General features: G+C 32.6%; 8 protein-coding genes, 5 non-coding genes and 2 pseudogenes across 14 annotated transcripts; 6 read left to right on the forward strand and 9 right to left on the reverse strand.

Moving 5' to 3' along the window:
• The first annotated feature begins 29,966 nt into the window (after positions 1-29,966).
• LOC100799873 (fructose-1,6-bisphosphatase, chloroplastic) lies at positions 29,967-32,566 on the forward strand. The gene is made up of 4 exons (XM_003552168.5): positions 29,967-30,512; positions 30,858-31,082; positions 31,638-32,144; positions 32,245-32,566. The coding sequence occupies exons 1-4, from the start codon at positions 30,084-30,086 to the stop codon at positions 32,314-32,316; spliced, it is 1,233 nt and encodes a 410-aa protein (XP_003552216.1). The 5' UTR covers positions 29,967-30,083; the 3' UTR covers positions 32,317-32,566.
• LOC100808727 (uncharacterized) lies at positions 32,399-36,435 on the reverse strand. Its single transcript, XM_003551479.5, has 7 exons — positions 36,088-36,435; positions 35,516-35,768; positions 34,572-34,772; positions 33,835-34,480; positions 33,662-33,750; positions 33,529-33,588; positions 32,399-33,407 (listed from the first exon to the last, which is right to left on the reverse strand). The coding sequence occupies exons 1-7, from the start codon at positions 36,262-36,264 to the stop codon at positions 33,364-33,366; spliced, it is 1,470 nt and encodes a 489-aa protein (XP_003551527.1). The 5' UTR covers positions 36,265-36,435; the 3' UTR covers positions 32,399-33,363.
• Positions 36,436-37,899: 1,464 nt separating this feature from the next.
• MIR4364B (microRNA MIR4364b) lies at positions 37,900-38,002 on the forward strand. Its single transcript, NR_048665.1, has one exon. It is a non-coding gene; the product is annotated as a microRNA MIR4364b (primary transcript).
• Positions 38,003-54,519: 16,517 nt separating this feature from the next.
• LOC100809804 (receptor-like protein 15) lies at positions 54,520-56,739 on the forward strand (annotated as a pseudogene).
• Positions 56,740-68,934: 12,195 nt separating this feature from the next.
• LOC100800406 (L-type lectin-domain containing receptor kinase VIII.2) lies at positions 68,935-70,474 on the forward strand. The gene has a single exon (XM_003552169.5). It carries the CDS (start codon positions 69,180-69,182, stop codon positions 70,254-70,256), a length of 1,077 nt encoding a protein of 358 aa, XP_003552217.1. The 5' UTR covers positions 68,935-69,179; the 3' UTR covers positions 70,257-70,474.
• Positions 70,475-75,537: 5,063 nt separating this feature from the next.
• Positions 75,538-75,628, reverse strand: LOC113000292 (small nucleolar RNA snoR27). The gene has a single exon (XR_003265583.1). It is a non-coding gene; the product is annotated as a small nucleolar RNA snoR27 (small nucleolar RNA).
• Positions 75,629-76,051: 423 nt separating this feature from the next.
• On the reverse strand, positions 76,052-76,141 carry LOC113000291 (small nucleolar RNA snoR27). Its single transcript, XR_003265582.1, has one exon. It is a non-coding gene; the product is annotated as a small nucleolar RNA snoR27 (small nucleolar RNA).
• Positions 76,142-76,254: 113 nt separating this feature from the next.
• LOC113000290 (small nucleolar RNA snoR26) lies at positions 76,255-76,344 on the reverse strand. The gene has a single exon (XR_003265581.1). It is a non-coding gene; the product is annotated as a small nucleolar RNA snoR26 (small nucleolar RNA).
• Positions 76,345-79,269: 2,925 nt separating this feature from the next.
• On the reverse strand, positions 79,270-90,604 carry LOC102659906 (uncharacterized; annotated as a pseudogene).
• A 5,356-nt stretch (positions 90,605-95,960) lies between these two features.
• Positions 95,961-96,046, forward strand: LOC113000282 (small nucleolar RNA Z159/U59). Its single transcript, XR_003265573.1, has one exon. It is a non-coding gene; the product is annotated as a small nucleolar RNA Z159/U59 (small nucleolar RNA).
• A 1,694-nt stretch (positions 96,047-97,740) lies between these two features.
• LOC106797021 (uncharacterized) lies at positions 97,741-98,665 on the forward strand. The gene is made up of 2 exons (XM_041011830.1): positions 97,741-97,779; positions 98,333-98,665. The coding sequence occupies exons 1-2, from the start codon at positions 97,741-97,743 to the stop codon at positions 98,663-98,665; spliced, it is 372 nt and encodes a 123-aa protein (XP_040867764.1).
• A 3,555-nt stretch (positions 98,666-102,220) lies between these two features.
• LOC102660035 (uncharacterized) lies at positions 102,221-104,066 on the reverse strand. The gene is made up of 4 exons (XM_014770691.1): positions 103,422-104,066; positions 102,659-103,333; positions 102,455-102,561; positions 102,221-102,224 (listed from the first exon to the last, which is right to left on the reverse strand). Exons 1-4 carry the CDS (start codon positions 104,064-104,066, stop codon positions 102,221-102,223), a joined length of 1,431 nt encoding a protein of 476 aa, XP_014626177.1.
• Positions 104,067-108,363: 4,297 nt separating this feature from the next.
• On the reverse strand, positions 108,364-109,740 carry LOC100811403 (Werner Syndrome-like exonuclease). Of its 2 annotated transcripts, none has more exons than XM_041011683.1 (2): positions 108,891-109,740; positions 108,364-108,495 (listed from the first exon to the last, which is right to left on the reverse strand). In XM_041011683.1, the coding sequence occupies exon 1, from the start codon at positions 109,617-109,619 to the stop codon at positions 108,897-108,899; it is 723 nt and encodes a 240-aa protein (XP_040867617.1). In that variant the 5' UTR covers positions 109,620-109,740; the 3' UTR covers positions 108,364-108,495; positions 108,891-108,896. The 2 variants fall into 2 exon arrangements, with proteins under 2 accessions (XP_040867617.1, XP_040867616.1); XM_041011682.1 differs by having other exon boundaries at positions 108,364-108,539.
• Positions 109,741-112,903: 3,163 nt separating this feature from the next.
• LOC100811934 (Werner Syndrome-like exonuclease) lies at positions 112,904-114,199 on the reverse strand. Its single transcript, XM_003551483.5, has one exon. It carries the CDS (start codon positions 114,197-114,199, stop codon positions 113,558-113,560), a length of 642 nt encoding a protein of 213 aa, XP_003551531.1. The 3' UTR covers positions 112,904-113,557.
• A 1,523-nt stretch (positions 114,200-115,722) lies between these two features.
• Positions 115,723-117,273, reverse strand: LOC100812483 (Werner Syndrome-like exonuclease). Its single transcript, XM_003551484.5, has one exon. It carries the CDS (start codon positions 116,626-116,628, stop codon positions 115,993-115,995), a length of 636 nt encoding a protein of 211 aa, XP_003551532.1. The 5' UTR covers positions 116,629-117,273; the 3' UTR covers positions 115,723-115,992.
• Between the last annotated feature and the right edge of the window lie 26,906 nt (positions 117,274-144,179).

The following is a 144,179-nucleotide window of genomic DNA, read 5'->3' on the forward strand; positions in this document are numbered from 1 at the left end:
ACAATATGGATCACTAAGGACTTTATCAGGCTTGTAACTTGGCTGGGCTAACAAGGAATCATGGTTTTTCTCAGAATTCAAACATTTAGGTTCTATGAGAGCATTCCACATTCCTTATCTACTTGAAGAATCAATTTTTGCTTATAACCACCAAACCTTTGTATCAAGCCATAATTCACAACACACAAAGATTTTCTTGATATACATTTACTTTCAGATATTATTTCCTTTTTTATTTTTTTATCAGGTACTACAAAAGTGTATAGTTCTGATTCTCTGTGCGTCTGTTACTCACATCCTTGCAAAAAATTCACCAAAGACACTCCCCCAAATTTGGAAAACATTGTATTGATCCATATCAATGCTCTCCTACAACCTAAGATAAGGTGAATGTGTACAATAATAGCATAGTCATTTGGCTTAGGATTCAATGACAAAATTATTCACATTTAGGCTCAAAAGGGTGCAAAGGATTCAATTATTCATTTACCACAGGGTTAGCTATTTGGCCAAGTGATTGAAATCTTAAAAACAACAAGGCATTGATCATATCCATATCATGTATGCACTCAAGCAATTCAAGAATCATGCAAAATCAAGAAAATAAAATTAGTCGTTTCTCTCGCAATTAAGGTGCAAACAACTCACACGATACTGTAAAGCACTAAGTCTTTCATTCACAATTTCCTGTCATGCAAGCTAACCAACTTACTCACGCGCATTTAATTCACAAAACCATCACTCAACAACAACGCACGCTCACTAACAAATTGTAAAACTTCTAAACTTTACTAATGAGGCGCAATTTATCTTAGTCATGCAATTGGTTCAACTAAGCATACTTCTAAAAAAGAAATTCCAAATAAATCAATCCAAAATATACCAAATAATTATCTATCATGCAAAACTTAATTAAGCAATAAAGCAAAATACTGCAGTGCAAGTAATATCACAAAAAAGAAAACAATAAATAAAATAATGTTCAAAATTAGATGGCCTAATCCTGTGTATACAATGGATCCCAAGATGTCTAGGCAACTAAGACTTCAGTAATGTATTCCTCATTATCCCCAGGCTCTACAACATCAGAAGGTCCTACATCAACATCTGCAGCATCATCAATTTTGGTAGTTTCTCCCCCCTGGCAGAGGAAAGCCTGCCCCCAGGCTAAGCTATCAATCAAACATGCCTCAAAATGTGTTAACTATCAGAGTTAACCAAAAAGTATCATCTTGTCTACTATGCAAAATTAAGCATAACAATGACTTCAGACTTGAAAATTAACAAAAAAATGAAGTACGACAGGTAGGAGTGGTGCGCTAAATGCATAGGTGCATGCTTAGCGCTTTGCAAAACAAAATTGACATAAATGCATTGTGGCCTTAGTGCGAGTGCGCGCTAAGCCTATTGCGCAGGAGACATACCAAAGTAAAAGCAAAAGAAATTTTGAAAGATTTTTTTTTTGAGTTATGCGTTGAGCTCATACTTGTGCACTAAGCCCAAATAATGAAATTGCAAACCCGATAGAGTTTTGGGCTTAGGCTAGCATGTTGGGCTCAGCGAGAGTTGCAAGTGAAATTTACCTGCAACTTCCGCTTAGCATGCAATCTACGCTTAGCACGTAGAAGTGGCTTGCTTAGCTTGCACTTGTGCGCTAAGCCCAATTCGTGATAGACTCGTGACAAAGAGGTTTTTGGGCTTAGAATGTCATGTGCGCTTAGCGAGAGTGCAAAAAAAAAGTTATGCTTAGCAACCATTTATGAGCTGAGCCAAATTTGAAAAATTTTCAATCAGAGAGGTTTTTGGGCTTAGGGTGACATGTTGGCTTAGCGCAACTGACAAGATAGATCAGGCATGCTCAGGGTGTAGCTTCGTGCTGAGCGCATAGCAACAAAAATGCAAAACACACACGCCAACATATAAACACCAACCAACTTCACAACCTTAACTTAGGCAGAGCTTAATCAAATCACCAGTATATCACATAAAGCACCAGCAAGCTCATACAATTATTGAAAGTCAAAGCAGAGCCAACATTTACCAATATTACACAACAACAACAACAACATGCAAATATTAAAGTCACACAATCAAACAAATAGCAGAAAACTAGAGAATAAGGCAGAAATCCTAGGTTGTATCCCAGTAAACGCTTCTTTAACGTCTTTAGCTTGACAGACCAGATGTCTTCAAGGTGGCATAAAGGTCACATAGAACACATCTTCCTTTCATTTTCTCTTTTTAGCTAAAGACTCCATTAAAATCATGTATCCCTAAAACATCTTCCATATTATTGCAATGGAAGTGTTGGTGATCAAGGAGAAAATGACACTTAAAGATTTATCACATTCTCCATGCCTTTCTTCCTTGCCAATCAATTGATGAGGAGAGGTATTAACTTGGAGAGGACTTTTTTGTTGAATTTCTACTTGTGAGCACTTCTCCCATTGTTGTTGTGTTCTCTCTTTACTTTTCTTTTTTTTTTCTTCATCTTTTTTTCTTGAATCATATTCTTCTATAAGACTCTCCTCATGTGCTTTAACCTCTACAAAGTTTTTTCCCTTGTGACCGAAAAAGGTATTTCAGTTACTTCTCTTACAAGCTTACCAACCTGAATCTCTAGATTTTGAATTGAGTTTTGATTGGCTTTGAATCTAGCTTGAGAAGCTTTCATGAATTGCATCAACACATTCTCAATATTAGAGAGACTTTCTTCTTCATATTGATTGTAAAGGTGTAACTCTTGCTCCCACCAAGAATTTTCCATGGAGTAAAGATGACAACTATCATTGAAATGTTCTCCTCCACAAAAATCACAATTGATAGGTTGTGGGAGACTAACCCCTAATTGCATGATTGCAAGATGCTCAGACAACATTTCTAATTGATTACTTAGAAGCCTTCATTGTTTGAGCATACTACTCAAAATATCTTCCATGGATTAAGTTCTTCAAAGGTTTCACCCTGCAAGCATAGACTCACAAGAAAAAAAATACTTTTTTATAGTCAAAGAATCAAAGAATAAAGAATAATTGCTTAAAATCAGAATATATTCAACTATTGAGTTCAAGGAACAAAGTCCCTGGCAACGACACCAAAAACTTGTTGACTCCTTGGCAAGTGTACCAAGTTATACAAGTAATATTAAAACGGTAAGATTGAGTATCGAATTCCACAGGGACTATGTTTGTACTCAGAGTTATATATCTCTAATGTTTAAGCAATTTGTGACTCAAATCAAATCGTGTTTATTGATTAACAAGAAACATAAACTAATGTAATAAAACTACAAAGCAAGGAACATGAAAGGTTAAGAAAACAAATGCTCAGAGTTGTGAGATGGTGTTGGTGATGAGTTAAGGGATGTGTGGGGGCTTCGCTTACCAGAACTACTCCTGATGTAATCTTAACAGATTTTTCTCTTTTTAACATGAATATGATTATTATCTGCATCTTCTAACATACTCTAACCATGATCCCTAAGTGAGAGAGCCTAAATCACCTAATATCGCTCTTAATCCCTTAAGAGTTATATTAATTAATTTGTATTAGGAGTAGAGATGCATAAATAGGCTAGACAATACCACTTTATCCTTAGGCATGAGTCACCTAGATGTTCTTCCCTAGTTCTTAACATATAAACATTTTCCAATGCCTAAATCCTAAAACAGTTCATGAAAATGGATGATCAGACCAAAGACATGTGAATTAGTACAGAGATGAACAATAATATCAACATCATATTAATAGATAGTTTAGAATCTTTACATCAAAGATATTTTGGTTTGCAGAGCTCCCAACAACGGGTGAGATTTTATCCTCTCATTGTCATAAGAAGCTTAAAAATATGTGGAGTAAAATAAATGGAAGAAAAATGGAGTGCAATGGATCGGCCCGATCTTCGCAAAATGGATTTTCCTTGCATCGAATGGGTATGAAGTTCATGCGCTGTTTCTCTTCTTTTTGCTACCTTGCTTCGTAGTGAAGTATTGTTGAATTAATGGATGTTGATTGATATATATAATTTACTTTTTGCAAATTTCTTCCCACTTGATGACCAATCAGAACTGCCATTGTGCGTTAAGCCTACACGTGCATGTTGAGCGCACATGCAAAATCTAACTGGCATAAGTGACTGTGTGCTAAGCCACCAGATGCATGCGTGCTAAGCTGCCAGATGCAGGCTAAGCCACCATATGTGCGCTATAGTTGGCCTCCATGTTAGTTTCTTGTGCTAAGCAGGCTTCTTGGGTTGAGCAGTCCTGATGCGCTAAGCGAGGATGTCGTGTTGAGTGCGACACTTCAGTTCTTCAATCCTTTTTCATACCTTTACTACATCTCTATACAAAATACAACCAAAATTACTAAAAATCATTACCTTTAGCATCTTCTAGATAAAGGCTCAAAAGAAGCTAAATTCCTATTGTTTTAGCATCTTCAGTATACAAATGACGTATGCGTAACACTTATCATCACTCTTTATACTAGGTTTGGGTTTATTAATAGTTTAGGCTTTCCGAAAGGAAAAAAAAAGAATTTATTTTCCCCCTATCCATACATAATGTTTTTCTTGTGTATTGAGCTATTTTATTTGATCACGTCTAGCTCGGGACTTGCTAACTAGAATTTTTAAATTTTTTAGGTGAATCAATTTCAATCTTTAGATTATCTAAATTGAATGACTGAAATTTAGTGTAAAACATTAATTTTACCCTTAATTTAGTTAGTAACATTAAATTTGTTTGTAGTACAATTAGGTTCAATTTTAGACAAAAAAATCATCATAACCAAACATAAATAAATATGCAAATTGGTTTTGTTCGATTTAAATATAAGATCAAGTCCAAACCAAACTTTTGTGATTTGGTTCAGTTCGGTTTGACAGTTTTTAATTTTTTATTCTATTAACATAATTTAAAATTTATCAAGTAAGCTTACACAATTATTTGTTGGATCAAGTGGTCTCGGAATAATTAAGAAGGGGGGGTTGAATTAATTATTAATGTATCTTGACTAATTTAAAACTTATCCTTCTTAATGTTACTATAGATTTAATTAGGCTTTTACTACCAAGTTAAGAAAGTAAAGAACAGTAATTGAAACTTAACCAAAAGTTAAAGCGATAACTAAAAGTGCACAGCGGAAATTAAAAGTGTATGGAAGAAGAAGACAAACACAAGAATTTTATGCTAGTTCGGCAACAACCCGTGCCTACATCCAGTCTCCAAGCAACCTGCAGTCCTTGAGATTTCTTTCAACCTTGTAAAAACCTTTACAAGCAAAGATCCACAAGGGATGTACCCTCTCTTGTTCTCAGTTACAACAACCCAAGTAGATGTACCCTCTACTTGTACCACAAAGGATGTACCCTCTAATGTGTTAAGACAAAGAATTCTCAGGCAGTTAGTCCTTTGAATCTTTGTAAAGGGAAAACAAAATATATCTCAGGCGGTTAGTCCTTTGAAATCTTTTGTTTAAGGGAAAGGGAAAAATCAAAAGAATTCTCAGACTGTGTCTTATTGAATTCTTTGAAAAGGGAAAAGGGAGACACAAAAGAATTCAGGCGGTTAGTCATTTGTTCTTTTGGAAAAGGGAGAAGAGAGACACAAAAAGAATTCAGGCGATTAGTCCTTGTTGAATTCTTTTTGGCAAAGGGAGAAGAGAATGAAAAGATATAGCACACTTTTATTTTTTGTGGAAGAACAAGGTTTGGAAACCAGAAAACTTAGAAAGCTTTTGGCAAAGGAAGAAGAAGAAAGATGAGTAGCAAAGGTTTCAAGATTTCTCAAAAGTTGTTCTAAAAAGTTGTAAAAGTTATTGAAATGCAAGTCAAGGTCTTGCTTTTATAGACTCTTCATGTCTGGTCAAGAAAACCATTGGAAGAGTTATAACCTTGAGAAAAATCCTAAAAACCATTGGAAGAGTTATAACCTTTGACTTTTTATTCAAAACTTGTCACTGGTAATCGATTACCAAAACCATGTAATCGATTACACAAAGCATTTTATGAAAGGATGTGACTCTTCACAATTGAATTTGAATTTCAACGTTCAGATACACTGGTAATTGATTACCAATATATTGTAATCGATTACACCATTTTAAAAATCAATTAGAACGTTGCAAATTCAGTTAAAAGCTTTTGAAATAAAACTTTGTCATTGGTAATCGATTACAAGAAACTGATAATCGATTACCAGAGAGTAAAAACTCTGGTAACTTTGAAAATTTTGAGAAAAACTTTTCTTGTAAAACAAAACTATGCTATGTTTGGTTTTTGAAAAATTCTTTTCAATACTTCCCTTGTGAAATCATCTTCTCTTGAATCTTGATTCTTCTTGATGTCATTTCTTGAATCTTGAAATTAATCTTGATTTAATCTTGATCTTGAACTTGTTGACTCAATCTTGATATCATTCTTTTGGGCTTTTTGTCATCATCAAAACTACTTGAATCAACTTGATTCATCATTATGAAGCTTGCTTCTACATTATTATGTTGTATTATTTAAAAAATGAATTTTATTTTTTATTAATTTTTTTAGCATATTTTAGTTTAAAATTATTATTTTCACTTCTATTTAGAATTAATATAAGATGATATTACGAATCTTTTTTTAAGATAATAGTAATTTGTGTTTGACTTGATATGTAATACTATTTTTTAATAATATTAATACATTTTTTTATCATATGAAAATAAAATATGCATCTTAATGATTAAACAAAGGAAAAATAATAAATTATTTAATAATTATTATTAATTACCACAGTAAAAATCAATATAATAATAGTATAATATTTATTCGATTTGGTTCATTTTTTTATAATAAAATCTTAAAATGAACCAAATCATAAAAAATGATTTTTTTAGATTTTTATTTTTGTAATTTTTTTATCACTTTAGTGATTTACGAACCGTTTGATTCTATTTTGAAGGCCCTAATGTGGGGTAGTATTCTTCCTCAATTCTTATAAGAAAGAAAATGCTGAATATATTCTTATTAAGAAACACTTCAAGATATTTAACCCCCTTTTTTTGGTGCAAAAGACAATCGATATTCTTTATTTGAATTTCATAATTAGATTGTGTATAAGTAGTTAAGTTTGACAAAATGATCTATATCCCCAAGATAAAAAGTTCTTGAGAAGGTTTCTGCATCTGAATGCTTGAGAAGATCTTGTTCAGACTACGCAGATTTTCGGGTTAATTGTATCATCAAGAAATTGTCAAAGTTATACGGAGGCTCTATTAATAAAATATTCCCAGGTAATCAAATTAGATGAGACAGAATATAAACTGTCATTTTCTATGGAAATCAGCCTTGAAATTGTCAAAGCTTGCTTTTAAATTTCTAAAAAAATTGTCATAGTTGGAAATAAAGATATATAGGTATTAAAATAATCACTGGTACTAATATGAATTCATAGACTTTGAACGGGTAAAAGTTATTGATATGATCCTATAACCTCCTGTAGAGATGCCAATAAAGGATTTCGATAATAATTGTTTAGTTTATTTTCTTTAGATTGTTTAGAAAAATGAGAATAGAATAGTGTCTACAGGGCCGGCCAAAGTTAAAGGCGGCTGTTTGCTTTAAAAATTAAAATCCTAACAAAAAAAGATATAAAAAAATTACTTAGTATTAATATTTATACAAATTTTACAAATAAGAAGTCCAGTGTATTGATAATAAAGGCCTTTTTTCTTGATGAATGAAGTTTGAATATGCTAGAAAAAATTACTTTTATTCTTTGTAACGTCTTTAATTTTGTTATTCGTTTTCATTTAAAAATTAACTAGTCATTTTTATTAAAATAGATTGTCTCTAAATATGTCAATTCGATATCACCAAATTTAACTCATAAATGTTACTAAAATATATAAAACGTAATTATTTACAATAATTTAATAAATGATTTTGCATTTCAAATAGATTGATGATTAAATTTTAATAAAAGTACAATCATTTTAACAAAATATTATTTTTAATATTTTTTTGATAAAAAATATTTTTATTAATTTTAAAAATGTCTCACTCTTGCCTCAAAGTTCATTTTAATCCTAAAAATATACTATCATACGCGTGGATCAACTGACGTGAAATCATTTCAACTTAACAAGTGATTTCATGTTTGAATCTTGGATATGCAAATACTTTAAATACTTTGAAGCAATTATTTTTCTATCCATAACAATCTTATCTAATTCGAACATAATTGCCTAGTGTAAATAATAATGTGATTTAAAAAAAGTCTAAAAATATATTAGGCTTATCAGAAGTGTCTAAAAGTATTATGACTCATTGCTGTAAAAAAAAAAAAATTATGACTCATTTATTTACTTGCATTTGCATAGATAGATGAATTGATGATAGTGTATAATTAAAACTAACACTTACCCTTGTATTATAAAGGAAAACGTTACTAGTACGGGAGGAAAAGACTGAAAATGAGTCGAGTTTGATTCAGTTTATCTCAACTTGTTAATATTTAGTTCAGCTTGAATTCAATTCAAGTTTGACATAATTTTTTGTAACTCGAATTCGACTTGGTTCAAGCTCACGAATAATTTAGTTCATCTCATTAACTCGAACCACATGAACCAAATGTTAAATTTTTTAAATCCTATACATTTCAAATTTTATATTTATTAGTAGATTTTAAATAAAATGATTTTTTTAAAGAGACAAAACTGAACATATTCTATTAGCTTTATAGGACCACAAGATATGACAAAAAAAAAACATAATTACAACCAAAACTTGCATAAATAAAAATTATCTCACCGTGAATATATAAATAATAGAAAACTCAATCAATTTTATATATATATATATGGATCCCAAAAGGGATCAACACTCGTAGGATTTATTTGATTCACTAAAAATTAAGGTACTGAATAGGATAAAAAAAAATTATTTCATGTTTGATTTAAAAAATGATATTGGAATAACACAAATTAAAATGATGATAACAAAACAACAATTCAAATTTTTGTTACTCCAAAAGTTATTGGACAAATTTTTTGTCTAAGATATAATGTATTCAAAAGTCACACATATCTCACTTTAGAAACTTCTCTCTTATTTCTCAAAAAATTACATTCTTTACTGACTGCAACCGAAGCGGTTAAAACGCGACAATCCAACTTGTTGAGCCTGTCTCATCTTATAAACGGGTCGACCCAATTCAATCCACATGTTGTTCGATCCTAAAAAAATTTGCTCAACCCACCACAAGCCGGTGGGTTAAACATATTGGCCCACTTAAAATTAAAAAAGAAAATTCAACAAATTTTTTTTAAAAATTGAATATTTAGCTGAACTTTGAATAATTAATAGAAAATATTAGTTACATCTTCCTCTAGAGATCCACACCTACAAACAACAAGACATATCAACAAGCTAGATAATATTTTGCCTTGGAATGCAAGTCAATATCTATGGTAAATTGGTAATCGTGGCATATTAGGGTGGATGTGGTAGAGTGGGGTCCAAACTTCACACGTCGGTTTGGAAAAGTGCCTTTGACAGATAATGTGACGTTATAGATAATTTAATATTTGTCAATAAATAAGATATTCAAATATATTTGAATATTAGTTAGGTTAGAGATAACCTATTTGTTAGGGAGCCCAGCTGCTAAGGGTCTGACGTCCGTGCTCTTATAGCAGGACTGACGTAGAAGGTTGACACATGTTTGTAAGTGCCATGTACGATGCCACATAGATTTTGTGGGTCATGAACAATACAAATAGTCTCTTTGAATGAATTTTGATAAATGATACATAAAAATAATATTCACACAAGAGTAAATGTACTCTATGCAATAATAATCGTGGATTATGTGAAGTTAACTGCACATGATCAAAGCACAACTAGAGAGTCTATATGAAATTAGCACATACATACTAACAAGGGAAAACGATGATCACGATTCGTCCTCATTGTCCCGCCTACGCTTCACAACCTTCAAAAGAACTTTCTAATTCGTAAAAATGTCAAAAGTAAAAGTTATAGACACCAACACGCTATTTATAGCTTCCTAAGCATAATTACTCGAATTAAGTGCACTAGAGCCATGCTGAAATCCTTCATACGCGTGATTGGAAAATGTGACGTTGAAACTCTATGACCACTATTAGAAAATATGCTTTTAACATTGGTTGTTTTCAACTTTCAACATCGGTTTTTGACTGATATTGAAACCACCAACGTTAACATTATCAATGTTAACATCAATTTTTTGAAAACCGATGTTAACATATACTACACAACATCAATTTTTATGAAAATTGATGTCGTATAGTAAGAAATATAAAAAAAAAACAAAAACTACAAAAACAACATCAATTTTGAGAGAAACTGATGTTGTAATGCACCTTACAACATTGGTTTTGGTGAAAATCGATGTTATTTTTATATTAGAACATCGGTTTTATCAAAAAACAATGTTGTTAATATTATTCAAATTAAACCTGCAAATTAACAATAGAACAAATCCAGGTCGTCTAGACAGTAAATTATATTATACTCAAATTATTATTAAATAATACTATCAAATAATGAAACAATAATGTCAATGCATAAAATCATCTATAACCTAAGTTAAACATAACTCTACAATTGCAAAATTTCTTAAACACTTAGTGCTTCATTTTTAACTCTCAGAAAACATCTTGTCCATTGAATGTGAATTGTCTTTATTCTCTCTACTTCCAATACTCTTAGATTAGTAAAATACTATATAGTATAACAAAACATAACATAATCAGTATAAATAATAATAACTATAACAAATAAAATTAGTTTTTATGTAAATAATTATCATTTTCCAATTATTTTTTATAAAATATATCAAAGAGAAAACCAATTCCTAAAGAAATATCCTAATGTCCCGATAGTTGTAGGTGAGATAGCTTTGGTATTATAAAATTTGGTGTTGGTGGGTTCATAAAGTATATATAATGATTATCTCTTTCTATAATGAAGGGCCAGATAGTAGCACAGGTACTCGTGTGAACTAGATGAAGTTTCTTTGTAATTAATTGGTACTTTTGGTACCTTTCAATATATTCTCTTTGGCTTAAAAAAAAAAAAACTTATGCCTTGGTAAAAGACTATAGCCTTATGGCAACATGCTTAAGTGGAACTTGTCATGTCATGCAATGTAATCAATCAATTAAATCATTAGCATGGTAATAAACTTTAGCATTATGACATAGTGGAATTTCACATGTCCTTACAATCAATCATGCAATTTGGCCGCAACCCGCAAGCACAATTAAACTCAAAAGACCTAACTAGACACTTTACACCCATACACACTAAACATTTAAGCATAGAGAAAAAAAAAGGTTATTGTTAAGATAAAAACAAATTAAGAGTGTCATAGGCAAAAAGGAGAAAAGTACTTATATAAAAAGCATATGTACTGAAGTTGCAATTATTCTCCAACAAATATAAACCCCTGTTTCCAAAACTGGCTGATGACAAGATACAAAGCATTTTCTTGATCTTGCATTAGGGACTTGAAGTCATTGTCCTATATTATTTCAACAGGATTAGAGTCCTATGTTACAATTATTGTGTTAACATCAATTGTTACTTGTATTTGACTGTTTTGACACATTATGAGTTTTTTTTAAGAAAATAAAATAGTGACTTAGTAGTAAAACAGTGCCTCATGATTGTCCTAGGAAGGCTGACACTGTTTAGAAGGAGAGTCATTATATTACTATGATTACCATGACCATACTGAATGTACTATGACCGTGGTGATGATTGAACTGCTCACCAAAAATTTTGTAGTCAACATCTTAGTAAATGTGTATAAATATAATATAATTATCTTTAATAGTTTTCATAAATAACTCATAAATATCAAATATAAATTAAATCTTTTTAAATATAACTCATATTTATTATATAGCTCATAATTTGTTAGGATTTATTTTTAATGGTTATATTTGAAAAGTTATAATGACTCGAATGAGATATTTGATCAGAAGATGATGGCACACATGTGAAAGATTTAAAATCCCACGCCAGCTTGGCGCTTCTTGCAGACATTGGTTTTTCACTTTTCAGGGTTTGATTTTTTATTGATAAACTCGAGAGATGATGACGATGAACTCAGGATTTTCTACTTGTTCCTCTCATGTTGTTATAATTAATCTATGCAAAATTATCTTTGATTAAGTTTTCTGCATTTTGAATTAAAGCACTCTCTTTGCATTAAAGATATGCATACCTTCTCGACTTTATGAGAGCTTTATTTGTCATATTTCTTTTCAAGTGTATTTCTTAGCCTAGAATTTTCTGGTTTAGTCCTCAAATTTCTCACTTTGTTGCCACACTGAAAGATATTAGTTCGTGTGTTCCTTGCTGAGATTCTCGATCTATGTAAGGGTCAGATTGTTAAGATCTACATATACCATACTGAAATTCATTTCATCACGTATTGTCAATTTTTATTCATGAGAAGATCTACTGTTATTTTTGTTAGTAATTTTGGGTTTTATATATATATCACATAATTAAATGAGTTAGGATCATTATATTATTAGTCAAAATATTAAAGTAGTCTAATCAATATAAAATTATGGTTAAGGGTATATATGTCTAATTATGTAGATACCATTAGTGATATTATAATTTGATGAATGAACAAATTATAATGATCAAATTTGGGGTAACTGATGGAGTTACTAAGAGGCTATGGTCCCCATTTGTAGAAACACTACTAGAAAATAGGCTTTCTACATCGATTATTGGTGTCTTTCTACATCGGTTATCACGCGTCGTTGTAGCCCGGTGTCATTGAAACACAACGACGGTTGAGCGACCGATGTTGAATTCTGACATTTTACATCGGTTATTAGGACAACCGATGTAAAAATCTGTCCATTTTATGACTGGTTGGTCTCCAAACCCGTCTTAGAATGCCAGATTTCTACATTGGTTGTCCTGAAAACCGATGTAGAAAGTCATCATTCTACATCGGGTGTGTCCTGAACCGTCGTAGATTCCTACCCAACGATGAAGCATTCAACATCGGTCATTCTAATAACGAAGTAGAATGATAGACATTCTACATCGGTTGTGGCCTAAACCGATGTAGAATTATTAATTATTTTTATTTTTTTTGCTTTTTGGAAGCAAGAATTATGATGACATAAAAATTGGTGCCATGGTCATTTCATTAAAAAATATTTCTACAAACTAACTAATAATTACTAAACTAAATTGTTCATACGAAAAGAGAACAAAAGAATAAAATTAATCAAATTTGAACATGGATACTATATACGTTTAGCAGAAAAACTGTCTAAAAGTGTTGCTCATTAAATTATAAAGTAAAAACAAGTTGAGACAAGTTGAGCCTTTCAATAACTAACCTTGTCCAACTCCCTCTCAGTAATTTTGTTGCTATGCAGTCCTCTAAGAACATTCTTGCATGCATCAACAGCTTTGTGGACCTGCAAATCAATTTGACCATGTAATAAGCAGTCATCCAATCACAAACTCTTAAATTTGTAGACTTTTACAACAATTAACTTTAAAATTATACATATCAAGTCAACCATGATTTCTGATTGGTTGATAGAGTGATTTTTTTACATCAATATAGAAATTATATATAAACTATTGTAACAATGGGGTGTGTGTGAACAAATCTTGGTTTTAATTAGAAGTCAACAAGTTTCTTGAGTTATAGGAGCTGACTAAACTTAAATGCATGTATGATGAAATGACAATGATATTGAAATTGAATGGTGAAGAGAGGTGCAAAATGCATGCATAATAGAAGGTGTGAGGCTGTGAGATGATAACTAATGGCACTAACCGGATAGAGTTTCCATCTGCTTGAAGAGCATCAAGCTTGGAACCCAGCTTCATAAACTTCATTGCTATGTCTCAAAGCAAAACCAAACCAAATGTGATTCAGACAGATACATAGTGCACAGAAGGACTTAAAAAAATTGAAATCTTGTAGTTTGCATTGCAGGTAAGGTAAAAAAGAAAGAAAGAAAAGAGAGGCAGGCAGGGTGGCACTGGCTCAGCCTCAGGTGTGGTTGGACCCTTTTGTCCCTACTATTTATTCTTTTTATCCTCTTTATCCTTGTACAATCCTTCCTTTGTCTCTTTACATTGGACGATGATGATGTTGAATTGTTAATGTTATATGTGTCTTCAAACGTGCTATTTTCCATTCTCTGATGACGTAATAACGTACTATCATGTTATACTTGTAATAATCAATAACAATTGAAAGTGACATGAGAGTGATTCAAATTAATAAAAAGAAAAGAAAAAAATAGTTTATTTCACAAGAAAAATTGCATTGAACTACTCTTAATTAATAGTACTATTTTATATACTAAAAAGTATAACTTCAAGTATCCAATTATTCTGTGTTATATCTCTTAGCTAGGGCCGAAAATTTTTCTTATAAAATGGGTTATCAATATCATGACTTACATCATATAATAGTTCTTTTTTCTCTAAAATTTTTCTTATAAAATGGGTTATCAATATCATGACTTACATCATATAATAGTTCTTTTTTCTCTAAAGCTTATAATTTTTGTTAAGTGGGGGTGTATTCAATCCTGAATTTTAAAAGTTTTTTATTAAAAAAATTACAATTTTTAATCGAACTTTTAAATAATAAAAATAAGTCTTATTGCTACAAAGTCATAACTTTTAAGTAACAAATATTTCAAAAATAAATATTATGTGAAGATTTAAGACTTATTTGTTAAAGCTTTAGAGAATAATGGTTCTAGTTTCTCTCTTTTTTTAGAAGAAACCATTTTAACCTCATAAAAATATATATTGAAATAGGAGGAAAACCTGTAAGAAATTAAATTCACAGACTACTTACATACAACCTTTATCGTGATTTACTAAAATATACAATATTAAATATTTCATGAAAAATTAATTCCACAAGAAAATATGCAGAAAATAAAAGAAATTCATAAGGGACATTTCTTTGTATATTAATTCACAAAAAATAGTCATATATTTGGAAAACTCTTGCAGAATTTTTTTGCAGGAAAATCATATATTTCTAACAATAAAATCCTTCTCCTATTTTATAAAAAAAAAAGTATCAAAAAATAGATATATTTAACGAGGAGGGATAAAATTATTTTAAGAATAATATTTACTCTTTATTTCACATTCCCACGCTTCTTTGGTGATAATAAGTTTCACACTCCCAGCAGCAAAATCCACAAATTATTTTTGGTGGTAATAAGAATCATTAAAGCATACATTATCCTTAGAAACATGAGAATAAAGATTATGAATGATTGATGCATCTAAATATTCTCACCTTAGACACATAACTCCCCATATAATTGTTTGAAAGCCACAAACTTGTATGCTTTAATGAATGGAAGCCTGAAAGAAGGAAGACCACCGATGTCAGCATATCAAAATTTCCAAAAATCAGACAGTCACATCCTATAAATATGCACTCCTATAAATGTTCACCTAACCTAAAATCAGACATCACATCCTTATATAAATTTCCAAAAAAAAAAGGAACCACAAACAACTATAATGCAAGAAAAGATGAAATCTGATATATATATATATATATAAAGCTAGCATCAATGTATATAAATTTCTATAACGTTTATTTTCTGTACGTGCAAAGGTCTCTAAATCTCATGTACTTTTTATTTTCAATCTTTTGATCATGTGTGCAACACCTACTCCACCTGTAAGTTGGAAAAAATAAAATAAAAAATAAGCCATCCAAATGAAAAATTGCAACTGCCAATGTATATACAAAACTTATTTAACGTGAATTTGTCTTTAAAGAAAGCAAATAATTAAAAAGTTTATAATTTTTGTTATTTGTGTCCCGTGTCAAAGATCACGAGTGTCTCTTGACTTATTAAATCAGAAATCAATTTCATTTAAGGTGTGTGACTGCTACTCACCCGAAGGAATTTAACATATGGGTGCAATATTAACTCTGTTATTGACCAAAAAAAAAATTTAGTTTCATGAATACTTCCAAACTTTCAACTGTATTAACTTGAGCCTAGTTTGGCTGAAAGGCTAGCCATAACAACCAATCCCAAAACAAGATAAATAATAAATTTAAATGAGAAAAACTGGAAATATATACTTATGTAACTTCCTTTTTGCACTAGTGCACGGAGACAGAGAGAAGAGAAAAACTGGAATTTTTTTTTAATTGGTGTAGAATTGTGAAATGAGAGAAAGTTGGCATTATTGAAATTATCTTATTATCTATGCCACGAAATGAAGTAGTAAGGAAAGGCATCATCAGCCTCATTAGTATGATGGTAGACAACATCCAAAATAACCTGCATATGGATAAGATTTATGGAAAGAGCCAAGAAGTATATAAATAAGACTTTAGATAATATAAAATAAGACAGAACCAGGAAATTATAATGTAAAGCATACTTCCACTCCAAAGTTACACTAGGGAAATATTAACATTACTACCTCTATACCAAAAAAATGTAAGGATTTATTGGGGAATACACAATACATAAGGAAGAGCTTCAATAAGAAACCTTGACACAAAAAACAAAGCATAATACTTTTCTAGTTTACCATGTGATCTCTGGGATTTGGACGCCTCTGGAATTCCAACTCATCAAACTCAAAGACAGGCAGCAACTCTACTGCATTGATACCAAGCTCTAGAAGGTGTGGAATCTAATAGGCAAGCAACAAAATAAGTTTAAATAAAGACAACAAATAGTAAGTATGAAGCACATAGTAATAAATAAACAGCTATATTTCATGAAATTGAAGACGATAACATAATTTTGTGGGAAAAGCTTCCTAGTATTAAGACTTTATTTCTTCTAGTTGTATCTAACAAGATTACTACAAGAATATCATTTCCAAGTAACTAACAAGAACATACAAAGCTTCTTTTAAACATATGGCAGTAACACAGTATCTAAGAACTACTACATTTATGAACTTTGCATTTACCATAGAACAAATTGAACACAAAAATAACATGTGCCACCCAACAGACTGAAATTTGGTAGTTGTGACTATGAGTCTCATCACAATTCTGAGTGCAATATGAAGAAAATGACTTTTTCTCATCTTCTATAGAAAGTTTAAAACCATTCTAGGATCCCAGTCATTTTTAACATGCATATATTTCGCATACACAATGTATTAAAATTTGTTGTGTCAATGTCATGTATTGTTATGAGATACCAAAGAAAGATTTGATAAATCCAATATAACTCTCTTTGGAAAATCTATCATGTTCCTATCCTTCAGATTTGAGAGCTATATATCCCTGCCAAAGTATAATTCAAGAGACTGAAACTTCCTTACTAACTGAAACTCATCGAAATCAGTTCCCTTCTAGTGGTGGGGGAAGGAGATACCTTCCATTACTTTTGTAAAATGTCAATATGTTATTCCATCAAGGGTTTGAAACTGCTACAGAACTTCAACAGTACATTACGAAATTAGCATCATTCCAATATTCAAATCCCCATCTTTGCCAATATAACATCTTTTTCTCATTTGTCTATATTTTAATGGTTGAACTGTTGTTGGACCCAAAGGAAAACTTTCTTCAATCCATTTCATAAACACAAGGAAATGTAACTTTAAGAAATTGGTACTCATGAATCTAAGTGATGCATCATATTTGTCTTAATTATAACACAAACATTACCTTTTCAATCATACCGAGGTAGCTGCCACGAATGTTGCTATCCAAACCACTAGATTCATCACTTGTAAATGCCCAGGCATTCATCTCATATATAACAAGATCTTTCTGTATTAGCAGCCACAAAAATGATGAAAATGGAAGAGCATACATTAGACTTCATTCAGCCAGAAACATATCCTCAGTGAAATGAAGACTAGACATCAGGTGTAATAGCATACAAAGCAAAGGCAGGATCTAGCCATAGACATAACACAAATCAGCTTGTAAGAAGCCTTGATCTAGGAAAAATATTGTAATAAATATAACTTATAACAGCCAATTGTGCAGGAAAAATATCTCAGAAATATTTGGAAGCTCGTAATTTTCTCCCCAGTCAAAAGGCAAGCTGTCAAAATCATATGTGCCAAGAAACTTAGACAACTTCATGCTAATATCCCCAAAATATCTTTGACCTTCAATTAGTTTCGCATAAGGATCAACAAGCACAATGCTGCTATCAAATCGATGCCCCTTACCCCGGTCTCGAGGTCCATCTATGTGATATCCATACAGAACATTGCTTCGTGGAAGATCCTACACATTGAAAATTGAAGAAAAAAAATACTTAAAAGCTACTACTGAGACCGTGTTTAGATAAGTTATTCTAGGGGGGAGGGAGAGCTTCTTTTAGTTGATTTTTTATAGAACTGGGTCTTGACAGAGAAGAAAATAAACAAAGTAGATGAAGTGATAGAAATGTGTATTATCTTCAGTTCCGGGGGAGCCACGCCCAATCATAGGGAGCCACGTGGTCCTTCTTCTTCACCCCAATCGCCTCCTACCTCTTCCTCTCAATCCTCCTCCACCTCTCTCTTTCTCTCCTCTTTCGCCGCCGTCAAATCCCTCTTGGGCCATTCCCCGCCGTCCACAGCCTCTCCATGTCCCTCATCTCCGCCACGATCTTTGTCGGCATCCTCCTCTCTGTCGCAGCCAAGATCCGCAGAACGCGGTGGTTCTGGCAGCACTCCAAAACCCCCTTAGAGTGGCTCCTCTGCGGGGGACGACAGAGGCTGCGAGAGCTTCGAGAGGAGGAGGAGGAGGGGGAAGAGGATTTGGAGCGCGAGGGAGAACAGGACTGAGAAAAGTAGCGCGAGCGACAGGAGGAATGGGAGTCGGAGGGGGAAGAGGAACTAGAGGAGGAGCCGGAAACGGAACCGGAGGGGGAGCCACGACCTTACCCAGGTTTCGCCATAGTTGTAGCAGAGAGAAAGGAACGAATGAAACCCTCCATAAACCTAAGGAGTGAAAATGAAAAGTCGTAGTTCTCAACGTTAGAAAATGAAAAAAAAATAAAAAAATTAAAATATGATGAATTTAAAGACGCGTGCTAACTAAAACCGCAGTAATCATGTTACAAACAAAGACGGTTTTTATAAAACTACTTTTGAAACATTCAAAACAAAGGCGATTTTATAAAACCGCCTTTAACTTCTTTAAAAAGTTGGTTTAAATAACAAAAATGCCACCGCATGCTTTACTACATTGGTTTTCCAATAACCGATGTAGATTAGACGATGTTGAATTACGAATTTGTAGTAGTGAAAGCAGCGACAGACGTACAGTTTCGCTTCTCTTTTTCTCTTTATCCCATCAGAAGAGAACAAATTCAGAAAGAAAAGAAAAGGGTTCTCTACATTAGAAAGATCATAAAACCAATCTTCTGATCAACCTTTCATCATCATTTTATTATGGCTAATCCAGGTACGCTTCCGCATTTAGTTTTTTATCATGATTTTGAGTATGGGAACACAATGGGGTTCTACTCATCTTTATGCAGTAATTTAATTTCTCTCTACATGGATAGAAAACATGTGATTAGGATTGATGATTGTTTGTTAGAATCAAATTAGGTTGATTGATTGAATCCTAACATTTGGTATCAAAGTCACCCATACCTGATTCATGTATGATTTTGGAAATTGTATTTATTCAGGCTGCTGGCATATTCTAAATTTTAAATGAATTTAGATATTTTACATATTATTGGTAAGATCAAGCAAATTACTTTAGATATTTTACATATTTTCATGTACTTTGTGTTCGTTCTTACTTTTAGAGGCCACTACAGTAAATTAAAATAACAATCATGGGATTCTAAAATTTAAAATAAATAAACAAAGGTAAAATAATTTACTGAGAAAAATTTTAATTTTGGGTTTGGTGCATCAATGTTTAAAATTTAGTTATGGTATATCATTTTAATTATTTATCATTTAAAAGGGCTAACTGAATCAAGATATCACCAAAGTGACCTCTCTTGTGTAGATTGTTCATAAGAAATGTTAAATGTTAACGTGTGTGATTATTTATATGAATGGTGATTGGCCCAAAGGAAAGTTAACATTTGACTAAGTTACATACACACCTGTGATGTTAAACGTGTGATAATTATGAGGTTTTGCATGCATATGAATGATAAGTCACATCAAAAGATGAGTTTGTTATTTGATATGCTTTTACTATCAATGTTTGAATATTACAACAAGGATGTCCCTAGCAATTAATACCACAGTCCAAAGACTTGATATTAATGGTGCACTAGATATCTTGAAATGGGATATATCATTATTTAAATGCATTGATGACTATTATGTGAGCTTATTGTATTATTTATTTTGACCTTTTCAGTTGTTGCTTCTATATCTTCCGTTACAGTTCTTAATGGTACAAATTTTAAGGACTGGAAAGAGAACATGCAAATTATTCTTGGCTGCATGGATTTAAACATTGCATTAAGGATTGAAAAACCCCATTCTCCTACGGATTCCAGTACCTCTGAACAGAGGAAACTTCATGAGAAGTGGGATCACTCAAATCGCATGAGTCTTATGATCATTAAGTGTGGCATTCCTAAGGTCTTTAGGGGCACTGTTTCAGATGATATAACTAGTGTCAAAGAATTCCTTGTTGAAATTGAAAAGCGTTTTGCAAAAAGCGATAAGGCGAAATACATTATGGGAATGTCAAATATTGCTTCAAAATTAAGGGCACTAAAGCTTGAGCTATCAGAATACTTGCTTATTCATATAATTTCTCTACCTTCACAGTTTAGTCAATTTAAGATCTCTCCTAGCTGTCAGAAGGAGAAATGGTCTCTTAATGAGCTCATTTCATACTATGTGCAAGAAGAGGAAAGACTGAAGCAAGAAAGGACTGAAAGTGATCATGTTGTGAGTACCTCTAAAGACAAGGGCAAAAGAAAAAGAAAAAGAACTGAGGAGCACAAGAATGAAGCTGCTAAGGGTCCAGCACAAAAGAAACAAAATCAAGGTGACAACTGTTTCTTTTGCAGTAAGCCTGGACATGTAAAGAAGAAATGTACCAAATATCATGCTTGGCATGCAAAGAAGGGTAAGTTTCTTACTTTGATTTGTTATGAGGTCAATTTAGCTTTAGTACCAAGAAACACTTGGTGGTTAGATTTTGGTGCCACTACTAACATCAATGTTTCAATAAAGGGTTGCCTAAGCTATCAGAAGCCAATTGATTCTAAAAGATGGATCTATGTTGGAGATGGTAAATCAGTAGAGGTGGAAGCTACAGGGCATTTTAGATTATTATTATTATGTACTGGTTTTTATTTGGATTTGAAAGACACTTTTGTTGTACTGTCATTTAGAAGGAATTTGGTTTCAGTTTCTTATTTGGACAAATTGGGTTATTTGTGTTCATTTGGAAACAATGTGTTTAGGTTGTCTTTCAATTCAGATATTGTTGAAACAGGTTCACTCTTGGCTAATGATAATCTATATTTACTTGATATTGTAGCTTCCTATGGTGAATCCTTTAATGCAAAATTATGTGGTACTAAGCGTAGAATTGATAATACAAACTCAAGAGCATTATAACACAAGTGCTTAGGTCACATTTCTAAGAACATAATTGAACGACTTGCGTCAAACAGAATCTTGGATTCCATTGATTTCATAAGCTTTGATGTTTGTGTTGAATGCATTAAAGGTAAATAGACCAAAAGTAAGAAATTAGGTGCATATAGAGCTACAGACATCTTGGAATTGATACATACGGACATTTGTGGGCCATTTCATGCACCTTCACGAAATGGTCAACAATATTTTATATCATTCATAGACGATTACTCCATATATGCATACTTGTTTCTTATACATGAAATGTCACAGTCTCTGGATGTGTTCAAAAAATTTAAAGTTGAAGTTGAAAATCAACTCAACAAAAAAATCAAGAGTGTCAGATCTAACTATGGTGGTGAATACTAAGGCAAATATAACGGTTCAGGTGAACAACATCTGGGGCCTTTTGCTAGGTACCTAGAGGAATGTGGAATCGTCCCACAATACACCATGCCGGAGTCACCTAGCATGAATGGTGTGGCTAAAAGACGAAATAGAACTCTTAAGGATATGGTAAGAAGCATAATTTGTCATTCTAACTTACCAGAGTCACTCTGCGGAGAGGCACTAAAGACTGCAGCTTACATTCTAAATAAAGTGCCAACCAAGACAGTTGCTGAAACACCTTCTAAGCTTTGGGTTGGGCGAAAGCCTAGTCTGAAAAATTTTCATGTATGGGGATGTCCAGCTGAGGCAAGGCCTTATAAGCCAAATGAAAGGAAATTGGACTCCCAAACAGTGAGCAGCTACTTTATTGGTTATTCTAAAAGATCCAGGGGCTATAAATTTTATGATCCCAAATTAAAGACAATTTTTGAGACGGGAATCGCCACATTCTTTGAGGATATTGAGTTTGGGGGAAGAATAAGGTTAGAGACTTTGTCTTAGAGGAAGAATCAGTAACAATTCCAGAACCAATTCATATAGTTGCTTTTGATAAAGCAAATTTGAAACCTCTACAAGATATTGTTATTGAATCCCCCACTCAAGATAATTTGGTTGTTCATGAAGAACAAACTCAAGATCCTCAAGAACCTATGATTCATGAGCCAGTACTTTTGCAGAGATCTACAAGAGAAAGGAGAAGTGTTATTCTAGATGATTATGTGGTATTTCTCCAGGAACATGAGGAAAATAATGGTATGATGGAAGATGACCCAATCAACATCCATCAAGCCATGCAAGATTCCAACTCAGAAAAGTGGATTGAAGCAATGAATGAGGAGTATAAGTCCATGCAAGACAACAAGGTTTGGGAACTTGTCCCATTACTAGAAGGTGTGAAACCCATTAGTTGTAAATGGATATTTAAGACCAAACGGGATTCCAAAGGTAATGTGGAGAGGTATAAGGCTCGTCTTGTGGTGAAAGGTTATACCCAAAAGAAAGGGATTGACTTTAAAGAGACTTTCTCTCTAGTTTCATTGAAAGACTCTTTTAGGACAATCATGGCTCTTGTTGCACATTATGATTTGGAGCTTCATCAAATGGATGTCACGACGGCATTTCTCAATGGCAACATTGATGAGACAATTTATATGGTGCAACCAGAAAACTTTGTGTCAAGAGACCCAAAGAATATGGTTTGCAAACTGACAAAATCCATTTATGAGCTAAAACAGGCATTTCATCAATGGTACCACAAATTTCATCAAGTAATTCTCTCATTTGGTTTCGAGATGAATCTTGTTGATGATTGTGTGTATCATAAATTCAGTAGGAGCAAGTACATTTTCCTGGTCTTATATGTTGATGACATACTACTTGCCACTAATGATATAGGCATGTTGCATGAAACCAAGAGATTTCTATCAAGAAACTTCAGAATGAAAGATCTTGGTGATGTCTCCTTTGTATTAGGAATTCAGATACACCGAGATTGATCTCGGGGTATTCTAGGATTATCACAAAGGAGCTATATCAAAAAGGTACTTAAAAGGTTTGGCATGCAAGAATGTAAATCCAGGGATACTCCAGTTGCTAAGGGAGACAAGTTTAGTCTCAAACAGTGCCCAAAAGGAAATTTGGAAATTCAGGAAATGCAGAAGATTCCCTATGCATTAGCTATAGGGAGTTTGATGTATGCCCAAGTATGTATGCGTCGATATAGCATACATAGTTGGGGTATTAGGCAGATATTTAAGCAATCCAGGAATGGATCATTGGAAAGCAGCCAAAAGAGTTACAAGGTATTTGAAGAGAACAAAGTATTATATGCTCACATACAAGAGGTTAGATCAATTGGAGATCACTAGGTATTCTGACTCAGATTTTGCAGGATGCTTAAATAGTTTGAGATCCACTTGTTATATTTTCATGTTAGCCGGTGGTGTGGTTTGTTGGCGCAGTACCAAGCAAACCCTTACTACTTCATCCACCATGGCGGTAGAATTTGTGGCATGTTATGAGACATAAATCATGAAATATGGCTGAGAAATTTTGTCACGGGGCTACAAATTATGGAAGGAATTGAAAGACCACTTAAGTTATATTGTGACTACAAATCAGTTGTATTGTATTCTAACAACAATAGGAGCTCGACCAAGTCGAAACATATTGACATCAAGTTCCTAGTTGTTAAGGAAAGGGTACAGAATAGACAAATTTTCATAGAATACTTAGGGACAAACTCCATGATAGTAGATCCTAAGGTCTTTCATAAGCATGTTGCTCACATGGGTGTTTTACAGTCCGAGGAATCTTTGATTTAGTGGGAGTTAGTCACTTTTATGTATTTTATATTCTGTTAGATTTTATGTATGCATACATTGACATTTGGATATATTTGGTTATATATATATGATTTATTATTCAGTTATTACACTTTGTACATTAAGGTTATTTAATGATCTCATTGAGGTAAAGTATGACCAGTTGAAAATAGACGTATACAGGCCACCTTCACGTAATTTTCATGCTACACATTTCATGATGAGTCTATGTCATTTGATTCTGTCGGCATTAGTGATCATTGATGAGTTTAGTTGTGATTGATGCAATAAAAACTACTTTGGTTCTATATTTGTGACCAATGGGAGATTGTTAGCAATTTTGGGTCATACATACATACATACATACATACATACATACATACATACATATATATATATATATATATATATATATATTACATAATTGAATGAGTTATGGTCATTATATAATTAGGCAAAATATTAAAGTGGTCTAATCAATATAAAAGTATGGATAAGGGCACATATGTCATGAAAGGCTAATTGTGTGGATATCATCGATTATATTATAATTTGATAAGAGGTAAAATTATAATTATTAAATTTGGAGTAAGTGATAGCAATGACCAATACAAGAGGTTATGGTCCTCTCATTTGCAGAGAGAGCAACGCTACGAGTTCACTCCCCTCTTTATCCCTTCAGAAACAAAAGGGAAAAGAAAAGGGTTCTCTATTCTTGAAAGATCATAAAACCAATATTCTGATCAACCTTTCAGCATCATTCCATTATGGCTAATCCAGGTACACTTACTCATTTAGTTTTTTTATCATGATTTTGAGTATGGGAACACAACGGGGTTCTATTCATCTTTATGCGGTAATTTCTCTTTACATGGATAGAAAACATGTGGTTATGATTAATGATTGTCTGTTAGAATCAAATTAGGTTGATTGATTGAATCTCAACAATTTTTAGTATTTTTATTAGCTAAGTAGAAGGAGGATAAAACTTTATTTTCCTGATAACTTATCTATAACTGCTGGTCATGCTAGAAAGTAGAAATTGCAGCTTGCTAACGAGAATAGACAGACATTTATAGTTATAGAATCCTCTCTACGTAACATTCTGTTGATGAATTGCGTTTACTTATAATAACAATATTTTACAACGGGAAAATTTTATTAGAATAATGGTTGGAAAGTTGTAACATTGGTTCATTGATGCTTATGATTTAGCCAAATACTTCTTTACATCTGTGAATTTTTAAGAAGAAAATTATGTTGTTTTTCTTTCTTGGCAATTTATAATAAATATGCATCTCTCCTTTGCTTATTTGGCCAATTGTATCATGTTAATCAAGCACAGGAATACAAAGAGTTGAGGGCTAAGGGAATTACTAACACGAGGCGGAAATAGTGTTATAATGAAGGATGGCATATGGTGTGGTTCTCAATCTTATTTATGAACATTTGGATCGCAGATATGTTGACTATGATGTTGCTGAGAACATTGTGCATAAGCAGAAAAATGTGGAAAGATCAAGACTAACGGAAAATTCTACTTCGAATCTGTTATCTCGGAAAAGAAGTCAGGCTAAGGATTCAAGTTTACCTGTTTTTATAGATTTGACTATGGATACACCAAAAATTAGATCTGTCACGGAGCATCAAACTGGATCTAAACGAAGATGTCGTGGATCAGAAATCATTTCACATTCTCAATCCAATTCTCATGCAGGATCTTGTTTGGCAAAATTATTAAGTGTGTCTGGACCACCATCTCTGGTGATAACAAAATTCTTCATTCTGAAGAAATGAAGAATCTGGAAATTGGGAGTGTAGGATCTGCACTCTTTTGAATAAAGTAAGCATCCAAATATATTGCATTCATTCTTTGCATACTTTTACTTTTTATTCATTGTTATCAAGTATAATAAATAATTATTTTCAGGTGGAATTTACGCTTGAAAGTAAAATATTCACTTTTAGAGGAATCAAATTCCTCTTGAAATTGATCAGGTTTTTTAAAATCCTTGTTACTCTTTATACATATATATGCACACACAGTCACATATTCAGATTTCTGAAGATTATGCTAAATGTTGGTTATACTAAAGTGGAGATAGGCCTCACATTAGAGAAGCTACTCGAGAATGTAGCAACTTTGTAGTTTAACCCTTTAACTGGGGTATTGAAATTTGATTGTTAACAGTAATAACTTTTTTTCTTATCCGGATGAAATGTAGAATTTTAATTTATGAAATTTTAGCATTAGAAAGTCAAACTTTAAGAGCAAATTAAAATTTGAATTTAAATTAAGAGGAATGTTAGGATAACATTCACATCCTCCCCATCGGTCAGTCATCTAACCAAAACGGGCCTGACCCATGCGGAATAATAAATAGAAAACCAATCTTAAACTTTGATCCAAGGATTTATAAAAGAAAACAAATAACTATAAAAAAGAAAATAAAAAGATGCCGCAAATTAACTGTCACGTTATTATTTAATGTATAGATTTGACAATAGGAACCAAAACCAAATGAATAATAATTTAAAGATTAAGACCAATTAAATAAAAATTTAGGAACTACAAATAAAAAATGATAAAAGTTTAAGGACTAAAACATAATTTGCCCATTTTTAAATTATAATTATCATAAAAATTAATAGTTTATAATTATATGAAAAATATGATTAAATAGTATTTTAATTGAATTAAACATAAATTACATTTGTGCGTCATACAAACCTTTCAAGTAAAAGGCAACGTTTAAAGGCGTCATAAAAAAAGATCAAGGTATTTAGGTAAGCCTGTCTCTTTAAGCCCGTACCCACATAATAGCAATCAGTATAATCTGTAGGTAACTGACTGGGGTAACCCAAGGCAGTTTTTAAAAATGTCAAAACTACACTTAAGTTACAAATAGGAAGTTTGGTTTTTTATTTCTGCAGCGTCTTTTTTTTTTTCCACAAAATCTCACACTCTTAGTGTAAGTTGTTTTTGTTAACTTTCGTTAGCCTTCTTTTCTTTTCTGAGCATTTTTGTCTTTAGTGGTATACCGCGTTATTCAAGAGGATACGACGGTGAAGTTGAGTGATTATTCACCACCAGAGAAAAAGAAATACATAACAAAATTTAGAAATATAGGAATTGTCAATCTGTGGTCCATACGGATCAGCAATCCATATAACCTATAAAAATTGACAATCCGTAATTTTTTTAATTTTTTTAAAATTTTTAAATTCGCATGGCCCCATACAGTGATTAATAATTAAATTTTAAATCTTAAATTTTGGTTTTAATATTTTTTATAACTACCAAATTTAATATATTTTTAAATTTGATTTTAATCATTATCTTAAACTAACAATCTTATCTTATTTTAAATTTCGATTTCAATATTTTATATAAGTACCAAATTAAATATATTTCTAAATTTGATTTCAATCATTATCTTAAACTAATAATCTTATCATACTTTAAATTTTGGATTCCATATTTTTTATAATTATCAAATTTGATATCTTAAACTAACCATCTTATCATATTTTAAATTTTAAATTTTGGTTTCAATATTTTTTATAAATACCAAATTTAATATATTTTTAAATTTGACTTCAATCACTATCTTAAACTAACAATCTTATCATATTTTAAATTTTGGTTTCAATATATTTTATAACTACAAAATTTAATATATTTTTAAATTTTATTTCAATCATTATCTTAAACTAAGAATCTTATCATATTTTATATTTTAAATTTTGGTTTCAATATTTTTTATAACTACCAAATTAAATATATTTTTAAATTTGATTTCAAGCATTATCTTAAACTAATCATCTTATCGTATTTTAAATTTTAAATTTTTTTTTCATAATTTTTTATAACTAACAGATTTACTGTACAATTAAAAATTATGTTTCAATATTTTTATAACAAATTTTAATTATTTAAAATTTTCGTTTAAATATTTTTTGTAACTAACAAATTTAAGTTATTTTTAATTATGATTTAATATTTTTCATAATTAACAAATTCAACCTCTTTTAAATATTTGTTTCTATTTTTTTAAAAGTTAAACAAATATAATATAACAATATTGAAAAATAATTGTTTCACCAATCTAATTTTAATTTTAGCAATCTAATCTAATCTTAGTATTAACTAATATATTTTTTTATAAATAAAATCAATACTTAACATATAAATCAGAAAAAAATTATAAAATTTCACTAACATTACAAAACAATATTACACTACGAAACAATTTAAATAATAATTGACAAATATATATTTATAATGTAAACAAAAATTTCAAAAAAAAATAAATTTAGAAGAAAAAAAATTGAAAAAAGAATTATTCAACAAAAAAATAAATTGAATCAGCAATCTGTATGATCCATACGGATTGTCAATCCGTATGACCCCATATGGTTCATATGGGTTGGATTGTCAATATCAACAATATCAACATCATCAAACCAATATCAATAACATGCAACACCCACGAAAGAAGAAAAAGAAACACCAACAGAGTTAAATGACATAGGAAAGAGGAAGAAGAAGAACCACGGCGGTGCGGGAAGTGAAGGAAGAAGGAAAGAAGAAGAACCACAGTCGCGCAGGAAATAGAGGAAAAAGAAGAATCGCAACGAGGAAGAAGAACAACCGCAACCACGACGTGCATGAAGGAGAATGAAGAAGAAGAATGAAAGAGACCACCACGAGGAAGAAGAAGCACGACATGAAGGAAGAAGAAGCATTGCAACAGAATCGTACGAACGCGCACTGTATCCGTATTTATATTAATAGAGTGAAGGGCATTTTAGCCCTTTCACCTAGGGTACTGGTGTATGTCTTAACAAGCTCCCAGTTGTTTAGACAGGTCTGCCCCCATCTGCAAAAAAAATAAAAGAAAAACAAAAAAAAAATAATTAAAAATCTAAATTTCAGCCCATTTTTCCAACCTTTTAAAAATAATTGTCTGAAAAATTCAATTAAAAAGTGACTAAAAATCAAATTAAAAATCCGTTTAAATTTTTTTTGTTATCATTTTATATGATAATTGTTCTTTATGAGTTTTCGTTTGGGGTTTGAATATTTTGAAATGTATTTAAATGGCATCAATTCATTTATTATATTAGTCTAGTATCTATTTTTATTTTACTTTTACTAAACCACAAAAATACATTTTTAATTAAGGTATAAAAAACTTACATAGTAAAGCCCGTGATCAAGCCTATTTAACCTACCAGTTAAACAGGTTAAGCCAAAAACTCACAAGTTGGGTCTAAGTCTAAATGTCTGGCTCTAGTTACAAGACGCACTTTTTAATTTCAATTTTTAAATAACAGAGTCCATTTCATCTCATGCAATTGCCAACATGTTAGTATCCAAATTAGTAAAAATTACAGTATTTTAATAAATAACATTTTTTAAAACATTTTGATAAATTATTTTGAAAAAAATATAATTTGATTAAAACCCCTCCCAACCTTGGCCGCAAAATCCACCCATTAGGATTCGTTCAGGCCACACGAACAACAAAAATACAAGTATCCCTCGTGGCATTGCAATTGGAATCAGCAAGTAATCACAGTCACAAGAAGGAAAACTATATGAAGAAGATAAGTGTGGGACCAACAGTATCACAAATCATTCCCTGCCTCACAATCTTTTTGCTCTTAGTGCCTTAGTACACAATCCATGTAACCACCACTAGTGCTAAAATCATCAACCAAAAAGGTAAACTTCTGCAACAACCATGGTTGCAATGGCAGCAGCAACAGCATCCTCCCAGTTGATTTTCTCAAAGCCTCGTTCACCCTCGCGTCTCTGCCCCTTCCAACTATGTGTCTTTGACACCAAACAAGTGCTGTCAAGTTCAAGTGGCAGGAGAAGGCATGTGGGGGGTTCTGGAGTTAGGTGCATGGCGGTGGGAGAAGCTGCAACCACTGAGACTAAGAAGAGAAGTGGATATGAGCTTCAAACACTCACTAACTGGTTGCTGAAGCAGGAGCAAGCTGGGGTGATTGATGCAGAACTCACTATTGTGCTGTCTAGCATTTCCATGGCGTGCAAACAGATTGCTTCTTTGGTGCAAAGAGCCAACATTTCCAACCTCACTGGGGTTCAAGGAGCTGTCAATGTTCAGGGGGAAGACCAGAAAAAGCTTGATGTTGTTTCAAATGAGGTCAGTGTTGCAATTACAATTCTCTGACTCAGTGGATTGGGAAACACCTGAAGTGGCGTGGTCTCAGACCCAGGACCAAAAAGTGTTGCAACTTACAATTACAATATTCCTTGGTTTTTCTTTCTAGAATTATATACACGTAGTTGGTTCAATTCATTGAGCAATTAATTTTGTTTTTGTCCAAGTTAAAATTGTGAAAACATATATGATGTATCATAAAGGACTGCACTGCAAGGGATTGTTTTTTAAATTTTGTAAACAAAATTAAGGGTTCTTGAATTGAATGTGATGGCTTATTGAAGTGGTTATGGTTGACAACCAAGGTGTTGTTTTTGCATTTTTCAGGTTTTCTCAAACTGCTTGAGGTCAAGTGGGAGGACAGGGATAATAGCATCAGAGGAGGAAGATGTGCCAGTGGCAGTAGAAGAGAGTTATTCTGGAAACTACATTGTGGTGTTTGACCCACTTGATGGGTCATCCAATATTGATGCTGCAGTGTCAACTGGGTCCATTTTTGGGATATACAGCCCCAATGATGAGTGTCTTGCTGACATTGGTGATGACCCCACAGTAAGTCTTCCATGGTTTATTAATTTCATTTCAGTTAATCAAAGGATTGACAACGGCTCAAATAAAATGAACCTAGAAAATCTAGTTTCAAAGGCAAGGAGTGGTTTGACTAAAAAAACTGAAAAGTTACTTGATTTTTGCTTCCACGTGATTTATTATCTTGGTTTAAAAATGTGACTAACAAGGTTTAAGAAAAAAGGTGGCTGTGAATCAAGTAGAATACATCTTACTTTAGATAAAAGGAAATTGCCATTCTTCTAATTTTCCTTTTAATCTCTATAAGATGCTAAGATAATATAATCAGAAGTTACCCAAAAAATAATTATTGAAGGTTGAATCAACTATCAAACATGTCAAACATAAAGATCTTGGATTGAATTCTTACTAGTTGTTCATAACTCTAATTCAGACTTGTAAAGTATTACCTTGATCATGGAACGAGCTTCCACCCTCCTCCTTATACACTATCTTAAAAAGGAAGAGTTGAAAAAAAAATTGCAAAAAGGATTGTTAGTGAAATTCAGTGCTTAATGTGATGCATATGCTAATTTGCAGCTTGACACAACAGAACAAAGATGTGTTGTGAACGTGTGCCAACCCGGAAGCAACCTTCTTGCAGCTGGTTACTGCATGTATTCTAGCTCAATAATCTTTGTTCTCACCCTTGGAAATGGAGTGTTTGTGTTTACATTGGACCCGATGTATGGCGAATTCGTTTTGACTCAGGAAAACCTCCAAATACCTAGAGCAGGCAAAATTTATGCTTTCAATGAAGGGAATTATCAGTTGTGGGATGACAAGCTTAAGAAATATATTGATGATCTCAAGGACCCAGGTCCTAGCGGCAAGCCTTATTCTGCAAGGTACATTGGTAGCTTGGTAGGAGACTTCCACAGGACACTGCTATATGGTGGCATTTATGGGTACCCCAGGGACAAGAAAAGTAAGAATGGGAAACTCAGGCTCCTGTATGAATGTGCTCCTATGAGCTTCATAGTAGAACAGGCTGGTGGAAAAGGGTCAGATGGCCACCAGAGAATACTTGACATTCAACCAACAGAGGTATGTATAGATGAACCTTGTATGTCTCTAAATGCTTTAGAAGTAAAGGGTGAATGTTATAATGGATAGTCTTATTCATTCTTTAACTTTTTGTGGACAGATTCATCAACGAGTGCCACTGTACATTGGGAGCGTAGAAGAGGTAGAGAAGGTGGAAAAGTACTTGGCTTAAATGATAAGCTAATGCAAGAGGTTTACTTGTGTATGAAAATTATGCCCAATCAAAACTTTCCAAGCAATACAATCATGTGGTCTTAAGAATTATTTTTATACCCCCCCCCCCCCCCCCCCCCGTCCTTTTGTGCAAAGAAAAAAATGATTACAACAATCTGCAGATCATTTTGAACAAGAATTTTGTATAACTTTGAACATGTTCAAATTGGATATAATTTTGTGGCAATAGAAGCATTCATATCAGTAAATTTCAATCCTCTCTTTCTACGCTGATACAAAACCATGTAAAATGGTTCTAGATGTTAACTATAGAACTGTTACTACCTATTGCTTTCAATGAGAACTTCAGAGGAATTGAGTATATTTAACACAATCATACTCTGGGAAATTTTTTATAATGCAAGACGTTTGACATGAATTTAGATTTGAGCTTATCAGTAATTACTGGATGAAACTTGAAACTTATGCACCTATGTATTACCTACCACAACTAAATTAAAACAAGTACTGACTGATTAGGGTAGAAGAGACACTACTTAAATTATTTAGACTAATCAGGACCAATGACTAAATATATCATTTACCAATTGCTATATTGTTTTCCCGCAACTGTTAACAAATACAAAATTGGAAGTTTTAATGTAAAATAATCGTGGTATCCATTTAAGATTCTTGAAAAATTAAAATTCCAGTATGTCTAGTCTTCCCGTTGCCTCTTCCATTGAAAGTTTAACTGTCATGACATAGATCCAGAAATTTCTTAAATGACTTAGACTTCATTACAAGGCTGTTAACCATGACTGCCATCAAAATGTAACCCAACTAAGATGAATCCTTATAATAAACCAAAACAAGGGAGGAAGCTATCTACAATCATTTTTTAAGCTTGACCAAATAGGCGAAGCTTGTAAGGTATAAATGAATAGCAGGTTATCATTCTAAATTTAGTGCAACAGCAGAGAGCAATTCTTTGGAACAATAGATATAAACATCTGCAGTGAGCTCGCGTTAATAAGTCAGGCTGAGTCATTCTTCAAATTGTCATTTATGTACAATTTTCCGGATCCACAAACTGCTGGCGGTTTTTCTCTGTTGGCATATTATAGCACTAGTTAATACTACTGTTTGATCAATAAAGAAAATTTATATGAACGCAGAACCTTTTTTTTTTAAAAAAAAAGTACAGAATAATTGAAAAAAATAATTTTACCAGGGCTTATAACAGTTATGCTCTTTGTGACAAATTTCATCGCAGTCATACATTCAGGGCCTGCAAAAATGAAAGCTTCTCAGTAAATTATCATTTAGCCTACAAAACTGAGATACAAAATAGGTTTCATTACCTAGTACTTTCATATCTTTCTCACATATAACTTCTGCCACAGTTGATAATTCAGGTGTAGCATGATCACCATTGCATTCATGAGACGAGCTGTTAAATAGTGGAAAATATTATCAAATAGAAGAGTTGGAACAATAACAAAGTAGGACTTGCGGCAGAAAACAGAAACAATACCCTGAAGCATTGTCCATTGAAGGACTTGATGTTGGATGGCAAGAAAAATCTATGCCTTCACAAGAAAAGTCTAGATCATTTAACATTTCTGTGAAGGAGAAGTCCATCCCTAAGGCATCAAAGTTAGGAAAATCAATGTCAAATATGTCCAATTCCTTTTCAGACTCAGATGTAGAAATCTCATTGGGCAATGGATTGTCCAAACTCCCAGGCACATCGGCAGCATCAAAGTTCAACCTGCTCCTAACATGATCCCTCTTACTTGAATTTGTCTTGACAGGAGAAATACAACGACTCATCTCTATGTAAGCCATCTGTTTTGCAGGGCTGACCATAACTCTCTTGGTTGAAATTACAGTGCAACGACTGGGTGTAACTGCACGGTTGCAAGTTGCAACCGAAGAAATCTCAGCAGGGGATATATGTGTGTCACTGTGAGAAGATTTTGTTCTAGGAGGTGTCTTCGGAACCGGTGAATTACTTGGAACAGAAGTTGTAGACTGGTTGAATAAACATTTAGCAACATTGGATCCCTGAACCTGTGACTCCCTGGGTATGCAGTTCTCTGATGAAGATTGAATGGCAGAAGGCTGAGCTACCATTGTATTATTGACAGCTTTATCAGATTGTTGCGGAGCATTTTGACCTGAAAATAGAGATAAGGCAAAATGCATGTGATGATCTCATGAGATTAGCCAATAATTATAACAGATGCACAAGTTATGAGGTAACCATACCATGGCTGACAATTTTCCTACTGGATGATCTACCACGAGGTTTTTTAGCAGCTGAAGGAACATCCACAGCTTTAGTTTCCTTTCTCTTTCTGTCAGATACATTCAGTGTTGGTGTTGAGAAGTTTCCACCCTCAGCGTTTGAATTGCTAGATTGAGGCAATGGCGGTGCATTTGATTTATTTTGCACAGAAGTAGGATTGCCTAATACAAAAGCAGCAACAATCATAATGAAGCAAGGTCAATAAGTCACTGACACAGCCTAAAAACTCAGTTGAGCAAGTGGAAAATGAGAAGGTAAGAAATGGAGGACCAGTTTAGAACAATTTTCAAGCAAAAGTGAAAGTGAAGTAAATTTTATTTTACACCTCATACTTCTTTTGTACCATGCAAGTGTAAACTAATTTTCTTTCCAAATTTCAACCACCTGACTTTCCACCTACTCAACCAAGCACACCTCGCAAGACAAATTTTGCTTCAATTGCAATTTAATGCTAAAAGGTTTTAATCAATTACATTCAGTTCCAGGACTTGAGGCAGTTGATAATCATTCTTCAACAACACATTATCGAGTATTCATTCCTAGCTTAAACATGTATACGATAACAGCAAAAACATCTTATGACTGAATTAACAAGTTTGATTTACTGAAAATATAGTACAACACAACCAAGTCAATCAGAGCTCTTCACTCTCCTCTACTATCTTCAGTCTTCAGAACCAAAATCTAGGTAAGAAACCCAAATTGAAGGCTCCTAGCATGCAAATACTATTTGTTGCCTTGATTCACTGATGTTTATAACATAGTTTGAGTATTGATTAATCAGTCAACGTGGGAATTTCTGCATCAGAGAACTAGTAAAATTCCCCAAGAAGAATAAATATCAAGCATAGAACCTGCACATATATTAAGAAAAAAACAACTAAGGTAGGGGCAAAGGTTGTACCTGGTTGAGATTTGTAACCAAGTGTTGGTTTAGGAACTGCTACAACTGCAGATTTAACAGCAGGTGCTGGTGCAGGGAGATTTCCACTAGCATTGTAAGCAGTCATTACATTATGCATGCCTTGCAACAGCATCTGAACCCGGTTCTTCTCTTGTTCTACAACAGCCCGTTCCTGATCCAACATCACTTTCTGCTCCTTCAAGCAGATATACTCATCCAGCATCTCCCCCAATGTCAACAAAGTCTTTGGTGCCTAAAAAAAACTCAAGTTTTCCATCAATACCCAAAACCTAAAACACCCACATGAACAAATCTTCAACTAAACGGAGGAAAACATAAGGACTGAAAAATTAAGATAAAAAAAATACGACCCAGATGGTCAAATCTTCATAAGAACAAAAAAAACCAAAAGGGTCGGGAAAAAATTGAAAATGGGGGTCTAAAAATCCAAACTTTTGGATAAAATCAAAGACCCAGATGGCCAAATCTGTATAAAAGTCGATAAAAAAAACAAGAGGGGTGGAAGAAGATACACAAACATGCAGTGAAAGGAAGAACGGGTGAAGGGATACCTCATGAATGGGTGAATGGGAGATGAGGGAAGAGGCTTCGTTTCTGAAGGTGGATCGAGTGGAAGAGAAGTTGTTGTCGCAGAGGTATCGGTCGACGATGAAAGCGATCTGAGTAGGGGTGACCTTGCCCTTCCCGAACACCTCCGGCTTTCTGGCTTTGGATTGCTTCCCCGCCATTGCTGTTACACTCAGATCAGATCAGATGTAATGAGAGAGAGAGAGAGAGAGAAATTGGCGCTGCATTAAAAAGGGAGGGGCAAAGGACGCGGGAGTTTATTTGAACTGGTGCCTGAAACTTGAGGTTTTGGCGGTAATGAGCACATCGTTCTCCCACACTCGAAACCTTGGACTTGGTGAGGTTAGTAATAAATAAATAAATAAATAAAAGAATTATTCTGCTGCTAACCCTAAATAAAATCAAAATGTTTTGGGAATTGCTAGGGGCACCCAGCAAGATTGCTGGTGCACCCAACAATTTTTTATATTTTCCAAAATACCCCTTAATGTTTCTGCGGAAAAATCTTCTTCCGCATTTAATGTTACAACTATGGAAGAACCTTCTTCCGTGCCATCTCACTGAAGAACTTCTTCCGCAGCAAGCCACGGAATAAGGTTCTTCCGTAGTTGTAAATTTACAACAGCGGAATAACTTTTTTCCGTGCCATCTCGCGTAAGAACTTCTTCCACAGGAAGTCATGAAAGAAGGTTCTTCCACAGTTGAAAATAACAACAGCGGAAGAACCTTCTTCCGTGGATTCCTGCGGAAGAAGTTCTTCCGCGAGATCACATGGAAGAAGGTTATTCCGTTGTTGTTATTTTCAACTGCGGAAGAACATTCTTCTGTAAGTTAATTTATTTTTTTGGTTTTTAAATTTTTGGATTATTTTGTATTTGTCTATGTTATTTTGTATTTTACTATTACAAAATTTAATGCATATTTAATTCGGGTTATTATTACAAAATAAAAATATTTATTTAATATATATTAAATTTTGTAATAGTAAAAAAATTTGTGATAATACATATTTTTTAATGCATATTAAATATTTATTTAATATATATTAAATTTTGCATATTTAAAAAATTTGTAATAATAACTGGGATAATAAGCCAATTAGGTTATCAAATAAATAATGTTACTATATATATCACAACAATTTCTAATGTATATTTAATGCTCATGTAAATTTAAATAATATTTACTATCACAAATAAAAAATAAAAAATATTTACTATCACAAATATTTTTTATTATTACAAAATTTAATATATATTAAATAAATATTTTTTATTTTGTAATAATAACTCGAATTAAATATGCACTAAATTTTGTAATAGTAACCCAAATTAAATAAAAAATATTTAATGCATATTTAATTCGGGTTATTAGTACAAAAATATTTAATACATTAAATTTTGTAATAGTAACCCGAATTAAAAAAAAATATTTAATGCATTAATTCGGGTTACTATTACAAAAATATTTAATGCAATAAATTTTGTATTAGTAATCCAAATTAAATATATATTAAATTTTGTAATAGTAACACAAATTAAATAAAAAATATTTAATTCGTATATTTTTTAAAAAATAAAAAATATTTACTATCACAAATTTTTTTTACCATTACAAAATTTAATATATATTAAATAAATATTTTTTATTTTGTAATAATAACCCGAATTAAATATGCATTAAATTTTGTAATAGTAAAATATAAAATACAAAACAACATAGGCAAATACAAAATAATCCAAAAATTTAAAAACCAAAAAAACAAATTAACTCACGGAAGAAGGTTCTTCCGCAGTTGAAAATAACAACAGCGGAAGAACCTTCTTCCGTGCGATCTCACAGAAGAATCTTGTTCTGTGCGAATCCACGGAAGAAGGTTCTTCCGCTATTGTTATTTTCAATGGCAGAAGAACCTTCTTCTATGGCTTCTTGCGAAAGAAGTTCTTCCGCGAGATGGCACGGAAGAAGGTTCTTCCGCAATTGAAAATAACAACAACGAAAGAACCTTCTTTCGTATGAAAGTATTCACGTTGTTTAAATAAGGACAATTTTGCCCATTCACATAATTGTTGGGTGCACTAGAAATGTTGCTGGGTGCACCTAGCAACTCCCAAATGTTTTACATTTTGAGGCCTCCTTGTGTATTTTGAACTTAGGGGGATTAAGTGGGTGGGATTGTCAAGTTTTCTTACTCAGATCTATCATTTTTATTTTTTACCAAGAAAAATTGTTTTGACTAAATTCAAATTTCAATTTTCCTTGACTTGTAACCGGATCAAAGATAGATTTGATAATCTCACCAATTAATTCACACAATTGGTGGTATATTTTTAAGTTTTTATACATATCACTTCAATCCTTTTAATTTTTAGGATAAAGATTAAATGAAATTATAATAGTATGTGTAAGGATTAAGTATTAAAAGAAAGTATTTTTTAAGTATAGAGATTAAAAGATTTAGTAATTATAAGAATTAAATGAATAATTAATCTGTATGTATATTAGAGTTAGGATTTTATTTTTATGTTTTATCTTTTAGACATATTAAAAATATAAATTAAATATTTGAATAGTTAAATAATTCAACTTATGAAATTCCACTAAAAATATAATTTAATTCTATTTTTATTTTTAAGATCTTTATCATTTATTAATTTTTTACATATTTTAATTACAATAAAACTAATAATTTAATAGATAATTTATTTTAATATATATATAAGTAACATATGTTTTTAAAAAAATGTGAAGCAAGTTCTATTTGAGTTTCGTGGGTTTATATTATTCCCATCTTTTATAAATCTAATCTTAAACTTGTCCTACCTTTAGAAAAAAGCAAGGACAGAGAAAGTCAAACTCGCTTTTGATTGGCCTTGTTATCATGTCTATCCCGAACACATTGACGAACAAATCTATACTAAACTAAACATGCATATAAATATTTTTTTCTTAACACTTTTGTCAATTTTTCTTTTATCTTTTGTCTTTGTGTTGTTTATAATAAAAAAAATATATCTATAATTTTTAGCTTATTTTATAACAAAGTGAATGCTATTAGAACCAGATTGATTGTTGAATTAGTTAGGACATTGGGTCAATGGGTTAGTGACGATTGAATAAGTGGGTCACTAATTAAATTGCATCAACCAATGTTAATAAATATATACATTTTCTACTACAGATATAATATATAAAATAAATAATAGCTCTAATTTAGTGGTTATTCATGTGCAACTTTTTATTACCAAAGATTGTTATTCTTTGTAAATATCATAAGAAGGGAAGTTAAATTGTGATTTAAAAAATTTTCACAAGCCTTTTTACAAATAAAGGTATTGTCTTTAACAAAATAATTTCCACTTGTGATTGGACGCACACTTAATAGGAGTTTATAGGATAAGAAAATAATACCATGTGTGCTCATATGTAGTAAGTCTTGTTCACTTAAGAATAGCTTATTAGTCTATCAATAATTTATGCATTTGTAATCATCAAAATCATGGGGTAAGGATGCATAGATCGTCTAGTTGTAATATTGGACTGCCCAGACTTAACACATATTGTGTTTCTCTTCCCCACATATAGAACAAATCAACATGTGATGGTGTAACTAAGAAAAAACTTTGATCAGTGGTTGAGGAAGATTCGACATTTGCACCTTAAGTGCCTTTACTTGAGCCATAATAGCATCTTGAGAATTCAACTCCATTACTCCTCTGCAGGAGGTTGGACCTCTATCATGTTGAGCTTCAAAGTCATTGGATGCCATATTTTCAATAAGCTTTATTGCCTCTTCTAGTGTCTTGTTCTTGATTATTCTTCCACCAGTTGCAGCATCAAACATCACCTTTGTTTTCCCCTTTACACCCCCAATGAAGATGTATAATTGATCAATCTCATCAATAACGTGATTGGGACAATTCATCAAGAAAGTTTTTACCTCTCCTAAGCCTCACATAATGGTTCATCGTCGTTCCTCTGGTGAAAACTTAGTATATCGTGTTGGCTTTGCTTCTTTTTGACTTTGGGAAGAAATGGGCTAATAACTTGCTTTCAACATTTCCCCAAGTATAGTGAAGCTTTGAGATGGATGAGTATTGAGCCATTTCAAGGCATCTCCCATGAGAGAAAAGTGAAAAACTATTAGACAAAGGTTTTCCTCTTCATTCTGGGCCATCTCTGTTAATTGTACCCCATAAATCATAGAAAATGGCAAAGTGGTTGTATGGATCTTCATGGGCCAAGTCGGCAAATGCATGTTGACCAAGAAGAGTGATCAAAGTTGGCTTGGCTTCCACGGTGCAGTTGTTGGTCCTTGATTTGGCAATACTAGAAAAGACTCGCAAACCATCATAAGTGATACGATTTGCTAGAGTTATCCTAGCAGGTACTACTTCAACCATGTCTTCCTCTTCTATGATGGCATAGCAATGTTCTGAAGAAGAGTTGAAAGGGTTCTCCTCTCGTGAGGTAATTGAGCCTTCCTTCAGTGCCAACTGTTGTGCTTATTGTTTTTCTCTTTTGGTTAGATCATTGAGTCTCCAAACATTCTTCTCAATTTCAGTTATTGTCGCAACCTACCCTTCGGCGGGGGTGTAAAAAGGCTGAAATAGATAGGTTGAAGCGTTTGTCTTCGAGGGAGAAAACGAGCAGAATTGCCACCAATGTTTATTTGAGGAAAACACTAGAAAAACCAAAAAGGCGAAGGTCTACATATTCTGAAAATGAGAGTTCGAGAGTTGTTTACGCACGGGGAAGGTATTAGCACCCCACATGCTCGTCACAAAGGACAACAGTCCTTAATCGAGTGTGCAAAACATGACTTCAAAACTATGTACTTTCCCTTTTTACATTTTTTATATATTTTCCCTTTTATGTTTTTTTTTGGGGTCGACAAGGGTGTTGCCCTCGCTCCTACGTATCCTCAGGTGCGATGAGGAAATCAGACCTATGTAGTTCTTTAAGTCTGAAAGTTTGTGTGTTACGTTGATTTTATGTTTTTTTGAAAGATTTATTTTAATTGCGAACAAAATTGGTTTAAGGTGTTGGACCTTGAAACGATGTTTTAAGCTTTAAAAGCGGAGAGAGTCGTTTAAGGCGTTGGACGTTGAAACGATCTCTTGATTTTTGATGAGATGAGAGAATCGTTAAGGCATTGGACCTTTAAACGATCTCTTGATTTTTTGATGAAATGAAGAAAGTTTATGAGTTGGTTTTATTTTGTTTTTGCTTATTAATCTTCAATCCTTTTTTAAAGATAACTTACAGCGCTAATGATCGGTTAAAACTTATTTTACAAAAGAAAAGCGATTACCGATGATCGAAGAAGGAGATGAAGATGCACAAAACAATAGAGCGGACCCCTAAGGATCCATGAATCATGTTTAAATCCTTAAAGACAAGCACTAATTGGATGAAGAACGAAGAACGATGTAGGAAACGATCACGGAAGCGCCTCAGCCTTGTTTTTTCTTCTTCTTTCTCCTTCTTCTCACTAATTTCACTAAAATGCTCTCAATATATGAAGTTGAACCCCTTCCTTCAGCCCCTCACGCCTATTTATAGGAAATTAGGGGTGGAGGTTGCACAACAACTCACCCGAGCAAGCTGGTTACTTCAACCCTAAGCTTTCTGGTGGCCCAGGCAAGCCAGGGGCCTGAAAAAGTCTCCAAATGACCATTTTGCCCCCCCTTTTTGGGTATTTTCATGTTCTTTTCTAAAACATAAAAAAACCTTTCGTATTGCGCGGAAACTGGTGTCAAGCAGCTTAATTTGGCTAGCAAGAATAAAAACCTTAGCAAATGACAGTCTCCAAATGAAATTAGGGTATGACAGTTATAAAACAAAGATATTCAAGTTTGGTTATTCTCCTTGTACCAATGGTATTTGGCACAAACAACTAGAACAACTAGAAAGACATGTAGCCTTGGGTGAGAAAAATGATGATAAAAATTAAAAAGCAAAAGAATAAAAGAATGTTTGAAGTCCACAAAAGATACCAAAAATTTGCCAATCATTGAGACACAAGTCCTTGACAACGACGCTAGAAACTTGTTACGATTTTGGTAAGAGTACCAAATTGCTCAAGTAACACAATGATAAGTAAAGTATTATATTCATAAGTGCTTGTACGATAACTGTGTAATTAATACTAAAATTATAGACTGCGAGAATTAAGAAGCTAACTAACCAAAATTAAATACAATTGTATACAAATAAAAGGGAAAGGTAAGAGAAAATTGATTGAGGATTTTTTTCGGAATTTGGTATACATAGAAAATTGGAGTAATGTCAATGAGAGAAATCATCGGGGTTTAACTTCATTGGACTCCCTGACATGCAATCATTACATATTCCTATTCAATCAAGATTTGGTTATCAACAACCCACAAAATTATTCAAGCCTTAATCCCTTAAGCAAAAGAACTTAAATCCCTTGATTCCACTATCAATTCCTTGAATTAGTGCAACCAAGGTACTTGTATTAAGAAAAAGGGTTTGAGTGATGACCAATCATCTTTACCCTATCCCTAGCCATAAAAACAATTGGTTGTCTTCTTCAATTTGCAATCCAACATAATGTTCCAATTACAATTGAATAATTAAAATCGTACAATCAATTGATCAGGCAAAACGCAAGCATTAAACATAGAAAAAGAACAATAACAATCTTTAATTAAAATATAAACGATGTAGAAATTGCATGAAAGTATGATCAATTACATTAAACCCCAGCAAAAGAGAATAATGAGCTACAAGCCATGGAGGAAGAAGCGCTTGATGGAGAAACAATGGACAACGAAACCCTTCACATCCAAAGTCGTCAAACACGTCTGTAGGTCTTTTTCTCTCTAAACGTAAAACTTTATTTCTCTCTTTAAACAAGATAATACTTACCCTAATTAAAGTTATAAAGTAGATAAAGTTTAAAACAAAACAAAATAAAAATAAAAAGAAAAATAAAATTCTCGATGGGGTCAAATGCACAGGTGCGATTTTTGCACAGGGTGTGTGATTCTTACATTTCACATTTCAGCACATTCAAACTTACATTGGGTGTGCGGTTCCTTGCACAGGGTGTGCAAAGTTCTCAAGACTTCCAACAAGCTTCTTTTGTCTCCACAAGACCTCCAAAGCTATAGACTTTAATAAAGTTTGTACTAAAATAATCAAAGATCAAGAGTGAAAAGGTATAAACTAAAAATTGTAACTAAACAAAGTTTTTATTGAAAACTCAACTAAAATGGACATAAAAAAAGCCCAAAATCCTAAAAGGTATTACATAATTGCCCCATAAACTACTACAAAATGTAGAATAAAAGGCAATTATAAGTGGGGCATAATTGAGTGTGGGTGTGTTTGGAGAAAAAAGAGAAAGGGACATGTGGTGGGGGTGAGAGACAAATAGTTTAGGAGAATAAATAAATAAAACAAATGAGATTGTTTTTACCATTATAAAATGAAGAGTTTTTTTAATAAAATTAAAATTTAATCAGGAAAGTTAAGAACTTTGTTCACCATTGAAGAATTGGTAAAAGTTCTTAAAATGTGAAGTGGAATATGACACCCACAAAAAGTGAGTCTAAGAAGTGAATTTGAGTTCCACAACTGAAAATGCTTTAAAATGTCAAACTAGCATCTAGCTAAGGTGGGAGGCCTTGACATGTCTCTCACCATTGAGTACCATTATATTTATATAAATTCAAATCAATGGTTATTTTTTTTTTCTTTTTTCTCTTTTTCTTTCTCATTTCTTGATGTACGCCTACAAACCTAGCTTCCTTGTTGAAGCAGCACCAACAACCCCTTCCATAGACCACCAGACATTGTCGCAGACCGCCACACACCTCTGCCTCGAAGGTATAGGGTTTAAAAAACTAGTTTTAAAAAATTAACCATAACTAACAACTAGTTATATAATAACAAGTTATATAAAAATAGTTATAAGACCATAACCAATTTTATAGAAATAGTTATTTCAAATAACTTATTTGTATTTTAAAAATAGTTATAGTTATTAAACTATAATTAGTTTTATAAAAATAGTTATTCCAAATAATTTTTTTATTCATCTATAATTGGTTATATAATTAGTTTTAGATATAATTTGTTATATAACTAGTTATATTCATAAATGATTATATAACTAATTTTTTTTTAAAAATAACCAATTATACCAAATTGTAACTAGTTTTGTATAATTAATTATGGTCATAGTTATTATAACCACTTATAATTTATTAGTTATGATTATGGTTAGTTAAATAACCAAACTATGAACACCCATAACCGAAGGCCATATCCGACGACAATGATTTTTTGTCTCCTCTTTCCTCTCCCTCTCGCACCCTCACAACTCTATTAATTCAAACCTCACAACTGCTAACATCAATTTACAGCTAAGAAACAAACTAACATTGGACCAAGTGATTTGAGCCATTGGCCTCCCAGGACTATATCGACAACACATAGCGGAAGAACATGGAGGTCCATCGTGAACACACGTCCTTGCACATGAAACGTAACACTTGGACATAGTTGGTGACATTCAACTTCATTACCATTTTCGATTAGCACTCTCAGGGCCTGTGTGGGCTGAGAGATGAGGCCCAAGTGCTTGACCAAGAGTTCTTGCACAAAATTATGTGTGTTATTGCCATCAATCAGAATGACCACGTTCTGATTCAATATCCGACCCACCAGATGCAAAGTTTCCGGGGCGGACTGACCCGATAGAGCGTAAAAACTAATTTGGGCTTGGGGCGGGTCATCTGAGCTTGGGGATGGAAGTGCTATTTAGGGTTCGTGGTTTCATCTTCCTGCTCTTCATTTGCAATGAGAAGAAAGAACCGAGAGGCACATCGATGGCCCCTGGTGAACTTCTCATCATAGTTGAAACAGAGCCAAGGTAAGTTTAGCCCCAGGTTTATTGGTCCTTTTGAGATTTTAGAGAGGGTGGGGCAAGTGGCTTATTGTTTAGCCCTTCCACTAGATCTATCGAGTGTTCACCTAGTTTTTCATGTGTTGATGCTTCGAAAGTATGTTCATGATCCATCTCACATTATTCAACTCCAATCAATGCAACTTGATGAGAATCTTAGGTATACAGAACAACCAATGGCTATAGTGGACAAGCGTGTGAAGCGTTTATGTTCTAAGAATATTATGTCTGTGAAGGTGGCTTTGAGTGGACCAGCTGGAGTAGGAGCCAGAAATTGCTATGCATGAGAAGTACCTTCACTTGTTTGAGACTCAAGGTTAGTCATAGATCAAATTCAAGGATGAATTTTCTTTAAGGGGGGAAGAATGAAACGCACCATTTTTTAATAAAACAATCACCCTCCCCTCTATTTTTTAAAACACCCGAGACCCCTCTTCCCCTTTTTCTAATTCCCTTCTTTCAAGAACTTACCCCCATCTCTCAAACCCTATCTTCTCTCCCATTTTTCATCTCTCAACCTTCTACTCATTTTCCTTCATTTTTCCCAAATTCATCAAGTTTATTGCATCCTTGTGTCACTCTCAAGCATGAGAAGGCGGTTGGAGTAAAAGGGAACACCATTCACTTCCTTAAAATTTCTATTTGATCTCTTTAATGTAAATTTATAACCCATTGACTTAGATTAGTATCTTATAGCATAGTTTAGCTATGGGTTGTGTGAGAAAGGTTAGAAAACTAAGTATTAAGAATTATTGTGGTTTCCTCAAAACCCTATGTATGTTAAATTTGAGAATTTTTTCTAATCTCTTGTTCTTTTTATTTTAAATGCTTAGATCCTGCGAAAAATACGATGGTTGATCCTCCCAACGCCATTGATTGTGTTATTTTTGGAGTGAGCAACTAATCTACTTAACAACATTTTTAAATTCTTTTAGAAGAAGTAAGTAAACTCCAAAAAAAAAATTGTGATCTTTGAAATTCTAAGAGTACTTGAGAATGAAGTAAAATATTTATTTTTGTTTTATTGGAATTTATTCTTTGATATTTTCGACAAGGTATTTAAGAGTGGATGTTGAGTTTTTTTTATTTATTGTGAGTTTATGATTGATTGTTGTTCGCTACAGAGAAGAGATAATGCATCCTACGAGCTAAATGTCGTAGTTCTATAATTACCGTTTGCCACAATGAAGAGATAATGTGGTTTATGTGCATATAGTAGAATGAAAGTTTTTACAAAGTTATTACTCTTGAATATAAGTTTATATGTAGTTCTAAAAGTTTTCAAGGGAGTATAAAATAGTTTCCAAAAGTGAGTTGTATTTATTTCGCTTTTATTCAATGTCATTTAACTTCTTTTTGGATGTAAAGAGTTGTGCTATGTTTGTGCTTTCCTTCGTGTTTGTTTTGTATTTTATACTCTCACTAAGTCTTCGTGACTTTCCCCCTTCTTTCATTTTTTTGTCTTAGATACATAGGTAGTTGGGTAGCTAACTTCCTAAGATTTCTTTACTTATCTAGGAATTTGTTTATCTTTTTTATAGGCCTCCATTGCGTTTGATGGAGAGTATTTTTTGTGTGACTCTAGTATAATGCATCTATAGGGATAAGGGTAGGAATAAATGTAAATAAAATTCCTTTATTTTGAGATGTAAATGATTCTATCTTATAGATATGCTTATGGTGTAATTATGATGTTTTGAGACACTTTGATGATTAGTATGTATGACTAACAACACTATTAGCTGATATTTTGGATAGTATGTCAAGGGTTTATGTTATAATTTGTGGCCTTGATATCTAACTGTTGAATATGGATATATGTATATATAGATTTGTATGGATATATGATATGTTTTCACAGGTTATTCAATATGGAGTTTGTCTTGTTTTTAGTGGAAACTCTGTCAAATTGTCAGTAACCTCTTTTGGTTGATCTTTTAATTATGATATGGAGTAAGATATTCTTAGGCTAGCCAAACTAAGGAAATTACAGTCTGTGTGTCGATCATGGTCCAAGAGTGGATCGTGATAGTGTAAAATTCTTAAGGGGTTTCCTAGACTATCAATTATAGGAAACAACAGGATCTTGAAACCTATGATTCTCACAAATAATCAATAAACAATAATGTGTACCTTTCTCCATAGGAACACTAGTATCTTTCTCCGTAGGAACTTCTCTCCGGTGTACTTTGATTTCCTTGGAAAATGAGAGAAATAAGATTTCACTTTCTTTGGCCTTTCTTTTCTGCCTCTCTCCGTTAGTGATGACTATGAGTGAGAGAGAACATTTTTCTGGTTAGGAAGGGGACCTTATTTCACGTTAGTGGGTATTAAACCCCTTTTATAACCACTACTCCCATCAAGTAGTAGTGCTCTAGAAATTTCTCCTATTAAGCCCAATTACAATTTAGCCCTTAATAGTTAATTATTTACTTATTAGTCCCTACATAAGTCACATGCCTTTCACATGAGACATTAATTCTAAAATTCTCCCACTTGGCTCATGTGACATTAATAAACATTATGGACAAAATAAATAAATAGATTAACTAACATAATGCGCATTAAAATTGACTAAATTGTTCTATACATTGAGTACATCATAATTTCATGATTAAGAATAGGAACCAATTCGAGTCATGGCGGTTGTACATCATCTAATCGACATAGTCCCTTCCATGTACTACAAATTAGTCTTCTCCTTAATATGACCATTAGTTAGGAGTACATAATTGGTCCAACATAATATATTCATTCAAGACAAAACCTGTTAACATTACTCTAACACAAACATGCATGCAAACATAGAGAATAGGTAATCAGAAACATATCATAATTGAGCTTAGAGTGTCACTAAAATGCATAAGATAAATTACACTTAATGATCATCAATAACAATAATGCCTATACTTTCAACATGTTCTATAATGTCTTGGGCGGTAATCCCTTATTCAAGGGTCAACTATCATAAGGTTTGTGCTAATTTATTTTATTGGCACTCTTTGTTTCTGAACTTCTTCCTTCACAACAAAGTACTTCAATTCCATATGCTTAGCACCCTTAGAGTACTTGTCGTTCTAACAAAATACTGTTGCGGAATTATCACAATACATTTTCAGCGGCCTAGCAATACTGTCAACAATTTCAAGCCCTAAAATAAAGTTCCGCAGCCAATTAGCCTGAATTGTAGCCTCAAAACATATTACAAATTCAGCTTTCAGATGCAACAACAACTTATGCATACAAAGTTACTTTCATTTGTTTTCGTTCCATATCATTTCTAGGACATTGTGCGAGACTAACTTTGTCTCATTTCTAAATTAGAATAGGTGATGTTAAACATCTTTCTATCTTGAATCTCTCTAGTACTTTATTGATATACGCTTTCTGAGATAAGTCTAACAATCCTTGTGATCTATTACAAAATATTTTATCCCTATCACATAGCTTACCTCACCCATATATTTCACTTCAAAGTTTCTAGAGAGAAATTTCTCAGTCTCATGAAGAAGACCAAGATCGTTAGTTGCAAGCAAGATATCATCAATATACAGAATTAGAAAATAACTTTATTCTCACTAACCTTCAGATACATATACCGATAAATAGTATTTTCCTTAAATTTAAAGGAAACAATGGTATCATTAAACCTCAAATACCATTGGTGGGAAGCTTGCTTTAAGACTGTATATTGATTTTTTTAGTTTGCACACCATGTGTTCCTTTCCTTCAACTGAGAACCTCATTGGTTGGTCCATATAAACATTCTCCTCTAAATATCCATTAAGAAAGGCAGTTTTCACATCTATTTGATGTAGCTCCAAGTCATAATGGACTACTAATGTCATGATAATCCTGAAAGAATCCTTTCATGAGATCGGTGAAAACGTCTCTTTATAATCAATGTCGTCTTTCTGAGTAAATCCTTTAGCAACAAGTCTAGCCTTGTAACGTTAAAGGTTACCATGAGAGTCACGTTTAGTCTTGAAGATCCACTTACAACCAACTCTCTTACAACCCTTTGGTAATTCTACAAGGTCCCAAACTCCATTATGTTCCATGAAATTTATCTCTTCTTTCATGACATTTAACCACTTATCAGAATTATCACAACTTATAGCTTGTGAAAACGAAACTGGCTCATTATCATTAATCCTTAAGTTTGTTTCTGTTTCATGTAGGTATACCACATAATCATTCGAAATAGCTGGTCTCCTTTCTCTTTTAGACCTCCTTAATGCTACTTCTTGTGGTTCTTCCATAATAGGTTCATTATGCATCATGGGTTCATTATTGTGTTGCTCCTCTTCATTAATTTTGTAACAACAACTAAAAGGAGCAATTGCCTTACTGTTAGAGGCCCAAGCTAAAAGGACTTGCACTCTAACTTCTTTAATTTTCACTTCTCGTGGAACTGTACTCCCACTGATTTCACCATTTTCAATGAACCTTGCAATTCCAATTTCGACAATTCTCATACTATGATTAGGACAATAAAACATATACCCCTTTGATTTTTCTGGATAACCAATGAAATATCCACTGGTTTTTCTTGCATCCAATTTTCTTTCTTGCGGATTATAAATCCTTATTTCTGTCTAGCAACCCCAAACATGCAGGTGCCTTATACTAGGTGTCCTATTTGTCCACAATTCAAAGGTATCTTTCGAACTTCCTTACTAGGAACCCTATTCAACAAATACATGGCAGCTTTCAAGGAGTACATCCACAAAGATACGGGTAAAGTCAAATTGATTAACATACTCCTAACCATATCCATTAAAGTTCTATTACGCCTTTCTAATACACCATTTTGTTGTGGTGTATCGGACATTGTGTATTGTGTACAAATGCCACGTTTCTAAAGAAGCTTAGCAAATGGACCTGGGTGTTGCCCAGTTTCATCATATCTTCCGTAGTACTCACCACCTCTATCATATCTAATAATTTTCACATTTCTGTCTAATTGTCTTTTTACTTCATTCTAGTAAATTTTTAAGGCATTCATTGCCTGAGAAATCTCAAGCAGTAAGTAGACATAACCATAACGTGAATAATCATCAATAATGGTGATAAATTATCTTTCCTTTCTGAAAGAACTAACATCAAAAGGTCCACAAATATCAGTATGCACAATTTCAAGAAGCTGAGTGCTTCTTGTAGCTCCTTTCTTTGTATGTTTTGCTTGTTTTCCCTTAATACAACCCACACAAATATTTAGATCCGTAAAATCTAGATAAGGAAGAAGTTCATTCTTTATTAATCTTTCCATCCTTTCTCTAGAAATTTGACCTAAACGTTTATGCCACAAGAAAGCAGATCGTTCATTCACTAAACTACGTTTAGTGCCAACATTATGATGCAGAGTCAAAACAGTTTCAGCATACAAACTGTCTAATTTCAATTTATATAAACCATCACAAAGGATACCAGTACCAATGAGATGATTATGCTTAAATAAATTGAAACATTCATTACCAAATTAAAAGAGTATCCAGTAACATCAAGTTTAGATAATGAAACTAAATTCCTAGATAAACTAGGTACATAAAGAGTTTCCAGTAAATTTAAATGATGTCCAGTGTCGAGTTTTACGCAATAAGTCTCAACTGCTTACACTGGAGTTTCACTCTATTCCCCATGAAAATGAACTTCTCATTTGGGTTTATGGTTTGGATTGTAAGGAATCTCTGCATAATGTTAGAAACATGTGTCATACATCCTGAATTAATTCATCATGTATTATGGAAAACTTCAGTTAAGTTTGATTCAAAACATACATGAGCATTAAGCCCACTTTTCTTTTTGAACCAAGACTTGCACCTTAGGTAATCCTTCTGGAAATGTCCTGATTTCCTACAAAATTGACAATTATTTCCCTTTGATACCTTCCTCTGGATTTGCAAAGAGTATTGATTTTTAATTACCCTCTGCCTTTATCATGCTTCTTCATAAATTTCTTTCTAGTTCCTTGATTCCCTTGGTGGCTTTCATAATGGACTGAGTGACTTCCTTGATTCTTAAGCCTTGTTTCTTCCTGAACTAACATACTATGCAATTCATGCACATTCCATTTATCTTTCATGATATTATAGTTCATTTAGAATGGGCCAAACTCATACGATAATGAGTTTAGAATAAACTAAGCAAGAAGGTTCTCATTCACAACCATTATATTCCCAAGGTCTTAAGTCTTGCTGCAATGTTTATCATCTCAATGACATGTTCATACATAGTACGTGAACCATCAAACTTCATGGTGGTCAATGTACTCATTAATGTCCCAGCAACAGACTTATCAGCTGTTTGAGAGCACTCTCCCACTAATCCCATAAACTTTTTAGCACTTTTGATTTTAGGGAGAGTTGTCTTAATAGTGTCTCCAACAATCATTCTCATCAATATTAGGCTGAGTCTATTAGATCTTTTCTAAGTTTTATAATGAACTTTCTCTTCATTGCTACTAGCATTAATAATAGTAACAAACTTCTCTTCCAACATAGCAAGATCATGATCCAAAACACCGAGGTGAAATTGGACTTGCTCATTTCAATCAGAGAAGTTAAGCCCATTAAAATTGACACATATGATACATAAGAATCCAATGAATTCAAAACATGTATTACATAATAAAATTCACATAAGTGTTTTGAGACATAAAATACATGTCATACATATGATTCATTCAGATAACGGTCAATGTATATTGATGTTCTCCTTTGGATGATACACCAACACACAACATACAAACATAATGATGCTAATAAAATTTTAACATTATTTGGCAATTAAATATGCACCAATTAGTAGTATCTATTTCCTTTGGGCATATAAATAAAACTAATGATACACACAAATCGCCTACAATTATATTCATTAATTATAAGAACAACTAATCAACCTTTGGGCGATCCATAAATGTCTTATAACAATAAATTTCAATTACCCATAAACCAATAACCATATAATTTAGCATATATTATTCTATGAGTAATCAAAATAATCATTAATTTTGGAATTAAATAATCTTATAAATTTGACCACTTTGGTGACTAACAAATTCAACATACATTTAATTCCAACCAAATATAATTGAAATATCATTAATTTGGAATTAAATAACCTTACAAATTTGGCCACTTTGGTGACTAACAAATTCAACATACATTTAATTCCAACCAAATATATATGGCCTGTACATACTTATTGCTATTAACAATTAATAGTCATTCTATTAATTTCATTCCAGGCCATAAAATAATATTTGCATTTATTTGTGTTTTTGCATTCAAACATGTTCAAGAAAATATGTAGCATATACATATATTTAATGCTACCAATAATTGCAAAACATTCACATTAATTTAATTATAGAACATAAACTTTTAATCCTTTAATCATGTTCAACAATAATTTTTCAAAAAAAAAATTAAGTGGGATTGGAAATAGCAAACATAAGATTACAAATAGCAATTTCCAAAATTTCCAATTCTTCCTCACAAGAACGTACCTTTGCGCAGCTTTTCACAGAAGGAATTAACACGTACGGAGCACAGCGCTTTTCAAAACATGAATCACACTAATGGCTTTCTCACGTTATATGGCTTTCTCACATTATATGATAAAAAATATAAAAAATACCAATACTAGCCACCATTATCATAGAATCAAATCACATTACACAAAATATGCTATAATTTTATGCATTCATACTTATGATTTGAAAGCCAACTTAATTGATATCATTTTCAATAAAAGATTTTATACTTGCAGCGGACAAAAATCCCTAAATTTTATAATTAAGATTCATGCATAATTGGGAGAAATTAAATTATCCTTAAATTTCATAATTAGGGTTCATGCATAATTGAAAGAAATTAAATCATTATTGGAAAATAATAAATTTCATAACACATACTACATGTAAAATTCTTAAGGGGTTTCCTAGACTATCAATTATAGGAAACAACAGGATCTTGAAACCTATGATTCTCACAAATAATCAATAAACAATGATGTGTACCTTCCTCCATAGGAACACTTGTATCTTTCTTCGTAGGAACTTCTCTTGGATGTACTTTGATTTTCTTGGAAAATGAGAGAAATAAGATTTCACTTCCTTTGGCCTTTCTTTTCTGTCTCTCTCCATTAGTGATGGCTATGAGTGAGAGAGAACCTTTTTCTGGTGGGACTTTATTTCACGTTAGTGGGTATTAAGCCTCTTTTATAACCACTACTCCCATCAAGTAGCAGTGCTTTAGAAATTTCTCCTATTAAGCCCAATTACAATTTAGCCCTTAATAATTAATTATTTACTTATTAGTCTCTGTCTAAGTCACATGTTTTTCACATAAGACATTAATTCTAACATATAGTTCCAAACTGAGTAACATTCATGCATCATTAGTGGTTTTGAACAATTGTAAAAACTGTATTAGTTTGTAAAAGCTAGTTGTTTACGTTTTATTAGTACCCTGTATTCTTTCACAAAATAACCAGTATTTGTTTTTGTTGGAGAAATATTGGTTTCTCCAGGGGACAGAACTAACACATTGCTCCTTCTAGGTTTATTCTCCAAGTTGATAAATCTTGAGGTCCTTGACATGAGAAGCTGCCACACTGGGACAACTGCTTTGAGTGACCTTTCATCCCTTTAAATTTAGCACACTATTACTTGAATTCACGACCACTTCATAGTAATGACACCCTTTGCACTTCCTATACATTATTTCCTTGATTAGTTAAAAACTTAAAATAACTATTATCAGTGTATATATGTGTAGGTCTGAACTAAGGGCATTGGAGAACCTTGACTTGACTGCCAACATGTTGAACGACAGTATCTTACGGTTTTTAGGTTGGATTTTATCTTTTATTAACTTATCAAAATGTTCTGTTCAACATGACTGTATAAGAATATACTACGCCTGTATGCCATCATCTGACAACTACTTATAACCGGATGTATTAAACAGAGAAAGAAGAATTCACATGGCCAACCAATCTGCAGTACGTTGGACTTGGTAGAAATAATTTCAGTAAAAAGGCTTTTCCTTCTCTAAGAGGGCTCAACATCTCCAATCTCTTAATTTAAGCAGCAACCTATTGGAAGGATCATTCAATATTAGTGGTTAGTACTTTTAGCAATCATGGATTTTTTTGTTTCAGCATACCAAGTTACCAACCCTTTCTTTGTATTTTTATATATCTATAATTTAACTAAACAAGGAAATTAATTGCTATATATAATTCTATTCGATGAGTGAAGAAGACTATTGTATTCGATCTGTAACAATGATAGTGTAATCAATCAATCCTTTGTTTATCCCTGGCAGGATTGGCGTCAAACCATTTGGAAATTATTGATTTCAGTCGTAATAAACATCACCAGTTTTGTCGTCCTTCAAGGTATACACTCTGCAGTTGATTCAATATTTAATCTATTTTAGTGAATTTATATATATAATTTTTCATTATGAAATCGCTTTCTAACAAATATAGTACTTCTGTCCAAATATATAATTTCTCATATTGGTCTGGGCTTAAGATGCTTGAGGAGTTATACATAAGTAATAATCAATTCAAAGGGCCACTTCAACCATATTTTGTTAACTTCTCATCCCTCAGGAAGTTGGATTTTCTGGTAATAATTTTGCTGGTAATATTGGATCTAACCTTGCAAGTCTTACATCCCTTGATTATCTTGGTTTTGAAAGAAACCAGTTTGAAGTCCCTATTTCATTCGCACCATTTTCCAATCATTCAAACCTTAAGTTCATATCCAATGGGAATAAAGTCATACATGACTCACTCTACTTTGGAAACATGGGTTCCAAAATTTCAGTTGCAAGTGCTCAGTTTGTCTTCAAGGGTCGAAACCAATTCTCTCCCCCTTCCAATCTTTCTTCATTACCATTACAATTTGACTTATTTGGATTTCACTGGTTGTAAACTAGGAGGAGAGTTTCCAAAATGGTTATTAGAAAACAACACAAAAATGACAAACCTTGTTCTGAAAAATTGTTCCTTTACTGGGTTAATCCAGCTGCCATCCCGTCCCCTACTCAAGCTGAAAAGAATTGATGTATCTGATAATGCAATAACAGGTCAAATCCTGAGTAACAATATTAATTCAATTTTTCCAAATTTGAAAATTTTAGATATGTCTATAAATGCAATCCATGGTTCAGTTCTTGGCGAGTTTGGCCAAATGAACTTGCTGCAAACATTGGATCTCTCAAATAATCATTTGTCGAGAGAAATTCCACATGAGCTAAGCAACATGAGCTCATTACATACATTGGATCTCTCAAATAATCAATTGTGTGGAGAAATACCTGAAGGCATATTTGGAGTTCTGTACCAATCCAGAGGTAAGGTTTCATCCTTGTTACTGAATGATAATAGATTTACTGGTAGACTCCCAAGCAGCATTTTTAGTCCATGCATCACTTCATTGGATAAAAGCGATAATCATTTGGTGGGAAAGATTCCAAGCCTTATAAAAAACATGTCAGGTTTGCAAGAGCTTCATATGTCCAATAATCATTTTGAAGGATCTATTCCATTAGAATTGACCGAACTTGAAAATATACTTTATCTAGATCTCTCCCAAAATAATTTGATTGGTGTTGTTCCATCTTTTATAAATTCTTCGGGGAGCATTATCCATTTGAGAGGATTATCCAAAAGAATGATCAATGGAAGCTATTCCGCAGTGATGCTACTAGACCTTAGCTTCAACGAAATAATCGATGGCCTTGAAGATTTGATACAGGAACATACAAGGCTGAACATTCTCCTTTTGAAAGGCAATCACTTTACTGGGGATATACCAAAGCAGTTATGCCAATTGATAGATTGAAGCATACTAGACCTTTCTCATAATAATTTTTCTGGTGCAATACCCAATTGCTTGGGTAAAATGACTTTTGATATTAAGTACCCTGAGCTATTCTTGGAAATATTGTCTGGTTGGATTTTGGCAGATCACGGATATTATTACATGCCTTTTGACACACCAATATTACCAAACGTGGAAGAGAAAGCAAATTTCACTTAAAAGAATAGAGCCAACACTTACACGGGGAGAATCCTTGCTTACATGACTGGAATTGACTTGTCCTGCAATAAACTTAAGGGGAATATCCCATTTCAGCTTGGAAACTTGACAAGAATTCAATCATTAAACTTGTCACATAATGATTTGACAGGGCGGATTCCGACTACATTCTCCAATTTGGTTCAAATAGAGAGTTTGGATCTTTCATTTAACAAGTTGAGTGGCCAAATTCTTCCTCAACTGAGTGAGTTAACCTCCCTTGCTGTATTCAATGTGGTGCACAATAACTTATCTGGTGCAACACCTAAAAGTAAAGAGCGATTTTCGACATTTGAAGAAAGCAGCTACAAGGGTAATCAGTTCCTTTGTGGACCTCTACTACCAAAAAGTTGCAATCCCCTACCTGTTATTTTACCAAATGATGAAGACAGTGATAGTTTGTTGGACATGTTTGTTTTCTATGTGAGCTTTGTCGTGTCATACACATCAACTTTATTGGTAACTGCAGCAGCTTTATATATTAATCCTTACTGGAGGCAAGCATGGTTTTACTACATAGAATTGATGAGCCTGAATTGCTACTACTTTATCAAGGACAAATTGTGTAAGTTATTTAAAAATGCAAATATGTAACATATTACATTGTATGTCTTTAACATCAGTTTCTTATTTGTTTGCTCTAAGTGTGATACAATATTTAATAAATAAGTTATGTATACGTTATATGAAAATCATATGTACTGTGGGGCAATAATTTGTGTTATAAAAGAAGTCCTCTTGAGCAACTATCCTACACACACCTCTCCTTCTGCCAAACAATTGAGATGCACTTGATGTCATGTTCCTCTCTAATCTCCAGAGAATCAGGCTATGTTAATTGTTAAGATCACTGATAAATATCAGTCAAATTAAGGGGTGATGATATGTCTTGTGATCTGATATTGATACTAAGTGTTGATACAGACTCAAGCGTTGAGTCATTTTTCAGGCACCTTCCCGCCATATATAAACCATCATCGCCCAGGTAAGGATCTAAGGTATGAAGTTCTTTAAGACTGTTATCATTTTATTAAGGTTAAATTTAATTAATCTGCAAGTCATTTAACTATTTGGCAATTTTTATTCTCAAACTATAAATTCTTCTTACATATTATATTAATTGAATACATGGAAGACCCAAACATGCATTACTGATATTCATAACTATTTCCAAATCTTCTCCTACAATTGATTTAAAGGAAAATTATCTTTCTTATGCTCATATATAAGATTAATTTCTACCAACAAAATATATTCGTATACATAGCAAAACATTAAAATCTCTTCACATGCAATCTTACAAAAACACGTGATATTCAAAAATAATAAAACCCTCCTTCTCGGTTTCACCATAATTAAGAAAACTCATATTTATAAACCTTGACCTTGAGCAACAGGTATCCATGGATACTCCTTTCCTTTTTGATATGAACATAAAAAAAAGACTACCGGACAAAAAAATTTAATTAGGAAAATTGGATAAATCAATTTAAAAGAGGAAAATTTGAAAATTATTGTAAAACTATAATATAGGACAACAAAAGAGTAAGGGTGTTGAACTGTGAACACAAAGAGACAACAAAGAATAACTATACCAAAGTCAAGTTTTGGGATTAAGAACAATTAATAAACAACTATGCCGTCTATGCGATCATGGCTTGTTGATTTGATGATGGACCATTGGAGCATATTAATGATGTGGAAAGGTGTCACCCGAGCATATATACACTGTAGGGTGTCTAAAAGTCGAAAGACTAATTTTAAATGGCTGTAAAGTCTACAAATAATTTCTCAATTAGTGAGGCAAGAAAGGTTCCAAATAATATTCTGAATTGTTTATTTTATACATGTCTTCTTGCTGTTTAATTATCAACACAAAAATGTTTCTTTTGAGATGCATTTGTAGTAATTGGAAATGAGAACATACTAGAGCAAACATTAGTATGGGTAATATTGCTCAGACAAACTAATGTGAGTAATGTCTTTATCTTCTCACCCAATATCATATATCAATCAATTTTAATCAATAATATACTATGTATTAAAAAATTGTTTAGAAAATGGTTTGAAAGCAATCCTCACCACAAATTTACCAAAAAAGGTAGTTAAACAAAAATATCATGAGGAGAAATTAAAGTGGACTTATTTAATTCAAAATATTTAATTTTATCACCAAGTGCATAGATTAACATGTATGAAATTATCCTAACTTAACTAGTTGTTTCAAATTCAAATTTTGAATACACAATCACGTTAAATACTTAAAAAATAAAATTACAACACATATTAGTCTTATTCCAATCGAGCAGAATATCATCTTTACTAAAACAAAAAAAAATGAAGTGATTTATTAAATATTTATTAAATATTTTATTAGTTCATTAATACAGTTATTACTAAGTTTACCTTTAAGTTATTACTAATTTATTTAAAAAAACTAATTTCATAGTATATTAAAATATAACTAAAAAGCTAGTTTCCTAAAAAAGTATTTTTGTGAAAAAAACTTAACAAAATTAATGTCAAATTATATACAGTCCAGTCTGGGTTAAGAACAATGGGTTACTGTTGTATGAACAGGTACAATCCAATATATTACAACTTTCCTCTATTGAATCGGCTCGTAATTGTAAAATCATATGTGCTTTTTTTCTTTTTTGAACAAATCATTGTTCTTCGCTCAATGCTATTTTTCTTCTCCATTGGCTTTACGTTCATGAAATTAAAAGAAAAGAAAAAAGTATTTTTCTGGAGGATTAACTTTTCAAGCACACTGTTCAGAAAATCTTTGGGTGTTTCATTTCCTCTGTTCCTTTGTAGTTCATCTGTCTCTAATTATAAGATTTTTTTTTATAAATTTGTTTATCTTTTTTTTAAGATTTATTTCTAATTTTTAGATACATTAATTATTTTTTTCTTATATATTTTTACTTAATTATTTTATTTTTAAACATTAATGAAAAATAATTAAATGAATCAAGAGATAAAAAAAATAATTTTAAAATGACAATACAAATAATTGAAAGAGTGATTAACTAAATTAATTATTTTTTAAGAGAATAAATTAATTTAAAAAGTCTTATAATTATATACTGATAAAATATGTTTTATGTCTCTTCTGTATATTTGGAATTAGTAGAGCTGGGAAATGGGAATAGTAGGTTGAATTTTTTTTAAAGCTATATACAGAAAGTGCTTGGAAAATTGCGCTGTAGAATAAAGTTTGTATAATGATTAGTGAACGTTCTTCACGAATTAAGTATAAGAAATGCGTACATTACTATTATATCTGCACATAGTGAAATGATGAAGATAACATAGAATTTTTGCTCATTTAGGAACTGATCAGGAATAGGTTTTATATATATCTAATGTAAGCCTCATGGCAAAATTATGAATTTCATGAAATTCAAATGTGGACAAAAACGTCTCCACTCCTCCCTCCACTACTTCATATTGAAATTTAATGTAACGGACAAAAGAGGAACCAATAATCAAATCACCGACCAATTGGTTATCAGTGAAACCTTTGATATCATGTCAAGAAATTCTATTCTGTCCTAAAGTTATACTGTCATGTGAATAATCAATGATTTATAAAACCAAAAGTTTTTTTATAAAAGTGATTTGATAATTGAGTCTTTTAATTAACATTTTACTCTAATAAAAAATTAGTTATATGTCAAATAAAAAATCTCATATAACTCTTAGTTATAAAAAATGCTAGATTTATCTTCAAGACTAGTAAATTCAAAATCATCGTCATAGCTTTACAATTATTGATACCCTACACTTGAAATCCATTTTTATTAAATTCGACAATTATCGATACCCTACACTTGAAATCCATTTTTATTAAATTCGACAATTATCGATACCCTACACTTGAAATCCATTTTTATTAAATTCGTGTATTGTATTTGCACGATGAGGGAAACCCAGCCTCAGCCTCAGGATGATGAAGGCCCACATATAAAAGTTGGTTTTCATAATTGTTGCCATCATCTTTTTGAGTTACTTTTTATCATGTTGGATTTAATATGGTCAAAGATCAACCGGAGTGGTGACCCAAAAGAAAGGAAGAGAAATGTGCTGTTGAAGATTTTTATCATGTAATAATTTAGTCTTTATGGAATGCTTTTGAAGGAGGCACGCAGGAACCAGTGCTTAATGACCTGCACTAGACCACAACTACTTTATAGTGGTCCAAATTTCAATATCTCTTAACATTATTGACAAGCTTTGACCTTTGGGGGAAACCTTGTTGCTTGGTTGCAAACATTTGTCTTATGGAAGATGAAACACAATGCTATCATATCACTACGAAAGCGAAATAACATAAGCAAAAGGGACAACTGAGACCAACCTTCTTGCAAATCCAGTTGTGTGGCTGTGGCCTATCAGTCTTCTCTAATTTATCACTTGAGTCTCATATTTTCACAATTTTAATTACCTACGCTGCCCATAGAACCTAGTAAGCGTGGATAACAAGAAACACAAATTAAAGCAAAGAAGGGGCTTCATTCTCCAAGATTTTAAATTAAATACGTTGCACCAAAAGACAAAGAAAGAGAGGGAGAGATCAGTGTATTTATGGAATTGAGTTTTTTAACTTTATTTTTTGGTACATTGGTAATTTCAAGTTACAATTGCTTCTATCCCTATTTAGTCAAAAACAATTTTACTAGTAAACTAACAAGAGTTTTGTTGTCTAGCGTCTTATTTAATGTGTTTTGTTGCCTTGAACCTTTATCATTCACTTTGCCAAACATGGGATGATGGGACTGCTATCATTTAAATCAAGACCACTCTTGAACCTTTATCATTCACTTTGCCAAACATGGGATGATGGGACTGCTATCATTTAAATCAAGGCCACTAATTCATATGGTTTATTATTGTTATGTTATTGTTATTTACTATGATTTGTGAACCTTTCAAGAGATGTGAATGTCAGTTATTGAGATTGTGTATAATATTTTTTTCATGGTTTTCCAAAGTCCAAAACACAAGTCATGAATCATGATCTTGGAATTTTAAGATTAAAAAGTATTAATTAGTGTCTTTTTTAGGTATTGATTAGAGAACTAAAAAGATAAATATTTTTATTGAAATGTGTAAAATTATATTGTTTATAATCTTTTTGACATTCTCTTATAATTTTTATAATAAATATTTTATTCTTTTAACTCTTTAACCAATATGTTAGGGTACTTGCCAGTAAAACCCTCATTTTATTTATTACTACCTCCAAATTTAACCAATATGTTAGGGTACTTGCCAGTAAAACCCTCATTTTATTTATTACTACCTCCAAATTAAAATATAAGGAAAAAAAATCAATGTGTAATAAAATAAAATATACCTCCAAGTAAAGTTTAACCAACTCTTTATTATTTAATGATATTACTTCTAAAAATATCTTTCTGAGTTTTATTTCTAACAACTTTTTTCTTTTTTGTATTATGCAATTAAATGCAACCAACTATTTCTTATTTAACAATACTATCTTTATGCTTAAATGATGTTAATTAATTTTTTTAAATAAAGAGAATTTTTTTTGTTATATTTCAATCCCGATGGAATACTAAAAATAACATTAATATTTATTACAGTGGTTATAAGTGGTAGTTAGAGAAGTTATTAGTAGTATAAATTAATAGACAGAGATAAAATTATAGTTTCAAGTGACACTTAGGCTCTGCTCAGTTCGCGCGACAGAAATAAGAGGCTTCGGACGGAAAGGATTTTGGTGCTGATGATTTTTAAAAGAAGTAATTAAGTAACCTGCTTGTGGGTTCAAGTATTTAATTTCCTATTTTATTTCAATTAAAAAATTTTATAATATCATTTCTATTCAATTTCTCACTTATTTCTTTTAAATCAAATAATAAAACATATCATTTTATTTATATTCTATTTCTTTTTTTAAAATTATCTTTCTTTTATTTTTATTTATTTTATTTCTTTCCTCTAAACCAAATACAACTTTAATCAAGATGAGCGGACCTAAATAGCCAAGCCAATTGGGCATGACATGAGACATTGGCAAATATCATTGTCTTTTCACCCTAGAAAATGCAATGATAATTCATGCAAAAACACGATAATGAATTACATTTTGTAACACATCATTATAAATTGTGTCAAATAAATATTTTATTATACATCAAAGGTTTTTATTTCCTTTTTGTTCTTTTCCTCTTAATCTAATCACTTCTATATTATAAATATGAATTCTCGTATTGAATGAGAACCTTTCAGGAATCCTTCTTCAACGGAAGTGTTTTTTTAAAAAAAATCTTGAATAATAACATTTTAAGAATTATTATCGCATGTCATTGAGCCACATTCATCCTTGTAAAATAAGAGGAAAATAGAGAAATAATAGAGTGAAAATCGTATGTTGGAGTAAAATAAAAAAATATTACTAGAAAGAGAGGGCCACAATATCCATTAGCCCAGGAAAAACAAGTTTGGACTTTCTTAAAATCAATTTTTGAAAGTTTCAAACCAATATTTTGAACACATGCAACTCAAGGATCCGGGTAAAGTTAGGGAATATTGCTTGAAAAAAAGAGTTGGAACTTAAAACAAAGATTTGGAAGCTTTAGAATCAATTATGGAGACCCAATAGGTGGATAGAGAAGAAAAGAACATCATAAATGAAATCTGCAAGTGAAAAGAACAAAACAAAAAGGGTCAAACAACGACATCTCTGATGATGTCAATGGTGGTTGATTACATGGTCAAACTCGACGAAGGGAGATGAGAACCATGGTGGTAATGGATGCACCTAGATCGCACCCGAGAGAAGTAGATCTGCCAAAACCTGAAAAAGATTAAAAGAGATGGTCAAAAAAGGTGGCGGTGCGTGATAACTCTGATGGCGTCAGAGAAAATTAGGCTTAACCTATGACTAGGAGACGAGTTCGATGGTGCTCACAATGGCAAATTTTGCATATCAAAATATGGTTCATCGAATAAGAACACTCGCGAAAAAAATTACCAGAAAACATGGTCCACCAAAAACTAAAAAAATAATTATAAAAGAAAGACATATAAGCAAAAGGGCTCAGCAGGAACTTGTCCCCCATGAGAGATAATTTTTTCTTATTCCCTCAACCTAACTTTGATACGATGTAAAATAAGAAAAAATTAAAAAATAATAAATTAAAAATCATGTATCAGAGTACACAATTTTCATGTTTATATATAGACTTATAATACTGATTATACGTAAATATAAGATATTTGATTTCCAATAAATCAAGAATTATATGCATATGAACTACATTTATTACAATTTCATTTAGAATATCTTTCATATACTCAACAATCCTAATTAGTAACATATATTAAATATCTAATTTTATTTTCAACTTTTTATTCATTTCAAATATATTACTTCTTAATTTTAATTTGATTTAACAATCAAACCAAAAAATAAAAATTCAACTATTTCAAACCACTTTCAACAACAATGGCAAAGTTATAAATCGATGTAGAGTTTGTATCCTTTGCTGCGCTTTGTATAATTATGAATCTATGATCGATTAGAGAAATATAACTAGATAATTTCATAACTTAATTAAAAACCTTAATACGGTTTAAGGACCTAACAACACATGTGAAGTCTAGCAGGAAAATTAATTCTATATTCTGTGGCTATAATTTCTCATATGCTCACACTGCAGGTGAACTCTATAGGATCCAAATTCTATAGCTGTAGCAAAGCAAAGGAGAAAGCAAAGGATTGTTGTGTTGCATGTGTTGGGTGTTAGGAACAAGACAAAGAAAGCACGCGTATAGTATAAGTTATTTGTTTTTGAATTTGATGAGCTGGGTTTGCCAATGCCTAAGTGGGCACCACCACTCACCATCGCTTTCTCCATCGCTGGATGCTAACCAACAAAGGTCGCCACGGTGCTTCGTGGATTAATTTCAGTGAAGTGTTTATATATATAATTTTTTCAGAAATAAAAAGAATAATATTATTACTTTTTCTATATTTAACTCTAATTTTATCACTTATGTGAGGTTAGGAGAGTGTTATATATATATATATATATATATATATAACATTTAATTAAATTTGTTTATACGTGGTCCCCTTTTGCATAATGTGGGAATTCCTACTCTACTTTTTCTCGTATTTGGCACTTGTCACCCTGGCACAACTTTTTTCTTTTTTCTGCATAACCATACAACCCAAAAAAATTATCCTTTCCAAAAAAAAGTGGTTCATTATTTATGAAACAGGGGGGATCGCTTTGAGGAAAAGACAAGTATTGATACTCGATGTACATGTTACATTTAGATTCCATTATTTTTTTTGACATCACTGACTTATCTATTACATTTTCAAAACCCCATGCTTCGAATTCATGTATAAGTAATTAAAATATTACTTTTTTTTTTTTACAAAAATATTAACTTTTTAATGTATACGATTTTGAATCTTTTTTAATGTATAAATTATATTAGTTAGTACTTTGTTTTCCTTATTTACTCTTATCTAATGCATTATCAATAAATTATATTATTTAATTAGAATTAATTCAAAAAATCGTGTCATTATATAAAAAGAAATAATTTATTTATACAAACATTACATTAATAACATTAAATATGGTATTAATATTTTGACATAATTAAATTTTTCATACTTGAAATATAGACCGTTTTTAGATTATTACCTAACATTATTTTTTTTCTAACCAAATACCTAATTTTTTTTAATTTCATTTTACTATTTATCGTTAGTCGTCTTTCAATAAGTAATGATATGACAGATGGATTGTCACGTCATCATGCCTTATCACGAAAGTCTTGTCGATGATTGATTTTCGTTAAGTGATGACGTGACAGACAAAATGTCACGTCATCACTTAACGAAAATGAATTAACGATACATAGTAAAATAAAAATAAATTTTTTTCATGTGGGTATTTGTCAAAAAAATAAATATTTTTAGGTAATAATTTAAAAATGACCTATTTTTTTAGGTAAGAAAAACTTATTTAAGTCAATTTGAAAAATATTTTTTTAGTTAACAAATGATAACGATTAGTTTTATCCAAATAAATAATTTAATTTCAAACAAAATGATAAATGATAAATTTTATTATTTTATTGAAAATAAAAATAAAAATGATAATCGTGAATTTAAGTTGTATTTAAAAGTAAATCTTATAAGTCAATAAGAAAAAAATATTTTCAAACACTTTTATTTGATCAAATATTTATAAATTTGTCAAAAAGCTAAAAATTAATTAAAATAACTTGATTAATATATATGTAATTTACTTTTATATAGATTTAAGAAATTTTATCCTATTTATTTTTTTAAGATAATTTTTAAAAAACATTAAATTAATAAAATATTTTTTATTGGTAGGAATAAAAAAATATTATTTGAAATTTACAATAATTCACCTATCAATTTATCATATTTAATAAACTGAACTAGATTAATAAGATAGTATTAAAGGTGAAATTAAAGTGTTAAGATACGTACATTTAATATTTGGGCAAAACTGAAAATGAACCCGACATGATTAAGCAGTGAAATATATATTTTGGGTCCAGAGAATAGTGAAAGAAGACATAACATATTACATGTGTACATTGATCATAGACTGCAAAACATCAATTATATATGATTTAAATAAATTTTTCATATCATATATTAAATAATTTTTTCATAACTGAAAAATATGTCATTTTCATATTACTATCTAAAAATTCATTTTTTGTCAAATAACTACTTGGAAAAAAAATTAGTTTCATTTTACTACCTGCGGTTAGTCGCTTTTCGTTAAGTGATAACGTAACAGACAAAGTGTCATTTCACCATGCCCAATCATTGACACATCAGTGCCACTTCATTGAAGGTGATGACATGTCAATGAGGTGTCTATGACAAGGCGTGAAAACATGACACTTTGTTTATCACATCATCACTTAACGAAAAACAACTAACAACAGGTAGTAAAATGAATTTGAAATTTTTTTTTAGGTACTTGATTTGAAAAAATGAATGTTAGGTAGTGATATGAAAACGGCCTATATTATAGGTATAAAAACTTAATTAAACCTTAATATTTTTTTTATCATGATATTGATACTAGTGAATTTTCTTTTTTCAATCATATTTTTTTATTCACAAGACAAGACTGAAACTTTATTTAAAGAAATCGAACAAATTTCATTCAAACCAATGACTTATTAATGTTATGTTACTATTTCTTTTATCAAATCTAGATAAATATATAGATAGATTTCTTTTTACTAAATATAAATAGATAGATACTTTAAGTTTTAATCCTTACATCATCAAATAAAACATAAATACTTAAATTCGTCATTAAAAGTATATTTCATTGACATATTAGCATTTGAAACATGAACAACTATTTTTTATGTCTGGATAAATAAAAATATCAACATATTAATCTTATCATTAACTTGGTATGTGAAATCTAACATCTCTAATGATCTGATAAGTGAAAACTGAAATGTTATGAAAGATATTGTCAATTAAGTAGTTAACTCTACAGGATTAATGTGTCATTAAAATGTTCGATGAATTAATTTATTATTTTTAGAATTTAGTTTCTCCTTGTTTTCCTATGCTCTTTTTCTTTTCTCTTGGACCACCTTAGCCGTCGTAAAAAATTGTCCTTCTCTCTCTTTCTCTTCTTATTTTTCTTTTTACTTCTTATTCCCCTTTCACGGTGGTGAAAAATCCATTGTGGGAATTGGTTGAACACTTAATGAAGTAAACCCGACATCCGCCATGGGCAAAATGGCACTCGTCACCATATTTGCATCCTTCGGCGGTATTGGATTTGTTCCATATGCGGGTTTTAACAGCAGATGGAGCAGAACCATTAGGGACAGGTGGTGGTGCAACAATGGTTCTTGGTGGAGGAGCACAGTACGTTTTAAATTCATCACATGTCCTATAACATTATAATTAACCACCGAAAACATAAATGTATGGAGGAGATCTTGAGGCTTAAAAGCTTCAAACTTTCAATGCACTCAGAATTCTTTTTTCGAATACCTTGTTCATAAAAAATAAAAAAAAATAGAATGATGGGACCATGAAATTTTTAGATTTGATTTGGAAAATGAAATTCATAGATTTGTATAAGAAGGAAAGAGAAGGATCTTCAGAAATATCTTTCCACACGACGGTGATATAAGAGAAGGAGAATGAGAAATGAAAAAAAGATTGAGAAAAGAAGGAAGAAATAGATTCCAAAAATGATAAATTAATTCATTGGTATTAATTTTAATGACAAATTGGTTATGTCGTGTAAGTTATCTAATTATTAATATTTTTTTCATGACATTTCAATTTTTACTTGTCATGTTAGCGTCAATAGGAACGTTAGATTTTACTATCAAACTAATGATAAAATTAATATGTTGGCTTTTTTATGCATTAGGGAAAAAAAATAATTTTTCATCTTGGAGAAACTGATATGTCAGCCAAATATATTTTTAGGGAAGAATTTAGATATTTATCCTCAAATAAATAAATAAAAACACAAATGTTATTTTCAGGACAACTGAAGAATACTATTACGTCATTGAGGTTTTTAAATACGAAAGAGAAGTGCCAACAATTTAACATGTATTTTGATACTACGTGACACGTATCCTCTCATATCATGTGAAGCAATTTAAGTAGAGGCCTGAAACACCCATTCCCCCAATTCCTCGAGTGTATTTATTACTGCGTTAGCTTGCTCTAAAACATAAAATGCATGCAATTAGATGAGTTAACTATAATGGAGGGAAATCATATAATTGAATGAAAGTAAAATGCGATTGTTACTCTTTTAAGACTTGAGACGTAGTATCATTATGATCTTCTTCGTTTTTCCTTTTCAAAAGAATTAATGAATTTTTTAATTAAGAAAATTAATATTACTATTTGGTATAAAAGATCTGTTTGCTTTTTTTTTTTTTTTTTTTTTATCAAAGTTGACGTACCACTAACTGACCAATATAGTTATTAATGGAAGATAAAAGATGATTTTAACCCAATTGCAAATTTGCAATGCGATAAAACTGTACCACTTTTTGGTCTTCAGAAATTTTAGCTTTCATAGCGTTCAACTTTTCTTAGAAATTATATTTAGCACCAAAATAAAAATGGTAATATATTGATTCATTGAAAAACAAATTGCCTTACTACAACGGTTTTCCTCTCTAATCAAGAAAGGCTTGTCTCCCACGAGAAAGACTATTGCAAGAGAAAAAGCCACAAAGTGTTAAAAATAAACCTAAATAATTTTCTAATTACTCAAGATTTGTTTACATGTATTTTAAAAAAATTACCGATATAACTTGATGTAGTTGTTAGATAATTATGCACTTTGGCAGGTGACCATGATCTCAATTGCATATATTTTTGTAAGAAAGAATATTATCTAGTACCATGATATTATTATGAATTATGTGTCAGTTTTTGTTGTGGGAAGACCATTTTTAGTGAAATTATTCACTTTCAATCTCATTTTTCTTAAAAAAACTATATTAATTTCATTCAAACTATTAGTTTCTTAATAGCTTTTAATACTTTAACATATTAGTCATTGGTTTCTGGCATGAAATAATCCAATTTTTTTTAATTATTTATAGAAATGGTTAAATAAATAATATTTGATACGTAAAAATTGATACTTTATTAAGTACTAGATTATTATTTAATATTTTGCTTTTATCCCTTACCAATTTAAAGAGAGTTTATTATATTCCCTGGTTGAGGTACCCCTACTACTACTTAGAGAAAGTGAAAGTGAAAGTGAAGTGCAACACTGCAGATGCAGTTGCAGGGGAATCAGTTAAACCGTATTTAATTTTCACAACCTCCAACTCCACCAACTTACCCAATATTCTTTACTTTCTTCCTCCGTCTTCTTCCCTTTCAAACCCTAGAAACAGCAAAATCCCCCTTTTGATGCAAATGGGATCACTCCACCAACTCTAGAGCCACACCCTTCAAGATTTAGCTCATGCCCACTTCAATTATGGCTCCATTTTCCACTTCCCCCCACTTCACAGCCTTCACCTTCCTCATCTTGTTCCTCAAAACACAAGCTTTTGATCCACTCTCTTTCTTTTCCTTCACGGATTTTGAGAAAGATCCAAATTTTAAGTCAAGTGTGGGGCTTTATGGCAATGCAAAAGTTGTCAATAATGGTTCTGAGGTTCTTCTTTCTGGGAATGGTGGGAGAGTCATATACAAGAAGCCCGTCAAGCTTGTTCATGGTGGAGCAAGGGAATTGGTCTCATTTTCAACTTACTTTGGGTTTTCAATGTCCTTGGATAGTGAGAAGAGTGGCTTGGCTTTTGTTATGGTTCCTAGTGGTGTTGAAGGTGAGGTTTTTGGTAATAGTTCATATGGGCTTTCTTTTGGATTGAAGGAAAGGGAATTTAAGGTTGTCGGTGTTCAGTTTAGTGCTTATGGTAGGAATGGGGGTTCTGGTAGTTGTATTGTGTCCATTAATGTTGGTAGTTCTGTTCCTGTTAAAACAATCAATGCCTCATCTGTCATTATGGGTCTAAAAAGTGAGGGGAAATTGCATGCTTGGATTGATTATGAGGCGAGTTCAAAGCGCTTAGAAGTTAGGTTGAATCAATATGGTCAATCAAGGCCAGTTGATCCATTGCTTTGGCATTCAATGGACTTATCAAATGTTTGGGGTACTGAAGAGATGTTTGCAGGCTTTAGCACAGTGAAAGAGAATAATACTTCTCAAACATGCTTTCTCTATTCATGGAGCTTTATTGTGAGGCATTTTCCACATTGGATGCATTCTGAGCCTCTGAATCCAAAGGTCCTTGCTAAGAAGACTGAAACTCCAGCAGTGAAATCCAGAAGTGATTGCCTTTTGAGGGTTCTTGCTGCAATGATATTTGGTGCTGGATGTGGAGCATTGACAGCATTCATTGTGCTTTATTTGTGGACCATCTTTGGTAATAAACGACCGGTGGTGCCGGAGGAGTATGCTATGCAGCCTGTAGATTTTGAGTACAAGAAAGTGAGCATTGTTGTAGATAAAACAACCATCATAGATGCTAAGGAGTAGATCTACAGTTGGATGCTTGCATTGTAAATCAGTGTTTCTTGTATTCAGGTTTTGCTTTGTTGTAGTTTGATAAAGAACTGTTTTATTTACTTATGTCATTGTCTATTTTTGAGCAAATTGAGATCCAGATCTAACTCTGAATTAAGGATACATGGCTTACCCTTTTTTTTGTTTCTGAATCATGACCAAATGTCCAAATCTATGTTACTATTAATTTATATATGATGTTGTTGACAGAGATTTTATTGTCTGATGATGACAAATAACCATAATCAGTTTGTATATTGAATATTGGTTGGCTAACATTAGCAGCGTGATATCTCTTGATACTCGGTCACAGATGATTTTATTGTTGGTTTTCAAGTGTAGATGTGGAATTATTTTATTTAATGATATTATTTTGTAAAGTAGCAATTATTCTGTAGCTCCTCCCTTTTATCAGGTTTCTCAGAAGACAAGAACCTTTCTCTCCCCTTATCTTTCTTGATGTCCTTCATGCCTACTGTGAAACCAATTAGAGGTAAAAGAAACTTGTAGATGTTTCATTGACAGGCACTTTGATTTGTTTGTGTAATCTGCTACCTTTCATCAATATTGAAGCACTTAATGCTACATAGGTTGGCTGGTATATACTTTTTAGGCATTCTTTCAATCGTATTCCCTGGCTCTCTGCCTTCAGCAGAAAATGTTTCTGCTATAAAATCATTTAAGTAAATATTTCTTTACTATATTATATATTATTAATGATTCTGTTTGGCATGATTCAATCTCATTGGTTAATTGCAGACAATAGTACCTAACCTTGTCCTGGCCATTATCCTCTGGTAAATTAATGGGAATGGAAATAGGTTTTCAAATGGCTGCATTGATGAATATGATTTGTCTATAAGCTGAAGCTTTCAAAGCCTGAAGTGAAGTTTTGAGCGTGTTTCTGTTTTAAAGATTGAACTTAGTTTCTTCTTCCTCTGTCATGCATTTGGAGCACATTTCTATGTGCTGTTCTGAAATTGTCTTTCTAAATGTGTATGTTTGCTTACATTTGCTCAAATAATCTGATCATCACGTGATATTGGCATGAAGTATATCCTTCTTTAACTTAATCTTGTAATGCTTCTCGGAAGGAATTTCTGAACGTTGATACATCAATATAGTTGTGCTTTGCATTTTACGTTTTGAAAGTCAGACATCTCTTTTGCCAGCATTGCTTTCTCCTTTACCTGGGATACATTAATACATTTAGTATTCATGGCCTATGTGTGACTTCAGATTTGATTTTGTTTGAATTTTTGTATAGAAAGGTCGCACTGGAGTTAAAACTTATGATCAAAATTTCAAAATAAAACTTGGCAGAGCATTCGGTGTGATTATTACCGCATGTAATTAGTTGTTGATTAGTTAGATGGTCGTGGTTAGTTAAATGGACAGTTATCTTTGATATAACCTACCTAGTATCTATCACTAGGGTGTAGGATAAGTAATTTCTAACTGTACTTGTCTGAGGGTATGATTGTAACTCTTCTTTATTGTGTAGCCTAGTGCCCTCATTTGTGATTGTTGCCTTCCTCCGAGTGTCAGAGGGGTTAGGGGGTATTTTCGTCTGCATAAATATGTAAATATTCGAGATATGTTCCTATAAAAATTTTAGTACATTTTTTATTCTCATACAATTAAAATGTATCATCTTTTGTCCTGCACGTAGGTCTAGATATTTGAACCTATTATAATGACTTTTGGCATCAGTTATGCATATAACTTATATAAATGTGACCTTTTTTTACATCGATCATGTATATAATCAATGTAAAATGTGACATTTTTGTTGTGTATATAATCGATGTAAAAAAGCAATCCATATAAGTTTGGATGTCTAAACCTTGCTCCAAGTCAAAAAAATGACACATTTTAATTTTGTGAGAACACAAAATGTACTAATAAATTTGTAGGGATGAATTCCAAACGTTTTTAAATTTATGAGAATGAAAAACATATTTTGACCTTATTTTGGAAAGATAATATTATGGTAATATTATTATTATTATTATATAATTATTAGTTTTATATCTTATCTTATCTTTTAAGTTTTGCACTCTTTAATGGTCAAGTTGTAGTTCTCGTGAAAGTTATAATGTTTTCACTTATCAGCCTTTAGCCTTTGGGGGAGTAGATGCCTTTGAGGTGTTCGCATGATTTTCGAGCTAAACGCCTCTTCGAGAACTTGTTTGTGATTGGTGTTCAAGGTTGTGTATTGGAATACGTTGGTCGTGGGGAACCTCTTTCCTTGGACGAGTCTCGGTTCCTTTTCTTCCCTTCTTTATTAGCATTTTTCCTCTCACCAACTTGTTCCACCCACGTCTGATGGCGAAGCTTGACCAACTCTTCCATCTGCATATGCTTAGCCACCTTTTGGCATAACTCATTCATATCTGAGGCCGACTTCTTATATAAGCTATTCACGAAAAGGCCTTTGTTGTAAGGCTATGATCCAATGGTGTAAGGCAACACTGAGTCCAATCCTCCAATATACCACTAATCTTCAAGAAGCAAAGGACTCCATTGATGAAGAAGATCCAAGGCCTACAAGCTCCACATGGAGCTACATCACATGGGCTAAGTATGAGCCCACTTATCTTTGTACATATTAGATTAAGGTTCCATTATTTTTGGGCCTTTTATTTAGGGCTCCATAATGTAGGTAAGGTACCCTAAAAATGTAGGATTTTTTAGCCCTTGTATTTTAGGGCATCTAGAGTAATTTTTGTATTAGGGTTAGTTTTGTAATTTCACATGAATTACGTGAATATTTGATTTTGCACAACTCTGGGATGATTCAACATAAAATATAGTCATTACTTGTGTTTAGGCTGACTTGGGTAAGATAAACATCTAAGTGCTTGTTCGGATCCATGGTACCATCATATTTGTCCATCTTGAGACCCTTCCAAGAAGGAGGGGGTGCTTCCATGATACCATCGACAAAGGGATGCCTTTAGGTTCTAGTTACCATGGTTTTCATTACTGAGGTACGAACCACCGAAGCGCATGGTGTCTCCCCTTGCTAACTATCCTTGTACCTCACTAGCCGAGCCGTGGGCATACAAGTGGTGTTAGATGGGTCCGAGATACCTTAGTTTCCTTTCATATGATGGGTTGGTCTCCAAGTTGGGTCTTGTCGTTGGTTTTGGAGTATTGCTTGTTGTTGCCAAAAGGTATATATTCCTCTACATGACATTTTTTCAAGGCCTCCAACTCAACCTATAATTCTTCAATCGCATTTGAGTGGTTGATCATGCATGTGCTTACTGTGCACAGAGTGTGCATTGGTGAGGCTCTATGCTCCTATGTTAACACTACCTTTCGTGTTCACTTGGCTCTTTGTCGTTACCATTACGTATAGGTCATAGGAAATTTTCACTTGGGCCATGATGGATGCCAAAATGTACTTGTCCAATAATACAATTGTAATTCTCATTTGTTGTGTCGAATTGCCTTTCTCCAAGTGTCAAGGGGGTGGGTACCTACAAAGGTACCCCGACGCTTAAATTAGACATCATTCAATATAGTAAAATAAGAACAATAATTATAATGAACAATTAAACTTTACCTTAAGAATCCCATCATATATACATATTTTAATGAGCCTTATAATATGATGATATTATTATTTTGGTAAGATAATTTTATGATAATATTATCTTTATTATTATTATTAGGTTTGGGGGGGGGGGGGGGGGGGGGTACATTATCATGTGGTAAACTTTAAAATAATGGTATATCTCTTATGTCCTTTTTTATACTATGTAAAATTAGGCACAAGCTACAAGGAAAAAATAATTTTTTTGTGTATGATGCAACAAAATTAATACCCTTTAGATTGATATCATTCCATGGTGTTATGTTACACCTTCCACGCCTTACCACCACCTTTCTCCTCTTTTTTTTCTTCCTTCTCTCTCCCCTTCTTTCTATTGCAAACCACCATGATTCTTTGAGGTCTTGTTCTCTTCGACTACCAATAATCCTAAACCGCAACCACACCATCCTTCTTCCTCCTCCGTCAAGGGTAACATTAAGCATTTTAACATCCTAAAAGATCATGCCGAACAATGGTTTCGTGTTGGTGCGTCATGTTCGGCTTTTGTGGTGGTGCCTCGGGCTTAGATTTTGTGGTGATGCATGGCATTGGTCGATGTGGAACACAATGGATGTGGTGGATTCGTTGTTTCTGTGATCGGTTTTGACACAAAGCAACCTCACCCAAGCATTCTATTTTTGCCATCACATTCTTCCTCGATTCAAGCCCAAGTCTACAAATCAACAAACATTCAAAACATCATCAATTCTCCACCACCAACGTAGCTATATTTCATGTTTCCTCCGAGGAGATGGCTTCCAAGACATTCATACGTACTATGTCCAACGTGGGGTCTACAAACTGTCAAGCTTTCATACGGTCATGATATATTATTAGTATTAATATTGTTAATGTATACATTTATCAGTCTTGTGGTCTATATGGATTCATAGAAATCAAATTGTTTTCAATAATGGCCAACCAGATCGGGGGAGACTTGGAGAGTGATGGAACTTGTTCAAATACGGTCCTAGCAATGGAGTAGAGCAAGAGTGAAATCCTGTACATTTTCGTGGCATGGCTGGAACTCTTTTTTGGCATAGTGCTTGCAATCTTTGCTAGTTAAGAACAGCAGATTCCATCTTGTAGAGTATGGTGCTTTTTGTCCCATTACGGTTGCTGTTTGGAGGGTGTGCTAATCTCGCTATAATCCTGCTGGTATGGAGTGTTAGTCAGTGAAACCACAATGATAGGGAATGCCAATTGGTGTGCAGATGACTGTAAAACTGGGACTATATGTCTTCTGCACTAGGGTGGTCATACCTCACATCGGTTACTGCCTCTATTTATGAGATATTATCACCTAAATATTTCATAACTTTTGTGGTTCTGGACCTGATTTGGTACTACAGTTATGCTGCACCTGTAAGTGGTATTTCTTATACCACTTTCTCTCATTGTTTGGCCGATAAAATTAAATCAGCATTTGCATTACAATTTTATTCAAACCATCATTTTGCAAGCCAACACAAGAAACTCAAATCTGTTTTATTTTTGTTACAGAAGAAACTCAAACTCAAGAATGTAATATCGTTACAGATATTACATTAATAATTTAATAAGATGAAGCACCTTGAAGAAATGCTTGATTGTTAAACAGATGTTATACCAACCAGATATGCACAATGAATTGAGGAAACTACTAGCCAAGCAAGATCTCAGTAAATTACGATTATCTCCAGTTCCTTAGAGGAAACTACAGATAGATAACGCAGTCTCTGAACACCATCACAGATCCCATATATTTCCCACGATACATGCTTTAAGCACTAATAGGCTTAAAAAAAACTAAACACATAGGAACACAAATCTAAATAGAATAAATATACAAAATACACAACAGAACTCTGCAGCTGGTAAAATCCATAGCTGATACAAACAATATTCAATACCCATTCAAAGCTTAAAACAAGTTTTTTTAAAAAATGGTGTGCGACCTTGATTTAGGCCACAATGTCAATGTTTGTACAACAAAATCGCAACAACCATAATTTAAAACCTCGAACTGAAGCTCGACCAGTGGAAGAAACCAAACCATATCAAATAAAAAAAATGCAGTCATAGTAGGGGCAAAGGATGTTTATCAGGCTCAATCATATAGATTCACATCACATTGAAATAACGTGGTTTATTAAAAAAAACACATAAATCCAATAAGAACATCAATGGATCTCAGCAATATATGGTTATCTTCAATTCCTTTGGGAAGATTCGGATAGATAACGCAGTTTAAAATAAACATCACCGATCCATAAATCCAACCAACTAAAATGCAAAAAAAAAAAAAAAAAAATCAAAATTTTCGGGTGTGAATAGGTCAAAAAGCTGAAATTTTTAGAAAAAAAATAAAGAGAGAGATTGCAGAAAGAGCATCTCAGAGTAACCATTCCCCATTAGCTTCTTCACTGGTAATCAAAGTGCAAGGATAACATTGGAATTGCTCATCACTGATGCTCGCAAAAACAGAGACGAGAATAAGTAAAAGACAGAATCGCATGTTTGAACCTCAGATTTGATTCTTGGAATTCCGAATGAATCTACGACGGGAATGAAAGGGACGAGGTTTCTAGTGTAACAATTAAGACTGCGGCGTTAGTGTTCTGAGAATTTAAAGAAGCGCGTAGAACCCTAGGGTTTTGTTTGAAGCCTTTGGATGATGCCTTCATTTTCCGTTTTCTTCACAACGGAAATTTGGGCTTTTTCGTGTCATTGTTGAACTTTAAAAGCAATAGCATTTGCTGTCAAAAGAATCTAATTATAGTATTTTGGCATGTAAAATTTGCTTAAAAATATGAAAATTATATAAGACAAATATTTATTTTATATTAATAAAAATTGTAATAATAAATATTTAAAATATATAAGTTTCATTATAATGAAAACTATAAAAACATTATTTTTGATATATAAATTGTACTTTATATTTATAATAAATAATTTAAATACTAATATTATATGTAATTATATGTTTGAGTGAAATTACACTTGAATCTCTTAAATAATATTTGGAGTTCGAGTCTAAATAATAAAAAATACGATAAAAAAAATATTTTTAAATTATCGACATTCTTTTAAAGAAAAAAAATGAACCGTTGAAATTTAATTTAGAGTAAAGATTTCTTTTACAGAATTTAGAGATAGTGATAAATAAAAGAATATACATAAAAACAAGCGTTTAACAAATACGTCACAAATGTTGTAAAAAAAAATGTAATAAAAAATAAAATATTTGACTGATGTGTGTTCTCATTTTAAAAGCTTTTGCACAATCAATTAAAAATCGTATTAATTGTGATTTTTAAAATAATTATTATTAAGTTAATAAATTTATTATATATGATGATTTGTGATGAAATAACTATCAAAAACTATTTTACACTGAGCATAACCAATTTTCTTCAAGAAAAATAGATAATTAATTATTTTTTTTACAAATAAGAGTTTTCTTTCTTCTTTTTTTCTTCTAATTGCTAAGGTAATGTGAGAAATACACATATTAAAGAGAGAGAAAAATGTTAAAAAAATTAAATGAGATAATGAAGAAAGTACTCACTCCAAAAATTTATAATATAAGATATTATACATATCATCTCACTTCAAATATTATTTATTAAAATATGTTTTCTAAGTTAAAAATAATTAGGACTTTGTATAACTAGCTTAGTTAGCCAATAGCCACGGATGTTAAATTCATATTTTATAATTTATAATAGTAATTTTTTATATTATTTAGATTTTAATAAATTTATTTAATTTAAATTTTAATAAGTACATATTAGTATATATGTCAATAAATATTTAAATATATTTTATATATACAATTGTGATAAATTTAAAACTTTCTAAATTATAATATATAATATTTAGTAAATATATAGAATAAATTAATGTTGGTTTAAATTTGTTTATTAGAAAATCAATTAAAATTGTGTGCATGTATATTTCATAATAGTAAAATAAATCTATGTGAATTGATTTAAATTTTACTTGTAAAAATTAAAAAAAAATAGCATAAACAACTCTATTAGTTGTATTCACATAAAATTTACTTTTCATGAAAATTATTATATTTTATTATATAGCTGTAATAAAATATTTTTCAAATTTTTACTTTAGTCAAAAAATATATCATATCAATTTACATGATTCTTAACCTATTATATAAAATTAAAAAAATAAATATAAATCTAAATATTTTAATTTATATTATTCTTGCGTATTATAATTGATTTATTTGATTCTATTGAGAATAGAATAAATATAAAATCTGAATTAATTGAATTATTGAATTATTTGGAAGAAATAAATATAAAGGAGTCATAATATCATCCCATAGAATAAATCCTTGTTTATATATATATATTAGATTAAATATTGTTAAATGCTATAGTTAATTATTTTGTCCTTTTATGTTGAAAAAACAGTTTCTTCGTTTGTAAGTAAAGAATTAATTTAGTTTTAAAATTGGTGTTATTTTCAGAAAGAAAAAAGCTCCAGACTAAGACAAACATGAGTTTTTGAAATTAGCATTATATATCGATTGATTTGACTCATAAAAAATTGAAAATACAAACATGTTTGAGTATTTGCTAACTTGATTCTCCTTGTACTACATCTTTGCTTGCTTCATTATCTTTTGGAAGACTTGTATTTTGGACTTTAACCTAATACAAGTTTGGAAGATTAGTATTTTAGACTTGAACCTGCTATTATACTTCCATTCCATGCAGACGAGAGATCAAGGAATGAAGCAAACATTGAAGCTCTAATAGAACGAGCTAGAATTCCTACTAGATGACGATTTTTTTATGAAAAAAAGAAGATAAAATACAGGTCCTGAGCTGAAAATTATGATCAAACCAAGTACTCGTAATGAATTTTCTGTTTGAGTTACTACTAGTCTTTGGTACCTAAGGAAAATGATACAAACAAGCTAATGGGTGATTAAGAGAAAACTGAGGGGGATTGTCTTTTATTTAAATAATTCACATTTACATCAAAGAATTCACCATCAATACTCAACTTGAATCTAGCCTTCATAAATATAACCTCATAGCTGTGATCCATACAAGCCAATTAATGGCACTGCCAGTATAAAATCTTCACACTATCAATTAATTAGAAATCAATGTTGATATGACTTTTAAAATAGTTATTTTAAAAATTAATAAATTTATAATAATATATGATAATTTGTTAGTGTCAAATATTTTACATTATCAATACATAATCTATTTTCTCATATCATAAAGTTCATATGCACAGCCCTCAAACCCTGAAATCTGCTTGTGTTATTACCAAACCGAACAAACACACAACTCACTAATGTGTAGATGAAACCTTTGCAACTGACCAATGCTGCAAGGAAGAAAAGTTTCAACATTACAACTTCAACAACTCCAAAGAAGGACACAGGCCCCAACAATATCTAGCAGGGTAATAATCCTTCAAATACACCTCTCTGCCACATTCTACGATGTAGAAACTAAAGGATTGCCGACGCTAAGTGTTATGAAGCAACCACAGAGCAAGGAAGCAGCAGACAAGGTGCAGACCAACACTAGCAAAGAGAAGACCAATGTTCATACCAGTTGCGCATCCCTCAGTACTTAGAGGATTTCGTAACCTCTAACAGAAACCATCGCTGAGCTGGCAATTTGTGATTGGTCAACGAGATTCTTGTTGCAGACAAGAATAGTGCAGAATCCATTTCTGTTAGAATCTTGCCCTGTATAGAAAGGAATTAGAATAACTTGTGTAATTTTGCCTTATATATATAGATGCCATTGTAAATGGAAAAGAACACAAGCCATAACAGAAATCTTTCCTCTCAATTCTCTTCTTTCTTCTGGAGTTTTCCTAGTTCTCGAATACTAGGACATAACATTGAGACATGGTAACACGAGTTACTGGCAATACTGAGATTGTGTGCTTTTCACATATGACTGTTGCAGTGGCAAGTACTTGAGCCCTTTCTGCAATGACTTCAGAAGAGAATTTGTTGAGAAAATAAGAATCTGCAAAGAAGGTTGGAGTGCATTGGTATGCCTTAGTGTTGCACAATTGAACCCCTTTGGATCTATGGGAAACCTCATCTGGTACTGATGCTGCTCCACTAGTTGCATTTACTTTCCGAGTTGAAAGTGTCTTCCTGTAAAAAGCACAAACACGTGTTCCTTTAGCATTGCACTAAAGGGAATCAATATTAAGCATACCATGAAACTGGATGCCTTAGGAATCTCTTAAACAAAGATTATATAGTACCATTCTGGTCCTATATTTATAAGAAACAAAAGATAACAGTTTCTTGATCCTAATTCCAAAAAACCTTAGATTACTATATTGTTAAATTTCCTTTTTACACCTAATGATTATTTTCTTTTCCCCAAAAAAGTTAATGCATTTATTGAGCTATCAACAAAACAAGACACTCATTTATTGAAAAATTATCTTTTGAAATATAATCATATCTTTAATCATTTAATGTCATAGATATTCTTAGAATAAAATTAAAATTTATGACAAATTAACTAATCTAACTATTTTTATTGGTTTTGATAAATTAATTAATTGTTTCTTATGTATGAGAGGGAGATAATATTAAAAGTTGCATTTGATGTTTTGTAAGTTTACAATATTTAACCTAGTCTACAATAATTCTAGTGACAGATTGCAATTCTGCACAAGGAATTGAGCAGTAATGCCCACACATCAAAGTGACACAGGCCTTGCCCCCTAACTAATATTTGGAGTCACTACTTAAACAGTACAAATATTTTTATCATGGTCATGGATAAACAAAGACCATTCAACTATATATAACGATCCATTTTCTAAAAACTCTGCTCTGTATTATTTCAATTGATTTCCTCCTTTCTATCATCTTCTGGGTTTTGGCTTGAATTTTTATTGTGTAAACGAGGACATCAGAATTTTTATTTCAATCAAGTTCAACTTCGAACCATCATGGGAACCTCTGGTACTACTTTTCTCAATTAGATTTTGTATGTTTAATGGATCTCAAATCTATGTTAAACAACTCTCCCATCAAAACAATTCAAATCTCTACCTCCAGATAATATATTATAATTATGTACAAGTTTGATTATAATTATGCACTCCTCATACCTATTAAAGGTACAAAATGAGGCAAGGTATGATTAGACACAGCCAGATTGACATACCATCTAATAATGGCAAGATTGCGTGCTAGAAGAGAACCACTCCCATTACATGTTGCCCACTTAATTGTCCACGAGATCCATAAGTCACACAAGGAATCTTTCCCTTGCCATTACATTTCACAAATACCAACTTCCCAAATACCAACTTCAGGTCCATTATCCTTTCCGTCAATACTGCCACCAAAGTATGGTTCTGTCTCTCTTATGATTTCTCTTTCCTCTATAAATGTATCTAGAGTTCCTACATAAACATTACTGATAGAGAGACATAGGTGCAGGGAGATGATAGCATAACAACAGTAACGGGGGTGCAGATAGTAGAGAAAGGAACCACAACAGCAGAAATGGGGGTGCGGATAGCAAAGGCTAAAAGGAGGATTTCCATACCTGTTTGAGGTTGAAGATGCTGAGCTGGCAGAGGGGATATGCTGGATAGCGCTTGTTTGCTGTTGAGGGAACATTCCTAACCATTTTCCGTTAGTGAGAATATTCCTACATGATTAGGAAATCACAATTCTGTTAGCAGTAGGCCTATATATACGCATATGAAATAACCAGCGATATGAATGAGAAAAACAGAAATTCTTCCCCTAGCTTTCTTCTTCTTCTCTTCTTCTTCTTCTTCAGGTCTCTTCTCTCTTATACCTCTGGAGGCACTGGTTCCTCGAAAACTAGATATCCTTGGCACGCAACACCTCTAACATTTGGTGCTCTCGTTGAGAGTCCATGGTTGCCTTCCATGGCTGTCATACCAGCTTCAACTACCGCAACCCACACCATCCGCTAAACAAAGATCCCGTGGTTTCCTTCCATGGCTACCATTCCAGCCCAAACCATCGCAATCCACAACACCCACCAAACCACCTTGAACTTTCTCCCGCGAGCGAGGACCTCCTCGAGGCTGTTTTTGCCAAACTTACACTCAATCAGCTCAACCTCGCCGTTGTCGTTGACATCTTGACCACCACCATCAACAACCTTCTTCAGTGACTGAGCCCTCGCAATTCCACTCTACAATTTTCATCTTTCGTCCCTGCGCAGGCACTAGTTGACATCATATCACCTCCACCGTCCATGCCACCTCCGCCATCCATGTCGACTCCGCCGCCTATGCCACCTCCACCATCCATTTAGACTGTGCTTCCATGTCCTACACCCATGCAACCATTCACTGCACCCTTGCCGACTCCACGTCCCATGCCTGTTGCCTACCTCCCTGATCTCTGCCACACTTGTGTCACTGTTTCATACAACAAACTCTTCGGTACTTTTGCTCCGTATAGCCGTGCAACAACTCCTAATGTCAAAGCTCTGGAAGGAAGAAACATGACGTTGTTTAAGATAGGAACTGAATACCATGGTTGCATGCAAGCGCCAACCAGCTGCTGACCTAGAGGAGTCTCGCTGGAACAAACCTTGGGATCTCGGTATCACTTTTGGAAGACATGCGTTGAACCCCTAACACCTTGAAGACAAGGTGTTTTTGCAAGAGCCGTGGAATGATAGAGAGATAGAGGTGCAAGGAGATGATAGCATAACAGCAGTAACGAGGGTTCAGATATTGGTGCAGATAGCAGAGAAAGGAACCACAACAGCAGAAATGGGGGTGTAGATAGCAAAGGCTAAAAAGAGGATTTCCAAACCTATCTGAGGTTGAAGATGCTGAGCTGGCAGAGGGGATATGTTGGATAACGCTTGTCTGCTACTGAGGGAACATTCCTAACCATTTTCCGTTAGTGAGAACATTCCTACATGATTTGGAAATCACAATTCTGTTAGCAGTAGGCCTATATATATGCATATGTAAATAACTAGCGATATGAATGAGAAAAACAAAATTCCTTCCCCTAGCTTTCTTCTTCTTCTCTTCTTCTTCTTCAGGAGGTACTGAAGAAGCAAGGGCTACAAGGCCCAAAAGGGAGACTGCACCACCAACCTACTTGAAGGATTAACTGCAGCATGGTTAACAGGAAGCAAAACGCAGGAAGCAAAACGTGCTATTTAGATAAATAGGTTGTTAGAAAAGAATAATATTGTTATCATTCTGTTAGGATATTTTGTGATTTTGCTTATCTTTTTGTTAGTGCTTGTCCCCCAGCACTCAGCCTTATATATGTACGCAGGTGCTTTCCTTTGGGAGGCAGTGAAAATAAAATTTGAAATTTCCTTTCTCCTTGCTTTAGGAGGTTGCTTGGTCCTCGAATTCCAAGTGCTATCTTCTTCTCTTCTTCTTCTTCAGGAGGTTCTAGACCCTCGAAACCAGCTCTTTAATTTCCTGCACGTATCAATTTGGTGCTTTCATTGAAAGCCCATGGCTGCCATACCAACTTCAACTACCGCAACCCATAGCATTCACTAAACAGAGCTCCCATGGTTGCCTTCCATGGCTGCCATTCCAGCCCAAAACACTACAATCCACAACACCTGCCAAACCACCTTGAACTATCTATCGCTAGCAAGGACCGCCTTGGCCAAACTTACCCTCAGTTAACTGAACCTTGTCGCTTCCATCAACACCTTGGCCACCACCATCAACAACCTTCTTCAGCGATTGAGCACTCACAATCCCACTCCACAATTTTCATCTTCCATCCTTGTGCAAGCACCAACCGCCATCATATCACCTCCGCTGTCCATGCCGACTCCGTCGCCTATGCCACCTCTGTCATCCATGCCACCTCCGCCGTCCATGCTGCCTCCGCCGTCCATTCTGACTGCCCCTCCATGTCATACAACCATGCACCATTCACCGCACCCTTGTCGACTCCACGTCCCATGCCTGTTGCCTACCTTCCCGATCTCTGCCACACTCGTGCCACTGTTTCATGCAACAAGCTCGTCGGTACTGTTGCTCTGTATGACCATGTAACAACTCCTAATGGCAAAGCTCTCGAAGGGAGAAACATGACGTTGTTTAAGATAGGAACTAAATACCATGGACCTACCATGGTTGCATGCAAGCACCAACTAGTTGTTGACCCAGAGGAGTTTAGAAGCCATTGTTTGAAGCCCTAACACCTTGAGGACAAGGTGTTTTTGATGGGCTAGGGAATGATACAACTGCACCACCAGGGGGGTCTGCAAGAAGCAAGGGCTACAAGGCCCAAAAGGGAGACTGCACCACCAGCCTACTTGAAGGATTAACTGTAGCATGGTTAGCAGGAAGCAAAACATGCTATTTAGATAAATAGGTTGTTAGAAAAGAATAATATTGTTATCATTCTGTTATGATGTTTTGTGATTTTGCTTATCTTTTTGTTAGTGTTGTCGGGAGCTTGTCCCCCAGCACTCAACCTTATATATGTACGAAGGTGCTTTCCTTTGGGAGGCAGTGAAAATAAAATCTAGAATTTCCTTTCTCCTTGCTTTAGGAGGTTGCTTGGTCCTCGAATTCCAAGTGTTATCTTCTTCTCTTCTTCTTCTTCAAGAGGTCCTGGACCCTCGAAACCAGCTCTTTAATTTCCTGCACATATCAATTATAGGCTTCCACTTGATGAATCCTCCATGTTTGAGCAGGATGGAAACCCCAACAACAACGATGACCAACATGATCAATGAGCAATTCTCGTATCTCTACTTCATCCAAGATTTTCCTAAAAGTGAATGACCTAGTTAACAAGATTATTTGCCAATATAGAACTGGAATATTGAACTTGAGAAATTCATATCATAATGGCCTTTATCAAAAGGCATGCATTTTAAAGATAGTTGCATGTGGAAAGATAGTAAATATTTCAATGACCTATTAGAGGAATTCAACCAAAAAATTCAAATTCAACCAAAAAATGCATTGCCAATTCCATGACCTATTAGAGGAAAGAAGACAATCTAGTAAATATTTCAATGAAGTCTCTTAGAATGTGGATTTGAACTTAACCCAACCTCAACCTCAAAAGTTAACTCATAGAATGATGGTTGTCTCTTACTTATATATCCTATGTTTGCACTATCCCTAGTCGATATGGAACTTGAGTTTTTTTTTCCAATACATCCCCTCACGCTCAATACTTTTGGGTTTGGTTGCATAGATAACATGGTAGGTGAATCGTGTAATGGATCTATGATAGACTCTGATATTATCTTAATATGGATTTGGACTTAACTCAACCCCCAAAACTAACTCATGGATGAGGGTTGTTGGATCAAGTGGCCTTGGAATAATTAAGAAGGGGGGGGGGGTTGAATTAATTATTAATGTACCTTGACTAATTAAAAATCATCATTCTTAATGTTACTAGATTCAATTAGGCTTTTACTACTAATTTAAGAAAGTAAAGAATAGAAAAAGAAACTTAACCAAAAGTAAAAGCGATAATTAAAGTGCACAGCTGAAATTAAAAAGTGTAGGGAAGAAGAAGACAAACACAAGAATTTTATACTGGTTCGACAACAACCCGTGCCTACATCCAGTCCTCAAGCAACCACCGGTTCTTGAGATTTCTTTCAACCTTGTAAAATCCTTTACAAGCAAAGATCCATAAGGGATGTACCCTCCCTTGTTCTCTTTGAACAACCAAGTGGATGTACCCTCCACTTGAACTGATCCACAAGAGATATACCCTTTCTTGTTCTCAGTTACAACAACCCAAGTAGATGTACCCTCTACTTGTACCACAAAGGATGTATCCTCCAATATGTTAAGACAAAGAATTCTCAGGCGGTTAGACCTTTGAATCTTTGTAAGGGGAAACATAAGATATCTTAGGCGGTTAGTCCTTTGAAATCTTTTGTTTAAGGGAAAGGGAAGAATCAAAAGAATTCTCAAACTGTGTCCTTTTGAATTCTCTTGAAAAGGGAAAAGGGAGACACAAAAGAATTTAGGTGGTTAGTCCTTCGTTCTTTTGGAAAATGGAGAAGAGAGACACAAAAAGAATTCAGGTGATTAGTCCTTGTTGAATTCTTTTTGGCAAAGAGAGAAGAGAATGAAAAGATATAGCACACTTTTGTTTTCTACATAATTTTCACTTACAGAAGAACAAGGTTTGGAAAAACAAAAAACTTAGAAAGCTTTTTGGGAAAGGAAGAAGAAGAAGAAAGATGAGTAGGAAAGGTTTCAAGATTTCTCAAAAGTTGTTCAAAGAAGTTCAAAAGTTATTTGAATGCAAGTCAAGGTCTTGCTTTTATAGACTCTTCATGTTTGGTCAAGAAAACCATTGGAAGAGTTATGACCTTGAGAAAATCATGTCAAGAGTTACATCTCTTGACCTTTTATTCGAAACTTGTCACTGGTAATCGATTACCATAATCATGTAATCGATTACACAATGCATTTTAAGAAAAGATGTGACTCTTCACAATTGAATTTGAATTTCAACGTTCAGATACACTAGTAATCGATTACCAATATATTGTAATCGATTACACCATTTAAAAATCATTTGGAACGTTGCAAATTCAGTTAAAAGCTTTTTGAAATCAAATTTTAACACTGGTAATTGATTACAGGAAATTGGTAATCGATTACCAGAGAGAAAATACTCTGGTAACTTAGAAAATTTTGAGAAAACTCTTTTGTAAAACAAAATTGTGCTATGTTTGGTTTTTGAAAAATAATTTTCAATACTTCCCTTGTGAAGTCTTGACTTGTTGCTTCTTGATTTCTTCTCTTGAATCTTGATTCTTCTTGATGTCTTTTCTTGAATCTTGAAATCAATCTTGATCTTGAACTTGTTGACTCATTCTTGAAATCATTCTTTTGGGTTCTTTTGGGCTTTTTGTCATCATCAAAACTACTTGACTCATACTTGATTCATCATCATGAAGCTTGCTTCTACAAGGGTTTCCCCCACTTATATATTTTATCTTTGCACCATCTCTAATAGTTGTGGGACTTAAGTTCTTTCCAATGAAGTCAATTGTGATGAAAAGTTTATCTTGCTCAACCCCGTTAATTCCTCTCCCCTTTAAACTTTTTAGAGCTATTGCTATTTTCTTAAGTGCAAAAGGGAGTAGTAATATATCTTTATGAATTGGAACATTTCCACAACAAATAGACTCTAGTATATAAATGAGTTGATTTGAGTTGTATACTTGTGCATGATTCCAAATGAATGCTGCAAAAGACCACCACCCAGATTAGATATATTTACCTACACATTTTCAGGTAGCAAAAGATACCTTGGTTCCATGGAGGCCATATTTAATCAAAGAGACCTAAATCAACCCTTTAATATCAAACTCCATATACCTTAGTTTCTTTTTTCTTCCCTGAAGTCATGGCTATACCCCCTCATCACTCAGAAAGCTACCACCTAAAAAGCCCCTTGCAACTATAATTTTTATGCTTTACAATTCAAAGTAAATAACCTCTTCATAATAATTGAATCAATCATTCCAGGGTTATTCATAAAGCTTTAAGCCAAGAGTTGTATGAGAGACTAGCCAAGATCTATCCACATAATATCAACAATTCATAGAGTTAGCAGCTTGATGGTGTGTTGATCTATCACGTAGCTTCTTTAGTCTAATGCATAATGTCACTTTTACTATCTAAAGTGATTGGCTATCGTTCTTTAAAAAGCATTTTTTGCCAGTCCATACTTTTATATTTATTATATTTTCAACATCTAATTTTTGTCACAATAAGGTTTAAATCCGTGTAGAATAAAACCAACTATTAATTCTTTTAGACCACAAAACCAAAACATTAAATAGCTTCATGCACAACCTAGTTTCAATATGAGAAGTTACTTGAAATATATCTTTCATAGACTCATTCTAGGTGATTATACCTTTGGAATTGGGGTATGGGTCCACCATAATCTCCTCCATATCCACTCTGATAAACAAGAGTTTGCTCTGTAACAACTAATAATGTATTCAACATCTAGGTTTACATACAGGCAAAATATCTTCTATAATAAACTTAAACAAGAAAACCTAGCAACTCTCCATTTGTCTTATAATTATTATAGAAGACATTGTTAAAGAAAAACAAGCAATTTCTCCCAATTCAAACTCAAATGCTAGTTGTACAATGATTGTTTAATCATTAAACAACAAAAAACAAAGTTGAGGCAACATTTACATGAACCAGTGATGCAAATCAAAATCAGGAACAAGATCAAAACCAATCATCAAAGGTTCAAAACCGGTCCATGGCTGTAATTTCAACCACAACATCAAGGTTTTTGGAGTATTTGTGACCACAATTGTGGCTTCTTCAGCCACATTTGTTTGCAATTTTGGATGATCCACATCTCAGGGTTAGACATTGATCAACACATTAAACTATCCATGTGGTTGAGAGCCTTCACAGTCTTATTTTAGTGTTAGGCTTTTTGTTTTCATACCATAAAACTTTTAACAATTTTTATTTTAATTAGAAGAAAACATAACTTGATAAAAAGAAACTTTTGGATTGTTGAATAACAAAATGATATAAAAAACATCAGAAGGAATATAATAATTGGATTTTGAAATAATATTCATTTTTCTTTCTAGTAGAAATTGAATTCTATTCTAGAATAATATATCAAATAATATGAAAGATTTTCATTATCGTGTGATTAATTTACTCAATTCATGAGTTGATTAATAAGTCTATTGATTTGGAATCATAGGATGAGTAGATGTCATAGATGATGAATTTATTTCTAAATTATGTCATTCCATTTCTCTTTTTATTTGTCTGTAATCATTTATTGATCATCTCATCTATAAAAATTGAAGTATTTTGAAAAAAATGTTTATTTTCAAAATATTTCAAAAGGTACACAGGAGATATGCATTCAATCCAGACTTGGCCTTATCTCAATCCAATCTCGAATCTACATTAATTATTGAATATGTTGTTGTTGCTGAGTGAATAAGTGGTCTTGTCGTATCCGCTCTGAGCCTATCTGCTATAAGAAAGCTAATTGAATGTCTATCCATCCACTCAAAGATGAAAATAGTTAAAAGTAAAAAACAACAGATATTGAATCTTTTTGTCTTCCATTGCTAATGTAAGGAAATGAGACGACTAAAAATAGGATTTTGTGTAATAAGTTTTTGATATTTAACAATTCCTGTAAAAAAATAATCACAATAATCATAACATTTATCGAACGCAAATTGTTTGCATATATTAACATATTATTGTCCTTCCAAACTACTTATTAAAAATAGAAATTTATTGTTGCATTGAAACAAATAAATATTTATTAATCTTATTAATATTAAACTTGGTAAAAAAAGAAGATTAATAATTGAAAAATAAGATTTTGAAAGAAGGTTTATTTAAAAGATTTGTGATATAACCAGGAAAATGTTTTAAATATCACACGTGAGTTATTAGGCATGCTAGTTTTATATAGCCGGGCTGAGGAAGCGTAGGACAAAAAAATGGAGATTAAAATATTAGGACATACTGAATTTATTTAATAATATCCAGGATTTATGAATATTTTTTTAATAATAGTCACATCAATTTCCCACAATGTCAAGGATTATGATGAAATTGCAGCCATGAACACAATTTAAAACCTTGGCAATAATCACAATTGAAATGAGGATCAGGAACAAGAGCACACACTCCTAGGATCAGGTTCAAGTAAACCAACCAAGGCTCCATGAAGGGAAGTAAGATAATAGCCGAAAGAAGCAACAACAACAACAGATTGAATTTCATCCACACTCACTTTAGTTCCACCAAACGAAACAGTTGGTCTCACTGAAGTGGTTCGACCCACATATTGATACGAGTTCCGTTTTCCACTCTCCTCCTCTATCTATCCATTTCTCTTCTCTAATTCAAACCGATAGAAAATAAAAAATACCTAGATTCAAAATCGATGTAAATATTCAAAATCAACAATAAAAAATTGAAACTTTACCATCAAGGAAGTGAAATTGTACCTGATGATAACAGAGCACTACTACAAAATAGGTCTTCTACATCGGTTTTGAGAGGCTTTCTATATCGGTTACAACGCGTGGTTGTAGCCGGAGTCGTTGAAAACCTTAGGCCCTACAACATCGGTTGAATGACCGTCTTAGACTGTGAGGTTTTTACATCGATTCTAGAGTCACAATCGATGTAGAATGTGGGGTTTCTATATCGTTTCTGAAGTCGCAACCGATGTAGAATGTGGGGTTTCTGCATCGTTTCTGGAGTCGCAACCGATGTAGTATGTGGGGTTTCTACATCGTTTCTGGAGTCACAATCGATGTAGAATGTGGGTTTTCTACATCGATTATCAGTCAACCGATGTAGAATGGTATTTTTTTATTAATTTCGCAAAATTTAACCAGTAACATAATGGAAATATGATGTACCTAGGTAATGTCTCATATGAGACTTAATTTATAAACTCAGGTCAAATTTCAGCTATCAAAATAGTTAATGAATAAGTACAAAAAGCTACCTTGTTTTAGTAGCTAGAAGTTCAATACAAAAAAAACTTATAATTAAATAACAATTTGTACATGTATACATGTATGTAGTTATATAGAACACATATTCCTTATATATGTCATTAGAAGAATATGATGCAAGACCTTTTTTCACCTGCTTCATTTTCCGTACGACCATCCCAAAAGGCCTTGTCCATTGTCTGCTTTATTTTCCCCTGCAGAAAATAAAATCACTCATATTACTCGCATAGAAGATAGTAGCATTAAACTTCAAAAACAATTATTTAGTCTCATGAGAAGCAACCAATTTCCGATTTTACTTTCAACAATTCAACTGAATCTGAATCGTAAAAAATGAACCTCAAAAAATTAGTAGTTAGAAATATATTGGAGGATTTACATCAAAACAGACCAAATAAATCAAGAAAACTAAGTATGTGTCCTCTTGGATGCCACCTAAGCCACTGAAAGATTTCATGGCACCTAAGCCACTAAGGGTGGGTTTGTTTTGTTTATTGTTTTCATTTCCAGTTGATATTTCTTTTACTAAAAGCTACAAAAATAAAACCTTGTTTTCACTAACAATCTCACCTCAATGCCCCCTGCAGGTCCTTCAAATTTTTTACCTTCCAAATTTCACTTTAATAATTCCATCTAAGCCTCCTGATGCCAAACAATGTCCATCATAGCTAAAAGCTAAATTGGATACAAATTTTTCGTGACCTGTACAAATTAACATCTAACATTAAATAATATTAACCAGTTTTGTTAATATTTAACTCCAGGGTAGTGCTATTGTACTTCAAAATGATTAGGAGCGAGAGAAATTGGTTACATGCCAAATAAAAATCTTAGATACCTTCTAGGTATAAAAAAATAATCATAATCTTAATATTAATCCCAACAACTAATTGATTCAAATAACGTTAGAGTTAGGTCCTTTAAGCAAGAGGTTAAATATTTGAATTCTAACTCTCTCATTAGTAGAAAAAAATGGTAGAGATGAAAATTTTGTCTTTAAATGCTTTTATATTTTCTAAAAGAAATTAGTTTTAATAAATAATTAGAAATAATCTTTATAATATGTACAAAATAAATATCATAATTAATCTCAAGAGTCTTGGTAATCAGACCTTTTTTTTTTTTTTTACTTTTCTTAGAGAATATGGTAAATATCTTATTACATTAAGCACACTTTGTGACATAGCAACTCTAATTGGCATTTCTTCTAAAGCAGACAATGGCATGAAACCATCACCGAACACAGGATTTGGCTTAGTTAAATTAAGAGTTAATGGAGCAATACAATATTATGTGCAAAAATGCTTCCCTATAATGATTAAGCACAAAAGCTGCAGCGTGATTTGGTCCCTATATTACAGAATAGGAAACAAGTTCTTGACATGCTCGTGATTATTAATGATTACAAAAATCATAGCATAAAGTGATATTCTAATAGCTCTGCAACAACAATAGCTATACTATATTATTTTTCTGATAATTTTGTTGACATATGTTACGAACTTGTAATTTTTCTACCAAGACATATAATTACTCCTATCCAAATTAACATGAAGGAAATCTCTATTTCAGAAGGTTGTTATTTCTCATTGGATTATGATGTTAGAAATTATTATAAGTTAAAGAAACAAGGAAGCAAGAAGATATATTCCCTACATCTGTTCTATGGGAGGCCAATTCATTCTGCAATAAACAAATAATTTTCATCTTGAAATCCATGTTTACATACACACACACACATATTAGTAAATGAAAATGCAGTTGCCTGTCTAGCACTACAACAGCTGAAGGACGCTAGGAGCTCATTCATATTTGTAGTATAAAAAAAAGTATAAGATAGGACACAAGCAATTAGCTTGTAGGTGCTTCCACTACTTGTTAAAAAAAAGCCTACATAAACCAATAAATATATAAATCAATCCCATAAATCAACTCAAACTTACTATCATCGAAGTAAATTATTTTGATGTTTGAAATGAAATTCATACTTTAGGACGACCCAAAAGTTAGGTACCAAGTATAAATACCATGAAATGAAGCTGAGTAATAAAATCTACAAGAAGAAACAAAGGCTATACCAGGAAAATGACGTGCAACAAGAGTAGCAACATTCATGGTTGATTTTCCAGAGCACTCCACAAGATTGGATGCTTTACCCTCAAAGTTTCTTTCTAATTCAATCCCAACCTAACAATAGAGTGAACAATATTACGCGTTTGGTCATCAGACTTGCTCATCATCATAGCTAAGTTCACAGAATTGAAGGGAAACCTTTGGAAATAAACACTACGAAAGTATTCTTACTCTCTTCCTTTCTTTTCCCTTTTTTACCAAAACCTCAACTCATTTCTAGGTTCCTAACATGCAGGGCAAGAACTCATCAACCCCTAGCTTTCCATTCTAGAAGATCATAACCAAATTTCATGGCTAACACAGGCTGAATAACCTTGCCTGCAGAATAACACAGATCATACAAAAATAATAATAGCCAATAATTTAATCCAAGTGAAGCCAAAACTACCAAACTCTAAGGGAGGAAGATTGATTCTGAACCCAGAGAGTACTCAACCTAAATCCTGGCAGATTGGAAAGGATATGATGAAGAACCAGGAAACAACAGCCCCCAATGAAAGGGGTCCAATGCTGCAAAAACTAATAGGTTTTTGTCTTTGGAGCCTTCTTGGGTACCCTTCTAGGGATAGAGTTTTTCATGCCAATGAAAAACAATAAAGCCCCGAAAAGAGCCATGTTCTGCAAGGAGTAATTATATTTGATGAACAAGTGCAAAAATACATCAAGTCACATTGTAATAACAGCTTGAATATGGCACACATGAAAATAAATTTGAAATTAAAAAAAATCACTTCTCCGACCTATGTCAATTTGATGAACAATTGAGTAAATTCTTTGTCCTCACTGTCATAATTGTAAAAATCATAATGGATTGGGGTACCAATCAACTGGTGCAGGAGCTAATACCAAGAAAAAAAATTAAATTAAGAGTTATAACTAGAAAAATAAAGCACATGAGAAGAAAATGAAATCCAATATATTCATAGAGAAGATTTTGACTACAAACCAGAAGCAAAGCTCCAAAAGAGCTGCCAAATATGAGAAGAACCCCTCCAAGGCCCTTCAGAGCAATAGCCCCAGCAATTAAAAATTTCAGTTGTTCAAAACATTAGTGATATCAGAGAAATTCTACCATACAAGATAATATAATATGCATGCAAGAGAGAGGAAAAGTACATTTTGATGTATAAAATAAGAAGGTGTTATATGCACATAACAATCCTAATGCAAGAAAGTCAATTATTTTCAATTGTAATTTTAAATTGTGCATAACTTCCCCAACCCCTGTCTATCCTCCAACATTTTCAATTATATTGACAGATCTACTATTTCATTATTTTTCTTTTCAATTTCAAGGGCAATGATCCTCAAAGCTTATGGCCAGAGAAGAGAAACAATGAGATTATATATAGGAAGAATAGACTAACATTACTCCAAAAAAAAACAAAGATGGCCAGTTGCTTGATTGACTGCAGAAGCTAGTGACTGCTCCAACTCACTGTATTCCACTACGTTAAGAGAACCACATTTACCTCGTCTTACAAACACACCAACCTTTTCTTGTGGATGTGCCTGCCATATAATGACAAAATTTAACATGCAAACAAAATTAATTGAATTATTATTTTTATAAAAAAAAACTACTTATCATTTGTCTCGTGCAATTTTCATAAATTACTGATTCTGAATATTACCAACATCACAACAAGATATAGAACTCTAAACATATTAGAGTTGAACAATACCATAGGTATATATATTTAATGCATGCCTCTACTCTTTTCCTAGGCTATCATTTCTTAAACATATTGGTTTTATTTCTTCGCACAGAGATGGCAAACATAAGCAATAAATAACTTGACCTCTCAAATTTAGAAATTATATATAATGATTACCTCAATATGAATTACTTAATTGATCTGTTACCTTGAGGACAACTTTTGCTGCAACAACAACACCTTTATCAATGAAGTAACCTAAAAAAGCTGGATCGGCAACTCAAACCTGTTTCACAAATCCTAATCAATATTTCTTTAAATAAGAAGTGATAACTGACAAGGAAAACTGAAGAAAGCTTGGTTAGCCCGAACCTTACGAACTAGTCTTCGGAAACATGAAACACTCTTTCACTAGCCTCCACATTGACAAACCCTAGTTCAATAGAAGCGAAAATGAAAAAAACAGAAGAAATCAGAAACTCACATTCTGCTGACACCTCTGGTGGTTTCGGAGGAGATAGTGGAGAAAGGAAACTCGCAGATGGCGATAGAAGCGCCATAGTTGGTGGCCAAGCGAGCGGCTCGAACCCCGTCGCTGCCTACGTCGATGGTGAAGAGATTGAAGTCGTAGTGGGTGGGAACGGGGTTGACGCCATTTTGGGATTCGGCGCGGACGGTGAAGGTGCGGTGGCGCATGGAGATAGAAAGTAGGGATTTGGGGAGTGGGAGAGAGAGAAAAAGGAGGGCGAGATAATGGAAGCGCTTTGGCAATGAAGAGAATGCTGAGAGATAGATGAAAAACAGAGAGCGACGTCGCCATTGTTTTTTTTTATTGGCTCTAGAGGTTAGGAGGTGCTTAGGGTTTAGAGGTTTGGAGAGAGAAAAGGAGACTGAAATAGAGAAAGGTTCAGAGGTTTGGGGAGCGCGTGGATAATTGGCCTAATGTTTTAAAAAACAAAGCCAGGCCTATATAAGAACTCATCGTAGAACACTACATTCAAGGACGGGTTAAAAAAAACCACCTTTATTTTAGATCATATTTACAAAAATGCCACCGGCATACTTTCTAAGGCGGGTCTATTGGAACCGTTGTAGAAACCACGTCTTAAAAAATAGTTTTTTTAGTAGTGGAGGATCCTCCATGGTGGGGTGGATAGTTGAGAGTTGAGAGTGTTGGGGAATTCGAGGGAGTGAACACCGGGAAGATTTACACCAATGGGCCATGAGTAACCACATAAGGGAGCTTAGAATAGGGTTTTCTAGTTTGGGTTAAGAGTAAGGTTCCCTTAGGCTTATATTCACAAAAGGGCCCAAGTGTTGGATGCCTTAGTCTCTTTTTCTGGGTGGGAATTGTAGATTGTTTGTGATTACCTGTAAGGATTCTTGATGCATAGTAGAAATCTAATTCAGGTTGTGGACTAGATAATTGGATTAGCTTATGTAGAAATAAAGAGTAAACCAGTATAAAAGATTGTGTCTTTGTCTCTTGATTCCTATTTTTCACTCATTCAAGGTTTGAAAAGATTCAAGTTTTATGATTTTGAAAGAAAGAAAGTTAATGAAGGATCATGTCTAAGGAAGGATAGATTAAGTATTGATTACATTCGATTCATATTTGTTTCGTGATATGATCCGTTTAGAAAAGTTTATTTCTGCAACTCTATTTTTAAAAGTATGGTTTTGTTTGAAAACCAATTCACGCCCCTTTTGATTTATTGAGTTCCATCATGTTTTTTCAATTTCCTTCTAGGATGAACAAAAAATCAAAATTTCGTTCTTCTGAGCTGTTTCATGTGGATAAATATTGGAGACATGAATTGAGAAGGCTTTGGAAAAGATCCTTCTGTGTTCTTCAGATTGCATGTTATGATTTTATATTCTGAATGCATCTATGATTGTTTGTGTGTTGTAAGATAACTACCTTGTGCTTTGTCAATATCATTTGTGTCATATATGTTTCAATTATACGATGTAGCTTGTTTGACTATTGTCTTAATTTGATGTTGTACATTTCCTCTATAGTTTTATCACCATTAATTTTTGGATCTTTGTAAGGTCCTAGTTGGTTAGGGTGAAATTTATGTTTTTCTTCTTTGCCTTTACCTAGATGAATCGGGAAAAGTTAATGAAGATGGCCGGCTCAGTAACAACTAGAGGAAAAAGTACTATGAGAAGGTATATGTATGCATTTAACTAGGGATTTCAATGAAAAGTTAGTTCTGCTAGTATTGCCAATATTATATTTTAACTTGCTATGTTCTTGAAATTGCATTGATAAATCTTGTTCCATAAATATTGGATGTATCATTAGTTTCATACGGACATATGAATATTTAAGCTTTTCTCCCCTTCCCTGCTCTTCCATTATGCACTCGTTTGAGGGTTTTCACTTTATTCGTTGGTTTTATAGTTTTTTCTGGAATTAAACACAATGCATCTGCCATGTTGAATGTTGTCTTTATGTTTTGTCTTATCTTAGTTCTAGAAAGAAGAAGGTTGTCCACAAGACAACAACCACAAATGACAAAAGGCTTCAGAGCACCCTGAAGAGAATAAGGTGAATGCCTTACCTGCTATTGAAGAGGTCAATATCTTTAAGGATGACACAATTATCTAGTTTCTAAATCCCAAAGGTAATATCAGGTCCACGATATTTAGAATATTTTTTTATATATTTTAATATGATATGCTATATATATAATATTTTTTACTCCACTTGTTTGTACTCTGTCAAATTCTTATTTGTCTACAAATGTGCAAACCATAAAATGAATTTTCAATATTGAATATACTAAGACCTTTCAAGGAATATGGTCTGGAATTAAAACTATACCCCAATAGCTTAGGACTTGAATTTTGATAAGTGATGTCAAAAATTGTTCAGGACCTCTTGCGAATGATGTAGGTTGTCTTGTAGCTGTTAATATCAGAAGCTTTGGTTACCAAATTTTATGGATGTTACATATTAATTCTTTCATTTTTTTCATTCACATCAATCGTTGAGTAATTTGTGATTTTATTGAGTTTGTATACGTAGTGTATGTACACAGAAACAAGCACAACACAAATCACCAAAATGTTGACATATGAATGGTAAAATTTATGCATGATGATGAATATATAAGTATCGAACTATGAAACTATTCATGAGGTTCATTCAAAAAATAATGAATAAAAAAAGTCATAAAAAACTTCTATTCTTTAATAAATGATTAGGTTTGTTTTATATTGACTGCTATTGAGAACCTTTGTGACCTGATGAACGAGATCCTAGGTGATTGTGGAATGCACTTTCATTTTCTTGATTAACATGTTTTTAACCATCTAAGAAGGTTATTAGTTAAAAAACATCTTAGAATGCTAGCATTTAAAGATGATTCTTAACTAAAAATCGTCTTAAAATAGTAGCATTCAAAGACATTTTTTAGTTAAAAACTATCTTTAAATGGTAGGATTTTCGAAAACAATTATTAAGGGACCATCGTGGAAAGTCAATACTATCCACAACATTGCCTTTTAAGATGGTTGTCAACCGTCGTAATAAGCTTGTTAAAATTGACGTAAAATCATCTCTGTGCACTAGTGATAGAAGCCTTAATTTCATTTTTTTCCTTAACCTTTTAATTTTTGGTGAATTTTATCTCATCAAATTAAATTGACATATTTTACATCCAACTTTAAAAAACTTGTGAATTTTATCCCTAGTTAATTATCCATTAAAAGCTTGTCAAAAAAAAGTTAGGAGTAAATTTCACCAAAATAAATAAAAAAAAATGGGTGTAAAAAAATGAGGAGTTTAGAATAAAAAGTGCAATTATGTTAGAAGTAAAAAGACAAGGGATAAAATTGGCATGTTTCTTAAAATTCATGGGTAAAATTCTTCCAATTAACTTGTTAGAGATAAAATTTACCTAAAATTGAAAAATTGAAGATAAAAAGTACAATTAAGCCTTTATGGAAAGATAAAAATGTTTTGTTTTCATGTATATCTCATTTTCTATTTAAGATATTTATATAATTTCATATTGTTTTTCATTTTCATTTTTACATGATCAAATAAGAAAAAAGAAAAAAAATTCCTTTTATTTACACTTCAGTCCCCTTCCATCCCAGCCTCTCTCGTCTCCTTCTGACCCCAACATCACTGTCGTTGGGGTTGGGATCCGAGAAGACGTGGAGAAGCTTCTGAAAGATTATAATCTTAACGTGGTCAATGTTCGTGACCTTCGCTCCTTCGCTGCGGAGAAGCTTGGGGACCTTGGGCTGAAGCGGGCCGGGCTCAAGTCCTTGGCCCTCCGAGGGATGGGCCTGGAGGTTGCCAAGCCCAAGCGGGTCACGAGGAGTAGGTGGGATAATCCCTGGCTCACTGCTGAGCAGGTTCAGTACGCGGCCGTTGATGCCTTTCTCTCTTACGAGACTGGTCGCCGTTTGAGTTCTCATAACTAATTGATTAATTAATGCCTTCTCATTCTCTTTTCTCACTGACTTGCCAAGGAGTATTTGTGAATTGTAACTCCCTGGTGTTACTTGCTATGTTACCATCCGAATGCTTAATTTGATGTTTCTGAATTTAGGACCTTGGTTCTGATATGATGATTATTATTGCTATGTAATGCAGTTAGCTACGACTGATTTATGCCTTCTTGGCCCTTTTTCTTATGTTTGATATTGTTTTTGTTGCTCGTTTGCTTCGCGAGTGATGAATTGATGCGAATGCATTAAGAAATAGATTTTTGGGTTTTTACATGGAGAAGTGTACTATAAAAGATTTGCACGGGTGTATTGGATTAAGTTTACGAAGGATTTTAAAGTTTTTTTTTATAAAAGAATCTTGAAGTATTAATTGGAGATTAGATGAACGCTAACAATATTTTTTTTAATATATTTTTTTTGTGATTGACTTGAAATTTTTTTAAATTATCAATTTTTATTAGAATTTTTAGTATGAATTTTGATGTATTTTATGTGATTTTTCAATAGAAAATACACATTAAATGGTTTCATAAAAGATTTCCTGATAGATTATTAGAATTCCATTTGGGTTTGAATCCTACTAATTGATTTACCAGAGATTAACAAATGTTGCTGAAGAAAGAAAAAAGAAACACTTGTTCTTTCATGCAATCGAAAAATTTAAAAAAAATAATGATTTTATTTAATATAATTATGCACTTACAAAACAACATCTCAACTCATTCTATTTCTTTTATATTTAAGATGTGATATGATTTCAAAGAGTGACTTTAATAAAATTCAATTCTTGAACAAAAATCTTTCAGAGTAATAGGAGGGAGGGTTCCATTGTCAGGCATCCAATAAGAATTGAACCTACAAATTCACCCATTATGAGTTGGGCACCTTGGATACTTTTATAATTTTCAATAACCACATGTTAACTACCATGTACACATTGTTTTTACTTTCTCTTTTTCGTAACAACTTAAAATGATTTTATTTTGTTTATAAAGGCATTGAACGCTTTGCCTTATATATATATATATATATATATATATATATATATATATATATATATATATATATATATATATATATATATATATATATATATATATATATATATATATATATATATATATAAATAAATAAAAGGGATGAATGTTTACTATATATAATGATAAAATACATTGTTCTGTCTTACAAATGTTTTCATGGTCGCATAATTTAAATAATCATACTGTGAAATTTGATTGTAACAGAATAATGCTCTGAATATGTAATTCATATATAGTAAAACATTTTTTTTTTTTGGATTTGAGAAATCGCTAGTCATTTTTGTTTTATTTTGACCATTGGACACATATTAACAATGTATTAATTCCCTCTTGAATGTAATGTCCTTGGAAGAATTGGCACGCCTTGACACCCTTCTTCTGCGCTCTTAAACAGTGTTGATACTCGAGATTTATACTCATCAATATCTTTGTATTGAAGCTTATAATTTTAAATATTTTTAAAAAATATATGAAGTGTTTTAAAATCTTATAAATTCATAAAAATTTTATAAATTTTATAAATTAATGTGTTATAAATCTATTAAAATCTAAACTATAAAATTTTAATTATAATTTTTTAAAAATATCTTAAAATTCTTTATATTCTCACAAAATCTTTTAAAATTCACATAATCTCTTAAAAGCCATCTTACTTTTTTAGTCTGCTGATGGTTACTTTAATGAACGAGTGCTTGTAAAATTTCTAAAACTTTAATTCCTAAATTTCTCTTTCTATTGTTATTGTTATGATTTCTTTGAATATATTCTTGGTTTTCTTTAAAATAAATGAGTAACTGAAATTTAAATCTGCCATAGATTTATAGAGTGTTAAACCTCAATGAAAGCAAATGAGTTTACGAGCAAAAGCAACCATTAATAAGTGACAAAATAAAAATATATGTACATAAAGACAAAATAAAAAATAAATAAAAAAACAGAGATAGTAAAAAAGAAATTGGCACCAGCACACGTTTTGCCCACTTTTGGTTTAAGTCAAAGCATGCTTTCAGCCGATATCTGATCATTTAATTTCCTTTTACTCCGATGCAATCTCCAATTACACCAGTGTACAACCACTACTTTTCCCACGCCCACAAAATAAGAGAGGTCTGAGCATTATAAAGAGAAGCAGAAGCTTTGGAAAGAGGGGATTTCCGGATTCTCCACCATAATTTCCTCTCTTTTACATTGGTATCGATCCTACACTATATTGGTTGATCAATCTTCTTAATCTTTTGGAATATAGAAATAGCATTATGGTCTTGGGTAAATCATTAAACAGATTCTATTCTTTATACAATAGTTTAAGAATGTTGTAGGATTAAATTTCTACTCATTCTTTAAGTTCTTAATCAACTTGTGAATCTAACCTGATTGTTGTAGACCATTATCATTGACAACAAAAATGAATGCAAATATGGGATTGAAATAGTGTGTTCATTAAATCAAGAGTACTTCTTTAATTTTTTTATTTTTTTTAAAAAGAAGAATATTTTAACTTCTATGTCCTTGCATTATTTTCTCTTACATGTATGTACCACCATTTTTGGTGGTTTTGTTATTGAATCTTATTTCATAACATGAAGATGATAGACCTTTCTTCACACTATCTCTTATAGTAAGCTATTCACTTGATTTTCAATTATGGTCATCATGAAGACAACACATAGTAGCACTAACTGATTGAATATCTACTAGGATTTCTATATGAATTCATAAAAATAAACAATTTTCAAATTGGATATACAACACTAGGAATAATAATGCATGGTTTTATTTCACACTTTTCAAGAAAATGAGATAGAAAACAGAATAATGTAAATATGATATAAAAATATTCATATATACCTAAATTCTAATTGATACCTACAAAGAAAAAGAGAGAAGAGAGAAGAGAAGGAAATATATCTATGATAAGTTACATAATGTTAAAGGAAAATAGAGATAAATAAAAATAATAATTAATGTTAATGAAATGTTTGCTAGATAAAAGATTATATATCATTATTCAGATATGATATGTGATACTAGTATAATAAAATAATAGAGATAAATAAAGTGAAATAAAAAGTGTTAAATGAGAATTTATGATAATAAAAGCATTAGTGTAATAGTAATAATACTAAAAAATTCTCTAAATGACGGAAGGGATGAATACAAATGCTGGACAGATTATGGAATGACCAAAATAGTCACCACTTAGCGGGAAAATGCCTCCATTGTTACTGAGACATGCCTAGCCAAAACCTTCTATTCTTATTGTAAAAGTATAATTAGCATGCTCTATTAGCAACTGTGTAAATAAACACTGACAAAGCCGTGAGCTTCACTAATAAAAACATCACATGTGTTGCACGAAGCAATGCTAACGATATCAATCCATTGAAGAAAATCAACAGCCATACAATTAGTTTGGAATCTACTAGAAACTGCTTTGACAATTTACACCACAATCCTTTTTCTTACTCATGATGTTTTACCTAACAGTTTACCTAATACAAAGCATGATAACAATAGAAAAGCTACTGCTCTGATATATGTAAGAGTGTATTTTGTAGCACCCATAACCAAAGTTTTAAATTGTGGTTCCGGCTCCAGTTTTGTTGCAATCTTTGAAATTGTAGAAATTGCATACACAGATTGCAGTCGTGATACAACTGCAAGGAGTCTAAAAACTATGATGTTGTGGCTAAAATTTAAAACCTTATTTATAAATTTAGACCGTGCGGAAGTGATTGGTCCATTCTCCTCAGTGGTTTTTATGAAGTGTTTCAGGCCGTTTGTCAAAGCAAATGTTGAGGTCAATGAAGCTTTCAATATTCCAAGACCCTGCATCATTCAATCAGAAAGTGTGATGTAATCTCATTCATACAAATAAGTGAAATAGCACAATGCAATGAAAGAAGACTCTCACACAGGTTCTTACCTCCTTCACACCAATTGTTATGACCCTTTCCTCCATGTCAGAGAGTGGTACCGGAAGTCTTTTTAGATATGAAACAGCAGAAATGGATGACATTGGAGTCACAACCAAGTCATCTGTCACCATGTACATTGCTGGTCCTTTCACAAATCCTAGAAGACTTGATGATTCTCCAGCAGAGGACTTAGGATCAACAATATTAAATGATCTACCATAAAATGAGTAAGTAAAAGGAAAGCTTTCTGCTCCAATTGGTAATATCTGGTTGTTGAGATTAAATTGTGGAGCACATGGAGGATTGGCTAGTTTCTCTTTGATTCCTTGTGAGGTTAAATATCTGTCTGAACTCAACTCATTCATGCTCCTATATAATTTATCTATGCAGCTTACAGAAGAAAATCCTTCAAGCATATGAAGCACTCCTCCCAAGGGAAAAGTGAGAAAACTAAAAAGAAAGTCTACAAACTCTTCCTCTGCTTCAGCAAACAGAATCTTCCCATTAGATTTTCTTATTTGTATTTTCAGAACCATTTGCCTACCCTTATCACATGGTGTTTTTCCAATCTCAAACTGGTTTTGGTTTATTGGGTTAAAATTATCAACATATTGTTCCTTTCTTAAGAATAAGTCTGTCAAAGGGGTCCTTGAGATCAATGAAAACTTGAGCAAGTCCACTACCTACACTCAAATATGAACAATCCAATGAAACTAAAGAATGAAAAAAAAAAAAAAAAGCAAAAATGAAAACCAAGTCGCTAAAACTTACCTCCTTCTTGCTGATATCAACAATTCGTTCCTCAACCGCTTCCATGTCTTCGATTCCAAGCTTCTGAAACAGGTTTACACTTTCTCCAAAAACATTAGGCGTTATGTAAAGATCATCAGAAACTATAAAAGAAGCAATCTCCTTTACAAAGCCATTTTCTAAATTCAGTTCATCTGAGGATCCCAGCACCCTATTCATTAGTTTTCCACAACGACATCTTTGATTCCTAAAAGTAGTCACAAGGGGCGGCTTTATAATACATTCGGACCAGTTCTCACAAAAGTAGTACCTCTTGGGCTCAGTATCATCGATATTCAGCTTCAGTTGTTGACAATAATCTTCCATGGAGTTCCTTGGCTGCAGTAGCATTTCTTTGCATGTCTTTGTCCATAAATGTTTTTCTTCAAAATGTGACATACTTTCATACATTGAACTCAGGCTACCAACTTTCACTGGTTGTACATTGGACTCCTTAGCCACTGTTTTAGCAATAGTCCCCAAAGGCAAAGTTAAGAAACTCAATAGAACATCCACAAAATCCTTCCCTGCTACAGCAAACACAACATTATTTTTCTCTTTGTCGACCAAAACCTCCAGGGGAATTGTGTATTCTTGTTTGCCTAATGGAGTTGAATTTGCAACCATTGTAACTTCATTATCACAGAATAGCTATGCCAAAATCTACTTATAGAGCATTATCTTTTTAATTAAGGGCTTTCATAGTTAATTCAGTTGACATGGTACCGATAAAGGAGGATGTTAATTCACATTTTCTAGTTTTTAGACGACTTTGAAAAAGCAAAATATTATTAATCACTAAGTTTAACTTAATCACATCTTATTGATATTATGCTGCTTCCTTGAAAATCATGAATCAGTAACAATGAATTAACGCATCTCCAAGAGACTAACAAACTCTAGTAGCATAGGAAAAGAATAAAGATATTTAAAAAAATTTAATATATTGAATGTAATGCTGTATTTTTCACTAATTGCTTTTAATTTTTTTACATGCTGACTCTTTCAAATGTAGTGTAAGACTTTTCATTAATTGTGCTTCAGCCCCGTCCTTTTATCAATCAAATATAAGGGGACATGATCAATAATTGATATTATGTATCAAATTTTGTAAACCTATTTTTTTAACCTGTGTTGGTTTAGTTATTATAGACAAGATACAATAAAATATTATATTAAAATTTTAATTTTAAATATATAACTAATATAAATATATATATATAAATATGAATACAATTAAATAATTTTATTTATTTTATTTAAATAGAAAATAAAAACTTTAAAAAAATTAATAATTTAATTTTTATTAAAATACTTTATACTTATTTCATTGATTAAAATCAGAATGTAATTTAAGTGGATGCAATCTGGATTATTATTTCCCATGAGTTGATGCAAATTTTCCTACATGATATTATCATGTTGGCATGCTAATATTATGAAATTAACTTTGTTTTGTTGAGTAACTATATGTACACGAGGACTTATGAATACTAATATGTTGAAGTCATGATACATATATATGTCTTAATTATTGTAGTAAAAAATGCTCATAATTATGTTAATTGATGAATATCTTGAGTTTTTTTGTTTTATGATTACAGTTGATTTTATGTTGACATCATAAAATTCACATTTATACGAGTTTTTAGTGAATTATTTACAAGAATTCAAAGTGTAGCAATGTCTTGTTATACTTATTCATCGAACTATAAGTGGGTTCATGAATATGCTTAACATATGAATGGAATCTATGATGTTATAACTTCTTATGGTGTTGAGATTGGTAATGAATTTGTAAATGTTGTATGATATTTGATTTGAATGATAGTGCGATATGCATTGAATGAATGACATTGTAGGTGATTTGAATTATCTTTTTAATTAAGGGCTTTCATAGTTAATTCAGTTGACATGGTACCGATAAAGGAGGATGTTAATTCACATTTTCTAGTTTTTAGACGACTTTGAAAAAGTAAAATATTATTAATCACTAAGTTTAACTTAATCACATCTTATTGATATTATGCTGCTTCCTTGAAAATCATGAATCAGTAACAATGAATTAACGCATCTCCAAGAGACTAACAAACTCTAGTAGCATAGGAAAAGAATAAAGATATTTAAAAAAATTTAATATATTGAATGTAAATTTTCCTACATGATATTATCATGTTGGCATGCTAATATTATGAAATTAATAATTTAATTTTTATTAAAATACTTTATACTTATTTCATTGATTAAAATCAGAATGTAATTTAAGTGGATGCAATCTGGATTATTATTTCCCATGAGTTGATGCAAATTTTCCTACATGATATTATCATGTTGGCATGCTAATATTATGAAATTAACTTTGTTTTGTTGAGTAACTATATGTACATAAGCACTTATGAATACTAATATGTTGAAGTCATGATACATATATATGTCTTAATTATTGTAGTAAAAAATGCTCATAATTATATTAATTGATGAATGTCTTGAGTTGTATTGGTCAAATTATTCATGATGATATGAGATGTAATTGAGATGATGTTGTTTTATGATTATAGTTGACATCATAAGATTCACATTTAGATGAGTTTCAGTGAATTATTTGCAAGAATTCAAAGTGTAGCAATGTCTTGTTATACTTATTGATCGAATTATAGGTGGGTTCATGAATATGCTTAACATATGAATGAAATCTATGATGTTATAACTTCTTATGGTGGTGAGATTGATAATGAATTTGTGAATGTCGTATGATATTTGATTTGAATGATCGTGAGATACGCATTGAATGAATGACATTGTAGGTGACTAGGCACATAAGTTGGGAGTGTTGTTAACTCAGTTGGCAAGTGAACAAAATCGCACATGTAGTAAATAAGCAGTAAGATTAAGTGTTGTCCACAAGAACTAAGTTTGTACTAAACAATTTGTGTAAAACCAAAGTTCCTAGGTAAAGTATAATTCAACCTGTAAAGAGATAATGCAAGGATTTAAACTAAAAAGTAATAAAAAATAGAACAAAACTCTCTTAGGCAAATTATTGAACAATTAGTGGGCTAAAGTGGGTTTGGTGCTGAATTTTGACAAGAGTTTGGTGCTTGACCTTCCTAAATCACTCTTGGTGTAATATTAATAGTTTTCACCATTCAATGCTAACATAAGTGTTACTATAATTCACAAATATTCTTAACCAAGATTCCTCTAATGAAATGGCTTAAATCACTTAACTCCTAATCCCTTAGAAAGTGAAGCCAAGTGATTTAAGAAAGGAGCAGAGCATCTTCGCCGTCTAGTGGATAGAGCAAAACACCATCATCTACACTATTTCAGGTCGTCTTTCTTGTCTCACACAAGAGAAGCCTTCTTTATACGAAGAAGAGTTAGATAAGCATGTAGCTTAGACTATCATCCAAAGTATTGAATACGCTTTATTTATTGCCGAAATACCATTTAATGGACTCGTTGATAATAAAAGGGGAGGAGAGCTTAAAAAAACAAGATAACAAATAAACTGTAAGTGCTAGGGGTCAAACTGGGTCTATATAATCGGATCACTATATGAAATATTATTTAATCATGGAAATGCCATGTCAGGTGCACCTATTAGAATCGGAACAAACCAATTACTAGATCAACCTATCATCATCGACATAACCATAAAAAAAAATTCTGTTTATTAAAAAAATATTCATAAATCATGAATATTATTAAATAAATTCAGTATGTATTCTTTTTTTTAAATTAAACAAGGCAAGTACTAACTCTCAATAAAATATAGATTTATCTATAAGCTCTATGACTTGTAATATAAGTTATGTTGATTTTGATCAAAACAAGGATTAAAAATATAGGGGCTTGTTCACGTCAGCTTGGATCCCAACCCCAGTGGGGGTGACGTAAGGGTTGCAGAGGAAGGAGTAGAGATAGCATAGAAGGGAGGGGCATGGAGGATTTGGAAGACGAGGCAATGATGGTCCACGCAGAGTTGGAGGGTGACGAGGAGGTTGCTCCATATCCAAGCCTAGGCGGTGGTTGATGTTGGAGAGCTAGGAATCGACTTGGGAGGGGGAGGAAGTGACGAGGGTTTGGATGGTGACTTGGTAGAGTCTATAGTGGTAGGTGTCGTGGAAGGGGTTGCTTCGCGCGCTAATTGGCATGCCGTTTTCTTCTATGGGCGTTGTCATCGTTGTGGATTGGAGACGATACTAAGAAAGAAATAAAGAGAGGGATAGAGGATTTTGACTCTTGATCTTGGTGCGCTGTGCTATGCGTGACCTATTGAGAAACCTAGTGGAATTCGGGGTTTTGATCTTGTGTGGGTGAGAGAGGATTTTATTAATAATTTTTATTTTAAAACAATAAGTATACAAGATGATATTTTAAATTTGGTTGAATCAATATGCATGTCCTGGGCTATTTGATAGTTTTTTTTTTAATGACCATTTATAGCTTTTTAGTTAGTTCATTGAATTATTTTTTGTTTCAAACTACATTCTTATTATTTATATTAAAACTTGATTTTCTTAATTGTCTATTCCTTTTAATCTACTATATCAATTTTTAAATTTAATTTTAAGAGTTTTTAAAAGTTAATTTTCAATAGTTACTATATCAAAAGTTAATTTAATTCCTTTTAATCTACTATATCACAATTTTTAAAAGTTGATTGTCTACTCCTCAAGGCATACTACATAACAATTTTTTTCACTATCTCTCATTACATGCCTTATAGCAAGTTAGATAACATGGCCTCATAAACATCGATTTATAGATGCTCATGATTCTTTAACTATTACATTATTCATAGCATACAAAAAAAACATTTAACTATCATGTAAAATATTTTAACGTATTTTTATTTACTTTTTTCTAAAAATTAAAACGAACAAAACGGGAAGTGTTTCAAAATGATTAAAAAAAAAAAGAAGGAAAGAAAGCATCCATTTGAAGAAGTTAACCGTTTACCGTTTACAAAAAAAAAAAACCGTATCCGTTACAACAAGATGTCTAATTGTTCTGTGAATTACGAGTCTCTGTTCGATGGATTCTACCATGGCTGCAACAACCATTCCATTAGATGTGCAAGTTCACAAAGTTTCCCTAAAAATCAATGTCAATCAACCAAACATATTCATCCACACGATAATCTCAGCAGCCTTACCATCAAAGCAAAAAGTTAAACAAACCATGCATTTGTAGAAAAAGAAAAAGAAAAAGAAACAAGTTCAGTAATTATCCATCACCATACCGAACTAGAATCTCTTTCATTCCTTTCTTAAAGACCAAAAAAAGTAGAAAACGAAAACACTACCAATTTCTATCCACGTGATGAATATTCAATAAACCAGCATTGTCTATTCATCACAACCACAACAAGTATGACACAAAATAGTAAAATACCAGAGGCTAATATACCAAGTAATAGTGATTAGTAAGAAATGACGAAATTACCGAACGCTACATAATCGCTGAAGGATCATTCAACTGGCGTCCAATCTCATAGGAGAGAAAGGCATCGATGGTCGCATACTGAACCTGTTCCTTAGTGAGGCGACGATCATCCCACCTGCTCCTTGTGATCCACTGTGGCTTCTCAACCGCCACGCCCAACACGTGGCGGGCCAACGTCGCCAGCCCGGCCTGGCTCACGTCAGGGTAAAACGCGCGAGAAAGCCTCTCCACGGCCAAGGGGCGGAGGTCACGGACATTGGCCACGTGAAGATTGTAGTCTACTAGAAGCTTCTCGGCGTCGGCGCGGATCCCGACACCGAAGAAGGTGATGTTAGGGTTAGCCAGGAAGGAAATGAGAGCGGCTGGGATGGAGGGCGCGTGGATGATCTGGAAGATGAGGCAGCGGTGACCGGTGCAGAGTTGGAGGGTGGCGACGGGGTTGGGCTGCGTGTTGGGCTGATAATTGGGCCGCCACTCGACATCCAGGCCCACCATGAGGTTGTTGCGGCGGCGGACGCCGTCGTTGTTGGGGAGCCAAGAGGCGACTCGGGAGGGGTCGGAGGTGAGGAGGGTGTGGATTATTGTGTCGTAGTGGCAGCACTGGAAGGTGACTTCGTAGAGGTTGTAGTTGTGGGTGTGGAAGGGGAGGTTGTGGTCCACCACGCTCATCGTGACCACTGGGTACATTCTGTTTTGGATCCAAAGCGGCACGCTATTTTCTTCTACCATCTTCGCGGATTCCAGAAAGAAAACTTCAGAGAAAGAGAGAGAGAGAGAGAGAGAGAGGGAGGGTTTGATTTTGAAGGGTTATGTCTGATGGATGAGAGAAACCCTATTTCTATTGAGTGTGGTACCGTATGCTTGAAGATTTGAAACGACTTCTTACTTTACTACGGTTTTATATTACTTACTTTATTTTCGTTCTTTCTTGTTTGTTTTTTTTCCCTAATTTATTAAGTTTCACTTTTCATCTCTATTTTTTGATAGTTTTTAGAAATATTTTTTCAATAGTTAAAATCACAATTTGAACATTAATCACACTTTTAATCATCATATTATTTATATATTAAAAAAATTAATATCAATTTTAACTATATAAAAACAAACATTTGTCGTTTGAAATGTAAAAAAAGCTACAGCCTACAATACTAGGATAATCTCTTTTTCTTTAATTAGATAAGAAAATTTCCAAATTTTTTAACTTTTGAGAATTTTTATTTTGAAGAAATAAAAGAATAGTGTCATGCGAAAATAAGAAGTGAGAGGAAACTTTTCTTTTCTGATTGTTAGTGAAAACTGTGAAAGTCATACTTGAAGTTGAAAGAGAAAAAAAAAAATCAGAAGTGGGAATTAGTATAGTATAGAATAGATTTATTGGAACAAATAAATGGAAACTAAAATTAAGGAATTTCGTGCACTTCAATTGTGTGAAAGAGGATAAATTGCTTTCTTGGTGTTTTTTTTTTTCCTTTTATTTCGATCCATTTCCTCTTCAATGCAAAACATTTTAGGCACGCATGGCCCTCTGTGCATCATACATTGATTACATTTTGCAGCACCTGCCTCCACCGATCTGACCAATTCCGTCTAGCAGTGTTTTGTTTTATACAAATCCCCAAATGAAGAATGAAAAGACGTTAGCACGTGGGGTAGCATTAAAAAAATGCAAAAAAAGGGTTAAGTTCATCACATCAACTATATATAGAATAGATTTACTCGAACAAATAAATGGAAACTAAAATTAAGGAATTTCCTGCACTTCAATTGTGTGAAAGAGGATAAATTGCTTTCTTGGTGTTTTTTTTTCCTTTTATTTCGATCCATTTCCTCTTCAGTGCAAAACATTTTAGGCACGCATGGCCCTCCGTGCATCTTACATTGATTACATTTTGCAGCACCTGCCTCCACCGACCTGACCAATTCCGTCTAGCAGAATTTTGTTTTATACAAATTCCCAAATGAAGAATGAAAAGACAAAACACAGCACATGGGGTAGCATTAAAAAAATGCAAAAAAGGGTTAAGTTCATCACAACAAGAGTGAAGAGGATAACGACTGCTTTTGTTCATCATTTTTTCTACCAAGAATTCAATGGCATTCCCTATGTTTGAATCACCATGAACCCAAATGATCACACTCTGTTACGAATAACAGAGACCCATGCAGCTGGCATAGTACGCGAAGGTAGTGCACAGCACTAGCATGTGCTTTCTAGAAGATATGTAGGTAGTGGAATAAGGAAATATGATTGTTAGGATATTCCATTTTGTTATCTTTTCTGTTTTGCTTGTGGGATCCTTGTTCCCTTGACAGCAATTATATATGTGGATGAATTGTGCGCTTCTAATATCAAAAAATATCAAAGCAAGTTTTCCCTTAGTCTCTCTTGCTCTCTTCCTCTTCTTCTCTTATGGAGGTTCCTACTTCCTAGGTTGTTCTAGTTCCCGTGCTTGGTTCGTAACGCAACTCACAGCAAGGAATCAAACTCACTGCCATTTTCTATTGTAACCGCATAAGTCACGGATAAAAATCGTGTGTTTTTCACATTTCCTGTCCCCTCAATTAGAAGCTGCCACGTCAATTATCTACTCCACCATCGGGATCATTAATTCTACATATTTTCTCAGTTTAGAGATTGATTAATTTCTTGCCAAAATTAAAATTTTCATCATGTAAGATAATTCAAACATGCTTTGCTAATAAGAGACTCTTATAATGCATGCATACTTGAACAAGACAAACCATATATTTGTTGTAATTGCTGCCTATATAAGAAAGAATTTACAAAAACTTCCATATAAGTTTTATATTAGTTTTTTTTTAAGCTATTAGCCTACTAGGTTTAAGTTCAGTTGTTGATTTTAATGAGAACAAAAATTTGCAAAAACAAAACATAAATCAAGCATACAAATAAACAATAAAACTCATGCTATATATGTTACCGAAACTAACGTGAAAGAATACATATAAATGGAATCACTAATCCACAATTAAATCCAGCAGAACTTAATTGATTTTATTTTATTTAAAAAGAAAGAAACAACCACCAGAGTTTAATCTCTTATATATATATATATATATATATATATATATATATATATATATATATATATATATATATATATATATATATAATCTTTCACTTTTCGGTATTTTGAGAATGAAATCAAATATATATGGAAAAATCAGAGACTAATACATATTTAGACAACGGAAAAAACAATATTAAATTAACTGAATAATTCACATCTATTATATCCAGAATTTATCTATTTTGGAATTCAGTCGCTTCATATGTATTATATATGGCTATTTGGTAGCTTTTTTTTCTGAATGACCATTTGATAGCTCTTTAGTTAGGTCATTGAATTATTTTTTTGCTTAAAACTACATTCTTATTATTTATATTAAAACTTTATTTTCTTAATTTTTATTCCTTTTAATCTACTATGTCCATTTTTAAATTTAATTTTAAGATTTTTTAAAAGTTAATTTCAATAGTTAAAATCACAATTTAAACTTTATGAAATTTAAACATTAATCACACTTTGAATATAATATTAATTATACATTATGAAATATTAATATGAATTTTAATTACGCAAAAATAAACATTTATCTTTTGAAATGTAAAAGCTAACATACTAGTATATATAAAAAAAAATCCTAGATAGTATATTAGATAGAAAATTTTGAAATATTAATATTTTTCATTTTAAATAAATAAATGTCATAGAGATAAATAATAAATTTGTTTAAATTGTTAATATGCACGTACTATTTTCTCATTAGATAACCTCAAAACATAGCATAACAATTTTTTTCACTATCTCTCATTACATGCCTTATAGCAAGTTTGTATAACATGGTGATTCTTTAACTATTACATTATTCATAGCATACAAAAAAATATTTAACTATCCCCTAAAATATTTTAACGTATTTTTATTTACTTTTTTCTAAAAATTAAAGCGAACAAAACGGGAAGTGTTGCAAAATGATTTAAAAAAAAAAAGAAGGAAAGAAAGCATCATATATCAAGAAGTTAACCGTTAACCGTTTACAAAAAAGGTTAACCGTTTCCGTTACAACAAGATTTTTAATTGTTCTGTGAATTATGAGTCTCTTGTTCGATGGATTCTACCATGCATGGCTGCAACAGCCATTCCATGAGATGTGCAAGTTCACAAAGTCTCCATAAAAGTCAATGTCAATCAACCAAACCTATTCATCCACACGATAATCTCAGCAGCTTTACCATCAAAGCAAAAAGTTCAACAAACCATGCATTTGTAGAAAAAGAAAAAGAGAAAAAAAAAAAAACAAGTTCAGTAATTATCCATCACCATACCGAACTCGAATCTTTTTCATTCCTTTCTTAAAGACCCAAAAAAAGATGGAAAACGAAAACACTACCAATTTCTATCCACGTCATGAATATTCAATAAAACCAGCTTTGTCTACTATTCATCACGATCACAACAAGCATGACACCAAAACAATTATCTCCGAATGCAGTAGCCAATAACCACGTGCATGCATATCAACAATAGAAAAAGGTGTGGAATAGGCATAAATCCGTGGAAACGTAGCTAACAACAGGTATGTAGTCGTAAACACTGAAACACCAGATTAAGCATTCGGATGCTAAGAAAGAAATCACAAAATTACGAAATCAAAATGCGTCGTCCAATCTCACTGGAGACAAAGGCATCAATAGTCGCGTACTGAACCTGTTCATGAGTGAGGAAGCGATTGTCCCAGAGGCTCGTGGTGATGTGGTGGGGCTTGTTAATGTCGACGCCCAGGAAGAAGCGGCCCAATGCGGCGAGCCCGGCCGAGCCCAGCCAAAACACCTTGAGCTTCTGCTCGGCGAGGGAGCGAAGGTCGACGGCATTGGCCACGTGGAGATTGTAGTCTCTCAGAAGCTTCTGGGCGTCGTCTCGGACGCCGACCCCAACGAATTTGACGTGGCGGTTGGCGAGGAAGGAGGTGAGGGCGCGTGGGACAAGGGTCGCGTGGAGGATCTGAAAGATGAGGCAGTTGTGGTCGATGCAGAGCTGGAGGGTGGCGACGGGGTTGGGCTGCTGACTGTTGGACTGGGTGTTGGGCCGCCACTCAACGTCCAGGCCCACGATCTTGAGGTTGTCGTGGGTGTTGCGGGTGTTGGTGGAGAGCCAGATACCGACTTGGCAGGGAGAAGTGGTTACGAGGGTTTGGATGGTGTGGGTGCCCATTTTCACTTCGTAGCTTTTGTAGTTGTTGTTGCCGATGCCGTTTTCTCTTATCAGTGTTGTTGTCATCGACATTGTTGTGGAATAGAGAGAAAAAGAGAGAGGGAGAGAGGTTTTTGATCTTGGGGTGTGTGTGTGTGTTATGTGTTAAGCATGGAGAAACCGTATTTCTACTGAGCCTGTGGAATTTGGGATTTTGATCGAGTGTGGGTGAGCGGGTATCTTAAGATTTTCGATTTTAGTTTGCTAATTCTCGTTAATTTTTTTTTTTCGGGTAAATGATACTAGTTGATGTAGATGATGCTCAATGCGGCATACCTCTATAATGTTTAGTTGCCTAAAGTGAATAGATTGATTGGCTCGCTTGTAACCTAGATTTCATATGTGATTGCTTTTGATTATGTTTGGGCAACACATTTTAATTATCTTTGAAAAAATTATTTAATTATTTCATAAATATGTGTTTTAGTATTTATTAATATTTTTTGAAATATTATTTAAAATAGTATTTATTAATATTTAAAATAGTATTTTATAAAGTGTTAGCTTTTAACTTTTTAATTTATTTAATATATTTATTTAATTTTTTTATAAATTTTTAAATAAATTATGATTTTATTATTTTATATTTTTTAACTATTTTAACAATTAATTTTATCGAACGTTATAATTTAATAAGTTAGTTTTCAACTTTCAACTATTAAGTTAACTTTTCACTCCTAAATAGTAATTTTTAACTAACTTTTCAATTAATTTTATTAAACATAAACTTAATTTTAAAATAATTGTTCATCTTCATTTAAAATGTTAGTTAAATTAAAATGATTGTCCACAAATGTATCATCACCTATTTTCAATTTTATCCTTATATGAAAAAGTATATTTGATTCGGATTCTATGTAAAAGAAATGTTATTAACACCCAAATTTTAGTTCTAACTTTCTTTTGTATTACGACAAAGATTTCTAACGTTGAAAGTTCAAGAAAATGTGCAAGATAAATAAATCCAAAACCTTCTCATATCCTTAGCAACATCCTTTGTAAAAGGATAAAGTTTAGAAGTGTTATTTTATATGGGTGCAACACAATAGTATTGAAGAAACTTTTTTTAAGCAGAATTATTAGTCTCAGCTGTAATACAATAATATAATATAATGTAAAATTAGTATAATAATATAATAATTACAATGTGTGATAATTTACAATAAATTAGTATGCTCATGCATGCATTGCTCCGGCTCCGATACTAATTGGAAGAAATTTGAATATGTGAAGAAGTGTCAACAAAAGCAAGCATCATCAAATTTCGTCCAAGAACATAATATTGAGCAATATCTTTCTATGCTACCAAATTATAACTATATTCACACTTTTTATAACCAAAACTAGTTATTCTTTTAGGATTTATGCTGTAATCTAATCATTACTTTCATTGTTCGCCTTCAAAAAAAGAACAATCACTTTATCGTTCGTCAAATGTTGTCCAAACTCCAAACGATAGTCTCAGTAGCTAGCTTATGCCATCAAACTAAGTATGCAAGTTCAATAATTCATCGGCATACGAAACTATAGAATCTTTTTCATTCCTTTCTCTCAAAGACCTAAAACTCGAAAACGAAAGAACATTACCGATTTCTATATATCCCATCATTTTCCACATCACCAACATTCAACAAAACCCAGCATCATCCATTCATCACAATCACAGCAAATAGACACGAAAACAAAATCCGAATACAGTAACCAATTATGACCACGTGCATATCAACAATAGAAAAAAGGCATAATAGACCAATCAACAGGTATGTAGTCCTAAACAGTGAAACATCAAATTATGAAAGAAATGACAAATACGAAAGCAAAAGGCATTAGTTATCAGAAGTCAAAGTGCGACCAACCCCACAGGAGACAAAGGCATCAACAGCAGCATACTCAACCTGCTCCTCAGTGAGGGAGCGATTATCCCAACGACTCGTGGTGATATAGCGGGGCGTGCTAACCTCAAAGCCCAGGGTGCACAGACCCAACGTGTCGAGCCCGGCCCAATACAGCTCAGGCACGTTGAGCTCCTCCGCGGCAAGGGAGCGAAGGTCGCGAACATTGGCCACGCGGAGATTGTAGTCTTGAAAAAGCTTGTCCACGTGACCATGGATGCCGACCCCGACGAATGTGACGTTGGGGCTGGCGAGGAAGGAGATGAGGGCGCGTGGGACGGAGGGCGCGTGGAGGATCTGGAAGATGAGGCAGCGGTGGTCCACGCAGAGGTGGAGGGTGGCCACGGGGTTGTTCATGTTGGGCAGGGTGTTGGGCCGCCACTGCGCGATGAGGCCCACGATGAGGCCCGGATGGTAGCGGGTGGTGTTGGTGGAGAGCCATGAGCTGACTTGGGAGGGGGAAGAAGTGAGGAGGGTTTGGATGGTGTCGGTGTCTTCGACGGTGACTTCGTAGAGCTTGTAGTTGTGGGTTTCGGTGCTGTTTTCTCCTATTAGTGTTATCGTCGACATCTTTGTGGATTGGAGAAGACTGAGAGAGAGAGAGAAAGAGAGAAGGAGAGAGGGTTTTGATCGGTGTGTGTGTGTGTGTTATATATGCGTGACGCATGGAGAAACCGTTTCTACTGAGCCTGGGGAATTTTGGTTTTTGATCGAGCGTGGCGTGCGTGAGCGAGGATTTGAACCTGAACGTACCATTTCGCCATTTCGGATTTTGGTTTGCTAATTATTTTCAATTTTTTTTGGATAAATAAATAATGAACGTTTTTTTTTTTTTGAAATGCTACACTAGTAATGTATTCTCTTTACAAAAGGCAAGGTGTTAATACTTGATAGAGTATAATTGATTTGATAAATTTGTTTTTTCTTACATAACGTAATAATGTTTATGTGAGTTGGATTTCAAAGGTTATCAAAGTCAAAACAAGTGGTTAAAAAAATCTTTATAAAGTATGACAGGAATGAAGCATTGCAGTGAATTTCATATAACAAATTCCACTAGAGGTGTTGAGCTGGCGAAATAGGATTGGGTTGTGGGAACATGCTGTCTGTCATTTCCTATTTGTTATTTTTTCCTTTATGTTATATTGCTGTTATCTTGTACCTTTCTGTTATATCCTTTTCGTTATTCTGTTTTGGTGTAAATCAGCAAGGCTATCTTGCTATATAAGTGGGTTGTTGGTGTAAGAAGGCAGATATGACAAAATACAAAACGCTTTCCTTTTGCTGGAGGTTCCTAGCCCTAGAAGCTAGGCTTGTTTTCCTTTATCTTCTCTGTTCCTAACATATTTATAGATTATTACCAATAAAGTCCTTATATTAGCAATAGAAAATTGAACTCATATCATGTTCTTTTAGGACATAAGTATGTTGTTTATCAATTAAACAAAATTTTGTAATTATTTGATAAATTTGACCCAGTCAATTTTTTTTTTTTTTAATTTGAATCAAATTAATTATAATGGATTGGGTTTTTGGATTTATTTTTGTAACTTAAATTAAATTGATGATTCGGTCATTCTTTTTTATATTTAAAGTTGAATGTTTCTTTTATCTTTGTATTTTCTTTTATACTATAATTAGAATTTATGACGATGCTCAACGTGACATGCCTCTATAATGTATATAGTTGCCTAGAGTGTATGGATTGATAGACTCCCTTGCCTTGGGCCAATATTTCAGATACATTTATTTGAATATGTTATTCAATTCTTCACTAATTGAGTCTTTTATTCAAGAAAAAAGAATTGAGTCTTTAATTAATTAGTTTTCTTAACCTGCCGTTTTCTATTTTAATTGACAATTTGACATCGATCCATATACTAACAACTCATGCTATGTAAAAAAAAAAAAAAAAACTCATGGATTTTACAATCGTACAACATATATCATTCAGTACATAAAAATGTATATGTACGTGATGATTAATTTTGTTTCAAGAATAGTGTATAATTGTTATATAATCTTCATTTATAGTTTTGGTTAAATTAGAATAATTGTCTACAAATGTATCATTGCTCATTTTCAATTTTATCTTTATATGAAAAGGTTTATTAGTGTCGGATTATGGGTAGATATTTTTACTAACATACATACCCAACTTTGGTTTTGACTTTCTTTTACTTCAATTTATTTAACCTTTTATACAAAAAAGAAAAAACAAGAGGATGAAAAAAAATAGTAATAATTATTATTAAGTTTTTTTTATAAAAGAAAGTTAAAAAAAAAACTCAAAAGAAAAATATGAAAAGAGGAAGAGATGTATGTATATATCATGCATGCATGCATCTGGCTTATATGAAAAAAAAAAAAAGAAAAAAAGTAGGCATGCATAACCCTCCGTACGTGCGTATCCACCCAACAATCTGACCAATTCAGTCTAGCAGTTTCTTGTCTAATATATCCTCAAATGAAGAAAAAAAGAAGACAGAACACAACACATACAGGGGTAGAAAAAAAAAAGAAAATGCACAAAGGGATTATTTTATTACAACATGTAAGATTGTAGAGCATAAGAACTGCTTTTGTTTAGCCATCATTGTAATTTTCATTTCAAATTTTTAATTTTTAGAAAATTTTACTTCAACAAATTAATGTGATGCATTTTATCACAAACTTTAAAAAAAAATTGTAAATTTTACTCCCCATCATCTTCTTCAACCAAGAATTCAACGTCATTCCTTATGTTTGATTGTTTGAACCGTCATGAAGGCATGAACCCACATTGCCACACCCACTACCAACCAAGTAATAAAACTCCCTGCCATTCTCCATTGTAAGCCTTTCAACCACCATATAATACGTAATTGTTCTCCTCATGTTTTAGTTTGTCACACCATGATTGTGAAAGAATAACGATTTAAAATGATTGCCTTAAATTAAATATACAAATTATTGTGAATTTTGAATTATAAAAATAAAAAAAATTAAAAATGTATGATAATCAGATTCATAAAAATACAAAAGGAACAAGATCTATCATTAACCTAAAAAAATCCAAGGTTCCTATCTTCCTTTCTTCAAAAATGGAAGATGTTAATATATTGGTGACCTTGCCCTATCTGATGATGATGTTGATCTAGAACTCCAAGTCAAGCCAAATGAAGAACTAGCTGTTGATCTCTTCGTGTGCCTTGTGGGGCGCTTCTCGACTAATAAGACTGTCCGTGCCCATATTATGAAAGAGAGGATGACTGCTATTTGGTGTGCAATACAAGGAGTTACCATATTTGAGATTGCTCCAGGTCTCTTCCTTTTCCAATTCTATCATCAAGTTGATATTTAGAGGGTTTTCAAGAGTGGTCATTGGAGCTTTGACAAGAATCTCCCTATCTTGAGAGTGACTAAAAGGGTAGAATCCTAATCAAGTTCCATTCTAGGTTCAAATGCTATGTCATTCAATTTGGAATGATCCAAATTTGATTGTTGGAGACAAAAAGAGACGTTAAGAAGACAACAACATTATTACCCATCAACACCCACCAACCATTACACAAAACATAACCCCTCAGCCAACCTTCCTTCGTCTGCCGCCACCCCAATTCTTCCTACCAACACCAAACATGCAACAAACCCTACCACATCCATAATCTTAGCCCAACAAAACCTAACCCACTCCCACAAACCCCAATTCATCAATAAACCCTACCCTGTCCATAACCTTAGACTAACATACCCTAACCCACCCCCATAAACCCTAATTTCTAGAAAAACTCTTCATCTAATAATTCTTTTTTAATGGTGGGCCTTGGCAGAGAGGCCATGCCAGGGAAGATGAGTTTCATAAGTTGGAATTGTTAGGGCTTAGGCAACCCAAGTGCATTTCCTATCCTTTGAGATTTAATTTGTGCCTACCATGCAAATGTTATTTTTTTATATGTGAAACTCTTGTTAATTCTCGTTGTATTGAAGAAATAAAAACTCTCATTGGTTTTGATGGTTGTATTTTTTTATATGTTAAACTCTTGTTAATTATTGTCGTATTGAAGAAATAAAAACTCTTATTGATTTTGATGGTTGTATTTAAGTAGATGTTAATGGCAGGAGTGAAGGCCTTGCTATTTTATGGAGGAATCCTTATGACTGTCACTTGTTTCAATTCTCTTTTAATTTCATCAATGTGGAAATGCACAATGCTAATAATCCCATTTAGCATCTCAAGGCTTCTATGGATACCCTCAACGACACAGAAGAAGAGATTTTTGGGACCTTTTGCATCATTTATCTCAACTTTCCCCTCTCCCTTGGTGTGTCTTTGATGACTTCAGTGACCTCATTTCCATCGATGAAAAAGTGGGAATTCATGATCATCCCACTTGGCTTATCTGAGGCTTTTGTGAAGCCATCTCTGACAATAACCTCCATGATTTTCCAATGGAAGGCTACAAGTATACCTGGATAAGAAGGAAAGGAAAACCTGGTGAGATTGAGGAAAAACTTAATAGAGTCATAGTTACTTGTGATTGGCTTGATTTATTTTTGGATTTTCAACTTTCTAATCTAGTTAATTCTAAGTTAGATCACTTTCATATCCTTCTCAAACTAGGCTCTAATCAGAGGAGACCTTTATGCAAGAAATTATGTTTTGAAAATTCATGGCTTTTTGAATGTGACCTAAACTCCATCATAAATGAAGAATGGATGCTCTTTGAAAACAATGACCTCATATCCAAGCTTGATATCTGTTGTTTGAAAATGGATAGTTGGGGGTGCCAAATCATAAATGCATACAAAAGCCAAATTGATAATTGTAGAAAACAACTAGAGGTGTTTCATAAAGCTTCAAATGAAAAATCAATAAATCGCTTCTCCTCAATTAGCGAGACCATCAACAATCTTATTGCCCGAGAAGAATTATACTAGAAACAAAGAGCAAAACTATACTAGCTAAAGGAAGGTGACATAAACTCTTGCTTTTTCGCTCTTTTGCCATGACCAAGAAGAGAATAAATCTCATTTCTAATCTCATAGTGATGATGGCACTCTTACTTAAATTCATAATGGTATTTGTAACGTTGCCAACTATTATTTTACAAATTTGTTTTCTATTGGAAATGTTTATGTTAATACAATAATAAATCAAATTCCATCTTACCTCTCATCTAATGATAATGTTTCCCTTCTTGCACCTTTCGCTATTGATGAATTTAAAATTGTCCTTTTCCAAATGGACTCAAATAAATCCCCTGGACCTGATGGCCTTAGCCTTGCCTTTTATAAAAGAAATTTGTAACCTTTGTCGAATGGATGATTTTGTAGCAACAACTTCATGGCTCAAAAGTGGTTATTTCCCCCCTCAAGTCAATTCTACCATTATTGTGCTTATCCCTAAATTATCTCTAAAACACTAGCCAACCATCTTAAACCACTCCTTCAGATATCTATTTCCATTGAGCAACCAATTTTTATTGAAGGTTGCTCAATCCTTGACAATGTCTTTATAGCCTATGAAATAATTCATCATATGAAGTGCAAGACAAGATGTAATATTGAATATCAACAAAGCCTTTGACAAAGTCCATCAGAGTTATCTTTTAGTTGTAATGAAATTGTGTTTGGAAACTGTTAAGTACTTAGTAATTGTAAATGAGGATTTTGTTCGATATATTTCTCTTAGAAGAGGTCTTAGACAAGGTGGCCCACTACCATTCTACCTTTTTATTATTTGCACTGAGGGCCTTTCTACACTTATAAAGAGAGCTAAGAGTAGTGGTGATATTCATTGTATCAAGGTGTGTAAGGGGGCCTCATCCTTCTTGTACCTCTTATTTGTTGATGATTGTTTTCTATTTTGTAGGGCAATTAAAAAGGAGACAAATGTTCTTGTGAAAATTCTAGATTTCTATGGACAAGCTTATGGCCAACAGATAAATTTCCAAAAGTTTGAGATTCTTTTTAGCACCAATACATCTCAGACCATGAAAGAAAAGATCATGCTATCAAATAGAGTCTTTGCTTAGATTGGGTCAAGGAAATATCTTGGTGTCCCATCTATCATTGGCATAGGAAAAGCATATACACCATTAGATTGGCATAAATTTATCTAAAGTAGGGAAGGAAGTCCTCGTTAATCCCGTGCTCAAGTTATCCCCTATTATTGTATGAGTGTTTTCTTGCTCCTAATTACTCTTTAGGATGACGTTCGGAAAATGATGAACTCATTATGGTGGGGACATAGAAAGTTTACTGCAAAAGGAACTAATTGGTTATCTTGGGAGTGCTTAACTATGAGAAAGGAAAACGATGGTCTAGGCTTCAGAAACCTCATGGATTCATACTATCCATGCTAGGGAAGCAAGGTTGAGAACTCCCTACCAACCATGATGCTATAGTGGCAAAGGTACTTAAAGCCAAATACTTCCCACATGGGGATTTTCTAAATGCCCAACTAGGGCATAATCGTAGTTACACATGGCATAGCATACATGCTTCACATGTATTGGTCAAGAAAGGAAAGCAATGAAATAATTATGAATGACAACAAAATTCATGTTTGGACACAACCATGACTTTGTGCACCAACCAACCCACAAGTACCATCTCTTGCTCCTTTTGGTATGGAAAATTTAATGGTAAGCTCCCTCATTAATTGCACAAATAGATGTTGGAGGTTAGACATCATTGAACAAATCTTCAATCCTCATTATCAAAATCCTATCCTTTCTTAAACTTTTTTATGTGAGTGTTAATGACAATTTATTGTGGTGCCTAACTCCTAATATGAACTATTTTGTAAAATCTGCATATCACTTTCTCATGGAAACTATGATCCAAAATGATGAACTTAGGGTGAATGATAATCGGATGCTCCTATGGAACATGAAAATTCCACCCAAAGTGAGACATTTTATTTGGCGCCTTCTCCTTAGTTGCTTACTAACTTGTCAAAGACTTCAAACAAAAAGTGTACTTTGCCCATGCTTATGTGCCTACTATGATACAAATATTGAAGATGATTAGCACATTTTTTTGGATATGACCAAGCTCAACAGGTTTGGATTGTTGCTAGGTTATGGGACTCCGTCTATGCTCACGTTTAGCAAGTGAAAAGTGTGATTGATTTGGTCTTCCACTTTCTGGAATTCTCAGTAATGAGTATAAGGTAATTTTCTCCATGACTTGTTGGTGTATTTGGCACCTTGCAATGTTACATGAGTGGAACCATGCAAGGAAGCCTTTGCATCTTGATGCTGCTCATGATCTTCAAGCCACAACCAATTGGAAAAAACCATAGCCAAGCTTCCTCAAATGTAACATTGATGTCGCAATTTTGAGCTCCACAAATAATTATGGAGTTGGAATTTGTTTGCGAGACCACAATGGATCCTATGTCAAGGCAAAAACATTTCATTCAGTAGGGAAACTTGATTCACGTGGGTTGAGGTAATGAGACTATTTATGCACTATTGCATGACAAATAGGATTGGAGGTAGTTGTTGATTTAGTTAATGATTCCAATATTGGTCATTATGAGTTTCATTTCATCTTATCCAAATATAGAAATTTACACTACTGGAAAAAGCACTTTTCACAACGATTTTTTGACTAATTGAAAAACGATTTTGAACCGTATTCAAAGCCAACATCGTGGAAAGTCAAGACTTTCCACGATGGTTCTTAAATAACCGTCTTAGAAAAACTATCATTCTAAGACAGTTTTCTAACAAATAACCGTCTTCGAATATATTTTAAAATAAAAATAATGAATTTGAGCATTAAACAATGTATTCTTATAGTCATTCATTTCACATCACAAGTTTCATAAATGTTGAAATTTAATATTCTGTATTTTTTATATTACTCAAGTACTTAACTACACCTTAAACATGACAATTGTATAATTACTAGAATACTCAAGACATTATTGTCCTGTTTTCTTTTCTATCCATTTCACTCTGTCAAAACTGAAAAGCTTACCCAATGGTCATACTAGATTTATAAAGGTCATACATATTAAAAAACGACTATTGAATATTCCTAAAACACGTTATTCACAAAGAAGTGGTCAATGGTGCTTCTTACCAGAGTTGAGAAGATTGTAGCGATTAACCACCAAATGGCCGTAAAGGTTATATCCTCCTCGTCACTGATTAACCACCAAATGTCAAGAGACTCCATATGCTCATCTTGCAAGGCAACACTTCAAGTAGTTACATGTACTGCATGAGAAACTCATCATATATTCACAAGAAACAAGAATGATATAAAGGGGATTAAAAAAAATAGAATCAGGCCGTTATAGCTTAAAACTATATTGAAAGCTACCAACATGAACAACTAAAAACAACTATTATAACAAAGTAAACTAAATTGTCCAAAACTTACATTCTGGCTAACTGATAGTATTGTACCCCCTCTTAATGATACATATAATAATGAATGCATTGATTATGCAAAATTTGATCCAATGTACTTAAAAAAGTGATTTAGTGGCTAGTAATTATCATAAATACATGAGGACCCACAATCAAAATTTATATATCTTTAGAAATTTAAATAAGCTACCAGTGAACTGAGTGAAGTAATAATTATAATTTAATATACTAGAGGAAATGTCAGAATAAATGGGATTGCATAATGAAATCTAAACAATTCATAGAAAATTCATACATTTTTTTAATGAAAAACACATGTTTCAAGGTAAATTTATGATCAAGATTAATTAGATGTGCATTTTAATTAAGTTCAACGCTTCAAAATCAATTTTATCAAGATTAATTATACTTAATTTTAAACAAAAAACAAATCTTCACATTAATTGGCTGAATATGTATGCTGCTTAGAACAAGCATTTTTTTCATATAATTATGAATAAAACGAGTTCAAAATTGGCAGGACCATACTCAACAAATCATTTCACAAGTCTTCTTTAATCACGTGCATTGTACAATTAAAAGAAATTCTTTGATATTTTTTGAGTGAGGAAAACTTTCTTACATATAACGTGAAAAAAAATTAGGTAGACAATATCTACCACAAAGTTAAGTAAAAGTTTCTCACCTAGACACGATATACCAAAGATATATATGTTAGCTATCATATCACAAAAAAATTAATAGGAATACGACAATCACCAATGGGGCACATTACATGGAACATGAGTAGCAAAGTCATCCAATAGTAATGACAATTGAGGGAAGTTGGCAACAGCCATGCCTGTAGGCTTCAACAAGATTCAACTATACACCTAATTTATTATTCACAAAGATATAAGATTGATTGAATGATAAGAAATAGAGAAAGAGAAGACAAGTCACATATTCAATCTTTTTTACTAATACAAATTGACATTCTAATAGACTAACCTATGTCAATAAAAGAAAAAAAAGCTAATTCATTACTAAAAAAAATAATGAGATTCAAATATGTGTTCAAAATTTCAAATACCCGAATGAGATTAGTATTCATTGTGTAAGCCTATAAAATTGAAAGATCAAAGAATCTTGCCATGATAAAGTATAAAAATGTATGTCTTCCGGCCTTAGTGTACCTTGACATGAAAAAGAATACAACTCCTAGTTTAATATACTAAACAACAAATTAATTTTATTTGGAAATATAACCCAATAAAAAATGCACCTTTTCATCAAAACTTTTATCTTGCTGATCATGTGTGTTTAGTACATAAGAAAGATTTACCTGTTGAAATCTCCTAACATGTGTTAATCCACTCAGGGCACCACTAGCCTCATTTCGATGCAAAACCCCAGAATAAAAAAAAAACAAAGAGGCAATTTTGCACCTTTATGGACAGTAAATTTTTGCACCTTTTCATTCAAATGATATTAATTTTATTGTTCGTACGGGAAGAAAATTCAAATTGTTAATAATGCATCAAATTGTTAATAATGCACCAACGCATAAACACGAATCAACACAAGCATTACAAGGTCCTAATTAATCAAGTTCCAAACAAAGATCTTAAACAAGAATTACAAGGTCCAAATTAAAAAAAAAACAATGTTCTTCATTCCATAATCTTCATTCATCATCAAGTGTAAAAGGTCGAGAAACTTGAATAATTAACATCCAATGCTGCCATTTAGGGGAGAAGAAACAAGATAATATAAGTCACAAGAGGAAAGACAAATAACTATCTTTTTTTTTATTTCTTAAACAATAACCTTAAAACAAAAGGCACTTATTAAAAAGCCCTTATTGCATCCTAAGAGAGATTACATAAGTATTACATCCTAAGTCCTAACCCGCTACCTTAGCAACCAATAAATCCTCCAATGTGTATTGCTTATCATTGCCATCATGGTATAGCTGCTAGCAAAAAGCAATACCAACCTATCCCATCAATGCCATCAGGTTATTGCTTATCAATTAGCATACTTCCATGAACATTTCTTTTGTAATATTGATTTGTCCAGTGATCCATTTCCACACAACCAATGTAATATGCTTAAAATAAGAATTTAACCCAAATATAATAATATTTTACTTTTTAAAACATTTCTCAATATATCAATGAGTATTAAAAAATATTGAATAGCTGTAAAAAAATGGAAAGATGATAATATATAGAGATGATATATAAATATTATGTCTATTTCTTTGTACTTTAATATGTTTATATTATTTAATCAGAAATTTATTATTTTTTGGGATATGATATGCAAACCTAAGCAATAAGGAATATCTCCAATAAAACCTTAGCTTGGAACGTTCATACCGGTAATTCAGTTTCTCAATGGCATAATAAGGATACACTTGAAGCTTCACGTTGGCCTTTTAACAAAATTAACATCATATCTCCCCCGAAATCAGTATATACGATACCTCTTACCATGTACCAAAACCAGCACCCCTTTTAAATATTCGCACAGAGGAAGAAAAATATGAATTTAAGACCAAGAAATTAATAATATTTTCTTCTTGTGCACAACTCAAGAAATTAACAAAATGAAAATAATGTAAATTGTTAATTACCAATTCTGCACAATGCTACAATTATTATTGCTAATTCCCCTTTCTATTTTAGAAAACAATTTAAAGAGGGCAAATAATCCCTTACAAAAGCCTAAAGAATAGATAAATATCATTCCACAATTTTTTTTTGGCAAAATCCACAGTTTTTAAAATAAATTGTTTCCTTAACCTAGGTTATAGATCCACCACTAGTTCAATTTGGTGTATTAGGCTAAGCAATTGTTCCAGGTGTGACCAGCATACAAACTGTCTCATACCTCTGATAAATCCCTCCATATCATCTTCCCCTCATATATGTTATATGCTTAAAATGTATCAACTCCCAACCAACACTAATCATATTATTATGCAGACACTGCTTCAACAGAAAAAGCTCATGAATTTATTAATAATGGAAATCAATGAATTTGGTGCTTTGTATTGATTGATCTACGATGTATGAATTGTTGTAAATTTATGATACTTATCTTTGATTCGTATGAATAAAAAAAAATTAACCGTTCAAACTTTGTTAGAAAATAATTATATAAATGAGAACCAACTAAATAATTAATACTTTTTTTAGCTCTAATATCATGTTAGTAAATTAAAAAGAGAAAAGAGTATGAGAGAAGATAATAAAAATAGAATTAATTGAGATGACTAACATCATAAGATCAAACATCTGCTTGTTGACTTGTATATAATATGAGAAGTAACTAATTAGTAACTAGTTCTTAATTCTTTAAGTCTTAACCAATTACATATTTCTTTAGTATATGTAATTTTACTATTTACTTATACAAATAAAATATATTTACTTACCTTTATTCATCTTCCACCTTTCCCTTGTGTTTTCTGTCCCGTCCTTGTTTATATAAATAAATGCTGGGACAATATTTTGAGGACAAAACAACCTCATGGTTCATGAATGAGACCACAAAGGGTCAATGAGTCTTCTAAGGTTTGAACTCTGATCACAGACTTACTGAATAAAGTGCACATAACACAGGGATACATACCATTTTCAAAATCATGTGCCTCAACTCATGAATGAGTTCACAAAAGGGTCAATGGTCTTCTAAGGTTTGAACTCTAAACACAGACTTGCTGAAAAATATATACGTACACAACAAAGGTATAACATTTTCAAAATCATGTGCTTTAAGAAGAGGGTAAACTTGTTCATACTTGCTTCAAGGAGGTGTTGTTAACTACCCAACCAGCCACTACTCTGATCAGTGACCAAGTTTTACCAAGTGGGCGACTCCTAATGAATTGAAGGCATGACATGGAAAGCCTTGGTTCACAAAAGGTTGCAGTAGAACCTAGTCACCATGCACTCATGAAGTTACTCAAAAGAGTGAGTGTGCTTGTTATAAATTGCAACCTAATCACTTGTAACTCTCCAAGGTCCACTATCTAGTGCTCTATCTTTGTGTATATTCCCTGTGAACCCCTTTTACTCATTTCCAAACTTTAGCCTTTACATCGTCAAGTTTTTCATTTTCAGTTAATCCTCATCTCTTTTTTGAGTTTGTTCTCTCAAGGTAATCTTCTTTGGTGTGGTTCTTCTTGGTCACACTGTTGTGATAGCTGTTTCTAGTTAGTTACCTGTGAAACTTGTTTGTGTCAGGCCATCTTGGCTTTTGTGCTGTGTTGTCTTGTCTCTCAGATTGCATATGCCTTTGATTGAGACTGGAAAGTGTTTCAGAATTTGCATTATGTTTTTTCTTTATTCTATTTCGGTGAGAACTTTTGGAGTGAACTAATATAAAATGATGTGAAAATGGTATTTTGTCACTTAAAGTGTGCATATTCTGTGATGGATTTTGGGAATTAGAAGACTCAGTTGAACTGCCTTTAAACCAATTGTAAAATTGAAAGTTGTTAGTTACTATGTTATCAAGAAGTGCCAAAACAAAAATGTAGGTTTGGATAAAAAAAGGTTATTGGGTTTCACAATCTATAGGAAGACTTCCACCAAAACTTTTCCTATTAAGCTTTAGGTGGAGTCACCTGTGCAGTTGTACAAGTTTGTGAATCCAATACAACGTGAAGGTTTGTGATTCATACAACTTTGCACTATTTCTAGAATGAGATCATTTGTGCAATAGAGAAAGAATTTCAAAAGTGAAGTAGATGTGACATAAGTATTAAACTTCTCAATTTTTTTTCATGTTAGTTTAACTTTCTTTGGGACTTTATCATTTTTTATCTATGATGCAGTTTAGCCCATGTCAGTCTCAGCTAGTGCAGCGCCACTATTAGGGGATTGACTGTGTGAAAATGGATTTAAGTATTAAAATTCTCCCTGCCACCAATGATGTACATGGAGGAGTCATTGTGGACTTAAAGGAGCCTATGGACTCTAAAGATTTTGCTACTTTGCTTAGATCTTCACTTTTACATTGGAAGCAACAGGTAAACATTATGATCTAGAGCCTAAAATGGTACTTTTTGTTGCATTTACTCAATATTTCAAACCTTTATCTGAATGTGGCTGTGTGTGTGTATAACCCTTTATCTGTATGAATGTCAGCATTTTTTTTCCCGCATAACATAATGTTCTTGCCTAAAATTTATTCAGTCATAAAATGAAAACCTCTGACCTCTAGTTAGCCTTTATTAACTTTAGTAAGCTTTACAGGGAAAAGATGGTGTTTGGATCAAGCTACCTATTGAGCTTGTTAATCTTGCTGAAATTGCAGTTAAGGTAATTTTGCCATATTTTCTTTGGGAGTTCTTTTATAAATTGTTTTATGCATGGTTCCTCATCTTGCAAACCGCTTGTCAGATCCAATAATAAGAAAAAATTGTGATAATAATGTGACAAACTCATATTAACCATATTATAACTATGATCTCTATTCTCTAATTTTGAAATGCAATGGTAATGCTTGTCTAGTATCTGATAGACATCGCATGTTAGCCTGATAACCATATTATTCATATTCAAAGCATCTTGTGTCAAATCTTGTATGATTTTTAACAGAAAATCATACTGTTCAAGAAATTCAAATAGATTTGTTTCTCTATTTCTCTTTGATGCATATTCACAAACATATGGTGCTCACAATCTATCTCAACTCCAAATCCATTCAATTCACACCCACCAACATATCAAACTCAGGGAAACAAAATAAATAAAATAGAAAACGAAACATAAATAAAAAAAATCAAGCAACCCTTATAACTACAAAAATGAAATCAAAATCAAACAAACATAAACTTGAAAAAAGAAAAAAAAACAGAGATGAGCGAGGGAGAGAGGAACTTACCAGCGAGAGGAAGAAAAGCCATGGAGAGGGAGTGATAGCTCGTGACGCTGCTGAGAGGGAAAGAGAGAGAGCTTGTGATGGTGTGCTGAGAGGGAGAGAGAGAGAGAGCTCGTGGTGTGCATGTGCGATGAGAGAGAGCTCGTGGTGTGTGGCGTGCTGGGAGAGGGATACGGGAATGAATTTTAATTTCTTTGCTTTTTAACGAGAATTTCAAATTCTCTAAAATTAGTATATTAAAATACTTTGTAAAAATGACAGCATTTTAATTACTTTTAAAATACCTCATCCAAACATATTAAATTATTAAAAGACAATTTAATATCTCTGTTGAAATACTTTACCTGGTTAAATTTCCTCATCCAAACACAGGGTTAGTTTTTCAATCTTTTGCTGTGTATAATGATTTGTGGGTTCTGTTTTATCAAATTATTTAGTTTTGTCATGTTTCGTGTAAAATTCTGTGTAGGAATTGGAGAAGGTTGCTGTGTTATGCTCGAAGGGAGAATTATGTATGAGATGAAGGTGGTTTATACTTGCTGAACGTAGTGAACTTTGACGGGAATGATTGGCTAAGCAAATTAAGTAGTTTCTAGTATCTTTCATTAATACTATTATGTCTATTTTTCTTTCTTTTTTTTGTGTGATTAAACTATTATGTCTGTTGATTTCCTTTAATGAACATACATATGTTCACGGTGCGTGTAGAGCTCTAGTGATGATGGTAATTTTGGTCTTTTATAATCTGTTCATCAGCTTTTGTATTCTTCGTATCCATTGCATTATTTTTTAGAGCGTTCATAGTATTAGTATTATTACTATTACTATTATATAATCAACTTAAAAAATACTTTATGTTACTCATTCATACAAAAACCTTAATACAGGGATACTATTGTTTTCCATCAAATAGGTGATTTATACAATTTTTGTTCCAAATTTTGTTGAATAAAATACCCGTGTATAGCTTCCTATTTTTTCTCTCTTTTTTTAATCTGAGTTATGATTGTGAAATATCCTCCAGTTGCGTTCATAATTTACTTTCTGCCTGAAAATCAATCTGACCATCCTGAATGAGGTCTTTTCATACCATCAATATTTTTCGTAAAGAACCAAATCAGTTCAACTGTAACGTTATTGACAATAGCTTCATTTTTTAATTCATGCAATCTCATCCGTATACATTAGTTCTCATTTTTTTAATGACAAAACCTAGATACAATATTTTAAATTCTTTTTTGACTGAAATGTAATCTTAATTTTTGAAGACGTATCTTAGAATTTTAGTTTCTTTTTTGTATACAAATTTGGTATGGGGATTTGCACTCTTAATTTGATCATTTTTTTTATAAAAATAAAATTAGATGTTTTTTGTCATTTTTTTGTGTATCAACTAGTGCATGTTTTTGTGCGATGCTAAAACAAATTACTCATAGGAAATAATATTTTTTTTAGTATTTTGAAAAAATCAAACTTAAAAAGAATACTTAAATAAATATGTATTTTTATAAACATTAATATGATGTCAACATAAATTTATTTTACCTTGACATCATTAAGTTATCTCTAAGTTATGATTTCATCGAAGAAGCTGACAAAATCTCACATTTTCAAGAGTTTGTCTTTAACTCTTATTGTTATGCAAACGAAAGAACAACTGAAAATTATTAATGCTGAAAATTTAAAGAAATTGTAATACTAAAGGAGTCAATCATAACCTTAGAAGAAGCTCTTCATTTAGTTTATTTTTCCAACATAAACATATTAACATTTTATGATCCAGTAAAAAAAAATTTTATGATAAAGATATATATATATATATATATATATATATAAAATTTGATCAATGTATATTATTTTAATAAATTTGCAAAAGAAATTTTCTCGGAAAAAATCTATATATATTTTGTTAAAAAAGTAATAATATATATAGATTTGAAAATCTGTTTCTTTTTTATAAATTATTTAATACTTTAGTTTGCCAATAATATATACCTTATCATGTCATAATTTTTATAATTCTAATATATTTATTAGGTTGAATTTGGATCCTTTTATTCAAATTAAGAACTAATGCTATTTATTTTAGTAACACGTTTTCCTATTACATTTATGTTGTTAGCTACTAAATATAATAAAAGGAAATTTTTGGCTCACTATGATAAGCTAATATTATTTAATCCTTGTTACTAAATTATATTTCTTTATTGGTTTAATTTTGTTTGTTGGTATGTTTTATTATTTTCATTTTACTTTCTTCCCACGGTAACTGTATATATAACCTCCATATATTATAAGATATAAAAATAATCTTAATTAGTAGTAATTGTGATCGTCGCTCGTTATGAGACTTGTATGTATCACCAGCCAAAAAATTTAATTAGGAATATAAAAATTAAAAAATACGATTATTTCCTATTGGTGATATTGCAAGGAATATCGAATTTCATATATATATATATCCTAGTGGTGATTTCGTCTATACAGTGGATGTTAATTTAGTATGATTAAGGAATTAATAATATTTTTTCTTAAAAAAATATGTTAAGGATGAACTAGAAATCCCTCTGAGGAGCTTTAATAATATTTCTAATATATTTTTTTTACTTTAAATATTCCTAAAAAATTAGTAAGGACGTTGATTAAGATTGACATTATTAATTAATTCTTGTAAGGGAAGAATATGAACAACTTAAACTAGGTATTAAAATTTAAAATAAAAAAGTAATATGAAGTACGAAGAACATATGAGGAGACTAAAAGCCAAAGAAAACTCGGTTCGTTTTTCTAAAAGCATCATTGTTGCTTAAATAAAAATAGTAATCACAATGAAAACATTGGTAATCTAGTTCAGTTTAAAGACAGTGGAACGCAGAAGAAGAAAAAAAAAGTCCGATCCGTTGTGCTCTCTCATTGATATCTATATAAGAGTAACGATAGATTTGATTGCCTATTCCCAAAACATTAATTGAGTGCCGTTTGGTTTTAATTTGCATATTCAAACATTGCAAAAAATTTGACCAACGTGAAGTTTAAACAATATTGTCACTTTTTCTTCTAATTGATGTCCAAAGAATTATGAAAGAATAAATAAATAAATATTTTTTTTACTATAAATCACATTTAAACGCATCAAAAGTTGTCAAAAATGTATTAATTCTAATACTTTTTTTTAATAATTTTTAATTTTTTGCAAACTAGTGTTTTAATTATTTGCCCTTTTTATTTCTTAAACATGTTCAGTAGTGGTACTTGCTTTACCTACGTGGAAGGCTTTGTATATATTAGTGCTTAGCTGAAAGAAATTATCATCGTGTCTAGTTTGTATTTGCTTTATACCATGGCTTCAAGTGCAACCGAGGAACAAATTTCTCTGAAAGTTTTGGTTGACGAAAAGAAAAATAGAGTTGTGTATGCCGAAGCAGGGAAGGACTTTGTGGATATTCTGCTAAGCTTCTTATTTCTTAAACTTGCCCTTGGCACGATTGCTAGGGTTGTGGGTAAGGAATTAAACATGAACAAGGTTATCGTTGGAAGCCTAAGTTCATTGTATGATAGTGTGGTGTGGCCAATGTAGAGAAAAAAGCATTTTTGGACAAACACGTGTAAAGAAATGCTGCTTCAGTCAAGGAACTCAACGGAAAGCTATTGCCAAAACCTAAAGCTCAACATTGATGACACGGAAATTGTATAACTAGGATAGAAGTAAGAAAAAGAAATAGAAAAGTGTAATATAAAATAACTAATATTAGACTTCTATTTACAAATTTTTTACACTACTATCCTACTGATTATCTAGGCAAATTTACAAAACTGGATTTTTCAAAAAAATACAAAAATGGATAAATTTTGAAAATAATATAAAGTATGGATAAGTCATATTTTAAAGCATGACTTTAGAATGTTATAATTTTTTTTAAAATACTTAAAGTCGTGATTCAAAATAACATTTTAATAATTTTTTTAAAAAAATATAAAATACTTGAAGTTATGTTTTGAATCATGACTTTAATATAGTTTTTAATTATATTTTTAAAGTTGTATTTTCAAATATGATTTCTTTATATGAAATCGTGTTTTAAAATACAATTTATTTATATCCTATAATATTTTTAAAATTTACCAATTCCAATAATTTTTTAAAAAAATTACCTTAGTTTTGTAAATTTGCCACTTATCTATCTTTCTTGCCTTTCTTTTTCCTAACAAATGGTTTAACTTTAGAAAGGTATAAAGTAGAAGTAACATGAGCCAAATGTTGTGCAATGTTTAGTAGATAGTGGACCTACATAAAGAATTAAAGATAGAGTTGAAATACAACTACAAATATTGTTAGTCTAGATTTCAAAAGATATTCTGTACAATGGCTCTTACAGTGGCTGCAAATGCAACTCCATTAGACATCCAAGTTCACACAGTTCCGCTGAAAGTTTTTGGTAGACAGAAAAATAAAGTTGTTTTTGTTGAGGCAGGGAAATATTTGTGGCCGTTCTATTGAGTTTCTTAACTTTGCCGTTAGGGACTATTGCCTGAGCTCGTTTTATGAAAGTGTCTCATTTTGAAGAAAAGCATTTTAGGACACAGACATGCAAAGAAATATTGCTACTGTACCCAAGGAACCCTATGGAAGATTATTGCTAGCAACTAAAGCTGAATATTGATGACACTGAGCCTGAGAAGTACTTCTTTTGTGAGAACTCTGTATTCTAAAGCCTCCTCTTTTTATCACTTTCAGAAATCAAAGATGTGTGGAAAAAAGCCATTAACGTGACTGCCCATTTTTTATTTCCAATTCTTTGAAAACCGTAAGATGAAGGAATTTTTGAAATTGCTATTTGCAACACATTTTGTTATTTTCAATCCCACTTGCTCTTTTTTTTTTGAAAATTATTATTAAACGTGATTAAAGGATTGAAAGTTTACAGCCTGAAATTAAATTAACATGAATACTTTAAAATTATCGATAACAATATATATATATATATATATATATATATATATATATATATATATATATATATATATTGTTATATATTTGCTTAGATGTGTTTGAATGCAAAAGATAAATAAATGTGAATATTATTTTATGACCTGAAATGAAATTAATAAAATGACTATGAATTGTTAATATCAATAAGTATGTGGAGGCCATATATTTAGTTGGAATTAAATGCATGATGAATTTGTTAGTCATCAAAGTGACCAAATTTATAAGGTTATTTAATTGCATATTAATGATTATTTCAGTTACTCATAGAATAATGGATGCTAAATTATATGATAGTTGGTTTATGGGTAATTGAAATTCATTGTTATAAGACATTTATGGATTATCCAAAGGTTGATTAGTTGTTCTTATAATTAATGAATATAATTGTAGGTGATTTGTGTGTATCATTAGTTTTATTTATATACCTAAAGGTAATAAGTACTATTAATTGATGCATATTTAATTGCCATATAATGATAAGAATTTTATTAGCATCATCATGTTTGTATGTTGTGTTGGTGTATCACCCAAAGGAGAGCATCAATATACATTGATCGTTATCTGAATGAATCATATATATGACACGTGTTTTATGTCTCAAAACACTTATGTGAATTTTATTATGCAATACATGTTCCCAATTCACTGAATTCTCATGTATCAATGGCACCAATTTTAATGGACTTCTCTGACTGGAATGAGCAAGTCCAATTTAACCTCAGTGTTTTGGATCTTGATCTTGCTACGTTGGAAGATAAGTCTATTACTATTACTGATGCTAGTAGCAATGAAAAGAAAACTCATTATAAAGTTTGGAAAAGATCTAACAGACTCAACTGAATGTTGATGAGAATGAATTTTGCAGACAATATTAAGACAACTCTTCCTAAAATCGAAAGTGCTAAAAGGTTTATGGGGTTAGTGGGAGAGCGCTCTTAAACAGGTGATAAGTCTGTTGCTGTGACATTAATGAATAAGTTGACCACCATGAAGTTTGATGGTTCACGTACTATGTATGAACATGTCGTTGAGATGACAAATATTGCAACAAGACTAAAGACCTTGGGAATGACCGTGAATGAGAACTTTCTTGTTCAGTTTATTTTTGAACTCATTATCGTCTGAGTATGGCCCAATTCAAATGAGTCATAATACCATGAAAGATAAATAGAATGTACATGAATTGCATAATATGTTGGTTCAGGAATAAATGAGGCTTAATAATCAAGGAAGTCACTCAGTCCAATATGTAAGCCACTAAGGGAATCAAAGAGATGAAAAGAAATTTATGAAGAAGCATGATTAAGACAAAAGGACATTAAAGATCAATGACGACTCTTTGCAAATCTAGACATTTCCAGAAAGATTGCTTAAAACGTAAGTCTTGGTTCAAAATGAAGGGTGAGCTTAATGCTTTTGTATGTTTCAAATCAAATTTAACTGAAGTTCCCCATAATACATGGTGGATTAATTCTGGATGTACGACTCATGTTTCTAACACTATGCAATGATTCCTTATAATCTAAACCATAAGCCTAAATGAGAAGTTCGTCTTCATGGGGAATAGAATGAAAGCTCTAGTAGAAGCAGTTAAGACTTATTATTTAAAACTCAACACTGAACATCATTTGGATTTACTGGAAACTCTTTATGTACCTTGTTTATCTAGGAATGTAGTTTCATTATTTAAATTTGATGTTACTGGTTACTCCTTTAATTTTGGTAATGTATGTTTCAGTTTATTTAAGCATAATCATCTCATTGGTATTTTTGTTCTTTGTGATGGTTTATATAAATTGAAATTAGATGGTTTGCATGATGAAACTATTTTAACTCTGCATCATAATGTTGACACTAAACGTAGTTCAATGAATGAATGATCTGCTTTCTTGTGGCATAAACGTTTAGGTCACATTTCTAGAGAAAAGATGGAAAGATTAATAAAGAATGAAATTCTTTCTGATCTAGATTTTACGGATCAAAATATTTGTGTAGATTGTAGTAAGGAAAAACAAACAAAATATACAAAGAAATGAGCTACAAGAAGCACTCAGCTTCTTGAAATTATGCATACTAATATTTGTGGACCTTTCGATGTTAATTCTTTCGAAAAGGAAAGATACTTCATCACCTTTATTGATGACTATTCACGTTTTGGTTATGACTACTTACTGCATGAGAAATCTTAGGCAATGAATGTCTTAGAAATTTAGTTGAATGAAGTAGAAAGACAATTAGACAGAAAAGTAAAAATTATTGGATCCGATAAAGGTGGTGAGTATTATGGAAGATATGATGAAACTGGGCAACACCTAGGTCCATGTCCTAAACTTCTTCAGAAACGTGACATTTGTGTGCAATACACAATGTCTGGTACACCACAACAAAATGGTGTATCAGAAAGACATAATAGAACTTTAATGGACATGGTTAGGAGTATGTTAAGCAATTCAACTTTACCCGTATCTTTATGGATGTATGCCTTAAAAACTGTCATGTATTTGTTGAATAGGATTCCTAGTAAAGTAGTTCCAAACACATCATTTGAACTTTGGATTAATAGGACACCTAGTATAAGACACCTGCATGTTTGGGGTTGCCAGATAGAAATAAGGATTTATAATCCATAAGAGAGAAAATTGGATGCAAGAACAATCAGTGGATATTTCATTGGTTATCTAAAAAAGTCAAAGAGGTATATGTTTTATTGTCCTAATCATAGTATGAGAATTGTCAAAACTAGAAATGCAAGGTTCATTGAAAATGGTGAAATCAGTGGGAGACCAGTTCCACTATAAGTGAAAATTAAAAAAGTTAGAGTGTAAGTTCCTTTAGCTTGTGTCTCTAGCAGTAAGGTGATTTCTCCTTTAGTTGTTGTTACAAAATTAGTGAAGAAGAGCAACACAATAATGAACCCATGATGCATAATGAACTTATTATGAAAGAACCACAAGAAGTAGCATTAAGGAGGTCTGAAAGAGAAAGGAGACCAACTATTCCAAATGACTATATATGTGGTATTCCTACATGAAAAATAAACATAAACAAACTTAAGCATTAATGACAATGATCCAATTTCATTTTCACAAGCTGTAAGTTGTGATAAGTCTGAGAAGTGGTTAAATGCCATGAAAGAAGAGATAAATTCCATGGAACATAATTGTGTTTGGGACCTTGTAGAATTGCCAAAGGGTTGGTTGTAAGTGGGTCTTCAAGACTAAACACGACTCTCATGACAACCTTGAATGTTACAAGGCTAGACTTGTTGCTAAGGGGTTTACTCAGAAAGATGACATTGAAGGATGTCTTTACCGGTCTCACGAATAGATTCTTTTAGGATTATCATGGTATTAGTAGCCCATTATGACTTGGAGCTACACAAGATGGATGTGAAAACTGCCTTTCTTAATAGAGATTTAGAGGAGAATGTTTATATGGACCAACCAATGGGGTTCTCAGTTGAAGGAAAGGAACACATGATATGCAAATTAAAGAAATCAATATACAGTCTTAATCAAGCTTCTCGTCAATGGTATTTGAAGTTTAATGATACCATTGTTTCCTTTAGATTTAAGGAAAATACTGTTGATCAATGTATATATCTGAAGGTTAGTGGGAGTAAGGTTATTTTTTTAATTCTGTATGTTGATGATATCTTGCTTGCAACTAATGATCTTGTTCTTCATAAAACTGAGAAGTTTCTCTCTAGTAACTTTGAAATGAAAGATATGGGTGAGGTAAACTATGTGATATGGATAGAAATATTTTGTAATAGATCACAATGATCGTTAGGCTTATCTCAAAAAACATATATCAATAAAGTACTAGAGAGATTCAAGATGGAAAGGTGTTTAGCATCACCTATTCCAATCTTGAAAGATGACAAATTTAGTCTCGCACAATGTCTTAAAAATGATATGAAACAAACACAAATGGAAACAATTCCATATGCATCTTTTGTCATTGCATCTACCATGGAAGCTGAATTTGTGGCATGTTTTGAGGCTACAATTCAGGCTAATTGGTTGCGGAACATTATTTCAGGGCTTGGAATTATTGACAGTATTACTATGCCATTGAAAATGTATTGTGATAACTCTGTAGTATTTTTCTAAGAACGACGAGTACTCTAAGGGTGCTAAACAAATGGAATTGAAGTACTTTGTCGTGAAAGAAATTTAGAAACAAAGAGTGTTAATATCCACTAACATGAGACAAGGTCCCCTTCCTGACAGAAAAATATTCTCTCTAATCTCTGGCCATCACAAACGTAGAGAGACAGAAAATAATAGTCAAGGGAGTGAAATCTTGTTTCTCTCTTTTTTCAAGAAATCAAAGTAAATCGAAACCAATTAGTCTCGCACAATTACATCATAAAGAAGCCCCACTATGAAGAAAGGTACACATTATTGATTTATTTATTATTTGTGAAAATCATAGGTTTCAAGATCCTGTTGGTTTTCTGTAATTGATAATCTAGGAAACGTAGAGAGACAAAAAAGAATAGTCAAGGGAGTAAAATCTTGTTTCTCTCTTCTTTCAAGAAATCAAAGTACATCGGAACCAATTAGTCTCACACAATTATATCATAGAGAAGCCTCACTATGGAGAAAGATACACATTATTGGTTTAATTATTTTTTGTGAGAATCATAGGTTTCAAGATCCTGTTGGTTTTCTGTAATTGATAATCTAGGAAACCCTTAAATTTTTTTACAAGATGCCGCTGTGGAAAACTAATGAACAGTAAGGTTTCCCTGTTGGGTTACAAGTGTGAGGTGAAGTCCCACATCGGGTAGAAGTGGAAAGGTTGAGCACCATATAAGTGAGGAGAAGACCCATAAACCTGAGCCTTAAGGTTTTGGGTTAGAGTGTGGTGTCAGGTCTCCTTATGTGGTGGCTCGTGGTCCACAGGTGTACCCCTCGAATCTCCCTAACAATTGGTATCAGAGCCGATGATTCAAGTTGGTGACCGGCTCAGACGAGTATGCAAGTACCGTAGGTGGCCAGAATGGCTAGCGGCACAGCGTGCCCCGCAGGTGAAGCGGGGTGGCCAGAATGGCTAGCGGGTAGGGCAAGTACCGCAGGTGGCCATGGCTATACTCGTGGATGATAAAGACTTCCGCTCGAGGGGGAGACTACCATGTGGAAGAGACTCACACTTGAGGGGGAGATGTGTTGGGTTACAAGTGTGAGGTGAAGTCCCACATCGGGTAGAAGTGGAAAGGTTGAGCACCATATAAGTGAGGAGAAGACCCATAAACCTGAGCCTTAAGGTTTTGGGTTAGAGTGTGGTGTCAGGTCTCCTTATGTGGTGGCTCGTGGTCCACAGGTGTACCCCTCGAATCTCCCCAACAGTCCCTTGCCAAACTGACTTTGGAAAATTGATTTGTGAAGAAGACTACTACTTTTATCATTTCTGATGATCTTTGTATATCACCTAATGTTTTTTCGAGCTAGTGCAGATCTATTTCAGAAGCTTGGAATCCAAGACATGGATGCTTTTAAGGAACAAACTGTGGATGTCAACAAGAAGGAGGTATCTTTTCTCAGCTTGGTTAGCATTTTTTCTTTTACGTTTCACTTTTTTTCATTTTTTCCTTTCATTTCTTTTCATTGGTTTGTTCATTTTTTTTACAGATAAATGTTAGTTTGTTAGTTTTGTTAGAAATGTCAATGGGAAGCATTTAAACCCACGACCTTTCCCTCTCCTTGTCCTTTCTCCCTTTACCCTTAAGCCCCCTTCCCAACTCATTGCTTTGTTAATATTTAAGTGAAGGTAGTGGACTTGCTAAAGTTTTCATTAATCTCAAGGACCCCAATGACAAACTTCATTTTAAAAAAGGAACAATACCCTGATAAAATTACCCCAAATCAATACCAGTTTGAACTTAGAGAAGAACCATCTGATGTGGGTCGGCAAATGGTTGCAAAGGTCCATTTAAGAAAATCAAACGGCAAGGTTGTGTCTGCTAAAGCATAGGAAGAGTTTGCAAACTTTATTTTTAGATTTAACATGTTCCCCTTAGGAGGAGTGCTTAATATACTTGAAGGAATTTCTTCAATAAGTTGCATAGATAAATTATATAGAAGCATGACTAAATTGAATTTTGACAGATATTTAAGCTCACAGGGACTTATAGACATGCTTACTAACCCTTGTGTGCTCAACAATTTAATCTCAGCAACCAAATATTACCAATTGGGGTAGAATGCTTGTCTGATTATTGTGGAGAATTTGATATTAATGATCCTAAGTCCCTACTGGAGAATCAACAAGTCCTCGTGGATTTCTGAAAGGACCAGCAATGTGCATGGTGACAGGTGACTTGGTTGTGACTCCAATGTAATCCATTTATGTTGTTTCATATCTAAACACAGTAAAAGTACCACTCTTTGATTTGGAGGAAAGGTTATACGTAGCAAAGGTAAAGAAGCTGGTTTTGAGGACCAGAGACCTCCAAGAGTAAGAAAAAGGTAAAGAAAAAAGGTATTTTTCATTCATAACTTGCTTGCTTATTACATGTTTATACATAAAAGTGACTAACTTCCACTAAACCAAAGATTTCTCGAACTGTAAAACACCTATGTGAGCAACATGCTCATGAAAGACCTTGGGTGGAAGTCCCTTAGTAAGAGGATCCACTATCATGGAGTTTATCCCTAAGTGTTCTATGGAATTTTGTCCACTCTATTCCCTTTCCTTAACAACTAGGAATTGGATATCAATATGCTTCGACTTGGTCGACCTCCTATTGTTGTTAGAATACAATACAACTGATTTATTGTCACAATATAACTTAAGTGGTCTTTCAATTCCTTCCATAATTTGTAGCCTTGTGACAAAATTTCTCAACCATATTCCATGATTTGATGCCTTATACCATGCCACAAATTCTACCGCCATAGTGGATGAAGTAGTAAGGGTTTGCTTGGCACTACGCCAAGAAACAACACCACTAGCTAACATGAAAATGTAACTTGAAGTGGATCTCAAACTATCTAGGCATCCTGCAAAATCCAAGTCAGAATACCAGTGATCTCTAACTAATGTGACCTCTTATATGTGAGCATATAATATTTTGTTCTCTTTAAATACCTCATAAATCTTTTGGCTGCTTTCCAATGATTTATTCTTGGATTGCTTAAATATATGCCTAATACCCCAACTATATATGCTATATCCGGACACGCACGCACTTGGGCATACATCAAACTCCCTACAGCTGATGCATAGAGAGTCTTTTGCATTTTCTGAATTTCCAAATTTTCTTTTGGGCACCGTTTGAGACTAAAATTGTCTTTTAAGTACCTTTTCAATATAATTCTTTTGTGATAATCCTAAAATACCCCAAGATTGTTCTCTATGTATTTGAATTCCTAATACAAAGGAGGTGTCACCAATATCTTTCATTTCAAAGTTTCTTGATAGAAATCTCTTGGTTTCGTGCAACATACATATATCATTAGTGGCACACAGTATGTCATCAACATATAAGACCAGGAATATGTACTTGCTCCCACTGAATTTGTGATACACACAATCATCAACAAGATTCATCTCGAAACCAAATGAGAGAATTACTTGATGAAATTTGTGGTACCATTGATGAGATCCCTATTTTAGCCCATAAATTGATTTTGTCAGTTTGCAAACCATATTCTTTGGGTCTCTTGACACAAAGTTTTCAGGTTGCACCATATAAATTTTCTCATCAATGTTGCCATTGAGAAATGTCGTCTTAACATCCATTTGATGAAGCTCCAAATCATAATGGCAACAAAAGCCATAGTTGTCCTAAAAGAGTCTTTCGATGAAACTAGAGAGAAATTTTCTTTAAAGTCAATCCCTTCCTTTTGGATATAGCCCTTCACCACAAGAGGAGCCTTATACCTCTTCACATTATCTTTGGAATCCCGCTTGGTCTTAAATATCCATTTGCAACCAATGGGTTTCACACCTTCTGGTAATGAGACAAGTTCCCAAACCTTGTTGTCTTGCACAGACTTATACTCCTCATTCATTGCTTCAATCCACTTTTCTGAGTTGGAGTCTTGCATGGCTTGATGGAAGTTGATTGGGTCATCTTCCATGATACCATTATTTTTCTCATGTTCCTGGTAATATATCACATAATCATCTGGAATAGCACTTTTCCTTTCTCTTATAGATCTCCGGAAATGTACTAACTCATGAAGCATAGGTTCTTGAGGATCTTGAGCTTGTTCTTCATGAATGACCAAATTATCTTGAGTGGGAGACTTAATAACTATATCTTGTAGAGGTTTCGAATTTTCTTTATCAAAAGCAATTGTATGAATCGGTTCTAGAATTGTTACTGATTCTTCCTCTAAGACAAAGTCTCTAACCTTATTATTCCCCTCAAACTCAATATCCTCAAAGAATGTGGCAGTTTCTATCTCAAAAATTGTCTTTAATTTGAAATCATAAAATTTATAGCCCCTGGATCTTTTAGAATAACCAATAAAGTAATTGCTCACTGTTTGGGAGTCCAATTTCCTTTCATTTGGCTTATAAGGCCTTGCCTCAGCTGGACATCCCCATACATGAAAATGTTTTAGACTAGGCTTTCACCCAACCCAAAGCTCATAAGGTGTTTTGGCAGCTGCCTTGGTTGACACTTTATTTAGAATGTAAGATGCAATCTTTAGTGTCTCTCCCCAGAGTGACTCTGGTAAGTTAGAATGATAAATTATGTTTCTTACCATATCCTTAAGATTTTTGTTTCATCTTTCAGCCACACCATTCATGCTAGGTGACCCAGACATGGTGTATTATGGGATGATTCCACATTCCTCTAGGTACCTGACAAAAGGCCTCGAACGCTATTCACATTAACCATCATATCTGCCATAGTATTC

Source organism: Glycine max, chromosome 18 (assembly GCF_000004515.6).
Source record: "Glycine max cultivar Williams 82 chromosome 18, Glycine_max_v4.0, whole genome shotgun sequence".
NCBI lineage: Eukaryota > Viridiplantae > Streptophyta > Magnoliopsida > Fabales > Fabaceae > Glycine > Glycine max.

Coding starts and splice junctions, on each gene's coding strand:
- LOC100799873 (XM_003552168.5), top strand. CDS start 30,084: ATGGTTGCAATGGCAGCAGCAACAGCATCCTCCCAGTTGATTTTCTCA. Junction 30,513..30,857: donor TTGATGTTGTTTCAAATGAG/GTCAGTGTTGCA, acceptor TGCATTTTTCAG/GTTTTCTCAAACTGCTTGAG. Junction 31,083..31,637: donor ACATTGGTGATGACCCCACA/GTAAGTCTTCCA, acceptor GCTAATTTGCAG/CTTGACACAACAGAACAAAG.
- LOC100808727 (XM_003551479.5), bottom strand. CDS start 36,264: ATGGCGGGGAAGCAATCCAAAGCCAGAAAGCCGGAGGTGTTCGGGAAG. Junction 34,773..35,515: donor TGGTTACAAATCTCAACCAG/GTACAACCTTTG, acceptor CTTTTGTATTAG/GCAATCCTACTTCTGTGCAA. Junction 33,408..33,528: donor CATAACTGTTATAAGCCCTG/GTAAAATTATTT, acceptor ATATGCCAACAG/AGAAAAACCGCCAGCAGTTT.
- LOC100800406 (XM_003552169.5), top strand. CDS start 69,180: ATGCCCACTTCAATTATGGCTCCATTTTCCACTTCCCCCCACTTCACA.
- LOC106797021 (XM_041011830.1), top strand. CDS start 97,741: ATGGTTGTCAACCGTCGTAATAAGCTTGTTAAAATTGAC. Junction 97,780..98,332: donor ATAAGCTTGTTAAAATTGAC/GTAAAATCATCT, acceptor CTTCCATCCCAG/CCTCTCTCGTCTCCTTCTGA.
- LOC102660035 (XM_014770691.1), bottom strand. CDS start 104,066: ATGGTTGCAAATTCAACTCCATTAGGCAAACAAGAATACACAATTCCC. Junction 103,334..103,421: donor TTGATATCAGCAAGAAGGAG/GTAAGTTTTAGC, acceptor ATTTGAGTGTAG/GTAGTGGACTTGCTCAAGTT. Junction 102,562..102,658: donor TAACAATTGGTGTGAAGGAG/GTAAGAACCTGT, acceptor TGAATGATGCAG/GGTCTTGGAATATTGAAAGC.
- LOC100811403 (XM_041011683.1), bottom strand. CDS start 109,619: ATGGTAGAAGAAAATAGCGTGCCGCTTTGGATCCAAAACAGAATGTAC.
- LOC100811934 (XM_003551483.5), bottom strand. CDS start 114,199: ATGTCGATGACAACAACACTGATAAGAGAAAACGGCATCGGCAACAAC.
- LOC100812483 (XM_003551484.5), bottom strand. CDS start 116,628: ATGTCGACGATAACACTAATAGGAGAAAACAGCACCGAAACCCACAAC.